This window comes from Anabrus simplex, chromosome X (assembly GCF_040414725.1).
Source record: "Anabrus simplex isolate iqAnaSimp1 chromosome X, ASM4041472v1, whole genome shotgun sequence".
Taxonomy (NCBI): domain Eukaryota; kingdom Metazoa; phylum Arthropoda; class Insecta; order Orthoptera; family Tettigoniidae; genus Anabrus; species Anabrus simplex.
The window spans coordinates 17,566,759-17,710,937 of record NC_090279.1 but is presented as its reverse complement, the minus strand read 5'-3'; positions in this window follow the sequence as shown (position 1 = coordinate 17,710,937).

Sequence of the window (144,179 nt, the reverse complement as noted above, 5' to 3'; positions counted from 1 at the left end):
GTACTATATACTGGTACTACAATACTGTGCATCATATATTTATCATACTGTACGTTGTACATTTGCACATTAAATACTTCATGATCCTCATATTTTATCTGTATTAGAACGTCGAACATTTTAGTCCGTGAATTAGACTTAGCTATGAAACGTGGTTCATGTTCCACCACGCCATCGCGAAGCACTGTTTCTCTTGCATTCCGAGACGGAAGTGCGCCGTGTGTCGCTATGCCGTATGAAACATTCAGCAGTGACAGTTAGGCCATGTCTATTATTAAAACAGTATTTAAGCCACACGAGGCGGAATAATTCAGGCTTATTCCATTCTACGATGTACAGATATATTCACAATATAAATATAGCAATGATTCATCTTCTTCTTCTTGTTCTACAATATCCTTATCATATGTCGGCTGTCATCGGGGCGATCTGACCCTTGTCCTCAGCAAGTTGGGGTACCGAGTCCATACCATTCTCGCACAGTCCGTAGCCAAGATTTTCTCCTTCTTCTACTACACCTCTTTCCTTAAAGTATATCTTTGAGATAAACGGAAGGAGGTCATTTATTTATTTGTGTCAGTCGCATAATTACAAGAGAGATTATACATAGTACAGTGGTGCTGCCTAGTGCCAGATATGAGCACTAGTATCGGGTGGATGTTATTATTTACGTTGTCGCAATTCGCACTCTCTTTGAAGACTTCCACGTCGTCCAGGGCTCTCCGTAGTTACGGAGCAACTTCTATTCACGTTTCGCAAGTTTCAGGCGAGCTGGATGAGTAGCCCTGCCTGATCATGTCAAAGCATCGTGAGAGAGGAGTTTTGCCTCGGAGTTGGCGCAGTGATACCTGCAAAGTGTGGCCACAAGTACATAGGTGTATCACTGTGTTCCAGTAACTCTCCCATCTACTTGACCTGCAAGTTTCAAGATGCTTCTTCATTCCTCACGTGAAAAGCATGGATCTGGGTTTTTGATGGATTTGGTTTTAACTTATAATTCTCTAAACGTATAAACCACTGCACTACCTCATAATTTCGAATGATATTGATTCTGATATTGTACGTGACATCCAGCTCGGAGTACTGTAGCCTCACATCTCAAAGGATAGTCTTCAGGCCTCAACAACATTAAGTAATACAGGAGATACACAACACCGAAGTAAACATGGACGGAGAAAATGAAGTCCCTGTTACAGAGGATTTAAATAAATCTCTTGAAGGCAGTCTTTGGGACCTAGTTTCAACAGGACTGCTCAAGCTGTGATCAAGTACGCAGGTGACAGACCTAATGTACTGGACTTGCTTTACTGATGTGCCAACTACTCTCAAGTTTATAGGTTGAATGACACGTTTTCTTACGATCATTAAGTTAGTATTTTTCGTGTTTAAACGCACAACTCTGTTTGACGACACAATTCGCTACTATCTGTGGACCTTCAGCACTTATTGCAAACCGAAGGGTATCATCCGCATATGGCAGATTATTTTTCACGATTCCTTTAACAATACTGATATCAGAAAAGCACCCTTTCATAGAAGTTATTGAAGAGGAGTGGAGTTATAACAGAGCCTTGCCTCATCCCTTGCTTTATTTCAATAGCACAGGCGTTGGTGTTATCAACCTTAAGAGATGCGAACTGATGTTAATACAGGTTGGCAACGTTTCGTATATCTTTTCCATCCATACCAATATCATATAGTATAGTCAATTTACCATGTAACCAAAGAAGTCTCTGGACAACTGAGAATAAAGCAACACCAAGATGAATTAGTCTCTTCTGCAAGGAAACTTCCTGTCTTTCATGAACATATATACCTTGATCATGACCAAGGGTTTCTAGTGTAATGTGGAATCCGAACCAGAGGATGTTTTCATTTTACGGGGCACGCCCAGAAAGTAAGTTCCGTTTCAATTTATCTCCGCTGCAGCCCTGCGATCGCAGGTCCGCACATGCACGGTAGACGCTCTGTATCAAGGAGAAGAAGCGTGTGCCATTTTGAGATCGCTGTCAGCCACGTACGCTTTGTTGTGCTTCTTTACAATGTCGGTGCTGATTGAACATCCCGCCGCTTGTGAAATCAGGTCTGTGATTCGTTTTCTGAATGCTAGAAAAGTGAAACCAATTGAAATTTATCGGCAAATTTGCGACGTTTACGGACAAAATGCGATGAGTGATTCAATGGTGAGAAGGTGGGTCCGACAGTTCAATGAAGGACGTAGTGACGTGCACGATGAAGAACGAAGTGGGCGTCCATCTTTGGTTACAGAAGAACTGTTTCACAAGATCCGGGAAAACCGCAGGTTTACAATTAGTGCTGAAAGAAAATGTTTCCAACTGGTTGAAGACACAGGCGGCAAACTTCTAGGAAGAAGGTATACAAAAACGTGTGCCCCGCTATGACAAATGCCTGCAAAATTTCGGCAGTTATGGGGAAAAGTAGTTTAAGAGTTGTAGAGTTTTGTGCAATAAATAATTTTTCTGTATCTGTACTCAATTTAGTTTTATTACCAAACGGAACTTACTTTCTGTACGTACTTCGTATAACTCCCGAATTCCGTGGCCAGAACTCCAACCGCAGCCAGCTCAGCGACAATGATAATAGGCTATCAAACCCCCTGATCCTTATCGTCAAATTAAGTCACCAATACCCTTATGATAGGAACATCTGTCCTGGTTGAAATGGGCCTCTACTTTGTGTCAAAATTGGAAGTCTTCATTTAAGGCACCATTTCGATGGATTCCGTTTCCGGACCACGCCTGGCTGAGGGTCGGTTGCTAAAACTGAACGCGACATTGCGTTCGAAGGGTGGATGCGTCGCGGTTCGTGCGGCCACGGCCGCCGCCGCGTCTCCTGAAAAGAGCTTCACCCTGGGGGAGCTGGATCGGTCGACACCACCACTGAGAGTGTGTGAGACGGGGGGGGGTTGGTCCGCGCAGCGTCTTTGTGTCTACTGGCGCCGGTTCGCCGCCCTTGCCCCGCGACCAAGCTCGAAAGTGTGTGCTGTGTGTGCAGCGACCGAACATTTTGTGCGACACGCACAAACCAAACACGACCTCAGAGCAGGCGAGACTACCCGCTGAATTTAAGCATATTATTAAGCGGAGGAAAAGAAACTAACAAGGATTCCCTTAGTAGCGAACAGGGAAGAGCCCAGCACCGAATCTCGCAGGTTCACCCTGCCGGGAAATGTGGTGTTTGGGAGGGTCCACTTAACCGGGAACCTGCGGCGAGTTCAAGTCCTTCTTGAATGGGGCCACGCTCCGCAGAGGGTTCCAGGCCCGTAGAGACCGCTGCGGCTTCCGGGAGGATCTCTCCTCAGAGTGGGGTTGCTTGAGAAGGCAGCCCTAAGTGGGTGGTAAACTCCATCTAAGGCTAAATATGACCACGAGACCGATAGCGAACAAGTACCGTGAGGGAAAGCTGAAAAGAACATTGAAGAGAGAGTTCAAGAGTACGTGAAACGGTTCGGGGGTAAACGTGAGAAACCCGAAAATACCTCAACCGGGGAGATTCAAGCCTTATCCGCGCCTCTTCCCCTGCTTTGTCCAGATGGGTCTGTCCCCCTGCACGGAGCAATCCGGCGTCAGGGTGGTAACGGGTTTCTACTCGGCCAGGTAGTGGTGGGGAAGTCGGTGGGCCGCACTTCTCCCCTCGTTGGACGTCGCGACCCGTTGGGTGTCGGTCTAAGGCCTGGGTGTGTAGCCTGTTCGTCCGCGTCGCAAGGCGTGTTCGTCGGACAGACCCCCGGTGTTCCGGCCGACGGTTCGACGGTATGTGTGCGCGGAGTTGATTCGCCGCCCTTCGGGGCAGGCGTCCGGCCCCTGACAAGCGAGGGCGCGTGGCATGGACGACGGACCTCCGGCCCGGCTCCGGCCCCGCTCAGCTGTTGGTTTGGGGATGCCTCGGACAGAAAAATCTTGTAGACTCCCGTCAGCGGCGCAAAAGCTTCGGGTAATTTCACGACCCGTCTTGAAACACGGACCAAGGAGTCTAACATGTGCGCAAGTCATTGGGTTGACACTAAACCTAAAGGCGCAATGAAAGTGAAGGTCCCGTCTCGTGCGGACCGAGGGAAGATGGGCCGCGCTGCTGTGCGGTTCCGCATTCCCGGGGCGTCTCGTTCTCATTGCAAGTTGAGGTGCACCCAGAGCGTACACGTTGGGACCCGAAAGATGGTGAACTATGCCTGGTCAGGACACTAGCAAGGGAGATGTGGAGCTACAGGCAAGAAACCAAGATAATTTAGAGTTATGTGTAAATATGTTGGAAGGAAGATATTTTAAGATGTCCTTGATGAAGCGGGCAGTCACTTCACCACTGCCTGCTCCTTAGGCTCGAGAGCTTGCTGAACTCTCTGAGACTCTCGGTTTAGTTTTTCACGGCCGGTGTCTTCGCTGTATGCCGTGGTCGAATTGCGTTAGCAGTTGCCAATGTCCCACCGGAAACTGAGCGGGGCATTCCCAGGAATCCGCTCCGTATGAAGGTCAGTAGAGTACTGAAGGTGTGGCATCCAGTAAATGGAAGAGCAATCCGAAGCGGCAAGAAATTTATCTGAAAGGAAACATAAAACACCTTGTCGGTGTAGCTCTGAAGATGTAGCAAAATGAAACTGCCGTGAAAGTGGGAATCTGGCAACGCTTGTGGCCGTCGAGTGGAATGACGTGTTCCTACAAGCTGTGGCTCAGCTTACCTCGCCTTTCCGTTATGTATAATAGAGGAAGGACTGTTTACTACTCGGCCGTGTGTACATATTTCAATCTGTACTCAACATACAACGGCCACACCCAGAACTCCTGAGCTGTATAGTGATTACCTTCCTCATGACGGAACTGCAACGTGAGTAACAATTAGCGAAGTATACTCCATATCTTCGTTATGTGATGATGATTATTGTTCAAAGAGGCCTAGCATCCAGCTCCTTGGCCCCTAATGATACGAAATGTAAAAACAATTTAAAAGTCCAAATATTCAACCTCTGACCGGAATTCATATCTTGATTGTGAATAATGAATGGACTAATACGAAAGCAAGATAATCAGCGGATCCAACTCGAATATTAAACATTAAGAAGAATTCCAATAATCAATCCTACGAATACAAATATAAACACGACGATGAACAATTATTATGAACTTAAAACAATCAGCGGATCCGCTCCGAAATGGCGCACCTATCCAGAAGCTAACTTATAACAATGGTATATACTGACCAAGGAGCTGCTTCCAAAGCACATCCTTGAATCGATTATGCTTTGTGTCTAAAGAGGTCGAAAATCTAGGTGAATGGCCCCTCATAAAGGTACCTATCGCTAGTAAAGAAGAACCACGGTGTAATGGATTTAAAATTAATCTTCGCGATGATACGAAGCATATTGATTATGTGTCCATTTTCTTGTCTGGCCGACCGTGTATTCAAACTTCAGGATTCCATGGACTTTCTCTAATTGGTGATGGTGTGCTATCTAGCGGTCGACTTGGAATTTAAGCAGCGAGGTAGCTAAGTTGCGCTGCTATCTGGGCGCTAGAAGTGAAGCTTTCTCAGTCGTAGTCAGTCGACAATGCAGATAGCAGTTGTTCTGATTTTTGCTTCTTAACCTGAAGACGCTGGAACCTATTCTCTGCTGATTGTACCTTAAGAAGCGTAGATGGTCGCGAAATTAGACCCTTGATGATGGATTGTCCATCTAGGCGATAGGCCTGAACATTTGGTTATCCTTTTAGAATATTTAATATATCCTGTTTCCTTCGACCTCGTAAGTAAGTTGCATCCATCTTCTGTACTGAACTAAGCTACCAAGGAATGGATTAGTTAATAGTGTTAATACGCGGAGATATTTAACCTCTAAATTGAAATTCTGCATGTGGTTTTAAAAGAAATTGACTTCCTAAAACAGGTCCTCATAATAATCTTGCAATATGGTAATATTTTCGGGCTTCAAATTGTAATGGTCATTATGGCATTTCTTTATCTTCTTGACTTTAGTTAATTAAGGTTTTGTGCACAAAACAAGTTATGTTTATTATTATAATATTTTCAATCAAATGTCGGCCTACTAATAGAGAAACATTGTGCCTTTAATGTAGGGCTTCTAATGACTTCCTCGGTACTTCAAGTGTTTGTTTTGATTTCGGTGCTCGTCATCTGTTACACTCCGTGTAACACAATGAAAACATACCGTGGCCATGCTGTGTTGAATTTGACATTTGAGTATCGAATTATTGTTGGTAACTTGATTTTCAGCTGATTTTTGGTGTGGATCTTCGTGCATATGGAAGGTTTTTCTGATGAGTTTGATTAACTCATTTGGTTTAAGCTACCGTACCTTGGAGAATATTAGGGTTATTTATCCTATTTATGGATTTATGTCCATGTTTCGAATGATTTCATGGTGTTAACTGAAGTTATGCTTTTTGGTGGATTTAATTTAATTTTAATGCAGCCCTGGAGTAACCGAGAAATTCATTAGGGAAATTTCAGCTTTCTTTCAGTAATAGTTGTCTTAAGATTTTAATCTTCTATTGATCTACGTTTGTTTATTGTTCAAAAAGATTTTCTGCCTCCTGGCAATTTGAGTTAGTGTTAAAATAATTTATTTTCAATTGATATCCTTGATTAATTATTCTGAAAGGTGTTCACGTTCATTGTGCAGTGGTAATTGATTTAAAAAAATAGTTTTGATGTCGAAAATTCTTAAATTATTTACCTAATTAAATTTTGTTTGATCAATTTAATTTGAGTTATTATTTCAGCCAATTTGTTAATTAAGCTTATTTTAGTTGATTCGCTAGGCCTCTTGTGTCCAGAGTTTCCTCAATCAGCGACTCCCTTCTGTTGGGATAATTCGTAAGTCGTCCTTTTGCTTATTTTATCCTTGGTCGTGCTAACACTCTTGAATTTACCTTATGTTGTGAGAACGGTATTTCTAGAAAATAACGTAAACATTCGGTGTTCCACACAAAAGGGCGCAACCCATAGGCAACTCAAATCCATAGTGTTCCCCACATAGTGGGTACTATTCACAGGGACCCGTTCTACCCCGCGGTATTCCTTGACATATTGAATAGTAATCACAGTGACCCGTACTATACCGTGGTGTTACCCACATAGTTGGTACTAATCACGGGACCCGTATTATCCCGCGGTGTTCCTCACACTCTGGTACTAATGAGAGGTAAAACCCACACACGTGGTGTTCTTCACACAATGGGCATTAATGAGAAGTAAAACCCAGACCCGTAGTGTTCCTCGGAGGCAAACCCAAAATGTACCTCACACAGTTGTACAAATCTCAGGGAACAGTACTATCCGTCGTGTTGTTCACATAGTTGTACGAATGACAGATAAACCCCAGACCCGAGGTGTTCCTCGAAACACAAACCCATTGTGTTCATCACATAGGGGTACTAATCACAGGGTCCCGTACAATCCCGTGGTGTTCCTCATATAGTGGGTACTAATGACAGGTGACCCCCAGACCCATGGTGTTCCTGGGAACGCGAACCCACGGTGATCGTCACATAGTTGTACAAATCTCAGGGACTCGTACTATCGCGTAGTGTTCGTCACATAGTGGGTACTAATGCCAGGTAAATCCCAGACCCGTGATTCTCCATGGTGTTCCTCACATTGTGGTACTAATGACAGGTGAACACGAGACCCGTGGTTTTCCTAGGAACGCAAACCCATGGTATTCATCACATAGTTGTACAAATCTCAGTGACACGAACTATACAGGGGTGTTCCTCACAAAGTGGGTACTAATCACAGGGACCCGTTCTATCCCGGGGTTTTCCTCGGAATGAAAACCCATGGTGTTCCTCACATAGTTGTACAAATCTCAGTGACACGAACTATACAGGGGTGTTCCTCACAAAGTGGGTACTAATCACAGGTAAATCCTAGACCAGTGGTGTTACATGCAACGCGGACCCATGATGTTCCTCACAAAACGTAACTAATCACAGGGACCCGTACTTTACCGTCGTGCTCCTCGGAACGAAGCACATGGTGTCCCTCACATAGTGGGTACTAATTTCAGGTAAATCCTAGACCAGCGGTGTTATATGCAACGCGGACCCATGGTGTTCCTCATATTGTGGTACTAATGACAGGTAAACGGCAGACCTGTGGTTTTCCTCAAAACGCAAACCCCTGGAATTCATCACATAGTGGTACTAATCACATGGACCCGTATTATCCGGTGGTGTTCCTCACATAGTGGGTATTAATTTCAGGTGAATACTAGACCAGTGGTGTTCCATGCAACGCGGACCCATGATGTTCATCACATAGCGTAACTAATCACAGGAACCCGTACTATACCGTGGTGCTCCTCACACATTTGTACTATTCACAGGGATCCGTAGTATCCCGTAATGTTCATCACAGAGTGCGAACTAATTATGGGGACCCGTACCATCCCATGGTATTCCTCACATTGTGTTACTAATCAGAGGGACCCATACTATCCCATGGTGTTCATCACATATTGGTACTAATCATAGGGACCTGTACTGGTGTTCCTCATATAGTGCGTACTAATGACAAGTAAAACACAGACCAGTGGTGATCCTGAGAACGCGAGCCCATGGTGTTCGTCACATAGTTGTACAAGTGTCAGGGACCCGTACTATCCCGTGGTGTTCCTCACAGAGTGGGAACTAATCACAGGGACCCGTCCTATCCCATGGTGTTCCTCACAGAGTGAGAACTAATCACAGGGAGCCGTACTATACCCTGGTGTTCCTGACAGTGCGTACTTATTACAGGTACATCCCAGACCCATGCTGTTCGTCACATAGTTTCAGAAGTCTCAGGGACCCGTTCTATCCCGTGGTCTTCCCCACATAGTGGGTAAGAATGTCAGGAAAATCCCAGACCCGTGCTGTTCCTCGGAACGCAATCCCATGGTGTTCGTCACATAGTTGTGCAAATCTGAGGGACCCGTATATTCCCGTTGTTTTCCTCACATGGGTACTAATGACAGATAAAACCTAGACTTCAGATGTTCCTTGGAACGCAACCCATGGTGTTCGTCATATAGTTGTACAAATCCCTGGGACTCGTACTATCCGGTGGAGTTCCTCGGAACGCACACCCATGTTTCCACAACCAGATGCTGAAACACCCGAGCGACGTTAGCTTCTTTTATCTCCCTGGGATCCTGTAACCGAATCTAGGCAAAGGGTTAGCCTCCGTCATAGTGATGTGTACTATACATGGGTACTATAAATACACAGTGATCCTCTAACAGACCCATGGTATTCCTCAGTTTGTGGTACTAATCACAGGGATAGTGGAACTAAGCGCAAGTAATTTGGTTCAAAATTCAGCATCCCTTGGTCTCGTCTTCCACGCACAGAGATCTGTGTATTTGGTCCGCGAGAGCTATATTATTTCGCTCCCGTCGACTGGAAAGCCAGGTAAGAACCCCCTACACGCCACCTGGGACGCAGCACGTGGGAGTAACACCTCTCCCCATGCTACGGCAGCGTAGTATGTTCGTGGATAATCTGCTGTTACTTGATGTCGTGTGTCCCCCCAATCTCTTACAACTGCCAATGGCTGCCATACAGAAAAGCCGCATAAGATGACTAGACTCTAATTCTTCTGACCGCAACATTTTGAAGTATGTTGGTGAGGTTTACCATTTTCCACGAGCTGGTGGGCAATCTGTTTAGCTGTAACATTCGCATGACCCTCTGTAACTGGTTGGTTACAACTCAGACGTTTAAGAAACCTCCAGCCTTTCTGGCTATCCTTCCTTAGATCAGTGTCCCCATCGCTCCTGTTATTAGATATCGCTTTTAAGAAATCTTCCCCAGCTTGGACGGTATCGGATCTGAAATGATCGTTGTCAAAGAGATCACGATAGTTCCTCAATATTTCAATAGTTTTTGTATATAGTGTTCACCGTCAGCAAATTGAGATACGAGAAAAATTTCACGATATTTACATAATCATCACATGATTAAGGAAAATGCTCCATATTCAGAATGTTCTCGTGCAGTGAAATAATACATTTCCCCCAATCAGCCTCCTTAAAATGACATCATCTTCGAAAAGGCACTCAGATTCTAACGATTTAAAGGTAAGATGTATTGAACTAAGACGAGGCCACAGAACTAGTTGCAAACAGAATTTTGTGGTGGCGTTTTGCAAATTCACAGAGAGTCGCAGACTGAACGATGAAAGGCATAAAAGTCTGTAATGAAGATGTATGTATGAAAAGGAACTGTCTGCGGTCATATTGCAGCATATATCTGGCATATAACAGGACGATGAGGGATTGTTTGCCCCACTGATTTCGCTGAAAACCGAGATATGTGTTTGCTTACGCAGATACTGTAATTTAATATCTGGATAACATCCATCCTCCATCTCGCACTGTTGAATGATACTGGAAGTTTGTTATCATGCTGTAGAAATAGATTGCACGAATCTGTCCATTCTACGCCAGCTTCTCCTCTTTCTTCGGTACCTGGGTAGCCCCATGTTGTATTATGACTCTTGATGTCACCAACCAAAAAATTCACATGTTGATGCTGGAAGGCTCCACAAATCTAAATACAGTACCTGGTGGCTTATTGATTGAGCTCTACTGTGAGAGTCTCAATGTCATCACGGGAGATGATCTGGATGTTGGATAGCATTGAGGGTGTTCAACCACTAAACGCATGACCTTGATTTTTGGACGGCGTAGATTCTAGTCTCGGCGACTTTCCTGAATGCATATTATTAGAGTGTCCAGTAAATTGCAAGGCTATATATTTTGTTGTCTTTCAGATTCTTAAAATTAAGTGAATAATAGAAATAAAATAATCGAAGTGCAAAATATTATTATGAAAACTTGCGTAACATAAACCAGTAAACCTGTACATACAGAGGACGAAGCTGAGCAGGAAATGGGAGCTGATAAGAGTTAAATATAGTCTGTGTATTCCAGTAAATTCTACATTCCGACTCGTTGGCTGCATGGTCAGCGTACTGGCCTTCGTTTCAGAGGGCCCCGGATTCGATTCCCGGCCGGGTCGGGGATTTTAACCTTCATTAGTTAATTCCAATGGCCCGGGGCTGGGTGTCTGTGCTGTCCCCAATATCCCTGCATCTCACACACCACACATAACACAATAACACGCAGTTCCCTACACGTGGCAGATGCCGCCCACCCTCATCGGATGGTCTGCCTTACAAGGGCTGCACTCGGCTAGAAATAGCCACACGAAATTATTTTTATAGTAACTTCTACAACGTAGCATGGTGTATTTTTCTATGTGTAGGTCTGATTTGACCTTGTAATATTTTAGTGGAAGTTTATCACAGTTTCAGCTATTAATTTTTGTGCTGAAAAGACACAAGTAGAAATTTACGATGCTTGCGTATGGTAGAAGTGTCACTGTGTTATAACCGACATTTATTCATATTTTTTTAAGGATGGGACGTTAGATTGAGTGCATTTCTCATAAAATTTGTTCAAACGTAATGAGGAACATGTTTGCAGTATAGCAGTGAAATTTAGAGGAATTTTAAATATGTTAATTTGTGAGATTTTATGTCCACAGACGTAGGATCAGTTGAGTATGCAAATTGGAAAGTTCTGGTCAACTAATTTGTACATGTCAGTAATTCCAATATTTATTTATTTATTTACTTTTTTATTTATTTGGCGTGTGGCTACATCACTAAAACAAATAATATTTACAAATATTATCTCATACTAATAACAATAATTGATTTCATAACGCTAATAAGTTGAAGACAGGGGAGAGTTCGATTTTAATCTATCTCAGCAGTATAACTAAGATATTTAACATCTGAGGTTGCCTCAAGACACTTTCCGTGAAGCTAGTTAATCATAAATTCATATCAAATGTTCGGCCTTCACAAAATTTCTCATTATTTTACCCAACAAAAGGCAGGAACGAATTCAGTCCCTGGAAAACTTCGTGCAATTGCATCTAAAACGAATCTAAAACTCATATAAGAAAACCCAATACATGGGAGGATCTACTCGATAATTACACAAACAAAATCTGGTAACTCATTTTCGCAAAATTACTCAGGTAAATAATTTCAAATACTTGGGGAAATCATCCAACAATCTGCATTAAATCATGAGGAAAACAGAGAGAGAGATTTCTATGTTACAAGTAGGCCATAGAACCACATGGAAAAGTACGACAAAATATCAGTATCAAGCAACGCTATATTAAAGCATTATAACACCGTAATTAAGCCTCAAACATTACACACGTCAGAAACCTTGATCAGTCGAGAAAGATCATTATCTAAAATGATCGAAAAACAAGATAGGCAAGTCCTCAGGGAAACCATGGCCCAGTATGCATAGGAGTGAGGATGAATAGGAGGTCTCCGGAATTATATCAACATATTGAGGAAATATCAGATACAATCTTTGGAAAAGGTGATTGAAGTTTGATTGCCATATTCAAAGAATAGATGATGAAAGACTCACTAAAAAATTTTATAATGCCTGCTCGCTTAAAGTCAGAATAACTGGATAATCGAAATTGAAAAGGACCTTCAAGAAATCAACATACCAGATGAAATTATATGGGGCACGCCTAACTTTAGAACGTTGGTGAACAAACATCATTTTGCTGAGAACCCAAGATGAGAACACAGTTACACAGAAGGAAGAACAGATGATAAACACAAAGAGGGAAGAAACTCTGGCAGGTGAAGAAAGCACAACCATCTGCAAAATAAGTACAATCGCGCTCCTTAGTGGGGCAAAACATTTTGAAGTAATAATAATAATAAGTAATGGAATGAGTAATAGTTACCATCCATGTGGTATGCTTTTTTGTGAAGTGTCAGTCTGCGATACATTTGTCAGGAGGTGATAGCTCGGGGTTCGGTGTACAGAGGTTTGGGGTCTATGTTGAAGTCAGTGTCATATGTGTCTGGAGTATTGTATTTCCTAATGAAGTGAGACACTTCGTAACAGTCCATAACTGTCGGTGGTAGATAAGTTCTATTTGTCCATGTAGTTATGAAACCATGCGACTCAGTTTGTGAGACATGCTCCTAGTAGATACTCCAGAGGTAATGGTGTAGATAATGCCGAGGTTTCTTTGTAAAAATGCTCGAGGGAAAAATCAGGACAGAGTGTTTTGAAATATGGTAAGGTCCATGGTTTGAACACAGAACAGGTTCGTATATCCAGAGGGATTCTTTGTTCATCCAATTACTCCATTAGTACCAGTGAAATGCATATCAAATTCTACAGATCCCATTAGACTTGAAATAATTCGTGATGGAAATAATGTTGACCGATATATTGTGATAATACAAGGATTTGGACGAAGATTTGTGCTGTAGTAAAAGGCCATCCGTGGCGAGATCGGTTTGCTCACTTGTGTAAGCCAGTGGAGAGCGGCAGGTATAAACCTGTTTGACGAGATAACAGGTGTTCACATTTATATGCGGCGGAACCTCTTTGGAAATAGAGGCCCGTGTTACAACATTATTGATGTTACAATAAATGGGGAGTAATTCGAATTTCAATTCTACTGCATAGGCAAATGACAAGAGTGGATTCTCAGTAACATTCCCGAACACTTGACTATGTATTCTAGTTTCGATGTTTCCATAACACAGTCATAGTTCGTATTGCCACTGAGCGTTTAAATAATTACTTTGGTGTCGGAAGGTTGTCCTTAGATATTAAGATTTCCATTTCTTGATATATTCGTAGTGCAGCTAGGTGTTAAGGACTGCCGATGGCGTGTCCTTCAGTGGAAAGCAGGATGGTGGTTGAAGTGCATGGAAGGGATTCTTGGGATTGCTCGCCCATGATAGGATCGTGAAATTACGTAGCTAGACAACTGCTCCTAGATGACAGGTTTGTTTGACACAATGAGTCAGTACCACATAGTATTCCATAGGGTGTAGTAGCACCCTGCCATTAGTCCATGGGATACCCATGATTTTTGCCATGTTGTTTATAAAGGAGTTGTAATATTTTGTGTGTTTATATTTTAGCAGGACTATAAGTGGATGCAGTTGAACTCCGTGACCTAAAATATGTAAGGGTTACACATGAGTCGAGTTTATTTTGGGGTTTGACTGAAGGTTATAACTAAATGTTAACAGAATTTCTTTTCACAGGTTTTCATGAATTTATTCCAATTGCTGACTTCAACCTGTTATTTCGGTTCAAGAAACATCATTCAGTCAATACAAATAACACTATTTTATGTTGTATAATTTTACGCTATTATTCACTGGCACTTGAAGTCCACTTGTTTTGGAGGGTCACTGTGGTCATCACGCACATTCAATTAACTTCAACGATAGGTCACTTTGGTCCTCAACCTTAAACATTAATATAGTGGGTGACCATGATAGCTCAGTGATGTACATTTCGACGTTCCTCAGATTCCATTGAGGGTCCAGGTATCTCGTCCTATGCTGATGGACAGTCAGTGGATGGCCTAAATTAAAAAGGTATCGAAAATACTTCCTCATTTTTAGACGATCGAGAAATCGGATGCATAACGCACAGTTGTTTGTGGAGCTGAGCAGATCGAATCTCATGTTGTTTTCTAGTTAACCATAAACTGGTTTTCTGTGAATAGCCCTTCAGACTTTTTTGGTGGATATTAATTTCAACTCGAAATCGTCCAGCCGCAGCGTTATATTAATATCACTGACCGCAGAACACTGTTTATGGCCATATTTGTTAACAAACCCGCCATCATTTTTCATTGTATTTTATTGAATAAAATAGTTAGATTATGTAGGCTTTTAATTTATGTAGGCCTTCCTTGATACCCCAATAGTCATGTCTGGAAGTGACGAAGAGCCATTAACACCCCCTGAGATACAAGAGTTAACAATTCATGCTGAAGACCTGGAACAGGCAAACACCAGTTTGACATGACGAAAAGGGTTCATTACTCACTATGTCTCTTCAACACTTGCAACGTTGAGATATCAGAGATGTTTAGTAACTTCCTTGTGGCCCCGTTAGAGAAAAGAGAGAGGCCAATTAACTGCCCCCAGGTAAACTAAAATGGATAAAAGTATACTGCAGCTGTAAACATACGAGTCCCTACTTAAAGACGCCCCTCGAGAATTACGTGACATTCATGAATAGCTATGGGCACATAAGTAGAACTTTCAATTTGCATTCAGAACCTGCTAACAGACACAATATTATCGTACAAGTGCCGAGGGAGCATGTACAGTTTTGAGCTACTGGTCTACTCATAAATAAAAGAAAACACGACATGTAGGAAACGGGAGCACAGATAGGCTCAGGTTTCAGCAACAATTTCTTAAATTGCGTCGTATTATGACTTGATTCGGCACTTGCTAATTCCCTTGAATTGTTTATTCATAAGTCTGAATACTTCTTTCATGCGCTTCTAGTCTTTTACCTGTTTTCTTTGTTATAGGATCCTTCTGTGTTCATCCGAATTAATTCTTATCCTCGTCCTGGACGGCTCCCTAACGATTGTTGATGAGCACACTTCTACTTTGGCCCGAAAACATAAAAAGGGTCGTCCATGGTTGAGAACAATCGGTTGTATATATCTGTGGTTGATGAGGAGATAATTCATGAAATGACCTTTGCTCTTTTCGTACACGGACCTAGCATTATGTTACCTGAAGATTTTCTCTCAGAGAAAATGGTACAAAAGGATGGACCGCTCCCCGATGTATGTTATGAGGTCGCAGAAAAGGTGCTGTCCTAGCTGAAGAGCTGACTACTTCTCTGCTGTGTGCGATCGCATGCGCCTTGCTACATCTCCGGAATTGGAGGTCTTGTGGAACTCCGGACACTTGTGTAGTAGTTAGTGGGACGTTAAGCAAAATAACATTGTTATTAAAATCACGTGCGGCTTAATCACGACGTGACGTGACGTGGAGTGACGCTCGAGCGCCGTATCCCCCGTGTGAAACGACAGCGTAGTGCTGCGTGCGAACGATTTGCCAAGAAACACGGTGGAGTGCGGCATCTCACCAGTGTGGTTTACATGTGCGTGGTTAACTTAAATGATTCTCTCAACATTTTATCGCAAAACAGAGCACTCGTGTGTGTTCTGAACTGAAAAGTTAAAGGGACCTTCTTCGCTGTATATTTGTCACAGACATAACACCAGTATAGCTTCTGGCCTGTGTGAGTCCGCATGTGAACTGGTAGGTCGGTTTTCTGGATGAGGGATTTGCAACAGATATTGCGGCAGTGCGCCTTACACCCGCGTGAGTCCGCATACGACGTGCTAGGTGGGATCTCCTGCTGAATACCCTGATTCAAACATTGCATGAGATTGGCTTCTTGCCTGTGCAAGTCAGCATATGAACTACTAGGCTGACTTAGATGCTGAAGAATATGCCACAGATATTGCAGTAATATGGCTTCTCGCCTAAGTGTGTCCGCATGTGATCTCCTAACTCGCGTTTCTGGATGAATGATTTGCCGAACAAATTGCAACAGTGTGGTATATCGCCTGTGAGGGTACGCATGTGACCTGCATAGATGGACTTTCTGGCTGAAGGAATTCCCACAGACGTTGCAGGAGTATGGCCTCTCAACTGTGTGTGTCCGTCTGTGACTTGCTTGGACGGATTTACTGCCGAATAACTTGCCACAGATATTGCAGGAGTAAGGCTTTTTGTCCGTGTGAGAACGCATGTGAATAGCATGGTTGTCTTCCCTGCTAAAGGATTCACCACAGAATGTCTCGTCTGTATGGGTCCACATATGATGAGATAAGAGTGTCTTTCCGGCAGAATGATTTGCCCCAGACTTTGCAACAGTATGACATCCTGTCTGTGTGTGTCCGCATATGAACAGTCAGTGTGCTGTTCAGGATGAATGATTTGCCACAAACATTGCGGCTGTTTGGCTTCACGCCTGTATGGGTCCGCATATGATCGGTCAGATTGCCTTTCTTTATGTATGATTTTCCACAGATATTGCAGCTCTAAGGCTGTTCGCCTGTATGGGTACGCATATGATCGGTCAGACTGACTTTCTTCATGAATGATTTGCCACAGACATTGCAACTGTATGGCTTAACACCTCTATGGGTCCGCATTTGATCGGTTAGTTTGCTTCTCATTATGAATGAATTGGCACAGACATTGCACCTGAATTGCTTATCCCCAGTATGAGTCCACATATGATCGGTTAGTTTGCCTCTCTTTATGAATGATTTGCCACAGACACGGCAGCTGTGTGGCTTCTCACCTGTATAGGTCCGCATATGTTCTGTTGGACTGCCTTTCTTCCTGAATGATTTGCCACAGACATTGCAACTGTAGGGCTTCCCACCTGTATGGGACCGCATATGACCGGTTAGAATGCCTTTCAGAGTGAATGATCTGCTACAGACATTGCAGCTGTAAGGCTTCTCGCCTGTATCGGTCCGCATGTGACCGGTTAGAATGCCTTTCAGAATGAATGATCTGCTACAGACATTGAAGCTGTAAGGCTTCTCGCCTGTATGGGTCCACATATGATTGGTTAGTTTGCCTTTCTGTATGAATGATTTGCTACAGTCATGGCAGCTTTATGGCTTGTCGCCTCTATGGGTCCGCATATGACCGGTCAAACTGCCTTTCTGTATGAATGACTTGCTGCAGACACTGCACTTGTATGGCCTCTCACCTGTATGGATCCGCACATGTTCGGTTAGACTGCCTTTCTGTATGAATGATTTGCCACAGACAACGCAGCTGTATGGCTTCTCACCTGTATGGGTCCGCATTTGACTGGTTAGAATGTCTTTCTTTATGAATGATTTGCCACAGACATTGCAGCTGTATCGCTTCTCGCCTGTATGGGTCCGCATATGACCGGTTAGATTGCCTTTCTTTACGAATGATTTGCCACAGACATTGCAGTTGAATGGCTTCTCGCCTGTATGGGTCCACATATGATCGGTCAGTTGGCCTCTCATTATGAATGATTTGCCACAGACATTGCAGCTGTAAGGCTTCTCGCCTGTATCGGTCCGCATGTGACCGGTTAGAATGCCTTTCTGTATGAATGATTTGCCACAGACACGGCAGCTGTAAGGCTTCTCACCTGTATGGACCCGCAAATGTTCGGTGAGACTGCCTTTCTTCCTGAAAGATTTGCTACAGACATTGCAACTATACGGCTTCTCACCTGTATGGGTCCGCATATGAGCGGTTAGAATGCCTTTCAGAATGAATGATCTGCTACAGACATTACAGCTGTACGGCTTCACGCCTGTATGGGACCACATATGATTGGTTAGTTTGACTTTGTGTATGAATGATTTGCTACAGACATGGCAGCTATATGGCTTCTCGCCTCTATGGGTCCGCATATGACCAGTCAAACTGCCTTTCCGTATGAATGACTTGCTGCAGACACCGCAACTGTATGGCCTCTCACCTGTATGGGTCCGCAGATGTTCAGTTAGACTGCCTGTCTGTATGAATGATTTGCCACAGACACCGCAGCTGTAATGCTTCGCACCTGTATGGGTCCGTATATGTTTGGTTAGACTGCCTCTCTGTATGAATGATTTGCAACAAACACTGCAGAGGTATGACTCCTCGCCTGTGTGAGACCGCATAAAGTCCGGCCTTTCCCTGAAATTTTTATGAGATTCTGAGCATTCGTTTATAATCGCACCTGTATGCAATCGCGTGTCCCCTGTCAGCATTTTCCTCTTCGTAAAGCGTTTATCAGAAAATCCGCACACTTGGAGCGGGTGGATCCTGAGGTGTTCCGACAAGCTGCTTCGGCTACATAACACCTTTCCGCAGTGATCGCACATGAAGGGTCGAACTTCCTTGTGTCTCTTCAGATGTCGCAAGAGGTGCAACTTCCCAGCCAGGATGTCACTGCACACACTACACCTAAAACTAGCTGATCCAACGTCCGGAGGTTGATAATCTCTATAGCTCACCTCGGGTCTCGATCTACAGTGACAAATTAAAACCATGTGACCAATAGTTCAACAGCCAACACCACTACAACTCTCACACAGGGGATTTGCTACTGGACATTCCAATCAGTGATATCCAGTGCAGAGAGCTCGTTACTCATAAACATTACATTCCTGACAGTAAACATTATCTGAGGTGAAATTCAAAACCTCTCACTTGTAACGAGAATGTGTTGCGTCCTTTCTTAATCACGATATCACGCGCAAGAAACTTGTCACGGTTCAGAAATGTACGAGTTAATACACCTGATTTGAAGAAAGCATGAGAAGTGGTCCAGCCTAAAAGGGTAAATACTCATACAAGCTCTTTAATCCAGCACATATTATTCTACCAAAATCCGTAGTCTGTTCTCCTACATAAAGAACGGCATATGCTTTGGAGTTTTGATCTTGTTGAACCACTCTGCGCTTTGTCGCCGGCAAGTAATAATTTTTGTAAAGCACCTTGTTCTTGAGGTTGTTTGAGAGAATGTGTGTGTTGTAGATATTAATAAAGTTGAGAACGTTTGCCGACATTCAGCAAGATCTGTTGAAACATGGCTAATCTTTTATGAATGTTATTTTGTCACACAAATATACATATTGTATTTGTACATTGTTATCGTATCACTATAGCATTTTATTATGTCACTGTGTCGCTTTTCTGAAATATGTACCTTTGATGTGCAATCAAACATAGCCAACCTATATATAGGACGGTAGGTTTATATAAGGACGTTCATAATTACTACCATGTACTACATCAGTCTACGTCTTAACTGCTGTATTTAACACGGAAACCACTGATACTGATGAAATCCTGGAAAAGCTGAAATATAACAAGTATACGACGGCTTTCTCCCTAGCATTGATACTGTCTTTTCTCCTCGAGACACTGCTGTTATAGACATTATGAAGGCAACACCGAATATGGTTTTGGTGGTAGCGTTTTATTACAATGTTCTAATATCCTGATTTTGAAACCAAACGCAACCTATCATGCCCTTGAATATTCTTACAAGTATTACTTTAACAATACGGATAGAAGGAGCATAAAAATCAAGGCTTGAGCCAAAATTCGAGATGACAAGACGTTGAATTGCACTGAAGTGGATATTGCTGCTATGTAAAGGAAGGAATGTTATTCTATTTATTTCAAAAGATTACGGGCAACGTGATTATTTTTAGTGGATTGATAACATAGTTGGATAGCATCCAATTCTGTGCCTGTCTCCCCACCACAGAGCAGTTCTACATATTCTACGGAAGAAGGGTTAAAGGTGAGATCCGCTTACAACTGCCACATGGGAAAATCGATCACGCAGGCTAAAGTATATCGTAATATGAACAGGTACTTTCCAATTCATGCTGTATGAAATGAATTCACATGGCCCAGTCGAATGCATGACTGGCTCACAAGCAAAGTAATGGGAGGCTCGATCATGTATTGTTACTGCACTCTTTGGAGAAAATAAGTGGACAAATGAAAGGGGGACATTGATTCCAGATATGACAGACTAAATCTCTTGATCATCAAACAAGATATTGATGTTGACACCACTAGACAACAGGGGTCAGAAAATACGACACTGGATTGTATGTCATGCGTTCTGTGGCATATCACGCCAAGCAAAGGTGCGAACGTCTGTAACCCTTCTTCTTTACGTGAATACGTGATTCTTGTGACAAGTAATTTATCAGGTTCACAATTTTTTTTCAGTCAAATAATGTCTCATTTTGCATTGATAAATATTCTATACGAACCAGCTATATTGCTGTAACTCGTGGCGCGTCCCAGGTGACGGATACGGGTTCCCCGCTGGCCTGCCGATGAACTTGAGCAAAATATAAAAGCTCTCGCGTACCAAACATGTACAAAGTCTTTAATGGCAACTTTGGCGGAGATGGAGACGTTAAGCAGGGACCAGGTGGCGGAAGAGGTACACTAAATTTCTGGAAGTTAATGCAGAAAAGAGGGTAGCGTTTCTTCTCTAGAGGAGTGGCTGCAAACGGCATCTGTTCTCCATGTCCGGAGCTGCGTTACTCCCTTCTGTCATGAGCTCTAAAATGGTCAAGACAAGCCGGCCGTAGAATAATACCGTTATATCATTACAGAAATATTTCTCATGGTATCGGAGCCAAGGTTAGTGCAGCCCCTGGAAGGGACGCGTATTGGCAGGGCCCAGTCAGCATGAAAAGTATGCTAGGGTTACCGTCGCACGGGCTGTGACGGCTAACCATGCTAGTATCCCCATTTTGTATCCCATCATTGAATTATGCCTGGATGAAGTAGCGAATAAGCCTCTGCACTTGAGAGAGGGCTTGTAGGCATCTGAGAGGTGCGGAAAAAGATGGAATGGAGAAAAGTCATGGGAAAAGAGGTGTGGTTACTAACAGATGTACAACAGAAACCGAAGGACAGTTCATGGTGTTGACATTGTCATATCAGCTAAATTTGACGGTTCAGTCTCCGAGGTGCAAAAGTTTGACAATCGCTTGATGTAACTCGTCCGCACTGGAGAAAGAAGGAAATTCCAGTTTTTCACAGCAACGCTCCACAAACTGACGTGCTCATGGAAACCAAAGATGCGTTCTGGGCACCGCCTGACAAGAAGACAGCTGACTATCTTATCGCTGCCGCTAATCTGAATGGACGTGTCGGACCGAGGAAAGAAGAACAAACAGTCCATGCCCTTCATGGACTAGTGAAAAGAACGACGATGCCCAACAAATTCGCGATTATACAGAAACTGATCATCGTAAACACACGGTTCAAAAAGAGTGATATTCATCTACTCAGTACTACAGTGGCTCCCATCCAATTCGCATTGACTACATCCTTGTGAGAGAGTGAAATCTCGAAGATGTTCTAGAGATAACAGTTGTCCCTTATTAAATCCTTGCGATGCAACAAAGACCAGTCATCTAAGCTGCGGATAAAGTCACCTAGAGCCTAATACCTCACAGCAAATAGACAAATTGGCATCAAATAGTGTCCCCTGAAGAAGGAGACTACCGTTGTTGCAAAAGTAACAGAGCCACAAATCACCATAGTTGAAGTGAGCCGGACTAAACTGAAAGATGCCTTTCGCTCTATTCCTGGAACAATTAAGTCAGGGCGACGACAACGAAGGATTAAAAATGACATATGGCTAAGGAATGAAAATGTTAAATATGCAGTACGGTTGAAGAAGCAGCTGTACCACAAGTTTCTTGCTCGTTGGAATGCCTACGAGGCTGCCACTCGTAAAATGAAGGAGATATTTGCCGTAACATAATCAAACCGGTAGGAAGGACTATATGTGAAACATGACATGCGCGAATTCGAGCGGAATTTTTAACGGCTAGTCCAATCGAGCCAACGCAAAACGTCAGAAGTCCAACGTTTTTACGGCATCAATGAGGAAACAGACGATTTGCTACTGGACAGGCGGGAAGCGCGAGTACACTGGCGGAACTATTTTGACAACATTTCAATCATGGAATTTCCGTATCTACCAATCCTAATCACCTCCGCTGTTGAAGGTCCAACGTAGGAAAATGACGTCACTAAAGTCCAGGCTATGCTGAAGGAAATGAAACCAGGGAAAGCCATCTGCCCCGATTATCTTCCAGCAGAGTTTTGTTTCTCTCAATGGGGGGATGCAGCAGTGTGGCTAAAGCAAGCTTTTCAACCATATCATCAAAGAAGGTCATAAACAAACAGACTGGCGACGGAGTATCAATTCAGAAATAAGGGAAGCCCTGGCGATTTTTCTAATCACGGCCCGAACATAATTCTGAGCCTCGCAATGAGAGACTTAGAACAAATCTTCGACAAAAGGATTAGCGATTTAGCCAAACATACAACAAGCCAAGCTGGATTTGTGTAAAATTGTGGCGCAATAGGAGAAACCCATGCTGCCGGACTGTTACTTGAGAAACACTGTGAAAAAATAAGAGGCTTCATGATAAATTTCTGGACCCTTAGAAGCCCTTCCATCGGGTAATTCATGACCTAATCAGTCAGCCGTACAAGTACACGGCATTCCATAGCACCTTGCTGAGAGGGTATAATTGCTCTACAAAGAACAAATGAGTTGTGTTCAAGCTGCCGCAGGAGCGTCTGATGACTTCTGCATAACTGTAGGAGTCCATCAAGGCCCCGGCTTATCACCACTGCAGCTCATTCTTGTGATGGACACAATTACCACAAACCTGCGCAGTCCAATACCATGGGCACTTCTCTAAGCAAATGACATCATTTGGCTGAAGAGAATAAGCTAGACCTGCAGCGTCAAACAGAAGACTGGAACAATCGACTAGCGCAATAAGCCCCGCGCCTCAACAAGAACAAGACAGAATACATTGCATTAAATCGTCGAGAAGTTGGAACCATGCATGTTGACGTTGAAGATATAGCACGAGTAGAGATATTTAAGTATATTGGCTCCACAATCTATGATAATGGCCGACTTACTGATGAAGTCAACTTAAGGATATACAAAGCCTGACTGAAGTGGAGAATGACAACAGGCACCCTTCCGAACTTTGGACGAAGGGCCATCTCTAAACTAAGTTCTACCGAACTGATATCTGTCCTATCGATATCCATCCTGTCGTTTTCTACAGCAACGAATGCTGCCCAGCTCTAGAGGTAGAACGCCAAATAAGCATCATGGATACGAAGTTGCTTAGGTGGAAGGCTGGCATAACTAGACTAGATCACATTTCAAATGATGTTATTAGAAAACGTTTTGGCATTGCGGCGATCCAGAAGAAAATTGGGGAAAGGCTTGTGCGCTGGTTTGGGCAAGTGTTGCGTGTAGAGGACGATACATTGGGAAAGTCAGAGTATTACACAGAAAGTCGGTGAAAAGAGGCGCTAGGGATGAACCAAACAGCATAGACAGATAGAGTGCACAACGGCCTGAAAGTTGGAAGACTACATGCAGACATGGCCCGAGACCGAACTAACTGGAGTCAATGAACCACAACACCGGACCCTGCCACCAGATGCAGACTGATGAATATTCTGTTACGAAAATGGAGTGCAAAGGATATTTTACACATCCTATCATTCAAATTAGTTTATTGTATGTTCAAAGTTTCTCCCCTAAAGCCTATTTCCGATATCTAGGCCTATAGAAACTTATTTTCACAAAATAGTGTTTGAATGGCTGAACGCTTCTCGATTTCGTGTTTAAGTGACTCCTATAAATGCATTGTGAAGAAAAATTTATAACTCAACAAAATAAAAAATTGGTATATCTGTGTTAAATGGGAAGGACAGTTTGAATATCCGGTGAAATTCTATGAGTACTGTGCCGTTACATTGCCAAACACCACAACAACAACCATAGCGGCCAGCCCAAGGTATGAACTAGCAGTTACACAGCTGCACCAGTTCGTAAGAAATAAGTGGAAGCTTAATCAGACACTATACACTCCTTCCAACAACAAGAGAAACTTACCTTAACAAGTAGAGAAGTGTCACAACAAACCGTGGATAATTTAAATTAACCCCTGTACTGGACATCAGAACACCAAAAAGTGAAAGAAAGAACAACAACATACCTTTAAGAAGGTAAAATAATTTAATCTTGATGCCCAAAGTAGAACAACCTTTTTTTTAAATATAAAAATAAAATTAAATAAAACCCTCCATAGCAGAGAAAAACAAACAATAATATAAGGTAATTAACAACTGAGAAAAACTCCTGAAAAACTGAGGTCGGCCAACCAGAAATAAGTGTAAAAGGTACATGGCTACATGATAATTACTTTAAGTGAGTAGTGCCTTTGGGGTGCTTTAAAAAGGGTGACCTTCAAAGTTCAAGTTTTCTCTTCTTTTACTCTTACTTTCATTTAACTTATTATATTCGTCCGGATAGTGTGATCATGGAGCTTTCGCAATGGGATCAGGGTAATTACGTCTCGAGTGACATAAACACAAGTAGAATAAACATATGTTAAGACAGCCGAACAAGCACAAACCGGGAAAATATCAAGTCAAGAAAGTTTGGATAAAGTGTTAAAGTCACACAGACACCAAAATAAAATATTTACAAAAGCGACAGAATCCCAAAAACAACCACTACCATCACTACAGAGTAGCCATGGTAACCAACATTCGCCATCAAGAGTTGGCAATGACCAATCACAAAGCATAAGCATAACAATGGTTGAAACATAAGGAACCCGGAAATTCCAAAACTCATTCATTTACATTTCACAAGAAAAAAATAAAAGGAAAAGCAGGAATAAAATTAAAAGCGACCCAAACTAAATTTCCGATACCCTGGAGAAAACTCACATGGTCCTAAAACCTTTCCAAGAGGTAGAGTTCCTTTGTAGTACATATAGAGGAAATACACCTTATCTCCCAAAACTCCACATTAATAATAATCACAAATTTCATAATTTCCCAAACTAGATGAAACGTAATACACCTTCATACCACACATATCCAGATCATTAGGATATGTATACTATATATATATAAATTTTTACAGAGGAAACCCGAAAAACTTGAACAGTTACTGCCTTTTAAATTTTTGAACCAACAACTAGCATTATGGCTTTTTCAAACGTCTTAAACACACGAAAGTCTAGAAGAGGGCATGTTTTCCAAAACATCATTCCGGTCTCCGGCGACTAAGTTCAATTTAAATGAAGAAGAAACATACAGTTGCAGAATCAGGCTTGTAGTAACATCGAAGGGTCAGTTGCTCCATACTCACGTAATGATATCACAAAATATTGCATTTACTGCAGAAAGGAGGACGCTCTTCAAAATTTAAAAATTAAACCTTTAGAATGGCTGAAAGCCATCGCACTTTTATATTATGTCGGATCCATAATGTGCGCTAAGGCCAAAAGCCGGAGCGAGTGAGTAGCATGTCCTTCCTCCATCATGGTCAAGCTTCTTCTCATTTCATAATGGCCGATTACTCCCGCTGGAAGAGAGCAGTTCAACAAGATGGCGAGGGGCTCCCCGATTGGTCGGAGGCGAGGTCACGTTTCGACCACACCATAACAGATGGCAGCACACAGCAGAATGAGAGTTAAGTATCGAGAGCAAGTCCCAGAGAATAAATTAATTTCTTAAGAAATATGATGGTTTACAAGTAGGAGAAATCCAAGTTGAGAATATAAACGTGACACTGTTTTCTACGGCTAATTGGCCAAATCAAAACCGTTCCTTGGGAAAACAGTTTTAACTCCGTAATAATGTCTCAGTACCTACAAGAGGGGAGTCCGTCAGTGTATTCTAGCCTGAATAGAATTTTGCAATTCATATTTCTGCTTACATACGTCATAGACAGCAGACGATCATATTAATCAGTTTGTTATTTTCACTCCGATCACGCCTATAAATATGAAGACCATGGAGGTGTGGCACAAAGTGGTCAGCTCAGGGCCATGTAACACTCAACACTCTAAAGCTGGAAGGAAGCCACATAACTAAGTGGTTAGTTCGGGACCATGTATCTCTACACAAACGGAAGTAAGCCTCATCACTAGTTAGCTCAGGACGATGTGTCTCTCCACAAATGGAAGGTAATCTCAACACTAATTTGTAACCTCAGAAATACATGTATTTCCACAAGTCAGCAATTAGGAAATTTTATGAATCTTAAAATCTTTTCTTATGTAATTCAATACCCAACTGGCATGGCAAATATTTTAGACATTTTAAAGGAAGTCATTTAAGTTGCGGCATGATATTTGTAGACTGCTGAAATGAGAGTGAGGAAACAATAGCGCCTGAGGTGAGATATAAAACAAAGTGGGAAGTAGCAGATAAGATCCGGTCGACTGAATCCTTCAGAAGCATCTAAAATCTATGATGTAAAATGGACTAAGCTATGTAGACAATGGACTGTCCTCTGACATATATGCCAAGAAAAAAGAAAACACATAAAATGCATGTCGCTTTGCTGGTCTCTGCACAAAATATGTTTAGAAAGTAGAAAGCTAATTTAGACTCCATCAAAAATAGAAATATGATTTTGTGTGTGAAAAGGATTCATAAGCAACATTTTTACTGGTGGTCATAATACAAGATTGTTCTCTAACGTAGCCTATTGTGTCCTGTTACATATGAATTACAAAGAAACAGAGAGTGTGAGTGGGTACTGGGTAGTTCTGAGGACCGACATGAATATTTCTTGCCACTAGTTGTGAAAGTACAGTAGGAACAAGTCAGTGCATCACATGAGAGCCGAGAAGACCCTAACCACTCACAAAATCAAATAAACCATTCAGAATTCATAGTTTCCATCACAAATCTGGTTTGAAGTCAAACCTTAGGCTATGACTAGCCATCGCATGACCTGCTGATACAAGGGCTTGGTTAAGCCCACCATTCCGAGATTATACAATCATTTCCCACGGATTATCAAAGATCATTTCATACAGTAACCAACAAAGATGTGACAGCAAAAAATTAATTAGCAATGTCACAACTACAGTTCAAAAACACTACTGCATTAAATGTTTTAAAACAGGACATACACTTGTGGTACTTTGTAAGGTCAGTGACAATAATTACAATTTTGAAAGAATATTATATCACTACGTTATTTACCTATTATTAATATTATTATTAGCATAGGGCAACAAGTTAGATACATATATACAAATATATAGTATTTACAAATATACACAGACAAGAAACATGTTTTATAGCAGAATGTCCAGTTGAGTGATCCACTGTATGGCTTCCTCTCTTGGTTCCAAAAAGTCACTCGGGCTACCTGTGTAGGGAACGCCGTGTACATTCACTTACAATATGGGGATCATCTGTCGAGATGCACCATAGTCGCACTCTGGTGATGAGATATATTTCCACTTATAAAGGGCATCCCTGCGTCGTCCATGATTTGTTCTCACCCAATTCAGAGTGGTCCAAATCTTACGCGGAAGATGATGTTCACCAGAAAAGATGTTGTGTAAGGAACTGTCTGTGGCAACTTTCCAGCGACTTCTCCATTCTTCTAAAGGGTGAAAATTCCCATCAGCCAATGCGACAGCATCATGCAAAGATGGATGTCGTGACTCGAGCCTCGTTACCTTGAGAACAGGAATATCATCCAAAACAGGCAGTTGAGGGTTCATTTCTATCTTCTTGAACTCTCGGATGGTAGCATTTCATCTTTTTAAAACAGGTGGCATTTTACCTGACAGAATTGGGAGCCAATAAAGGGATGTGGACTGGATAGTAACAGATATTAATTGCAAGCTAGCATTCAGTTGAGTATCAATTAGTCTTGTATATGGGCTATCCAGCCAAACTGGTGCACAGTAATCAGCACACGAGAAAACCAGTCCCAAAGCAGAAGATCATGAAGTCTTTGCTGATGAACCCCACCTTGAGCCATACAATTCCTGAAGGATAATATTACGTGTTTTGAGCTTTCTGGACAGATTCATAAGATGTTGTTTTTAAGATAGTGTGCGATCAAGTGTAATCCCCAAATATTTGGGATAGCTGCTATGCCGAAGTTCTTGGTGACAAAAACGTATGTGAAGTTTAATGCCAGCTTGGCGATTATTCAGGTGAAAACATTACACTTCTGTTTTGTTAGGGTTAGGACACAGTTGCCATTTCTTGAAGTATGTTTCAAGTGAAATCAGGTCTCTTTGTAGCACTTCTTCTGTCACACTAAGGTCTCGAATTTGAGTAGCTAGTGTTATGATATCAGCATAACAAAATGTTTGTGATGATATTTCTGGGAGATCAGAGATATACAAATTGAACAGTAGGGGAGACAGTACCGATCCTTGGGGTAATCCATTTTTGAGCTTCCTTTCTCTACTCATACTATTTCCCATACACACTCGAAATCTTCTGTCATCGAGCATATTGCTTATAACCTGCACGATGGTCCTACAGGGTACAATTCTGAGAAGCTTGTAAATTAATCCTTCCCTCCAGACTGCGTCAAATGCTGATGTAAGATCAATGAATACAGCTGAGGTCTTGAGTTGTTTCTGGAAACCTGCTTCCATGTGGAATGTCAGTGAAAGCACTTGATCGCAGCAGCTGCGATTTGGCCTGAATCCAGCTTCATCAACTGTAATACGCTGAAAAATAGTTTCGCTGATTCTGTTGTGGAATAGCCTCTCAAAAAGAAGGGCAACTGGTCTATAACTGCTTGGGTCATTGGCAGGCTTACCTGGTTTCAAGATGGAAATCACTTTCGTTCGTTTGAATTCTGCCGGGAGTTGTCTGTTCTGTAGAAGGTCGGTAAAAAACCTTAACAGCCAACTTCTTGCATTCTTCCCTAAATGAATGCGAAATTCTGGATGAATGTCATCAACATCTGGAGCTGTACTTGGTTTAACGTCTTTGAGAGCAGCATTGATGTCTTGCACCGTAAGCGGTTGTGAATACCTTGATGTGCGTGGTGTTCTTGATTCCAGAGTTTGGAGCTGGCGCCGTATGTATTTGGCATGTTTCTTATCTGATGGAGTTTGGGAAGTTAATAATAATGTTATTTGCTTTACGTCCCACTAACTACTCTTTTACGGTTTTCGGAGACGGCGAGGTGCCGGAACTTTGTCCCGCGGGAGTTCTTTTACGTACCAGTAAATCTACCGACACGAGGCTGACGTATTTGAGCACCTTCAAATACCACCGGACTGAGCCAGGATCGAACATGCCAAGTTGGGGTCAGAAGGCCAGCGCCTCAACCGTCTGAACCACTCACCCCGGCGGAGTTTGGGAAGTTGTGACGATGCGAGATGCTACTTCATCCGGAGTAACTCCAGGCTGTTCCTTCACCAAATGTGTCCTTCCTCCAAGTTTTCTGCGGTGCCCCCAAGATCTTCTACTGGAATGAGTTAGGTCGATATTCTCCACTGTTTCAATCCACCGTTCTCTCCGGGTAGTATCCATGCTGGAAAGAAGTTCATCAGCTATGTCTTCATCACCAGTATGCAGATATTCGTTATAGAGTGCATCAGTCTCTGCATTCCAACCAGGGATGTATTCTTTTCTATGGCATACTCTTCTTCTTAGCCTCCATCATAACTGCATCTACGAAACGCTTGTAATTGTGCTTGGGAGCAATCCACCGAACACATTTATCCAGTTCAGTGGTGAATGTTGACAAGTTTGTTTTTCTGAAGTTCCTCGGAGCATGTGGTATTGACCGTACAACAGGAATTTTGATGCCAATGTCCACTACAATGGGGCCATGTTGACTGTGGGGAAAATGCCTTAAAACTTTATGACTGGTATGTAAGGGCTGTCCTGCCTCCTATCAGCTAACAAATCACAAGTCAGGATTGAAATCCCTATTTCATGCAGCTCATTGGAAAGTACCAAGATCTTTTGGGTAAAAAATCATATGGAGATTGTTCATTTCTGTCCATTCAACGAGTTTCTTTCCACATTCATTGTTATTCGAGTACTTCCATAGTTCCTGACGGCTGTTGAAGTCGCCTATATAAACTGCAGAGTGTTGAGCAGTCGGGAGTACGGTACCTGACCACTGTGCGTTTGGGGGTTTATAAATGTTAAAAATAGTAACATGTGCCACTCGCACAGCAACACAATGGATGTCTTCGTCTTTGTCTTCGTTTTGAAAGAGCAGTGAGGCATCTTGGATACGAACATAAGTAGCTACACCATGTGCACTGTGATATGTTGCACCAGGAGCTGTGTAACCATCAATGAGGCCCCTTTTCCGAAACTCTTCTTTATCGGCTGTATGGATTTCATGTATAACCACAACATCTATATTATTATTCAGGATAACTTTGGATAGGTAGTCATATTTTGCTCTGCTGATGCTTTCTACGTTAAGCTCGAAAACATGGATGAAAGGTCCGATGTTTATTGTCTGGTAGCTCTGAGAAGAGCCATTTCCATGAAATACTTCTGCCATTGCTGGAGGATCTTTAAAAAGATAGGTCCAGCAGCCACAGTTATTATTTTCTTAGCACCACCCGGGGGTCACGTGTAGGTCACTTTGAGGGTAAACCTACGGACGTGAAGCAATAATGTACCGCCTATTTATCTACTTTAATGAGATAATAAATTCACTTACTTGAAGAATTCTGAATTATTTTAGGCAACCTGAACAAATTTAAAATTCCACTTGTACCTGTCCATTTTATTAGTTAATACTAATTGTGTAAGTATGTTTGCAATCAACACACTAGAAGCACCTGACTGACAATGAACACTAAAATGAATCAGAAAGTGTGACCACATCACTGGAATGAACATAAATCAATAGCACAAATTTTTATGCTTACAACAATGCACAAGTTTTATTTGAAAACTATGATACCGAAGATGTAGCATAACTGACCTCAAAGTTTCATTTCTACAACACATCATCTGCTTTGGCGTCCACAAATAGAGGAATCTGACTTAACACACAAGAGAACAGAAATGATCAGAAAAAAGGAATCTAACCAAATAATTTCAAAATGAAATTCTTCAAGTTATCACATTATTGAACTGAGCCATCATGATATTGATTAATGAAACTGATTATGTTAGTTTGAAATATTTATTGTTTACAATGTACATAAAACAAAACAATTTCGAATTAGAAGATTTAATTTCTAATCTACAAGTATAGCTTTTTCTGTGTGTCACTGTTGGCATGAACGTATAAAAATATTACTCAGAATATCTGGAAGCAATAGTTTCAGATAGCATTTCAGATGATAAGAATGTGATGAACAAATGATGCAGAGAAAGTGAAAGAAAGAACACTTTTTCATGGTTGCTTAAAGGTATTGTAAACAAATACACTTCAAAAATATCTAGCTTTACCAGATATTCTTTTTGTAGATATATATTGAATAAAACTACGAGTACATGATGGAACATTAAATATAACCTTAAAGTTCCTGAATATTTTAGATACTTTTAACCAATAGAATTTTCAGATATTAGTGTTTAAATGTAACCTTGTAAAGACAGGGTTGAACTGATGAACATGGCCACTTTTGGAGATAAACCAACCACTACTGAACACAACTGTGAATAGGTACAACATATTCCATATTGTATAAAACTTGTAGTGTACGTACTTTGTTTCTTCTTTGATGTCTGGCAACAGCTTTTCATCAGTTTGTTCCTCTATGAATATTTCCTCCTTAGTATCTTCGGAAGGCTGTCAGTAAGAAATAAGACAAGTAGAATAAAGAAGTAAGGAATAAAAATATATAGGCCTAAAATAAAAACAGCTGAGAAAATAAATTTCATAGTGGCACAAGAAGAGTATAATTAATTTATCCCCATTTAAAAAATATAGAATGGAAAAGACAAATCAAATGAAAATCCCATTAAATGCAAGAGAGGTGTCTACCTTGGTGGCAAATGGTACACAAAAATACATTATTATCAAGCACTAAATTTTAAAAGGACAGAGAAGAAGACAATTTCCTAAAAACAGTATTCTACAATTTTTGCTATTTTTTTTCTATTAAGCACACAGCTCATCCTTAATAAATGTATAGAATTTACAAACTCTTACTCATAATGTTTTCTGTTTTACAAACATAATCAACACATACCACTTGTGCAACTACTTCAAATAATACTATACAAATTCTATTAGGTTAAAATTTACATTGCATTTTCTTATTTAAATTTTTACCCTTTTTGGAAATTAACTTGCACAATGACCTGCTGTGTTTTAACCTGAGTCCCTTTGGCACTGCTTTTCAAACAATTGATGAGATTTAAGAACATAAAAAGGAACACACTGTTGGACAGCAGTAAACACAGTAGCATAGAAAGGGAGGAACATTGCAAATTTGTAAATTTAAAATTACCTACATATTTGTGAATATTCAGCAGAGTATATGTACACATACATGTACAATTTTAGGAAAATAAATAATAGTAAGAAGTATCTCCGAATCATTACACAATACCATTCCTTGCTTCTGTTTCTCTTTCTGTTGATCCCTAATTCCACAATGACTAGCCATTTTCTTCATCCTCTTATATTCATACTGCCCTGTTCCCATCTTCCTACATATGAGTTGACTTGTCACCTCTTTGTTCATTTCCATGTTCCTATATACCTTCTTTCCAAAAACACTTCACTGTAATATCAAATAATCCCACAGTACTCCTACCACTTTCCCAACAAGTGGATAATGCTTAAATCATAAGCACAGAAATATCCATCACCCCCCCCTCTGTACATCACATTAAGACCAAAAGCATAAATCAGTTAATGTCCCAATCAATGAATGAATCAATCAATGAATCAATCAAACAACAGCAATTAGGGCTGTTGGTTGTTTATATAGAAGAAAGATTGTGGAAATATATGAAACATATTATTTCAATCACTAAATCATTTTCCTATAAGTGAACATTTGCCAAAATTTGTCCCCTTGAATTCAAACTTATCTTCATGTTGTGACCTCTCCTACAGTTAAAGAACATGACTTAAATGTATTCATCAACTAATGTCATTCCAAGACATCTCTCCAATGACATCTCAGAATATACTGCTTAATCAAACAACTTGTCTCCTTTCTCCAAGTCTCCCCAGCTGAAACTTTGCAATATCTCTGTAACACAACTCTTTTGTTAGAAATCACCCGCAAGAAATGGAGATATTTCTGTGGATCATTTCCTGTTCTCTACTCAAGTAATACTGGTGATGGTCTCACACTCTCATTGTGGCTTTGCTGGAGATTTATATGCCCTCTCCTTTACAACCCCTAAATAACCTCATAATCATATTAAGAGATCTGTAAATTTTATTTTCAATATGTTTAAATGATTACCATAATGAAGCTATATCCTTATTATGAATAGCTAGGTACTTACAGAGATCCCCATGAAGAAATTTCACCCATCAATACAATAATAAAACCGGAGAGGACTCTTTCTATATGTGAAACAAAGAAACTGACATTTCACCATGTTTACAAATATAGCATTGCCTGATGTCCATCTTACAATATTGTCAAGGTCTTTTTCAGTTACTCATAATCCTGAAACTTATTTATTACACAGAGCCTAATCACTTTTTCAGTTCATTATTCATATTGTTTTATATATCAGAAAATAAAGGTCTCATAATACTGCCCTGTGGGACCCAATCCCATAATTGTTACAGGATCAAATAAAGCTTCACCTACTCTAATGCTCTGAGTCCTATTTTGTAGAAATACACCAGACGTGGCCAAATTTTAATGGTAAAAGTTATATTTCTACCTTTATGTAAACTATCGACCTTTATAGCCTAATCCTTGAACTTGTTTGGAGGCAAAGTTTCCACTTGGGATATCCTGGTCCACACTATTGTATTTTTTTCATACAGTGGCTACAGTGAGAACCACAATGTAATTTCATTATTCACATGGTTTTGTGTCATTTTTGTTAGTGAGCATGTTCTGTTGTTTATCTTTATTACCTGCATATTGTTCCTGTTTGGAAGTAAATAATGTGACTTATTGTTAAGACTATGCATTCTGTAAATTACATGTATTATTGATACTATTCAGGAGTTCAGTTGATATTTCTTAAGAGTGGTTCTAGAGAACTGTCAAATTTTGAGGTTATGGGGAGACGAAGAGACCTTTCGCCAAGAAAGGCATTGTCAGAGAGCTACTTCTTGAGAAACGTCATTCACAACAAGAAATAGATTCTAGATTGCAAATACCACAGCAATCTGTAAGTAGAATTTTAAAATGTGAAGATAACGGGAAGACAAAATGTGATGATGATGATGCTTGTTGTTTTAAGGGGCCTAACATCGAAGGTCATCGGCCCAAGACAAAATGTCAACAACGTGTTGGAAACGGTGTGCAGAAGAAGAAACCAACCCCAAGGAGGAAGCAAAACTGATTAATTTGTCAGTAAACAACCGCAAGGTTACTAGTTTGGATTTACGTAAGAAATTAGAAGAGTATGGGTCATTTGTATTAGCCAGGACTCAGGCGAGAGCTGTTTAATGCTGGAATGAAAGCAAGATGACCTCAAGGCAAAGCGAAGTTTACTCCTGCTATGGCTGCAAAGAGGTTCCAGTGTGCCACGACTCTCCAGAATTGGTCATCTGATGAATGGAAACAGGCAAGTCCATGACAATTACTGTAATTCCTAAATTACCATTCATTATTCCATTATAACCCAATCTAAGTGATGTAACCGTACAGCACAGCAAATGTATGAAGTTCTTCCTTTAAACCATACAGCTTATTGCATTTAATGCTAGGCTTATTTGTTTTATTTATTTCAGGTTTGCTTTAGTGACGAATCGGTATTTCCTGTCATAGAAGAGACAAGTCAATATGTCAGAAGATAAGGAGAAGCATTCCATCCAGATTGAGTGAAGCATCCAACTTTAGTGATGGTCTGCAGTGTGTTTTCTTGGTATGGCTGTGGACGATTATATATTGTAGAAGGAACTATGAGACGTGAACAGTATAGTACTAAGAACCCGTTTGGTAGCTCAGGTGCAAGAGTAATTCGGCCAAAGTGAATTTATTTTTATGCAAGATAAGATTTTTATGCAAGACCAAAGCCTAGAAACAGTCCAGACATGAACCCCATAGAATATCCTTAGAAAATAGCAAAGAAAAGTCCAAAAAATTATATCCAAAAAATTATAACGACAATAATTGGCTTGATTGAGAAGCTCGGTCAGATCTGGTGTCATGATGACGATTTAAAGAGTCAGTGTAAAATACTGTTTGAGGGTATGCCCAGTCTAATCAAGTCGCTCATGAAAGCTAAGGGGGTGCATAAAAAGTACTAATGTCATCAACTTTAAAATTGGTAACATCTTATCTGTTCAATTCTCGAATTTTTAATGTTTAATAATTTGGCCATATCTTTATAGTCACCCATTTAGCCACTGTTTTATCTATCCCGAACGCACTAATTTTTGGTCAGTAGTTTCCCGAGATCTACCCTAAGAAAATCCTTGGATATGTCAATCGTGATACATTTGACTTCCTGAATCTAATATATCTGCTATATCCCGCTGGAATCCACAAGATGAGCTTCAGTGGAATAATGTTTCCTAAATCTGAACTACCTTCTATTGAGCCAGTTGGTAATTTCTTAAATGTGTATAACATAATCAGAAAGAATGCATTCCAAGAGCTTGCATGCAACACAAGTCAAGACAACAATTGTGTAATTACTAGCCCTAAGTTTAGCACATTTTCTCTATATACAGAGTGCTACTATACTAAGTATTCATTCATCTGGTATAGCTGTTTCATACATACTCTAATCAATATCTCAAAGAACTGACTTTCGTTCATGCCCAGAAATTTCACCCATCCCAGCAGCATTTCTAGTTTTAAATTTTTGTGTATTACATTCAATGTTCCGTATAGTGGATATTGTAAAGTAATTTCAAAGGATTAGGTGAAATTGTCAACTGCATCAGGTACTGCAAAAGGACATGACCAAACCATTGGTGACATATCCTATGCGTCACGAGTGACGGCTGCGATGCCCACCGACCAATGAAGTATACACATTCCCATGTTGTGTAATTGCTACTTCATACCTTTCTAAATCTGTCAACATTCAACACCGTGCACAGCAACAAGCCGTAGTAACACGGTTGAAAGTAATTCCAGTATCAAGGAAGACAATGTACACTGCCGGCTGGTGCTCTCAGTGCTTTTCAATTAGCATTCTGGCAGTGAAAATTGCATGAGTTGTTCCAACACCCTTAATGAAGATGCATTGTATAGCAATAATGCCGGCGATTTCACCCAGTCAATAATGAAGGCTACTCTAAAAGATCTTCTCATGTACAATTGGGTGCAATTTGGATGGTAATTTGCACATTCTGCTGAATCGTCATTTTGCTGAAAAATAGGCACAAGGATGTTTACAGCCCAATGACTGGGAACACAGCCAGAGTCAACTCTGGCTCTGAAAAAGCTTGTCAGCCAGTTGATAATGAGTTCTTTAAACTCCCTCATCTTCCAGAAGTTTGCTGGATGGTCATCCGGTCCTGGCGCTTTTTGGTCCTTCATACTCCTAATGGCACTCTCCACTTCCTTTGATGTGATGCATTAGGTGGGACTTACCATCAGGAATAGGGTGATGTGGTAATTCAACGCAGGAAATATCTACAAATGTTGTTGCCAATGATTGAGGATTTCTTGTTAGTCCTCTAATCAGTGGTCATCTTTGTCTCTAATGCAGACAGTGTCCTCAATAGTTGTGTCAATTTTCGTCAGATGGAAAACAGTTCTCTTCTTCATCCCTTGAGCGCAGTGGTGTACAGTGTTTATCAGAATTACACCGACAAAAATTCAAGAATGCTCTTCGTATTATGTTAAGAATAATGGTTCAATCAGACTGGCGGGGAAAATTATATTTTTGAGAAAATGAGGTTAAATTGTTACTTCCTGGTGCGCGATTGAAATTGAAGAGCTGCTGCCGCCTTTCAGGGAAGATAAGGGTAGGGAGGTGTTGTGGAGTGTATGAGCAGACAGAGATAATGCTTCCTCATACGACTTCGAAAGGATTGTCTCTAACAGGCAATATCCACAGTCCATTTATATAATAGCCGTAACTGCACACAGAGTTAAAGAACACACTGTATTTAAGACACGCATGTTAGTCAAGGAAAGCACCAGATTGGTTCTCCTCTCGTCTGTTTATCGCAGTAATATCCTATATTAATTAACATGCTCGAAGATTGTGTATTCCTTCCCTCATAATATTGTAAACTCAATGAAATACTGAACGAAGGAATCAACACGCCCAATGGTTTGATTACAGTGTATGTTCAATAAGGCCCCCTCCTACTTTGGTGTATAGTTCACTACGGCGTAGTAGTGAGTGACTATGGACTACGTCCAGGATGTGTAGTGTGTGGCGAACGGTTTGGAAAGCTGCCTGTATTCTTGTTACAAGATGTCTGCTCTTTCTATAGGGTTCACATAGTAGTCAATTCGTGTAGAACAAACTGTACAGTGCCTACCGGAGTATGGAAGCGACTATGCGAAAAGAACGAGAACCTTGTGCATTCGCATCGAGAATTACCTATTTCTCCAAATTACACTTCCCCTCCCTTCCCTTTTGTGACGCACAGCGGCTGAGTCTCTGACATAGCAAATAGAGCAAGTTCATCAATCTGAACTGCATGACCGGAAGTAACAAGGTCACTTTAATTTCCTCAAAAGGAAACATTTCCTCGAGAATCTGACAGCACCATCATTCTCAACATTCCACGAAGAGCATCCCTGATTTCTCTGTCAGTATAGTTCTGATACACCTTGTACAAAAGTCATTACAGTGAGTGCGTCTCGATTGAGATTTATATACAGTATGCCTTCTTCTTATCCTACAACTCTTCTTGGACTGCAATCATCCATAGGAATGTTAGATATTCAATACAAGAGGAACTAGGTTATATCGTACCCAAGTTTACTTTGACGGTTGCAGAGAAAGATCTGTAGAATGTGTCTACATGTTGTCAAATGCATTAAGATCAACAAGAGGAAAATTTGTGTTGTTGCTAGGGTCTCCTTCTAGTCTTTAAGCTTCCACCACTTGATGTTCTCAGGGGCATAGAGGCCCTTAAATCCTACCTTATGCAGAGGTGGAATACAGTCAGATGATATGACATTCACATCCTTTCTTCGTCGTAGATCACGGTGCTGAACAACGATAAGGTCAATTTGCTTGCTTCAGTCACCACAAGTGAAACCTCAAATACGAGCTCCATCATCATATCAGGTACCGAAAGTATTACCACCATGGCAGCTATAAAAATTCTTAGTGACCATCATGCGCATTAAGGTTATCACAAAGAAGTGGAAACTCATCTTCAGGATACGTTGCAACATGACCTCGTAGTTCCTGCCAATGCACTTCCTTATCCAGGTCATCACAGCCAGATTGTGACATAGAAAACACAAGTTCGAGAGGATGCAACGTCAAATGTAATAAGGCTGTTGGAATAGCACTGAACCTCAGCAACTGAATCTTGCATGCTTGTGCACACAATGAAATCAACACCATTCCTGCTGGATGTAACCTGGCAGATAAGTTCACAGACATCTTTGATGTCATGAGATTTCTGGCCTTTCCAAAGCGAGCAACTTAAAATCTAATTACATAGCTATACTTCAATTCTAAACCGGACTTATATTATCCAAATTGCAACAGGTTAACAGGAACAATAGAATGAAAAGATTAAGTAATAATAAAGCAAGAATAATATTTACTAATAAAATAATTATTCTACAATAATTCTAAGCCACATTTAGATGTATCCTAACTACAATAGTTTAACTGAAGCAACAAATATTCCTAAAGTATGAATTTATGGAACTTATGAGAATGTAAATATTCATTGACTATATACATAAAATTTAGTTTCCTTGATTCATCAAAGAGACAAAAACGTGAATAGTTTGAATGTAATTATCAGTCAAAGAACAGTGGCCAGTTATAATCATAAATTTAAGCCATATTAATGAAAGTCAATTGAACATAACCTACGGCATATTGTTTATTTGATGGTTTCTACCTTTTCTCTTTCACATCGACACAGATAGGTCATATGGCGATGATGAGCTAAAAATGGCTAGGAATGAGAAGGAAGCAATTGTGGCCTTAATTAAGGTACATTCGCACAATTTGTTTGCTGTGAAAATGTGAAACATGCACTTCAGGGCTGTCGACAGTGGGTTCGAGCCCAGCATCTTATAAATGCAGGCCATAACAATGGCCAGTTATTCAGTACAACAAGGTAGCAATTGCTTGAATTCCTTCTCTTCCAATACTTACTGTGAGAGTATATTAATATGTAATTTCAAACAATACGTTAAAAAGTAAGTTTTTATTTTAGAAATTCAGCTTTCACAGTTCCCCAGATGTACATGCACATTTGGACATAAGTTTTTATATACATGTCCAAAACTTTACGATACATGGGGTTACTTTGGAAAAGTAAAGAGTAAAGTAGATTCCCAAAATTCTATGCAGAGCATGCCTTCCTCCCTTGAAGTCAGGATGGGCTGCCTACGTATGCTCTTCGGATCTAGGATCGAGGTGGCCCTTACTTCTTTGCAGCTTCTCTGTATGCCCTTCAGCAAGAATCCCTTTAAGAGACTTATCAAGCTTATCGGCATTGTAATTATGTTAGACAATGCTTCCAAATTTATGCTTATATTCTTGCAACACATTCCAAAGTAACCCCATGAAAGATCTCCTGCTCAGAAGAACAGCCAAAGACATGATTCTTGAGGTGATCAAGCTAATGTATGTTGAACCTAACAGCACTTCAGTTAGAATAAAACAATTCACTTCAACTAACATTTCTTGACAATGTGAACATTTGATACCACACGATACAACAAGCAACGTCTCTCAGTGAGGGACAAAGAAAAAGAGACAACAATCAAGAAAAAGGTTTATCACAATAGTTCTATGAATTTTGACTGTCCTACATCAACACAGATCTATCCATATTAAGAAACAAAGTACACATATATGTGAAGATAAACCGACGTCCAGAATTATCGCATGGAATATTTGGAAGAGAAGTGTACGAAAATACTAATAAATTGCAGGGTATATGCTGTAAACGGGAATCATGGATCAAAGGTATCTGGGCTTAGAGAAATACTCACAGGTCAATTTATCTCCAAAAGTGAGGAGACAGGGTTGGATCAAACACATTTCAATGACACTTGGGTGAAATATCAATTAAGAAATAGTAAATGTTATGATTATCATTATTTTACTGTAAAACCAATTATAGTATTAACATTAACAGCTAAAAGATAGCTGGGCATCTCAGAGAAGTTAACTGTTAACAATGTAGAATGATACTACATAAGCACTGTACAAGTCTACAGATAGTTTCACCTTAAAGTTCTACACAACACTTTACAGTGCAAATGCAGTTTTCACAGATCACACAGAATTTCTACAAACCAATTTTACTAATTCCGCATCAATATATTGAAATAATACACTTTTAATACTTCTGCATCATTTATACAGCAGTGTATACTGTGGAAAGAAATCTTTCACCTACAACATATTGTAACCGAAAATGGCATAACTGGAGATAAAATTGAGATTGCCGCAAAAGCCTAATTTAATTCGGTCAGTGGGTCATTTACAACAGCTGTGGTGATGGCCAGGATCTGATAACATTGGAGAAATTCACCTTTAGGCTCATTGCTGCATGGCCGTGTGTCGATCCACTCCTTTTCTCTTATTGGTCAGGAGGTCACCATGCAACAGATATGAACAGTTAACATTTTCAACGCTAACACCGCTGGCAAGTTTTCAGAACTCTTCACAAGAACAGTTTTGAACCATGATACTTTAAGAAGACGTGAATAAAATTATGATTGGTTTCCAACTAATCACACTTTCTAGGCCGAGAACTGATAAAAGCAGTGTGTAATCGACGCTCAACTTACTCAGCTCCTACACTGCTGATTTCATACTGCTCTACTTTAGAGCACAACTTCACTTCGCTTTCCCGCTACAATTCTACAAGATATTCTTCTCCAAGAGACGTTTATTAGTCGTGATGTCTCATAAAGGGAACACTTTATTTCGTCTTCTACAAGACATAACCACGACTATATTAATTCCAGAACACGTGTGGTATGCATAAATCATCTGAACCCGCAAGTTAAGTGTCGACTGACATTTAAATAGGCATGGTTGGAACACATATCAATGTGCAGCTTCAGTTACAGAGAGAGAGAGAGAGAGAGAGAGAGAGAGAGAGAAAGCCTACTCTTAACGAGAAGCCTGCAAGACAAGGAACAAGGGGAATCATCATGCTGCTTGCAAGAGGAATCTTTACTTTCATCATGGTGCACCTTGCAAGGGATATTCCTTCCGGAATGTCTAACTTAAAGGGGAGATCCCACCAAACCCTAAAGGGAGGTAAAGGGACCAATCGTGAGACGTTGCCAGCCAGGAATTAATCAACCTCAATCATAAAATTTTAAGTAACATTTTAAAATATTAGTTTCATTTCCATTTTCTATTACTTTCTGCTGTTGCAGATTCTTATCGCTTCTGATCTACTTATTGATGTTGGTAAATTTTGTGAATGATTGAAATATACTCATGTCCATAAAATCCAGAACACCTTGAAAGACTAGAGATAGGAAGTCTATATTCATAGGACATGTGCATTAGTATGTTCTAAAGAAAGGTCCACATCGATATCTCTGCGCAACACCGACTGGTAAATTGTGCCTGCTGTGTTTTTAGTCTTAAGGTCTATAAAATGTGCTTAAATGTAGCTGCATATGCTTTTATAATATACTTTATATTAGGCTTATACCTTGTCAAATTAAGCAATATAGACCTTAAGACTAAAAACAACGCAACACGAAGAAGTCATTCTAGGAACTTGTTTTACTCGTAAAACTTGAACGTTAATGATATAATTCAAGGTCATATGTACATAGCAAAGTTTCATCATACGTTGTGATCCTTTTAATGTGTTCAAAAAGTGGTATCTTTTTAATATATAATAGTTTTCTAAACTTAGACATAAAAAACAGTATTATTCACTCTGAAACATATTACCTAATGTCAGCCAAATATGAAATGTTTATGGGCAAGGTACAACTATTAAAAAAATGCATTCTAATGTGAATGTACATGACAGCTGAGGATGACTTGTGAAGAGTCGAAACATGTCCTGTTATTAAGAAGAAAATTTTAATAAATTTGTATTGATTAGGTGGATCTCTTTCTCTCTATGACATACTTAGTTCATCTATATGAGTTGAGAAACTAAACTCTTGACACTAAGGTGACATAAGTGAAGTGTGCTTTTATGTCTATTTAGGGCTGAATGGACAATGTGACCTGTAACTTCAAGGAGGGGGAGATTAGGGTGAATGGACTAGCAGGTAGACAGGTTGATGGGATAGGTGGGGAATGGGAAGTGTAGCAACGGAAAATATTGCTATGGTCAGAGGGATTATGGCTGTTTGTGGTATGCATTGCCAATTGCTAAAATGAAACTAAAACACAGCATGTGACTACACCCTATTAACGGTCAGCAATTAACATATTTTAGGTAATTAAATTGTCAGTAATAATAATAGTGATAATGTGCAACAGCAGATTAGGCATACAGAATACTCAAGTAGGAGCTTTTTCTATGTAGTGTTGACGTTAGAACTATGTACTATGCCATATTTTTTGAGTTGCGACCTTTACCAGCATATCTGTCTTACGTTTTTGGAGTATTACCTGTGCATTCACATATGTAAATATTGCTCCGGCCTCTTAATTCTAAGTATCGGGTCGCAAGTCACACAAAGATTCCAAACTGGAATTGTATTTACGAGCATAAGTTCTAACATATGGCATATAATCATTTCTCAGGGTAAAACTCGCTTCGTTGTTCCTAAATCCATTAAATAAATCGCGTATTCCGTTGAAGAATCGCCATCCATTGAAATAGTCACACCATATCCTTATGTTAAAAGAAATTATCCGATCCTCACCTAATATTCAGCGTAAACTAACTCAATAATTCCGTATACTATCCTACTACTACCTACTTAAAGAATAGAAATGCAAAATCAAATCTAAATCTAATTTATTAGCATGCTAATGAATAATGAAATTGAATAACATATGTTCATTGGCAATAAGGAAAGGAAAATCGTGGAAATATAAGTATCATTCTCGAAGAGGTTGGTTTTCGGAGATAAACATATTTGAAAGAAGATAAATCGTCAATATATTTGCTTACATATTTGTTAATAACCAAATTATATCATATCTTCCATCATCAAATTCATATTAGGGGAAAAATAGGGATCAGAACTTTATTAAATCAAGGATGAGTGGAATATCTTTCATTTAATGTTGTTTGGGCTTTTCTTTGGGGCATAGGTTAAGTTTCATTTTCGATTTCGGTCTATTTGACCAAAAATTTATCCAAACACATGTTTGTATTCTTGTTTGTGACTCTCCACGTTACGAGATAAGTATTAGCATGTTTAATTATGGGTTCAAAACACCCATACAGTTACCAATATTCCTAACATAACCCAAATGAATAAATTAAATCAGTACATCATCATCTGTACAACTCAAACCAAATAAATCTAGTACGAAGTGCCATAGATTTGACGGTGCGTCATCCTACTCTGCGAAATTCGTGCCATACAATCCTATTCATATGCCAAAATATTTACATGCTCCCAAATATTTCTTTGCTGTGCCATAGTTTTGATAAAGCAAACCGTGCTCCGTATAAGCACTAACATGCTGACCTTCAATTACGTAAATGTGCGAAATTTCATTCTATTCCCAAAAATATATATCTCGTAATGCATAACAAACACGTAACCTCTCCATTTCATCCTCCGAAAGTTACAACGAAACTCAAACAGCAAGGCTCGAGACATGCATTCAACTCAACATGGCCTATATTCATTACTTGCAGTGCTAACCCAAATCTAAATATAATACATAACACAGGAATCTGCATTTTAATTATCTATCCCATTCTTCAATAACGAACAGAAACATGTCTCCTCATTCTACTTATAACATGCCACATAAACACTTCATTTCCTCTGTATATATATATATTCCTCCATATTTAAAATATATCATCACTTAATTCCACTAAATAACCTCTGTGTTACGGACGCAGTATTCAATAACCTGACTATTCTTTATACACTGCAACTTCGTAATATCAAACACTTCTTTACCATATTACTATCATACTGGCCATGATTGGTATACATATTGACCTGAAGTTCTAGGTTACGTCTTAAATCTTGCTTACATTTATATATTCATAACTGGTTAAACGCTTTCACGGTCTATACGTATTAATTGGCACAAAACATACATAAACATTCAGTCAGATCTAGTTTCCAATAACCTTAAAATTATCACATTAGCACCGTAGTTATATAGCACAAAACAGCACATTTCATCGGCTAATAATTGGCATTTATATTCATATATCTTTTTATTGGCACTTGATCTCTTATATCTAGCACTCCTGTACACCTATAAATATTTTTCATTAATTGATTTGAAATTCATTACGATGCAACTTGTAATACTTATCTCGTAATTGGATTTCTGCTGGATGTCTGCTGGACTACGGCATCATGGAGTAGGCAACCACTGCGATCCGAAGACTACGTCATTTGCGGCTTCGTCTTGGGTCTTGGCTTGAGCTAATCAGTCTTGAGCAAAACATTTCCTCTGTTTAAGCTGAGTCCATGTCACCAGTCATCATGCAAACATAAAAGAACAAATACAGAGTAGAGTACATAGTATACTGGTGAGAAAATAGGCAATTCAATTCCCAATACATGTTCTTGGAAACTCGTATTAGATGAAAATATTCTTTTCTTTAAATTTATAATTTTCTCTAATTTGGCCTATTCCTTGTTCTTTCTTTTGCTTAAACAGATATTGCCTCCCTCCTGGAAACAATAAATTATGCCGCTATGGTACTGATTTCGGCAATGTGTAATTCAGCTGAAGCTTCCTTTCCGTTTCTGAATTCAGATTTCACAGTGACGAATAATTCTTTCAAATCTCGTCTTCTTTCGTATTACGTTCTTGCAGATATACTCTTCTATTCTGTTAATACACTCAGATTTTCGTATTCGACGTTGATTTGATACTTTTATAATCTTTCTATAAGCCGTGCAACTTCTCTTCAACTTGTAGCTTTTTCTTCACAAAATAGTCAAGAATCGTTCTCTTTCAATTTTTTTTTCGTTCGTCATTATTTAACTCTTGAAATTCTTTTCCCTTGCGGCCGGGCGATATCGATTTATTAGATCACTACTCTGTGAACTTGCACCTGAAGTTATCGTCCGCCATCTTTGTCCTCTGTATTCATTACATTGACGGCCGCTAATGTAACGTAATGGTACATTTCACCTCCACGTTAACTTTAAATATGTTGGATACAACATATTTAATTCGCTCTTTCATATACTTGTATAATGGACCTTTACGTTACATTATCCTCATTCTCTGTATCTCATTTCATGTTTGATTATTTCTAAATTTCTTCCGTATACTCACTCCTGATTGTTTTTATTCCCATTATCTGTCTGACATTCAATATATGGATCATTATCTTTCTCAGTGATTTCTAAGGTATTATTTGGCCTTAATCCTTCGTTTTCTCTGTAATAGTATTTGAGGTTTGCTGCGTTATATACCCCTTTATATGTCCCTGACATATTTTCGATCTGGTATGCGTTGTTTCCAAACACTTTCTTAATGACATATGGTCCATCATATAAATGTGCAAATTTCGCAAATACCTTCCCTATGACGTTGGAATTGGGCGTTTTCTTAACTAATACAAGATCATTTACACTCAATTGTCGGTGAAACTTTTTGTTTCGTAACCTCCTGAGCCTCTTCCGTGATTGATCCTCCTATTTTGCGCGAACCATACTATTTAATTCCTGAATACTCAGTCTATCCTCCATTAGCCTTTCTATTACTTCATCCCATGGCCTATGTGGGATTTTATCTCTATGTAGTACACTTGGGATCTGTCCGGTTGATTCATGTACGGTATTGTTTATACTGTGCTCAATTATCGGTATTACATCAATCCATCTCCAATGGTTATTTCCGCAGTAAATCCGACAAAACTTGGAAATCTCTTTCATACATCGCTCTACTGGATTTGACGATGGGTGCCTAATTGAACACATCACATGTTTTATATTCAACCTCTCCATAGCTTCACGGAACTGCTCTGACGTAAACTGAGTACCATGATCGCTCAGTACTCTCTCCGGTTTTCCCATTCTTGGTATGACACCATTAATGAACGCGTGGAGGACTTGTTTTGAATTAGCTCTCTGTATTGGTCGTAAAACTATATATTTAGAGAATATATCCATCGTTACTACGATAAACTTCCTTCCTTTACTAGCCACTGGAAGTGGTCCAAAAATGTCGATTGCGAATATTTCTTTTGCTCTTTCTGGTAGTATTGCTATCGGTTGGTGTGTAAGTAATCTTGCATTATGTTTAGTTCTCTGGCAGATGTCACATGTCCTAATCAATTTCCTAATCATTGCCCTCATTCCTTTCCAGGTAAATCTTTCCAAGACAGTATTTAGCACTTTGTCAATACCCCCGTGTCCAGTGATCCGGTGGGTCAACCATATTAACTCTTTTTGTAATTGGGTTGGCACCACAATTCGTGCTTTCCTCTGACCTTCAAGAAGATACTTATTTAATCTTCAATTTATAATCCGGTATGTCTGTATTATGTTTGTTTCCGTAGTCTGTCCTTCCAATTTATCCAGTATTTTAGCTAGATTCGCATCTGCCCTTTGTAATACCTCAATATTTCGCAGCCTTTCAATGATTTCCTCGTCACGGTCATCCAACTCTATTTGATGAATTAATTCTTCCGCTTGTTCTGGGTTTCTACTCAAAGCATCGGCTAATATATTATCCTTTCCTCTACAATGTTCTATTTTCAACTGAAACTGCTGTGTGAATAATATCCAGCGCGTAACTCGTTCGCTTGCCATTGCGGCCTTCAAACCAAAGACTAACGCCTTATGATCAGTGCGTATGGTTACGGGATATCCACTTACTATTTTCGCCCATTGCTGCAATGCGAATACTATTGCCAAGAGTTCCTGCTCGGTTGTCGTGTAATTTTGTTCATGCTTTCTTAATTTACGGCTTGCAAATGCCAAATATGTTCGCTTCTTTCCGTCTTCTGGTTCTTCTTGATACAGGCATGCCCCGATTCCAATCCTAGATGCATCGGATTGTATTATGAATTCATTTTCGTAATCAGGATAACCCAATCTGATACAATTCGCCATTAATTCCTTCATTTGTACGAACGCCTTTTCCGCTTCATTTCCCCATTTCCACCTATTATTTATTTTTAATAATTCCTGTAACGGTGCCGCTACCTCGGTATACCTATCACAGTGATCTGCAAAGAATTGCGTCATTCCAAGGAATTGTCTAATCTGCTTTATTCTTGTTGGCCTCGGGAAATCACATATTGCTTTAATTTTAGCTGGGTTAGGTCGTATTCCTTCACCGTCGATAACATGTCCAACAAAAGGGATCTCTGACTGGCAGAACTTTGACTTTGCAACATTGACTTTAAATCCAGTGTTCTTCAAGTTATCCAGCAACTTTTCAAGTCTTTCACAGTGCTCTTCGTATGTTCTTGTTGCCAGGATTAAATCGTCAACATAGGAAGTCACATAACTCTTTACTTCTGCTGTCAAGTTTCTATCCAGAGCCCTTATAAGAACGGCACAACTGTATTTCAACCCAAATGGGAGTCTACAGTAAGCATATGTCTGATTGTCGAACATGAAACCAGTCAATAGTCGTGACCTCTCCTCCAACACAATATGATGGAATGATGACGTGAAATCAAGGCTAGAAAAATACCTCATGTTCTTGAATTTCTTAATGATGTCCTTAATTTTCGGTACCTTATCATATTCTGGAATTAGCTTCCCGTTTATAGACCTCGCGTCTAGGCAAATTCTGAGGCTACCGTTGCTTTTCTTTACGATTACCACTGGGTTCAAATATGGTGTAGCTGTTTTAACTATTATCTCATCATCCAACATCTCCTGGATTATTTCTTTCACTTGCTGGAAATACTTTTCAGGTATATCATACAGCTTTGCTTTATACGGTGTCCAATCGTTAACCATCAGCTTGTATTTGAAATTGGGGATTTTTCCTGGTTTGTTCTTAAATATGTCTGAATATTTCTTCAAAATTTCGTATAACCTGGTTTTCTCCTCTGGCGAAATCTTAGCTTCCGTAAGGCTTTTCCATATTTCTTGATCCTTTTCTTCTTCCTCTAAACTCAATATTCTTTCAATAGTGTGGGCTATCTCTGATCCTGCTGCCTGATTTGAGCTTTGGTTTATGACATTACTCTCCTGGTCATGGCCATTTGTTTCTCGACCTACTATTCTCATATGTTCTGACAGATCCTTTCTAATGCTTATTCTGAGTCTTTCTGTGGTTTCCTTCCCATGTTCTTCGCTAATTGGAAACCTAATTTCCTGTCTTTCCATATCAATGACCATTTTCGTAGCAACCATGAAATCCACGCCTAAAATAATATTGTATTTTATTCTGTTCATAATTATAAATGGGTGCTCAAATCTTCGGTTCCCTATTCCGATATTCAAATACGTTTGCATTTTGCATTCCACAGTTTTGTCTGGTATAATTCCCTTGATTTTTATTCCTGACACAGGTATCGTTGGTAATTTCATTTTTCTCTCTAATTCTAAGAATAAACATGTTCGAGATCACACTAATACTTGCCCCAGAATCTATCAGACAATGGGTCCTCATTTCGTTTACTCTTACAATAATTATTGGTAAATTTACTCCTTGTGGTCCCACATTCGATGATTCATCATACAGTAAATCTTCCGGTTGTATCTCCCATGATTCGATCTGCGCAATTAACCAACTAATAATTTTGCCATTCGATTTCCTTTCTTTATTGCACCTATCATTTATGCCTAATTTATAATCGACGTTTTTTTTTCTTCTCGGAAACGTCTATCCCTGCACTAAAGCTTTGTGCATTCGGATTCAATCTTCGTTTCTCTGCCTCCATCTTCTTGTATTCCTGGAGTTCTAAACTCTCCGCACCTTCTATATCACCTACCACTTCTTTATCCTTAATTGCTTGTTCCCATTTATCTTTATTGTTTGAACTTTCCCTTAACTCTTGGATATATTTTCTTTTGGCAAATTCTCTACCTCTGAAACTTTGTTCTCTCCTTCCTTCATAGGGTTGTCTTCTTCGAAAATTATTCCGAGCTCCGTTTCCTGAGTACCTATTATTCGTCCTATAATATGGTACATATCTATCGCTCGTTTGATATGTCCGTCGACTTACATATCCCTTCTGGCATTGGCATTCCTTCGCTTCTTTCTTTCCATCCCTTTCCCGGTTTCTAACACCATTCTTAAGTTCTCTCCATCTCTTATTCTCCACATTCTCCGGCGTTATCACATTTATCGATGCCTCATTCTCTACATTCCTCATTAACCTGGTTGTGGGATGTGCAGTTGCCATGTCTAGCTGCCTTAGCCGGTCTTCCATTTCTATAGCAGTCTGAACATTTGCTACTGCCAAGTGCCTTTGCACCTCGGGAGGAAACTGCCTCTGGATTGTTTTAATTGCTTCCAATTCACTTGGTGCGGCGTCCAGATCTTGAAATCGTTGAAACTGGAACGCGAAATAGTCTGAGTATCTTGTCTGCCCATTAAATGCGAATTTTCGGGAGTATAGCTCCATCCTAAGTTGTAATTGTGCCTCTGAGCTCCAATACCTTCGTAAAAATGCTGTTTTAAATTCCTCATAATCATGAAAGCTGTACCTAAATGCTTGGTACCATATACCAGGGTTAGAATCTAAGTGCTTTTCAACTATTTTCAGCTTTCTTTCATTCGGAATCTGATTAGCCCTAAAGTAATCCTCCATTTCCCGAAGAAATTGCTTAGGTGATAGACTTGCGGTATTATCAAAATGTTTTGGTCTATCATCAACTGTCTTAATAATATTTATTACGGCTGGACCTCCACTGCTACACTTCCCGTTTCCAATTATTCCACCGTTGATAACCTGGTTGGAATCCATCGTCATCGTTGGTGTTGTTTCTCTCTCGTTCATTCGAATATCCATATTCCCTAACATACTGGATCCTGTGTTTTGGTCATGTACCCTTAATTCCTGTATCTCTTTTCGGATAGTCCGCAACTCCCTTTCCGTATTGTTAACTCTACCGTCAACCTCATTCTTATTCCGCTCTACTTCCTCTCGGATTATATCTATTTTATTCGATACCTGTACTCTCGCCAAGATAAAATTTACTTCTATTGACTTATTTGTATTTCCTATTACCTCATCTACCTTGTTCATCCTCTCTTGATATTGTTCCCATCTCTCCGTGGAATTTAATTTCAAGTTTTCCAAATTCTCCGTCAAACTTTTCATTTCCTTTTCCTTCAAAGTCCGTATAGCCTCTCTACTTTCCTTCAATTCCTTGCTGACTTCATTTATTTTTTTATTAACTTCCTCACTCCTGTTTTCCACAATCTCCGTCATTTGGTTACGCAACTCGTCAATATCTGTTTTAATTTGCGTAACTTCGCTTCCAAATTTTTCAATCTCCGTTCTTATGACCTCTTTCATTTCTTCCCTCAATTCTTGCTGCCTCTCATTTTGCCTGTTAATCTCTTCTTGCTGCTTTTCCTCCTGCCTGATAATCATTTCTTGAAATCTCTCATTAATCATCTCCTGTAACCTTTCTTCCTGCCTGGTAATTATCTCTTGAAATTTTTCATTTTGCCTTCTTGCCTCTTCCTGTCTTTCTCTTCTTTCTTCCTCATTCCGTTTTCTTGCTTCCTCCTGTCTTTCTCTTCTTTCTTCCTCATTCCGTTTTCTTGCTTCTTCTTCTCTTCCTTCCATTTTGTTAATCATTTCTTGGAATTTTTCATTTTGCCTGCTAATTATTTCTTGGAATTTTTCCAAAATCCCCTTTTGATTATCCCTGACCTCCTGTATCGCTTCGTCTCTCTTCCTGATTTCCTCCTCAGTTACCTTTTGGTATCCCTCAAGTTGGGATTTCAGCTGGGCTAAATTCGACATCTTTATATTGTTTATAATTCTCTAATGTGCCTGTTAAATTCTCTATAAGCCTAACTTTCTCTATGTATTCCTTAACTCAACTAATTCAATCTCTAAATATTACTATAACACAGTCTGACAGACTTAATTATACACTTATTCTACTACTTCTAGTACTTCAACAAATTCTTTCTTAATTAGGAATGTTCACCCAAGACTATTTTAGCTCAACCCAAACCAGCCTGTCCAAGTCACACAAGAATCCAAACATTTAAAATAATAATCATTTTCAATTATGTTTATCCCTTGTTTACTTAGCCTATATATACAATAAATAAAATTAACATTGCATTAATACACTTCCATTATCCTAAGTACCTAACGAAATTTTCTCGGAACAATCTAAATAAATACATATTCAATCCTTTTCCTACATTATTCCTAATATATAAGAAATCATCCTTCATCGCATGCCATATTTGCATCCGCAATCCATCATGCTTCATCTCATTCTTCCATACATCCTCAAAGTTATATTCTAATCCATCGTGCAGCTTTCTTCTTGACTAGGGAATACTATATTATGTTTGCCATCCTCTTTCCCTATTATTTGTCTTCACCGCTATAACCTGATCTCATATATCTTCATGTCATCCATAATCTGTCTTCTCAATATTCCTTTATCGCGATATATTTTCCTCCTCATTCCTTTTTCAACAGCTCACTTCACGAATAAAAGCTCAGAATATTACAGAACAGCCAAGGTATCCTTTTTCAACTTGCTTGAGGCTACGGCATCATGTAACCCATGTCCAATCCAATCATCCATATCTCATCCTCAATAACTGCTCAATAGTCAAATCATAAAATTTCTGTACACCCAGAATTCAATTAATCATCCGACCTCTTCAAACTTGCCTCACGGTCGGGACAAAATTCAATAATATTTGGCGGCTACGGTACCTTACTCTTCAACTTGCTGTTGGGGGCAATATTATGTGGTATACGACGATCACGGTACCTTACTCTTCAACTTGCACCACGTATGGGCGGCAATTTTTATATATGCCATATTTTTTGAGTTGCGACCTTTACCAGCATATCTGTCTTACGTTTTTGGAGTATTACCTGTGCATTCACATTTGTAAATATTGCTCCGGCCTCTTAATTCTAAGTATCGGGTCGCAAGTCACACAAAGATTCCAAACTGGAATTGTATTTACGAGCATAAGTTCTAACATATGGCATATAATCATTTCTCAGGGTAAAACTCGCTTCGTTGTTCCTAAATGCATTAAATAAATCGCGTATTCCGTTGAAGAATCGCCATCCATTGAAATAGTCACACCATATCCTTATGTTAAAAGAAATTATCCGATCCTCACCTAATATTCAGCGTAAACTAACTCAATAATTCCGTATACTATCCTACTACTACCTACTTAAAGAATAGAAATGCAAAATCAAATCTAAATCTAATTTATTAGCATGCTAATGAATAATGAAATTGAATAACATATGTTCATTGGCAATAAGGAAAGGAAAATCGTGGAAATATAAGTATCATTCTCGAAGAGGTTGGTTTTCGGAGATAAACATATTTGAAAGAAGATAAATCGTCAATATATTTGCTTACATATTTGTTAATAACCAAATTATATCATATCTTCCATCATCAAATTCATATTAGGGGAAAAATAGGGATCAGAACTTTATTAAATCAAGGATGAGTGGAATATCTTTCATTTAATGTTGTTTGGGCTTTTCTTTGGGGCATAGGTTAAGTTTCATTTTCGATTTCGGTCTATTTGACCAAAAATTTATCCAAACACATGTTTGTATTCTTGTTTGTGACTCTCCACGTTACGAGATAAGTATTAGCATGTTTAATTATGGGTTCAAAACACCCATACAGTTACCAATATTCCTAACATAACCCAAATGAATAAATTAAATCAGTACATCATCATCTGTACAACTCAAACCAAAGAAATCTAGTACGAAGTGCCATAGATTTGACGGTGCGTCATCCTACTCTGCGAAATTCGTGCCATACAATCCCATTCATATGCCAAAATATTTACATGCTCCCAAATATTTCTTTGCTGTGCCATAGTTTCGATAAAGCAAACCGTGCTCCGTATAAGCGCTGACATGCTGACCTTCAATTACGTAAATGTGCGAAATTTCATTCTATTCCCAAAAATATATATCTCGTAATGCATAACAAACACGTAACCTCTCCATTTCATCCTCCGAAAGTTACAACGAAACTCAAACAGCAAGGCTCGAGACATGCATTCAACTCAACATGGCCTATATTCATTACTTGCAGTGCTAACCCAAATCTAAATATAATACGTAACACAGGAATCTGCATTTTAATTATCTATCCCATTCTTCAATAACGAACAGAAACATGTCTCCTCATTCTACTTATAACATGCCACATAAACACTTCATTTCCTCTGTATATATATATATTCCTCCATATTTAAAATATATCATCACTTAATTCCACTAAATAACCTCTGTGTTACGGACGCAGTATTCAATAACCTGACTATTCTTTATACACTGCAACTTCGTAATATCAAACACTTCTTTACCATATTACTATCATACTGGCCATGATTGGTATACATATTGACCTGAAGTTCTAGGTTACGTCTTAAATCTCGCTTACATTTATATATTCATAACTGGTTAAACGCTTTCACGGTCTATACGTATTAATTGGCACAAAACATACATAAACATTCAGTCAGATCTAGTTTCCAATAACCTTAAAATTATCACATTAGCACCGTAGTTATATAGCACAAAACAGCACATTTCATCGGCTAATAATTGGCATTTATATTCATATATCCTTTCATTGGCACTTGATCTCTTATATCTAGCACTCCTGTACACCTATAAATATTTTTCATTAATTGATTTGAAATTCATTACGATGCAACTTGTAATACTTATCTCGTAATTGGATTTCTGCTGGATGTCTGCTGGACTACGGCATCATGGAGTAGGCAACCACTGCGATCCGAAGACTACGTCATTTGCGGCTTCGTCTTGGGTCTTGGCTTGAGCTAATCAGTCTTGAGCAAAACATTTCCTCTGTTTAAGCTGAGTCCATGTCACCAGTCATCATGCAAACATAAAAGAACAAATACAGAGTAGAGTACATAGTATACTGGTGAGAAAATAGGCAATTCAATTCCCAATACATGTTCTTGGAAACTCGTATTAGATGAAAATATTCTTTTCTTTAAATTTATAATTTTCTCTAATTTGGCCTATTCCTTGTTCTTTCTTTTGCTTAAACAGATATTGCCCCCCTCCTGGAAACAATAAATTATGCCGCTATGGTACTGATTTCGGCAATGTGTAATTCAGCTGAAGCTTCCTTTCCGTTTCTGAATTCAGATTTCACAGTGATGAATAATTCTTTCAAATCTCGTCTTCTTTCGTATTACGTTCTTGCAGATATACTCTTCTATTCTGTTAATACACTCAGATTTTCGTATTCGACGTTGATTTGATACTTTTATAATCTTTCTATAAGCCGTGCAACGTCTCTTCAACTTGTAGCTTTTTCTTCACAAAATAGTCAAGAATCGTTCTCTTTCAATTTTTTTTTTCGTCCGTCATTATTTAACTCTTGAAATTCTTTTCCCTTGCGGCCGGGCGATATCGATTTATTAGATCATTACTCTGTGAGCTTGCACCTGAAGTTATCGTCCGCCATCTTTGTCCTCTGTATTCATTACATTGACGGCCGCTAATGTAACGTAATGGTACAGTACACGTAATATGGAGGCCTGACTTAAAAGAGAACGAGTTAGGAAAATTTTATTAAAGAGTATGTAGATCGACAGGGGGTAGGATAAGAAGACAGATTAAGTGAATAGATATTTAGACAGATAGATAAATACAGTAAATGGATAGATAGATAGATAAACAAATTTACTTGAAAAAATAAAAAAGCTAGCTCCTCAGCTGTGACTTACGGTAAACGATGGGTTTGGACTCACATAGTCAAGTGATCAAATAGCACTACAAGAGAAGCTTATGCCATAGGAAGTTCCTTTAACTGACACACTTTTAATTTCATCCCGTCAGCCTTCTTGATTATGATGTCTCCTGAGTCAGTCCAAGTGTTTTCAAAACCAAAACACTGGATTGCTGTCGTTATGATGGACATTCTGGTAGCTGTAAGATCTTCACAGATTGTTGTGGATGAGCCTTTCAGTTTCCTTTTCCTGGCGAAGACATTCTGCCATGAGTGATAAGACACAAATTTGAATAGGATAGGTCTTGTTTTCCATGGTGATCAAGGAGCCAGTCTGTGACACCTCTCAATATCATTAAGTGTAACATATGCACCTACTGCTTTGCACACGCTGAGCACTAGTTCATCTCAGTTTTCGTTCAAACATTTGGGGATGCCGAAAATCTTACATTATTCCTCCTGTTGTATTGCTCCAATGAATAACATTTGGAGTCCATATCCTCCTTCATTTTGTGGATTTCCACCTCCTTTTTATCAAGATTTTCAGTTTACTCTGAAAATGCTTCGACATTAAATATTAAACTTTTTTCAAGTTCTCTTATAACCATTTCTGTTATGCAGGTCAAAATGGCCTGCACAATTTTTTTAAGGAAGCTGTCCGAATTAATAAAGTCGTCCAGCGTGCACTTCATGAGGTGGTCTACGTTGGCATCGATGGTAGTGGCTGGGCCTTTAAGTCTGTTGTTTTGGCGGCCCATTTTGTTTACAATGCAAATTTGGAAGAAAAAGAACAATACCGAAAAAATGTGTTGGTATGATTCATAAATACAAACGTAACACTGCCACAAGTTTTTATCACTTCCACTGCTGTATAACACCTCCAAATCACTTGATTACTGAGGAGCCTCACTCACCCACGTCCGAGACGAACCATTTCATCAGATAGGTTAGAAACTCAACATGGTGCGGCCCGAATGGTGTCACGATGCATTACGCATTTACACAAGGTTTACCTACATCAGCACATTTAATAATTGTAATAATAATAATAATAATAATAATAATAATAATAATAATAATAATAATCGTACCGGGCGGTACACCTCCACGTCGCTTATTTAAAAATTGCGCCAGTTGAAACTACTCTGCTGGAGGAAGTCTGAACCTTATCTACGGTATTAATTTTCTACTTTCTCAGAAGATGTCACTACCTGGAAATTTTGGAGTTTTTGAACTGTGTCATTTTCGACGTATTTTTGTTTTGCTTGTAGTAAGAAGTGTGAACTTTCTCCTCTAGAGGACACTACTGAAGATCAACAATAGTGCACCCTAGTGCGGAGTGAAAGAACTGTTTTTTTTGGAGAAAATTTAATTTCAAAAGTTTGTTCTTTGGTAAATTTCTTTCAGTGCATTGTTTAAGTTGGCAATATTAACCCTTTCTTTCCTCTTGTTTTGAATTTAGCCAATCCCGAATTTCTTAAATTAATTTTCCACCAATGATGTGTTTCTTCTTCATCTTGTGTAGGGGTTTTCTTTAACCACCAATAAAAGATTGTGGGCGGGTGTTTTCCTTCCTAAAAACGCCTCGAACTTTCCGCGAGAGTATATAAACTGCTGATTTTAGGGTCTCTGCGCCACTTCTGTTCCATCTTTTCGTGTGTAAAGTACATAGCAGGGGGCGGGAAGCGCCTCTTTCTTCGGCGGCAGTCAACAACCAGGTAATGGCCGATTAATTACTTCTTTTCTTGCTTGCTCAGCAGTTTAACTCTCGGGGCGGGTCCGAAGTTTTTCCATTATGTAACCTTCCTTAAAATGTAAAGAAACTTGTATCTATTCTACCTTTTAAACTACATATTGGGATAGAGAGTGCTTAACCCTCTCGAGCTCCCACTCATATTGTTTTGAGGTGAACTTATTTTCTCAAACTATTCTTCCTTAACATTATGTAAATTTGTTTCTTTCTAAAGTCACCTCTTTAGTATGGGATTAGCCCTTGCATTTGTGGCCTAGAGCCAGATTTGGTTTTAAAAGCAAATGTATTAGGAGTGCAGTTTGCCTCCTCTCAACTTGGTATTTTAGATGTCATGTAATTATCCTTTTATCGCTTAATAGACCTCAGTAGGTTGGGTATTTTACCCCTGTGCTTACGTCCTTAGAGGACAGCTTGAAAGTAGAGTTAGGTGTGGCCTTGTGATAGGCTTAAAACTTTGAGAGCGGATCGCTCTTTTGTAATTTGTTTCTGCGTGCCTCTAGGAGGTATTACTGTGCAATTCGGAGCAAGTGCTCCTGGGCATGATTGGGGTTTTCTGCCCCTTTGCTAAACCTTATGTACATGTAAATTCGGGCTAACTGCTCGAGAATTGGAAGTTCGGGGCCCGAAGCCCAAAAACCTGTAAATACTATTGTTGCTCTTTGTTGCCTTGCTACTCTGTACCTGCCATTGTTGTTATTTCTGAGTTTGAAAAGAAAATATAACCTTGTTAAATTTTAAATTAATTTTACTTTCGTAGCTTGAGACCTGCACCTTCTTTCGCCTCTAACTACCACAAAAACACGGTAACAAGTGGTAGCATAGCGTGGTTGAATGGGACTCAATTTAGCCCCTGTTGACGGCTAAACATTGTTTTGTTCCGAACTCTAACCATTTTCTCAGTTGCTGGAATTTTTTGAGTTTTTCAAAATTGTTCTGTCATCATGCTCGGCCCTCGCGATGTTCTCCATCTTAACTATTTGTGCAAAGAGGAGTTGATCTATGAGTTAACTATCAGAAATGTGCAATCTAGAGGCACGGTTGCAGTAGATACAAATAAGCTTAGAGAGTCCCTTGATTTGCCCATTTCCATCCCCACCTTGGGAGAGAAAGAAATTGACGACTCTCTTTCCACGATCGTCGAGAATATTACTGGGCTAGCATCTGTAGTTAGTTTTTTTGATGAAAATGATCCTTCTCCTAATGAAATTAAGCGTGTGCAAGCTAGGCTGTTTCATTTTTCAAATAGAGTTAACGATCTGTTGTCTCTAAAGTTGAATGACGTTCAGAAGAAGGAAGCTAGTACGCTGCTTGAAAATATTTCTGAATTATCTAGCAAGGTCACTCAATTGTTAACTGGGAAGGTTCCTCCCAAAAGCGATGTACCCACCACAGTGAATGTAGGTAGCGAGGAAGAGCCTCCTAAGGGAGAAGTAAATAGGAAAACCATCGCTGCTCAAACAACCTCTGCCCCATTGGACGAGTCTGAACGCCGTAACTCATTAAATAATGTACGTTCTGAATTAACTTCCTTGCCACTGAAACCTTTACCTACTATGTCACCCGGGTTCAGCAGTTTGCCTCATCCATTGGCAATGTTGCTCAGAGGTATCTCTAAGTTTTCCGTTAATACCACCAGTGAAGTAATTTCCTTTTTAAGATTTTTAGTTGAATTTCAGGATCATGCCCTTGTGTTTTCTCTTTCCCCATGTCAGATTTTGCAAATTATCTATCCCTATGCAATTGGCATTCTCTCCGACAAAATAGTAAGAGCCATTGCCGAGCAATCATCTATTGAGGATTTCCACGCCCACTTGCTAGCTAACTTCATCCCGGCTAGGGCCAGGTCCTCCCTTATTCAGAAGTACTATTATCGTGTACAGCGTTTGGATGAAAACTTGGCAGATTTTATCCAAGATATTAAATTCTATACTAGGGTGTTTGCTCTTCATTTTCCTGAAGACCAGATTGTACAGGCTATTGTAGAAGGAATTTCACCATCCTATAGGTCATATTTGTGTTTCGCGGCGTGCCCGCAAACCTTCTCGGAACTTGAAGCATTGGCCGTTTCAGCGGAAGGGGTTAGATACGCCGATTCCTTGCGTGTCGCGAAAGAACCCCCACCTTCCTTTAGTAATACTCGGCCTCCACCTCGCCGATCAGTCACTCCTCGTAAATGTTACGCTTGCGGGTCGCCTGACCATCTGCGGAACAAGTGTCCATTGATCAAATCTAGTAGGGCAAATAATGGAGCTGGTTCATCACAAGGCTGTTTTAAATGTGGGGCTTTCTCACATATCGCCAAGAATTGCCCCACCGAGCTCGATAGCTGCAGTCGCTTAAGTGCGGCCAGTATCCAGTATTCGGGAGATAGTAGGTTCGAACCCCACTGTCGGCAGCCCTGAAGATGGTTTTCCGTGGTTTCCCATTTTCACACCAGGCAAATGCTGGGGCTGTACCTTAATTAAGGCCACGGCCGCTTTCTTCCCACTCCTAGCCCTTCCCCGTCCCATCGTCGCCAAAAGACCTGTCTGTGTCGGTGCGACGTAAAGCAAGTAGCAAAAAAAAAAAAAAGAATTGCCCAAATTCAAATAGCACCCCCTCCTGCTCAACGTCTGGTGTAAATTCCACCAATGCCAATAATAAAAAATGACTAGTGGCTTCGGCTGAGTCGACTAATCCTTCTTCCCGAGGCTCAGCCCCTGGTAAACTGGTCGAAAATTCAGGGAACGATCAGTCTTCAAATTCATCTTTTGAATGCCCTAAAGAGTGTCTTAGGATTGCGGCGGATACCCCCGCTCCGGTCCCCTTTCTCAAAATTGAGGTAAATAACGAACCTATAACAGCTCTATTAGATTCAGGCAGTGTTTGTTCTATTATTTCGGCCGAATGGTATGCAAAATTGAAATCTGTTTGTAAACTACCTGACTATGACTCATCTCCTGTTCAATATGTTTCGGCTAATTCATCCCCATTAGAAATTCTAGGTTCTTTACAGGTCAAAATTCGTATTTTTAAATTTACATGGAAAATCAAATTGTTTGTGGCCAAGCACTTGTCTTGCCCCATTATAATGGGAGCTGACTTCATTTCCTACACTGGTCTTGTGCTCGATCTCCAGAGTAGGTCGTGCTCTTTCAAATTTGCTTCCAATTGTAAAATCCCCTTGTTAAAGTGTAATTCTGTATCATGTTCATCTATTTCGCCTACCCAGGATGAGATGTTGTTAGACCTTAGACATCTACCTGAGGAGCAGGCTGATAGTATTCGTAAGTTGTGTCAGTCGTTTCCAGAGGTGTTCTCTGATACTCTTGGTGTTACTGACCTTATCGAATACAAAATTGAGGTCACGGATTCGATTCCTGTCCGTTTTCCACCTTATAGGCTATCTCCACCTAAAATGAAGGCTCTGAAAGAAATCATCGATCAGATGTTGAAGGATGGTATTATTAGGCCCTCTAAGTCGGCGTATTCGTCGCCTATTTTTCTAGTCCCGAAACCCCAGGGGGGCTTCAGGCCTGTCATTGATTATAGGGCTCTCAATCGGAAGGTGGTGTTACAATCTGTGCCCCTTCCCGACCTTCATTCTTGTTTTTCATGGTTTCGTAAGGCCAAGTTCTTCACCATCTTGGACTTGAATCAGGCCTACAATCAAATTCCTCTAGCCGAAGAGTGTAAACATCTTACAGCGTTTGCCACGGACTGGAATTTATACGACTACAACCGCGTGCCTTTCGGGCTCCCCACGGGAGCAGCTGTACTCACTAGGCTGCTAGATAGGGTCTTCTCCGACATCAAATTTGAGTACTTGTATCACTACTTGGATGATGTCGTCGTATTTTCGGAGACATTTGAAGAACATCTAGATCATCTGCGAGAAGTTCTCGGTCGCCTTCGTAAGGCTGGGTTAACTGTCAAGTTGTCCAAGGTTGCCTTTGCTAAGCCCTCTATGTCATTCCTAGGGCATATTGTGTCACCTGATGGTGTTGCAGTCGATCATTCGAGAACACAGGCCATCCGTGATTTTAAACCCCCTAAGGACATCAAAGGTATCGCCAGGTTCATTGGAATGGTGAATTTCTTCAGGAAGTTCATTCCTAACTTTGCTAATAGAGCGGCGCCCTTGAACCTTCTTCGTAGGAAAGGCATCAAATTCGAGTGGGGACCTTCTCAACAAGCCGCTTTTGAAGATCTTAAATTAGCTCTCTGTAATGCCCCTGTCCTTGCTATGCCTGATTTCTCAAAGAAATTCATTGTCCAAACCGACGCGTCGTCGTCAGCAGTAGCTGCAGTCCTTCTTCAAGAGACTGAACTAGGGAGGCGACCCATCGCCTATGCATCTAGGACCTTGTCGGCTCAAGAAGCCAAGTATTCTATCTATGAGCTCGAAGGTTTGGCACTCTTATTTGCCTTAGAAAAGTTCCGTCTCTATCTTGAACATGTCAAATTCGACCTGGAGACAGATAATCAAGCCTTAAGCTGGGTCTTAGGTAGGCCGCGTCGTACTGGCCGTATAGCCCGTTGGGCCATCCGTATTTCTGCCTTCCAATTCGATGTCAGGCATATCCGAGGCACCGGAAATGTTGTTGCTGATGGACTCAGCCGTATGTTTTCCAACGACGTCGAGAACCATGAACCGGTCGACAGTTCATCACCTTCCGAGTCCATACTATCTGATGTTAATGCCATCTTAACAGATGCTCCCATGCTCTTTAGGGATATCGAGAAATACCAACGTGAAGATCCGACGCTGGCTCCGATAATGGAAACCCTTTCTTCTGGGGAACATGTGGTCCCTTATGTTCTGAGGAATGGTGTTCTATGTTGCCCTTCGAGGCATGATAAGATGATGAAGGTTGTCGTTCCAGCTGTTCTTGTGCCTATGATCTTCAAGTACTATCATGAGACCCCATTAGGGGGGTATCTTGGAATCTTTAAAACTCGTGAAAAGATTCGTGAAAGGTTCATCTGGAAGGGTATGGACGGTGAAATCCGTGAACTTGTAAAAGCTTGTAAATCTTGTTTGCTCAGTAAACCCACCATGTCCACCAAGGTAGGCCTTTTGTCTTCTCATCAAGCGTCGCGCCCCATGGAACGCCTGTATATTGATTATGTAGGACCCTTCCCCCAGTCTAAGGGAAATGCTAACAAGTTTATCTTTGTATGCGTAGATGGCTTTACTAGATTTTCCTGGTTATTTCCGACTAAGCAGGCTACCGCTCAGTCCACCATTACTTGCCTAAATTCTATTTTTGCTTCTTTTGGTCCGTGCCAATATATTGTGTCTGATAATGCTACGGCGTTCACATCAAATCTTTTTCGTAAATTCTGTTTTGACTTGTCCATCTCTCATGTAACTACTTCTGCTTATTACCCTCAAACATCTCTGGCTGAACGGGTTAATCGTAATCTCAGGTCCGCGCTTATTGCCTATCATCATGAAGATCATTCCAGGTGGGACACGTCCCTGCATTGGTTAGCTTTTGCTTTGAATTCGGCGGTTCATGAATCTCACAAGTTTACTCCAGTTTCTTTGATGTTCAAGTTCGTTCCCAACACGCCGCTCTCTAACCTCTGGTCTCTGAGTGACATTCTACCCGAGACAATAGATCCGGATAATATTAAAGATCTTTGGAAGAAGGCTAAAGCCAATCTTAAAGTCTCTCATGAAAAGGTTAGGGAAAGATATGATCGTGGACGGAGACCCACCCATTTGAAGGTAGGTGACCAGGTGATGGTCAAGAATTTTGTTCCCGCGGGCAAGCTTGCCCCCAGATTTCATGGGCCGTGTATCATTCTAGATTTCCTTACGCCGGTCACATTATTATTAAGCAATCCAGCCACCGAGAGGATATTTAGGGTTCACCTGTCACAGGTGAAACCGGTGTAATTTCTTTTTTTTTTTTGCTACGGGCTTTACGTCGCACCGACACAGATAGGTCTTATGGCGACGATGGGATAGGAAAGGCCTAGGAGTTGGAAGGAAGCGGCCGTGGCCTTAATTAAGGTACAGCCCCAGCATTTGCCTGGTGTGAAAATGGGAAACCACGGAAAACCATCTTCAGGGCTGCCGATAGTGGGATTCGAACCTACTATCTCCCGGATGCAAGCTCACAGCCGCGCGCCTCTACACGCACGGCCAACTCGCCCGGTGGTGTAATTTCTGGGTTAACTTGCTTCATATAATCGTGAAAGGAATATGAAGGTTATATTTTTTTTTTGAGTTTTCTCTTTTAAGGCATTCTGCCCCTTCTATAATATTTTGTTTCATATGTAAGTTTTTGTAAACCTTCCCCGCACGGTTAAACTGCCATCCTATCCTTGCCACGGCCATTACCACGCTCCCGTCTCCTGCTCCACTACACACAGTGGCTCGCATCTGAAATGAATTTCTGCACGCCGCTGGCCCCTCAACCTCTCCACAAAGCCTGTGCCCTCAAAAAAAATGATGATGGTCCAACAATTCGGCCGCCTAGCTTTAATGTTTCAGTGCCCCCGCAGCCGCGCGGCGCCGTGCTGCGACTGGGATAGAGGAAGGGCCCCCTCTTCCCCAGCGAGGACGACATGTGCACGGCGAGCCGGAGCCCTCCTCCCGGCCAAGGCTGATGTGCGGCGCACGACCTGCTACTGGCCCGCAGCCTGTATATGTTCACCGCGGGCGCGGCGTGCTTCAATACCTCTACTACTCCTCTCATAGTGCGGGCGAGCGGTATCTCAGGGTACTTGAGGGGTCCGAGCGGCCTCCTCTGGACACAAGCTGCAGCGGCCGGTCTGGCCATCCAATTTAATTAACTACATGGACAATTACTATCAGCAATTACTACACCTGAGAATTCAACAACAATATCTGGTGGACTTAGAAAATTTTTCCTCAACTTAAAACTAAAGTTTTCATTCTCAATTCAACCTTCTACACACATTAAGACTGTACTTCCGCTGTTACTACAAGAATCCTTGAAACTGAATCAAACTACATTTCAACCATTTCGATAAATGCTTCTGCAATCAATCTTCATATCCACATCATAACTTGGACCTTGTTTTCAAACAAATTTCATGTGTCACCCCTGGAGGAACCTTTGGGGGGGGAGGTCTGTACCGGGCGGTACACCTCCACGCCGCTTATTTAAAAATTGCGCCAGTTGAAACTACTCTGCTGGAGGAAGTCTGAACCTTATCTACGGTATTAATTTTCTACTTTCTCAGAAGATGTCACTACCTGGAAATTTTGGAGTTTTTGAACTGTGTCATTTTCGACGTATTTCTGTTTTGTTTGTAGTAAGAAGTGTGAACATTCTCTTCTAGAGGACACTACTGAAGATCAACAATAGTGCACCCTAGTGCGGAGTGAAGGAACTGTTTTTTTTTTTTGAGAAAATTTAATTTCAAAAGTTTGTTCTTTGCTAAATTTCTTTCAGTCATTGTTTAAGTTGGCAATATTAACCCTTTCTTTCCCCTTGTTTTGAATTTAGCCAATCCCGAATTTCTTAAATTAATTTTCCACCAATGATGTGTTTCTTCTTCATCTTGTGTAGGGGTTTCTTTAACCACCAATAAAAGATTGTGGGCGGGTGTTTTCCTTCCTAAAAACGCCTCGAACTTTCCGCGAGAGTATATAAACTGCTGATTTTAGGGTCTCTGCGCCACTTCTGTTCCATCTTTTCGTGTGTTAAGTACATAGCAGGGGGCGGGAAGCGCCTCTTTCTTCGGCGGCAGTCAACAACCAGGTAACGGCCGATTAATTACTCCTTTTCTTGCTTGTTCAGCAGTTTAACTCTCGGGGCGGGTCCGAAGTTTTTCCATTATGTAACCTTCCTTAAAATGTAAAGAAACTTGTATCTATTCTACCTTTTAAACTACATATTGGGATAGAGAGTGCTTAACCCTCTCGAGCTCCCACTCATATTGTTTTGAGGTGAACTTATTTTCTCCAACTATTCTTCCTTAACATTATGTAAATTTGTTTCTTTCTAAAGTCACCTCTTTAGTATGGGATTAGCCCTTGCATTTGTGGCCTAGAGCCAGATTTGGTTTTAAAAGCAAATGTATTAGGAGTGCAGTTTGCCTCCTCTCAACTTGGTATTTTAGAGGTCATGTAATTATCCTTTTATCGCTTAATAGACCTCAGTAGGTTGGGTACTTTACCCCTGTGCTTACGTCCTTAGAGGACAGCTTGAAAATAGAGTTAGGTGTGGCCTTGTGATAGGCTTAAAACTTTGAGAGCGGGTCGCTCTTTTGCAATTTGTTTCTGCGTGCCTCTAGGAGGTATTACTGTGCAATTCGGAGCAAGTGCTCCTGGGCATGATTGGGGTTTTCTGCCCCTTTGCTAAACCTTATGTACATGTAAATTCGGGCTAACTGCTCGAGAATTGGAAGTTCGGGGCCCAAAGCCCAAAACCTGTAAATACTATTGTTGCTCTTTGTTGCCTTGCTACTCTGTACCTGCCATTCTTGTTATTTCTGAGTTTGAAAAAAAAATATAACCTTGTTAAATTTTAAATTAATTTTACTTTCGTAGCTTGAGACCTGTTCACCACCCCGCACCTTCTTTCGCCTCTAACTACCACAAAAACACGGTAACAATAATAATAATAATAATAATAATAATAATAATAATAATAATAATCGCAATAGCAATGAGCACTTGAATGAGTATTAAGTTGAAGTGATTTTCACACTTACCTGCGTTCAGTCAGTGTTTTTTGTCTCTTTTTACATTTTACGAGGTAGTGACTATCGCAAACGTCATTACATAGGAAACAAACAGAGTCATCTGTTGTCTATGTGCATATTTCGCTGTGGAAGCCATATATTTAAGCTATTAGAAAGCTGAAAACGCAATATAGGCCTCTCCATTCAGCAACAACACAGAATATGCAATAGTAAGCAAATCAAAACATTGAAAATTGGATCAAGCGATCAGAGCGCTATAGGCTACCCATATAGCTACTGAAGCTATTGGTTACTTCACATTCAATATCACACTTGGTTTTGTTTGAATGTTTATTCAGTTTCCTTTACAATTTGTTCCTGGCATAAAAGACATAAGCCTACCCAAGATTAGTGTTATAAAAATTAAAAAATGTGCTTCTATTAAGGGATAAATAAGGTATGTCCATTTTATCTGGCCGAAGAACGAATTTCCAGATATTTTCTGAATTCGCTGACATTTCCTGGTTTTCCCGCTATTAATCGAATTCTCTGACATTCCCTGATTTGCGGTTATCCATGCAGGTGGACACCCTATTAAACCCTTATTTGGGCCGATGACCTTCAATGTTAGGCCCCTTAAAACAACAAGCAGCATCAAACCCATATTTGTATGGGAGGCCACTCACTTTTTATTTTCGTTAAAGTGAAAAAAGGTTCATGACCGTGTGTTACTGTGTATGTTTTTACTAGTTGATGTGGTAACCTCCTTTTGTCGAATTAGTCAAGTGGAGACGCTCATGCTTGAAGTTGGCTACAGCTTCCATGTTGAAATCGACTACTGAGGGATGTGTAATGAAGAATCAGTAATGAGAGGAGGGTAGAACGATATTTAAGATCACAGAAAAAAGGGTTACATTTTGTGAAAAACACTGTGTATACATTTACCTACACCATCAACCTTTCTGGTATGAACTAGTTGCCTTTGTAGCGTCAGAACAAATGACACTTGCACTTCTTGTATTGTATCTGTGTGGTATTGAGGGAAGGGGGTGTGGCGAAGGAGAGGAGATGGGCAGAGCATTGATCTTATGCGCTGTTGGCTGTAGGCTGAACATTTACAGCGATAGTGGCACAAACTTCTTCAGAGTAGCTAAATAAATCAAGACCTATCTGTAAAACAACCTTCAGAAAACCAACTCTTCACACAACTGCAGGCATGGGACTAAGTTTCCTCCTTTTTATAACACAAGGTCCTCTATGTAACACTTTGACTAGAGTAATCAGGATCATGATTTTAATCCCTTAGGCATGAGATCACGGCTGATGATGCACATGCAATGGGCGAAACATGTCCCCTTAAATTAGTATGACAAGATGAAATTCTTAATTTTAAGAACCCAATGTGTATTGAATACGAGGATTTCAATAAACTTTTGTAACCTCGTTGAATCAATGTACGTTTCAATATGGACCAGTCATGAGATTTGTAACATATAATTATCTGAGATTGTTGTAAACAACCAACGGAGTGAAATTAAAGTCCACTGTTTGTATCGGAGTTAAACCCTTCACACAAATATTATATTAATGTTGTGCAGGAAACTAACAACTCATATAAAGACTATTAATCCATAGATCAAGAAGGCCATCTACTTGTCAGTGGATGACTGCACAATACTCCAATACTAGCGGACTGGAAATATTAGAAATTCTGTATCACCTCACAAATATAATTATGATGGCAGAACACCTTGGACTACTTCATCCTGGCACTCAACACTCTGAGAGATAAGTTTACGATCTCTTCAGAAAGGGGAACAAAAAGAAGCCACACCCATACACATCTCAGGTGTTACATCGTGTCATACTAATTTATGTTTCGCCCATTGCATACGCATCATCAGCCGTGATCTCACGCCTGGGGGAATAAAAATCAGGATCCTGATTACTCTATGCAAAGTGTTACATAGAGGAATAATTAATGAGAAATACCAAAATGGTGCCTTTAACCCCAACATACCCCTTCCTCAAAACTAGAACAGACTATGCTGGCCCAAATCTAATAAAAAAATTGTGTGAAATCAAACAAGACCAGACTGCCAGCTAATAAGGCTCTCTACTTAGACATGATACCCGATCTCACCACAACAACATTTCTCTCCGCACTTTATCAACTTAGTTCTCACAGAGGTCAACCCCTAAACATTTACAGCAATAATGGCACAAACTTCAATGGAGCAGCTACAGAAATCAAGGCCTTCCTGCAAAATAACCCTCAGAAAACCAACTCTTCGCACAACTGCAGGCATGGGACTGATGTGGCATTTCATCCCTCCTGCAACACCACACTTTGGTGGAATCTAGGAAGCAGCTGTCATGAGTCTGATTTAACGCCCCAGACAAGTGATGGATTCTTATTGCTTCACCAACAAAGAATGTACCATTCTTGAAACACATACATCCACTCACCAAAGCTAAATGATGAACCTTTTGACACTTCTTACCTAACTACATCCCCTTTCCTTATAGGAGAGCCAATTACTACACTCTCTGGTCATGATTATACTTCCTCTCTCATCACAACCTTGCCCACATGGCTATATTTTCAGCAGCTAACCCAGATCTCCTGGATGAGATGGTGAAATGAATATCTCAATAAATGGGCAATGAAATACCCCATAGCAACATAGTGATAGTAAAAGAAGATGACACGCATGCTATGAAGTGGACGATGACAGTGATCAAATGTGCATCCTGGTAATATGAATTATTCATGTAACGAATGTTCAGGTGAGTAATGGTGAACTTACAAGGTCTATTCACAAGCACTATATCTTACGAAGTATGAAAAACAAAGGCAAGATAACAATTCAATGGCTTATTTATTCATTGCATGTTTAAGTAATATTGTTCCGAGATTATCTGTGGAACGCCGAGAGGTGAAAGAAGGTGTCAGCATTAATGGGTCTATCTACGATATCAAAGATTAATTTAAACTTTAAAACAAAGTTTACAACGTCACAAATGTTGCGTTTGGTTAGATAATGAGAGATATCTCCCAAGACACAGTTCCAGAGCACCTTGCACCAACGTTACACATACGGCCTTCCAAAGGCCCGACTGAAAATTGCACCAATATCAGACAAGAGTTTACATGCTCTTTAAATTCAACCAAGGATGCTGTGCTCCCAATTCCTTACAGCCTACTCAAGGAAACAATACACAAAACTATACAATTTCTGGCATCTCTAGGCACAACCTACAATTCCTTTACACAGTGGTATCTAGTACCCATACTACTGGGCCTTCATGGAAGACAACAACAGGTTATATTACTGGTCCAAACTCAAAATGTATGCAGTCGTAAACTTGCACTCCTTGAAAACCAACTTTTGAAACCCTACTTGGGCTTGTGGCCCAATGATGCAGAGGCTAATTCTACACAACTGAGGTGACTCGAAAGAGAAAATAATGAGTGATTTACAGAAGAAAAAGGTTACAAAATCGTAGTCAGCTCAAGATAAACTGAAGGGGAATTCGAGAGGGTAACATACTCTCTATCCCCAATTTACAGTTTAAGTCTGTATGAAATTTTACATTAGCAGAATGAAAGCTTACATTTTTGAAAACAGATGATTACATAGTTAAACATTAGAAGCTTCCCCTCCTGTGAGTTTAAGGAGACAGCTACAGATATAGAAAAATGGTGGCCATTACCTGAGCTGACGTTCTGCCTGCCAAAGAATTAGGCCTCCTGTCTTAACACACAGTCAGAAATTTGACGAGAATAAGACAAGGTAACTAGAAAAAGCCGCGTCTTTCATACTCTAGGGGAGGGTTTGAGAAGGCTCTGGGCAAAATCTGACCACACCCTCTCATTTTATTTGATACTCAAAAAGTTACAAGAAGCTTATAATTGGCTGAAAAATAAATACAGAAAATTTGTAATTGGCCAGACTTCAAAGCTGGCGGGATGAGAAGGAAGTGTTGCAAAACATTAAAGTATCAAAATAAATGAAAGTAAATTTAGTTGAAAAAACTTATAAACCCAAAACTTCTTTAAATCAGTAATTATTCCACCTTGCACCAGAGTGCATGACCGTAGCTTTGTGTGGGGACATCTATGGAGAAAAATACAAACTTTTTGATGTACACCAAAACAAAACAAAGAAATCCAGTCAGTTTCGGAAACATTGAAATAACATACTCAGTTATTCAGTAGTGACATCTTCTGATCAATGTCCCAACTTTATGCATTAGTGGTTTCAAGTTTTGTTCGATAGATAGTGTTCCCTAAGGCGTTTCTTTTCAATGTGCGGGGTTGAGGTGCACCTCCCGGTACAAATATTATAAGTCACATTGGACTAGTACCATCACAGACCACATTAGGGAGAAAAAGAATATTTTTCACTTGCCAAGAGATGGCTACAATGTGTGTAGTATACAAGCAAACAATCACAGTAAACAAGCATATCACCTGCAACTTGTATCAATAAATTACTGTATTATTTAGAAAACAATAATTAATATAATCAATAAGATAATAAAGGTGTTTCATTTGGAAACGACTAGTAAAATATTCTGTAACAGTAACAAAAGAATGTACCTTTCAGCTACTTTGTGTTCAAAACTAATTAACAAATTCAAAAGTATTAGTAGGAATGATACCAGCTACCAAATGACATAAAGTAGAGTTCTTTGGAATAATCCTAACTGCTACACAATTCATAACGCAAGATCGTGGAACAACTTGAAGGAAAAGTGAAAACTAGATATGTAAACAGTCAATCTCATAACAAAAGTATATTATCGGTAGGACTATCAATCATGTGCACTAAAAAGATGGATCAAACCCTGGTATCTGTTGAGCTATTTTCTATCCATTTACATTATCTGACGATGGATTATCAAATTATATACATTACCTCAAGAGAGTCTTCCTGCAATGACTCTGGCTCGGTTAACTCTGATTTAACTTCTTCTTTCAGAGCTATCACTTCTGATACATGTTCAAAATTTTCCTGTGGAAAATAAGAAATATTACGTATGCTCATAACACACATTTGCAAATACAGTCACCTACAAATGAGCATCTAAATTCATTAATTTCCAGTATTACAGTTAATTTCAAAATTTCACTAATGTTTAAGGAAGATTTCTACCAGAAGAGGATTGTTATAACCAAAGGCTGTACTGAGAATGGTGTTACTATTCTTGCTCACTCCTTATGTCAGAGAAAGAATGAGACTGAGAACAAAACACAAAATGCGAAACATTTTCTAGCCATATCAGAAGATATACTGCCAGGGATGGAATTGGGGCCATCTCACACAGAATTTGGAAGGAAGCAGCCATAGGCATGAGCACTAAATTGTATGAACTGTTTTCATATGAACAATCATATCAATCAAATCTTAAAAGATATTTGAACCAATTAGAAGTGTTACAACTGTTTAAAATAATTATTTTGTTCTCAGCATAGAGTTTGTTTACAGACAGATTAAAATAACTTAAAATAATGGAATCAAATTCTCTACTCTGGTTTTGCTCAGATCACAGGGGCTACATCAAGCATTAAGAGAGTTCTGTTTCAAACAGCATATTTCAATGCTTCCAAGTGTAAAATAAAAAACACAAACATGAAAGAAGCAGGCTTATCACAGTCATATAGCAGCAAAAGATGTGATGTAGCCCAAAGTCAAAGCAACTAGCAATGAAATATTTTACTGCTGCAAGCATGTTATGTAGCGTTCTGTGAAGAACTGTGGGGATGAGGACACCGTCCGTGGAGAGTCAGCAGTGTTGGAGTGTACATCTGCAGTTTCAGAAGATCTTTTAAGATCTATTACGATACATTTTAATTTCTCACTTGGATTCATAAAACATTGTCAGCACTAAAAGAGTGGGGAGGGAGGGTGGACTGTGATCAAAAGCTTATGTTCTTATATAAGTTAACTTACTAATAAAAGTAAATTAAAGTAACAAGTTATAGGATATACCAACTTAAACCATTCAATACAGAACAGTAGCTGAACTACGAAATGGATGAAAAGGATGCACAAAAAGGACAGGGAAATTATGACAAAGAGGAAAGAAAAAAATCTATTTAATGTGCCCTAAGTCCTAAGGGTGTCAGAGCCCACTAAGAAGGAGCATATTAAAGAAATTATTCTCAGTAATCATGCATTCTAGAGCCCTTGCACATGGTTCTCTATATAACATACAATCTGACCTGAATTTGAGGAATAAAATGAGCTTATCACTATTCTGCCTTTCTAAATGAATTCAATGTCTGAGCAAAATACTTATTTTGAGAGAACATAATTTCAGTTTTTGAGCTATTTTATCCCTTGTATGCCATAGGCAAATCTGCTCTCTCCTTAACACACATATCTTTTAGCACATTGTGGATGTGAGGGAAACACAGAATAATCACACTTGTGCTGACATTTTGTTTAGAAGACTGGTGTATCCAATCTAAAAAACACTAACAAAAGATTTGTGATTTAACTTCTTCTCTACTAATTATGGTAGGAGTAACAATATTTAACATGTGGTGCTAATGGTGGTGCAGTAGTGTTGGAGGATATTAGTTTAAAAAAAGTACAATGGGCCAACAGTCCTCTATTATAATCCGAGGGGAAACTAGAAGAGGTGCAACCCCTAAACGAAAGTCATTTTGATACTGAAAATAAAAATTCTACCACAACCATAAGTTCCTAAGAGTTGGCAGCTTCGTGTAGCGCTTTGTGGTGTATTCCCAGACAAAGAAACAAAACAGATTTGCACTACGCATAGATGCTCATTCAGCAATTGGTGACTCCTAGTGTTAATACTGAGGAAGCACATAGAAAATTATGCCACTGGCAAACTTATTCAGCTATTAAGGGTTAATTTCTGACCTGTATGAAGTTATCTGGAATGAGACTTACAAGTGATGCAATTGTCGTTCCTTCAAGCCAGGCTGGTTCCTCTTTGATCTTTACTTCCAGGTCCATTTCAAACTGCAACTGAGTAGTTAGAAGTTACTGGGATCGTTGATTTCTTCCAATGACCTTACACTGTATCATAACCCAGAAAAATATATTACCTTATTGATGTCATTGCTACTTATGTTGTTTGTCAACAGACTAAGCAACAATCTTGTAATTTTACATGACCATCAATATTATGATCATACCAAAAAACACGAAATTTTACATGACATTGATATTGTGACCATACCTATAGGACCTCAAGTTTTCTATGACTGATACTTTGATCAAAGCTAAGAAATTCCAGTTTTACATGACTTCTAAAACAGTGATCACTTCCATAGTAAATATAAGTTAACATGTGTGTCAATATCAACATCATAGTCAAAGGACTCCTAGTTTTACATGACACCTTATCTCTTATTAATAGCTACATAATATACAGTTTTATATGGAACTGAAACAGCAACAAGATGACCTTTCCTGTTAAAAATCCAACGTACGTCGCTTGTGATTGAAATGCACAAAACTTCTTGAAAATTCAGTGACAATGCCGTCTGCATATCACTCTGAACACCTGGGTCCATATCTTTGACACTTTCTACCATTTTTATACTTTACAATTAGCTTCAAAGCTAACTGAACAAGTTCACAGTTCTTTGAGATTTTCTCTATCAAAATTTTCCTACCCAGGATCAAATACTCACAAACCATTCTCCTCTCATCAAGCTGATTCACTATCTCTTCATTTGAGACACATTCTATCAATCTGATCTTCAGGGACTTCTGATAACACGGCCTTTAAAAGGCTTCAACTCTGTTTTTCCCGGCACCAGTTTTTGTCTATGATTTACTTCCACACGGTGTCTTACTCCATACTCAGTGTAAACATAATTTTTAAAATTTTCAATCTCTTGAACGTAAAGAACATGATTGAGAACAGATAGGAATTTAGGCTGGATTCAGTGATGATATATATTGATATTGAGAAGGCATATGTTCGTGTTCCATGGTAAGTGGTCTCGGATGCATTGATAAAGAAGAAGGCAGGGAGAGGTGAAGAACCAATTAAAAAAGCCATGAATGAAAAGTGAGTAAGTAGTATGAATACTATGATAGAACTAATAAAATGGTTCAAAGTAGAAGCAGGACTTCAAAGAGGATGTGTTTTATCTCCTCCAATCTTAATTACAGTCATATACAAAAGTATACAACAAGAAATGGGAACCAAGGAGGCAAAGGCCTTACTCTTTGCAGATGACACAGTAATATGTGGAGAAGATTAAACGGAAGCACAAGAACAGGATACTGTATGGAATCAGGAGATAGAGAAATATGGAATGAAAATAAGTGTGGAAAAGTGTTGATAGTAGTGGTGACGAGGGGTAATAGAAAAGGAAGTGGGAATATTGAAGTAAATGGAAGACCATTAGAAGTTGTGGAAAGCTTCAAGTATTTGGAGAGAATAATTGCAGAAGTTGGGAAAATAAATTAAGAACTTGGAAAGAGAATTGAACAAGCCAATGAAATATACTAATGTGCGAGATGTAAAGTCGGTAAATGGGACATCCCAATGGAATGCTAGGAAATTTTGCAACCAATATACTACACACCAATTTTGACATATGCATCAGGCACATGGACAACAACAAGAAAACATGATGAAAGCAGAATGCAAGAGGCCAAGAAAAAAATTTCTTACAAAAAAAATTGATAGGGAGGGCATGAAGGGATCAAGTATGAAACATAGAAATCAGGGAGAGAATTGGATTCCCTACACTGAAAGGCTAGATAGAGACCTGTAAGCTGAAGTGGAATGGACACATGATAAGAATGGAAGAGAACAGAGTTCCAAAGTAAGTATTTACAGTGAAAATCATAGGAGAAAGACACTGGGGAGTGCCCAGAAAGGGGTGAATGGATACAGTAAAGAGAGCACAGAGAAGGGTGGAGTAAAAGTAGAAAAAAATATTTGAGGAAGGAAGGGTGGAGAGAGAAAAACTGAGGTTTTTGATTCACATTTCAACCCAGAAGACTGGAAATGGAAAATGAAGACAAAAATTTATACAATACTGCTATCAGCTCATTTCATCGAACAATGCCACCGACCTTTACTTAAGTGTCATTTCTTTATTTTTCTGTGCATGTCATGTCTAATGTCACAACCGAGTGGTATTTACCAGAGCGCCACTTGAAGGGAGTTCCATGACAAACAATTGGTTTAAATGTTAAGCAGTTTTTATTGTTTCGCAGGTGGTACAAAAATTGTCTATTTTGAATACCTTGAGTAGTGCCTCAGAGAATTCATTTCACCCAATAACAGTGTTCGTAAGCCACTTTGTGATATTTTACTGTAAATGTAAACACTAACAATTAATATTACAATTTCTTGTACAGGTAATACAAGCTTCGTTCCTGTGGCTAATTGTGTCGATTCTTACACATTGCCAGGGAACAGATTTCTATGTAAACACATATCTACTCAGGAAACTATGCTCAATTGTATTTTGTATATTTCAATGTAGGGGCAATACTGTGTGCCATGTTTAACTGTTCTGGCCATCACAGGTTATTCTATTAATATGTTATTGGTTTTACTTTCAAGCATACACCTTTTAGAATTCCCACAGCCAAAATTTATTCCTGAAGATTGTTTTTCCATTTCTGCTAGCAGTTTAATGGTGCACCAACAACTCCAAGGGAAAGGAATAAGGTTAGGTACACAGCAGCATTAATTAAGGTTAATAAATGATAAAATGGGGAAACCACGGAAACGTTTTTCAGGGCTGCAGATCCTAGGATTCGACCCCATGCAAAAACACTGCCACTCACTCGTGAAAATCTTTTACACACCAATAAATCAGAGATACAGCCTAATGTTACCTAAATCATCACAAATAAATACCAGAATTAGCTGCTGTGGGGCATTGATGTGATACAGAAGAATCTCCATAACAACACTGATAGAAAAAGATACAGATATCCTAAATGGAAACCTCTCAAGAATTTGATCCCTACAACCGTATGTTGCATCATACAGTGTAAGGAACAACTCAACATTCACAGCGTCACTATAAAATTGCACACAGAGGTAAATAATACAGCAAAACAATAATTAAAATTACACACTACATGTTGCAATTTCTTTCTGAAACTACCATCCGCTTTTCTTCATCTGCGTTGCTCTTCAGAAAAAAATCCTCATTCCACTAAAGTTAGATATACGATATATTGGTACTACATACAACTTGCAGGCACTTGCATCGCAAAGGCTGGGAGTTTTCTAAAAAGCAAGCTACTTATATGAGTATTTATTTTTAATGCTTAATTAAATAGAAAATTTAAGATAATTAATAACATTAAATATTAAAAATATGTAAAATGCTGAATCTGGGAAATATTAGTATTAACTTCTAATATTCTCAGTTGAGATCTATACATTTAGCAAAAGTAAATTATTGAACTTGAACATTACCGACAATATGTTAGAGGTTGTGGACGCAGTGTAAAAAGATCACAATTCCTCAATGAAGGATATCCGTAACTCATTTAACGGAATAAGCTGTGGAATTGGCCATTACGTGCCTTATATAACAACATATCAGCTACTTCGACACAAAACCGGACATTTGAATGTTGTTTAATCACTTAAAATTACCTCTTGAAGAACAAATTTGATTTGTAATAATCAGTAGAATTTAGGAAAGGCTGTATTACTATAGTATGCGCACATTTTAGTGATAGATTTTTGTACTCGTTGGAGGAATAAAAAGGGAGCACTGTCGGTTTCAGTAATACTGCCAACGGAATGGAAATGAAATCTGAATTGAATCGATAATATGATCGATCGATACCTTTATTATCTTAAGCACACAATTGTGTCACACACACACAACATATAATACTATATAACATTTCCAGATGCGAAACGTGTTCTTAGCATGAATTCTATAGTTTGGCTTTGCTGTGTAAACAACAACAGTGCGAGTACTTAAAGTGTACGCCAGGTGTCGCACAGCGATGGTAAGCGATTCTTAGTTTGTGTTTCAAAGGTTGCCAATACGAATCTCGAAGATAACCGAGGTCGACCGATTCAGCACTAGGGTGTTAAGTGCGCAGATAGTAGTGACAACTACCAAAGCCTACTATACTGAGAGTCAACTCAAGACCTTAGCGGTCCCTTTAATGTTAGTCAGACTTCTGGTCGGTGAAAAGGCTTCCGCAGCGCCAAATAGTTCCCTAGATTTGTTACTTGTTCCTGAAGTCAGGAGCTTTCTTCAGTTTGGTTAGATATTCTGGTGAACTGACTTGATGAATTAAAATTTTGCCCTGTATAAATATGGAAAATATATCACATGTTGTATGTTATTCGGGTTCGTTACCAACTCTTATATTTCATACGTACATGGCTATGAATAGTTATTGTTCTCAGGCCCGGTTTCATCAACACATGTTAGTACTTAACAAGGTGTTAAATCATTTTAACATACGATTTAAGAAAATTTGCGTTTCATCAACAAATGTTAACATTAACAAATGTTAAACTGCGTATTAAAGTTAACATCAGCCATTTCCAATGTTAAATGGCTAACATTAGCATTTAGCAACCTGTTCCAAAATGGCTGCTGTGAATCTCGCTTTCGAGGCGGAATTGCTCTATTTAGATCTTTTACAAAACAATCCTGATCGAAGAAGAGTTCAGCGACGTAATGACTTTGAAAATTTGACGGATCCGAAATTTCTTCATAGATACAGGTTATCGAAAACAGTCGTTGCTAAGGTTATTGACGAAATTCAAGTGAGGTTAGAATATCCTACGAAGAGAAACTTACCTCTTTCTCCAATGTTGCAGGTACTGATAATAATACGAGTTTTTGCTACTGGTTATTTTCACATAATGGCCGGAGACAATGCTGGAATTTCTAAAGCCACTGTTAATAGAGTTGTTTGTCGAGTGTCTGCAGCAATAGCATCCATGAGAAGGAGGTATATAACATTCCTTTCAGTAGAAGAGCGTCAGCAAATTATCTGCGACTTCTATGAAATAAGCCGTTTTCCTGGTGTTTGTTCTACGTGCAATAGATTGCACATATGTATGAATCCAATCACCTGGAGGCAATTGGGCCGAAATATATCGTAATCGAAAGGGATATTTCTCTGTTAATGTTAATGTTCAGGTGATTAGTGAGCCTAACCTCCAAATCAGGGATATACTTGCTAGGTGGTCTTGTTCTGCACAAACAAAACAATATTTAATAACTCCCATATCGGAGCACAGTTTGAAGTGGGACAATTAACGAAGTGATTTTGTTAGGTGACAGCGGATACCCGCAAAAAAAAGTATCTGTTTACCCCATTGAAACCCTCGCGGACTTTTTCCGCGCCTCGTCCTTTTCTTTTATCGTCAAGCCATCTGTGCGCTTGCACTCAATAACTTACATATATTTACTAACTAATTCAATTAACAACTCTTTTTCGAAGGAGGAAAAATTAGAACTACGATTCCGTTTCACTTCACGCGCCATATTTTACAGCTGTGCTCAAACAAAAGCGCATCGGAGCGCGCTGTAAAACAGCATGTTCGTACCACTGCCTCCTTGATTCGCACCAGTTCGCAATATTGGGAGAGTTAACAGTCGATTAGTTAACATTTCACAAGAAAAGTTTGATGAAACGCAAGAAACCTAACAAGATGTTAAATTTTTAACTCCGTATTAACTAACTACTTGTTAGTATATATTTAACATGTGTTGATGAAACCGGGCCTCAGTGGTGTATGTAGCAAAATAATAATAATTTAATATGATATTGATATCTTATTGCACTGTGTACTTAGTAACTTTGTTCGACTTCATTCCACTGCTGATAAGTTCGCATAATATGTGTGACGTTGAAGATGGATCCAAGAAAACTGTTGGCAATACTGGCTGCAACAGCGTGTTCACTGTTCAGTATTCATAATGGCTGCCAGCTGTGAGCAAGGCGTGTGTGATGCTGTAGCGCTTGAGTCCCCTGTGAAATACTTTAAGGCCCGGTTTCATCAACACATGTTAAATATATACTAACAAGTAGTTAGTTAATACGGAGTTAAAATTTTAACATCTTGCTAGGTTTCTTGCGTTTCATTAAACTTTTCTTGTGAAATGTTAACTAATCGACTGTTAACTCTCCCAATATTGCGAACTGGTGCGAATCAAGGAGGCAGTGGTACGAACATTCTGTTTTACAGCGCGCTCCGATGCGCTTTTGTTTGCGTACAGCTGTAAAATATGGCGCGAGAAGTGAAACGGAATCGTAGTTCTAATTTTTCCTCCTTCGAAAAAGAGTTGTTAATTGAATTAGTTAGTAAATGTATATAAGTTATTGAGTGCAAGCGCACGGATGGCTTGACGATAAAACAAAATGACGAGGCGTGGGAGAAAGTCCGCGATGGTTTCAGTGGGGTTAAAAGATACTTTTTTAGCGGGTATCCACTGTCACCTAACAAAATCATTTCGTTAATTGTCCAATTTCAAACTGTGCTCCGATATGGGAGTTATTAAATATTGTATTGTCGTGTGCAGAACCAGACCACCTAGCAAGTATATCCCTGATTTGGAGGTTAGGCTCATTAATCACCTGCATTAACAGAGAAATATCCCTTCCGATTACGATATATTTCGGCCCAATTGCCTCTAGGTGATTGGATTTTTTCATGTGTGTAATTTATTGCACCTAGAACAAACACTAGGAAAACGGCTTATTTCATAGAAGTCGCGGATAATTTGCTGACGCTCTTCTACTGAAGGGAATGTAATGTTATATGCCTCCTTCTCATGGATGCTATTGATGCAGACACTCGTCAAACAACTCTACTAACAGTGGCTTTAGAAATTCCAGCATTGTCTCCGACCAGTATGTGAAAACAACCAGTAGCAAAAAATCGTAATATTATCAATACCTGCAACATTGGAGAAAGAGGTTAAGTTTCTCTTCGTAGGATATTCTAACCTCACTCGAATTTCGTCAACAACCTTAGCAACGACTATTTTCGATAACCTGTATCTATGAAGAAATTTCGCATCCGTCAAATTTTCAAAAGTCATTACGTCACTGAACTCTTCTTCGATCAGGATTGTTTTGTAAAAGATCTAAATAGAGCAATTCCGCATCGAAAGCGAGATTCACAGCAGCCATTTTGGAACAGGTTGCTAAATGCTAATGTTAGCCATTTAACATTGGAAATGGCTGATGTTAACTTTAATACGCAGTTTAACATTTATTAATGTTAACAGTTGTTGATGAAACGCAAATTTTCTTAAATCGTATGTTAAAATGATTTAACACCTTGTTAAGTACTAACATGTGTTGATGAAACCGGGCCTAGAGCTAACAAAAGTGGAGAAAAATAAAGTAGAAAATCTAAACCAAATTGTTTTAAACGTTTACAGTAGCCTACGAGATTAGAATCCACTGTGGACTGTGGAAGACGTGAAGAAGACCGCGCAGCTGATCGGCGTTTTTTTGTACAGTGTTTACGCCGCTCGCTTGGAATTTAAACTCCACGGAAAATCCAAGTCTCCAGCGAAAGATCGATGTGTCATCTCAGCACTCGCCGTAAATAAAACAGGAAGGGCCTTAACACGGAATGGGAATAGGATCCTTGGCGAATTCGACGATGATGATGATGATAATAATAATAATAATAATAATAATAATAATAATAATAATAATAATAATAATAATAATAATAATAATAATAATATGTACTTCATATTCGTAACCACCCTTTACCTGCAGAAATGTTGTCATGCGAGGAACATGAGTTCGTTTTTACCTTCCGAATGACGAGACTACAATATTTACAACATTCCTGGAAGCATTGTATTTTGCAATCCCACTAACGGGTGGGTTTTTCAGTTTTTTTTAACTGTGAGAAATTGACACTGACAGTCGTTGCACGAGAGCGGAATCGTATACTTATGTTGTAAGTCCCCATGTGCCTCACACAAATTTCATTATGAAATAAAAATAAACCTTGCTTCTCTTGCCTCGGTATTCGTCAGTAATCTGTAGATTTTACATGGTCAATAAAGGAATAAATAGGTATGCGACGTAATCAAAGGACAGCTATGTGAAAGGAAGTGATTTCGTTTGATGCTTCACTATTTCAGAATGAAGTACTGTACTTGTCAGATGGACGTTAATGATAACCTGGCCTAGGCGGAGATGGAGAACGGGACGAGACGGGAAGAGGGAACAGGGGACGTGCTCACATGCGGAAGGATACTTTTCCTAAGCTCTTGACTTGAATTTCAGCATAGATACTAGGAGGCCTGGACAGAAAGCCAATTTCTTGCATTAAAAGCGAGGTAATAGTTTTTCTCTTTCTCACCGCTAGGTTCGCGTTTATGTTCTGTTGTTGACGCGAATTCTATGATTACGTATGTCACTGCAACATGTTTTATGAGAAGAAATAACATATTAAACTTCGTTTTATAAGGGCCTTATCTAACATGAAACATGAAGAGTTTTGTACTTTTTAATTTATTTGTTCTCACGATTTGCAATATATGGATGGTTGTTGTGATGCACTTAACATTTGTTTAGTTATGTGCTTCCAAATTACCGTCAAGGTGGTGGTGGTGGTGGTTATTGTTTTAAGAGGAAGTACAACTAGGCAACCATCCTCTATATAACACTAATCAGAGAGAGAAACTGATGAGTGAATATCGATACTTCAATGTTTTCAGACCAAGTAGACTGTGTTTTAATGTGTATATTGTTTAAAAATTATGTGTTTGTGACTGGGCGACACAAAAAGAGTCCATACATTTCCAGAAGAAGAAGAGAGAGAAACTGGAAGGGACCAGACACTTCGAAAAATGAAAGTAAAGGCCAACGGAAGACAAGGGCCACAAAGGGCGTGAAAATGAAAGACTCCCTAACCCTCGGAAACCTAATAGCGTCGGGGTCGGCAAAGAACCAGAGTTGACCAAGGAAGGTCGGATAGGATACATGAAAGTTAGGAGCCTGAAACAAGTAAGTGGAAGAAATGCCAGGACTCAGCTAAGTGCCACGTGGTCGCCAACCCACGCTCCAAATTTCAGAGCCCCTGGGTCCAATTGCCGTCAAGTTTCTCTTTCCATTCTGTAGGTTAAGGTGGTTTATTGTTGCGTGCCTAACTGCACATCTGACACAGCAAAAAAATATACACAAATATAAATTTTCACCTTTTTCCTAAAGATCCGAGTTTAGGGGACAAATGGAGGCTTGCTGTTTCTCGACAGGGCAGCAGAAAAGGATTTTCTTGGGCTCCTAATGATAACTCCAGAATGTGTAGCTTGCACTTTGTCGAATTAGATTACAGTGTAAGTACAGTGAGGTGAATTCTGCTCCCCGACAAAGTGCCGACGCAAATTCGTCTTCTTCTTAAAAATATTAATAGTTACAACGCGGGCGTTAGGATATCTCGGAAAATGTAACCTTGTCCGAAAGCTGAAATTCCGTACCGCTCCAAAGTTTAAACAGACGTTTCAGTGCCGCGACTGCGATCAAGCACACATCACATACCGTACGTTATACTTACAACATTTTTCAGGTCTGTTCTTGATACTAATGCAAAGAAAGTGACTAAAGACTGTGATTTATTAAACAAATTCAACAGAAAGCCTCTGAGCAGAAAAGTGTTGAAATTAGGGAAAAATCGTGTGAGTACTTCTATTTAGGCCTATTTCCCTATTCTTTATTCTTGTATGATAATCAAGTGATAAATGAAAGAAATATATGAAGTGTAGTGTGTTCTAAGTTGTTTTATATATTTATATCTGATTCACACCGGGCATAATGATATTAAAATGTATTATTTCAAGTTATTGTATGAATCTTCAATATAAGGATATAGACAGAAAATCAGAACATAAACGCGATCCAAGCGGCAATTGCCTGAACTAATTTGTTCGCCCAGAAATGTGTCGGCTTGTCCAGGCCTTCTATTATAGCGTAGGCAACGCAACTACACAGCATGTGACACTTCTTCTTCTACTTGAAATGTGAATGGGCTTGTTATATCACCCAGTTCCAATACCTGTAATAAATCACACTGTAACACTCATGTATACCAAAATACACAATTGTGGGGAGAGTTGCAGTTGAACTTATCCCTAATGTCTACAATTGTAGTATGCGATTCTTACTGAAAAGGGCACTGGCAGCACTGGGTGCAATGTCCCGCTACGTCTGGCTCAAAAAGGATATATAAGAGAGAAGGAACCTCTCCGGGTGAAAGAAAGAATACGAAAGCAGATCCGTAAGTCTTAACGTATGTGGACAGCCATGGAAGGAGGGATCAACTGACTGAACTTTACGATCCAATTCTTCGTACGCTAACGGGAAAAAAAGTAAGGTTTCTTATACATATATACATGCATTATCATTATAGTCCGTTATGCCTTTCAGCGTTCAGTCTGCAAGCCTCCGTGAATTTACCAAAACGGCACGTCGAACAATCCTCTATTTGCAACTATTGCCGTGGCCTCTTTTAACTCTACACCTCTTATCTTTAAATCGTTAGAAACTGAATCAAACCATTGTCATCTTGGTCTCCCTCTACTTGTCTTACCCTCCATAATAGAGACTAATATTCTCCTCTAGGCAACCTATCCTCCTCCATTCGTCGCACATGTCCCCACCACCGAAGACAGTTTGCGAGTACAGCTTCATCCATCGAGTTCATTAATAACTTAGCCGTCATCTGCTTGTTCCGAGTACTCTCCTGCCATTGTTCCCACCTGTTTGTAAAAGCAATAATTCTCGCTACTTTCATGTCCGTTACTTCTAACTTATGAATAATATATCCTGAGTCCACCCAGCTTTCGTTCCCACAAAGCAAAGATGGTCTGGAAACACACCGATGTAAATACAGTATCGTGTTGTAGCTGACTTCCTCCTTACAGAACATTGTTGATCGCAACTGCCAGCTCACTGCATTTGCTTTACTACACCTTGATTCAATATCACTTACTATATTACCATCCTGGGGGAACACACAACAAAAATACTTAAAATTATCTACCTACCTATTCCATGTTTGTATCACCAATCTGACATTCAACTCTGTTGACTTTCATACCTACCGACATCAATTTAGTCTTGGAGAGGCTAATTGTCATTCCATACTCATTAAACCTATTTTCAAGTTCCAAGATACTAGACTGCAGGCTTTCGGCACATTCTGCCATTAAGACGAAGTCGTCAGCAGGGGCCAGACTGCTTACTGAATTTCCACCCGCCTGTATAACTCCTTGCCCATGTATACCTACCCTTCAGCAGATAATCTACGTAAACTACGAAGAACACATGTGAAAGATTACAGCTTTGTCTAACCCCTGTAAGTATCCTGAACCAAGAATTCGTTCTACCATCAATTCTCACTGGAGCCCAATTGTCATCATGAATGCGTTTGATTGATTTTAATAGTCTACCCTTAATTTCATCCCCCTCCCCCTCTTCACAGTATGGTGAACATCTTATCCCTCGGTACCCTGTCATATGCTTTCTCTAGATCTACGAAACAAAAACACAGCTGTCTATTCACATCGTAACATTTTACATTTACATGGTGCGTACTGAAAATTGGATCTTGACATCCCCTCCGTGCTCTGTAACCACACTGGTTTTCATGCAACTTCCTCTCAACTACTGATTGCACCCTCCCTTCCGACGTGACGGTGAATAATTTGCTTGGTATAGTAAACATACAGGGAACGGATGTATATGTACTAATAATTATTGAAATATATATATATATATTAGTTATTTTTATTGACATATGGAATTATATATGGACTCAAAATTACACACATAAAATTAATTTCTATTTAATATCAAAGTTCAAAAAAGCTAAACAAAGTAGATCTACATGCAACATTATGTTACACTTCTCATTTTAATATATTTGAAGAACACACAATCTCTTATTCTCTGTTACCGAAAACAATGGATTACAAAATGTTCTTTTAAGTGCTGGAAAGTGAATCTTCTCCTATTATCTCTAAGGACAGATTTATATTGACTGAAACTGCGTTCAACATCGGAAGAGGTAACGGGGGCATAATTCAACTTCACGATATATGTTGGGGTTAAATCCAATGTTAATCCTACACTTAAATCTCCACACAGCATTGCAGCAGTCTTTGTCATTTCTTCATATCTAGGATTCTTTGAAAGTACAGTGGCCGCCTTCATGTTTGCTACATCTGTAACTTTACCTGCACCACAATTTAGTTGTTCCACAGTTTTATTCACAATTTCACAACTTTCAGAAAGAGAGATATGCGAGTTTTGGTGCCTTTTGCAGTGTTTTTGTGACGCATGAAAAATTATGCTGAATGTAACGTGAGTCATTTATCACAAATGTGTCGCAGACAACTGTTTTCGCGGCTTCAATTATTGAGGCTGCATATTCAGAGTCCATGGCAAGCAGAACATTTTTAATACAGTCTATATATTCAACATAATATTCAACCGCTTGCAGCCACGTAACCCACCTACTTAGAATCGGCTTTGGCGGCAATGGAATCTCTAGGTATATTACTTTCAAAAGATGAACTCTTCTGTGGGCTTTGAGAAAAACTTTTTTCACTGAGGAAATCAATAAATCCACTTTGGGGTGCCTTTTACCACTTCTGCCACACGATGCAAGGCATGTGCTACACATGTTAAATGAGTCATCTTAGGATATACGGTAACAACAGATAATGCGTCTTCGTCTTTTATCATGTAAGGTGCGGCATCGCTAACAAAAAGTAACACTTTATTATACTTAACGCCCTGTGGCCAGAAGATACCCATAGCCTCATTGAACAGTTTTGCTATGGTTTTGTTATCGCACTCTTCTAGAACATCACAGTGTAAGAGAATCCGTTTACAATAATCTTCGCATAACAAACCAATGTTACGTTGCCAATTAGCCTGCCTTCTTTGTCTGTTGTCTCATCAATGGAAACCCAAATTGGACCGTCTTTAATCTCTTGCCTTGTCTTCCCAACAGTTTCATCGTATATGGCTGAACAGTACGTTTTTCTGATCGTTCACTCATCCGGGATGGATCGTTTAGTATATTTCTCGAGGAATTCCCTGAAGAACTGATTATAAGAGATGTACGTCAGCGGATATGAGAGCATGGCAGAGATCGGTGTTGAACTCGAACGTTACACTGGAAGTTGCTGTGTCAGAAACAACTGTCTCTGCTTGGAATCTCCTTGTTTGGTAGCCTGGTCTTAACTGGTTGAAACATGCAGTTGCACAAGGAACCTCTGAGTAGATGTCAGTATACAAAGACACAAATTACAAAATAATATCTTACTGTCAGTTGATAAACCATCTTCTTTATATTCTGATACGTAACTTTTCAATTTTAAACTCGTTGACTGAGCTACTTTAGGCATATTGTAACAACGTTAATGTCTTCAATGAATATCAATATACAACTCCACACACTGAACGTACAAGAACACTATGATCCGTCTCACTGCTAATTCAAACTGTGAATGACTGGTAGTGAACTAGATGGAGTTATGAAGCAATCAACGGGAATGTCCGAATTACGAACTAATCCGGAAACCACTAACACATCGTCGATGAATGAGATTTCCCTAGCTACGAAATTATGGCACAGACACAGTCGATGTTATATAATGCAGCTTATCAGTGCTGTAAGTGTGATATAGATAGTTACGGTACCGGTACTGACCGGCTGATATCCACCACTTCCCGGCTCAACCTCTCTCTTTCTTCGCACCACTTATCAGATTATTTTATCAGCCCAGACGTGGACAGGCGTGATAATGACCTGCACACCAGTTAAAATATTAATATTCGAATATAGATTTTTAAATTATTTCTCCATTATTGATAGGACTGCTAATTTAATATTGTGCCATGTCACTGTGTATAATGAAGTTTATCCGGGGCAAAAATGTACGAACATGGGGTTAAAACCATATACAGGCCGACGAAGAAAATCCAGGAACTGCTTATGTCTGCCAAAGACAAGCGCCATCCTCTCTCTACAGCAGTTGTCTACAAGATCCCGTGCAGCTGCGGCCAGGTATACATAGGGACTACCAAACGCAGCATCGCCACACGACTGAAGGAGCATAACAGACATAGCCGGCTGGGACAGACAGATAGATCATCAGTCGCTGAACACTCGCTGCTAGCAGGCCATGACATACAGTACAACAACACCGAAGTACTGTCAACTACTGTGTCTTATCACGACCGGCTACAGAGAGAAGCCACTGAAATCCTAAAGCATACCAACAGCTTCAACCGTAAGGAGGAATCTGAACGGGTAAACAAAGCCTGGTTTCCAGTCTTGAAAGCTCTAACCCTGAAGGACACGATAGCCGCGGCAGACCAGAAGAAAGCAACGGGTGATCGGCTGCCTGTCTCCGCCAAGGAAGGTCAGTGTACATCCGGCTCCCTAACGCTTCAACTATTGGCCGAAGAACAGCCAATCAGCGACCGCCCGTCACCATAGCGGCCAATAGGCGAGCAGCGTACCGTATCCTGCACTATATAAGTAGGTGGAATTACACTTCATTCCACTGAGAGCTTCACTGCTATCGAAGTCAGTCGGAACTCTTGATAATGCCGAACGGAGTCTTCGGTGAAACGTCGGGACTTTCACTCGCTCCTGGACCACGGCCTACAAGCCCGGAAAACGCTGACATGAGATTATGTAATGTTGAAAAAAGGTTGTAAGCGTGATCCTGATTATATCTTCTAAAAAATGTAAATACCTTGCGTGAGACAGGCTAATATAGCATGTTTGTAAAAAGCGATGTTTCCCGTACTGCTAAGAGCTTGTATCAGCTTTAGCTTGATTGACTAAACAATTTCCAATGTTGTACTACAGAGGGCAGCACCCTCAGTTGTGAACACGGAGGGACAATATTTTCGGCGAGTCTGTAACTTTACCTCTTTGACTCGAATGTTTGTTGTGGTTATGAGAGAGGAATATAAAATGGACTCCACGCAGATCGGAGTGGCTTTCCTGAGCTACAGATGGGTATTTAGTCGATTTAAACTCAGCCTATACTGCCATCCTTCCTTTTAATTTGACGGCTGATATTGCAGGTATGGTAATCCTTGTATTTATATTGGTCCTATGATTATCGCGTGGTTTTCTTGTGCTTTTAACCATAGCTGATTGATATGCGTCTTTCTGCTCTGCGGCGTGAATGGACCGCGTGTTTGTTGCTTTTATTGTGATCGTGAGATGTGGACAACGGGGGGTCTGATCAATTCTATTTATGCGCACTGCATTCTAATGTAATTTTCCATCAGATGAATGTATGCCCTGCGTGTCGACGCGGAGATCCATTCGTTTCGTACGGAGTGCGTATGCTGGTGGACTTATGCGTGACCAATGGGTCCCTATTATCCTGCTGATGAAATATTTGCGTCGTGCACGTTACTCTGACATATGAGACCCTTGTTTGTGACCATGAGAGTCATACTACATGAGTTTGTGGCCAACGTATTGAATGGAGCTACTGCACGCATTGTTGGCCGATATCGGCAATGTCTGAATGTTTGTGTGTGTTCGTGACTGTGGGGAGTAAAATGATTACGCATCGGTCAGTTTAATTTTTCCTTTTGATCTTGTTTCCGTACCTTGTGTTTGTTTTTCTGTACGGTGTTAATTATTTTGCCTTGGTCTCTGCACCGGAGTAGAGGAGCAGTGGGGTTCCCACAGCCACGGCGGGTCTGCCTTCGCAATGGCATCTGCATTCCTCCACTACTAGAGGTCATTGACCAGAGGTAATAGACCCCTAGTATAGTAAGTGTGCAATGTCGATTTGCGGATTTTGGATAACAGAGCGAGTCTAACCTCACAGTCGCTATCCTGAGGGGCCTAACTTTACTTTAACGGCTAGTTGCCCTTCCCGATACCTAAGAGAGCGAGCCTGACCTCACATCTGCCATCTAGAAGTTTTACGACAAGTTTCCCTTCCCGACGCAATTGCAAAAGATGGTGGCTATACACAGCTTCTTATGAGACGGTTTAGGGGTGCTTGCGCAATATGGCGGCTATACATAGGCTCTTACAAGACGGCTTAGGGGCCGCTTGCGCAAGATGGCGGCTATAGGAAGACGGCCTACGGGCGCTTGCGAAAGATGGAGGCTATAAGTAGGCTATTATGAGACGCCCTAGGGGCGCTTGCGAAAGATGGCGGCTATACATAGCCCCTTAAAGGACGGCCTAGGGGCGCTTGCGCAAGATGGTGGCTATAAACAGCATCTTATGAGACGGCCTAGGGGCGCTTGTGCAAGATGGCGGCTACACATAGACTGCTTAGGAGCGCTTGCGCAAGATGGCGGCTATACGCAAGCTCTTATGGAGAATGCTAACTGAGGGGCGTACTGAGAAAGGTGGCGGCTATACACAGGCTCTTATGAGATGATCTAGGGGCGCTTGTGCAAGATGGCAAGTATACACAGGATCTTAAGGAGAATGATGCCGCCATGGGCGATTGCGCAATATGACGGCTATACACGGGCTGTTATGGAGAATGATGACGGCTATGGACGATCGCACAAGATAACGGCTATACATGGGCTCTTATAGAGAAAGGTACCGACCATGGGTGATTGCGAAAGATGGCGCTTATACATAGGATCGGCTATACATGGGTTCTTATTAGAACGCCTAGTGCTATAAGAAATAGATTTGTTACATTTAAGCCTCTAGCAGTCGAATAAATTATCGGATAAACATGTAAATTGAAATTTCAGTTCGGAAATATACTATATGAATCTGTTGGCATGGTTTATAAGCATGTAGCTCATGCGGAAAAGTGAAATTAAACAGAACGCCTAGTGCCATAAGAAATACATTGGTTACATTTAAGCCCCTAGCAGTCGAACAAATTATCGGATAAACATGTAAATTGAAATTTCAGTTCGGAAATATACTATATGAATCTGTTGGCATGGTTTATAAGCATGTAGCTCATGCGGAAAAGTGAAATTAAACAGAACGCCTAGTGCCATAAGAAATACATTGGTTACATTTAAGCCCCTAGCAGTCGAACAAATTATCGGATAAACATGTAACTTGAAATTTTGGTTCGGAAATACACCATTTGAATCTGTTGGCATTGGTTATAAGCATGTAGCTCATGCGAAAAGTGAAATTGAACAGAACGCCTTGTGCCATAAGAATTGCATTGGTTACATTTAAGCCTCTAGCAGTCGAACAAATTATCGTATAAACATGTGACTTGGAATTTTGGTTCGGAAATATACAATTTGAATCTGTTGGCATGGGCTATAAGCACGTAGCTCTTGCGGAACGTAAAATAAACAATTCACGTAGCGCTATAAGAAATACATTGTAAATATTTAAGCCCCTGCAGTCGAACAAATTATAAATTATAAATTACGAATCTGGACATTAACTAAAGTGAATATCATACAATAGTCAGTGTATCTTACGCACAGATTTTACTTCGAGACTTGTAATAATTATTATTGTTTATACAAATGACGCCGTTGCAACTACGGTTGGATATGAACACTTCCGCTTCAATATCTCCGTGCCACCAACTGCGACTCTGCCAGGACCATTACATCAGCATGCAGATGAGGACGGTAATAATGGACCTACTTTCCACATGATTCACGACCAAGGATATGGAGGAATAACCGAGGATGTACACTGGGGAACCCCGGATTGCTACACAAGTTCATAAGTACCCCTTTAACTCATACGAGTCTTATGTAGCAGTACTTTCTTAATCTGTGTAATCTTAAGAATTAAGAAAGTTGAGCGCAGGAGCGATGATAGACACAGCCAATATTCAAAATCCCAGCTGAGGGAGTTTCAGTTCTAGAGCACACAATAATGTTGTCAACCTGCTGTCGTGCGCGGTTTCGCTCGGTTTAGTGATCAAGTCCCTGCCGTGTAAAATAGCAAGTGTCTTGTCAAATGATCTTGTACAGACTTCAACATTATATGTCACAGGGTCATATTTAAGTACTTAACAGCGAGAGGAAGGTGAAACAGCCAGAGGCAATGAACTACGAAAACACAGGTTAAACCTACTATTGATATATTAATGTGTATGATGAGTCAAAGTTAGTAAAATGAGCTGTAGGGAGCTGTCTGATAAAACACGTCTGATCGTATTATTGTAAATGGGACAACAACTGGCGTTTTCTATACAGATAATGTACAGCGAAAACACAGAATAAAGCTCCCGTATATACATCAATGTTCATTATACCTACGGAAGGAATTTATGAATTTCACCGAAGTTTCTTTGACTGGAATAATATTTGATATTACATTAAGAGGGTCAAGAGCAAGGCTCATACCAGACTTTGTTTTCTATTTCTCGGCATTGTTAGTAGCTAAAGCAACACTTTGGTGCTATTCAAATTCATTATCGCAGTAAGGTTATGGAAATACGGATCCAGTAGCCATGTGACAATCCCGGTAGACTAGCGCAGACTATGCTTTTTAATATACTTATGGCGCAAACTGTTATGCTGATAAGAGTATGGAAATTCATCAATCAATCAATCAATCAATCAATCAATCAATCAATCAATCAATCAATCAATCAATCAATCAATCAATCAATCAATCAATCAATCAATCAATCAATCAATCAATCAATCAATCAATCAATCAATCAATCAATCAATCAATCAATCAATCAATCAAGCAATCAATCAATCAATCAATCAAAAAATCAATCAATCAATCAGTCAATCAATCAATCAATCACTGCTGATCTGCATTTAGGGCAGTCGCCGAGGTGGCCTTTACTTCAATGATTTCAAAGAAAATGGAAATTTATTGAACATCTCCCTTAGTAAGTTATTCCAATCCCTATCGCTTCTTCATATAAACGAACAATTTGTCCCCTTGTATTCCAACTTTATCTTCATACTAGCTAATGTAATCGAGTTTCGCTACGGGATTCTCAGAAAGACTGAGTGTGTGGTTTCTAGAAATGAAGTCAACATACGTCATTACACAAACGGCAGTAGGAATGTAGCGATTAAAAGAACTGTTACCACATAAATACTCGATCAAATGGAAAACTGCACATTTTCTCACTTTTAACCACCAGTACTACGCTGCCGATCTAACAGGCCAAATTTCCAGGGCTGGACTGACTAGGCTTCAGACAGCGTGAACACTTATCTGCCATTATTCCGTTAAATATGCACACTTCTCATTCCAAGCAGTGCCTCAGAGTAGGGATTGAATAGCTCGAATGCTATGATGAGCCAGTGTGTTACGTACCAGTAGTATCGGAAAAATTTATGAAACAGAGGAATGGCATGCTAAAAAATGTTATCTAACTCCCCAGCTACTTCCCGCCAATATTTAGGCAGACTGTTACACTGGTATGGCTGGGCGAGTTGGCCGTGTGGATAGGGGCGCTCAGCTTTTCAGCCAAAGCCACTTTCCTATCCCATCGTCATCATAGCACCTATTTGTGTCGGTGCGAAGTAATGTAAATTTAAAAAAATACTCGGTACGCAACAGTAATCCTATCTGTCGGAGGTGAGTGGCAACAGAAGACAAAGCACATCACATCAAACAATGGTCAATGTAATGTTTTTGACGATCAATTTTATGAGTTATCTATACTGTAGGCTTTCATATTGAGTTTTCTTTCGACTCTGTGGTATTACGGTGGCTTATAAAATTACTTATAGCATAGACTGTAGTTCCTTATATTCCGACTTTTATACCGATTTCCATCAAATCCTTTTTCATCCCATTTTCTCGTAACTCGGCGCTGATAAGGAAATAGTAACAAAAATCCAAATTCATGAATATCTCTGATCATAGCCGGTATGGCAACAATGTATAAGAAATAAATGATCGGAAACATAATACTGAATAACATTAGTCATGTAGTATTTATCGATACGGCCATGAATAACATAGTTACTTGGGAATTAAATTTCACGCCTACCCCTAAACTACCATTTCATTGAGCGTGAATAAAATTGTTTATGGCCTAGATTGTAGCGACTTATTCTCCAACTTTGCATACCGATTATCATTGAGATAGGACCACTAATAACAAATATTTGAGAATTAAATTTTACGCCTTCCCCTAAATTGCCATTTCGGTCAGCGCGAATAAAATTATTTATGGCCTAAATTGTAGCGACTTATTCTCCGACTTTGCATACCGATCTTCATTAAATTCTCTTCAGGCGTTTTCTCGTGATGCGTGTATATACAGACAGACAGACAGACAGGCAGACAGACAGACAGACAGACAGACAGACAGACAGACAGACAGACAGACAGACAGACATTATGGAAAAGTAAAATGTGCATTTCGTTATTACTGTGGGCACGACTGATACAGAAATACCATCCTTTTTAAATTCTGAGCAATGTACAGACAAAACCCTTATTTTATATGTATAGATTGTAATGTATCCTACGTTTTAAAACACCACTAAAAGTTACTCATCTACAATGTCGTTCCACGCCATCTCTCCACTGACAGTTTGGAACATACCGCTTAGTCGATCAGCTCGTCTCCTTTCCCGCAAGTCTTGACAGCGCAAACTTTGCACATTTTTGAAACGCTACTCTTTTGTCGGAAATCACCCAGAACATATCGAGCTGCTTTTCCTTGGATTTCTTCCTGTTCTCGAATCAAGTAATCCTGGTGAGAGTCCCATACACTGGAATCATACTCTATTTGGGGTCTTTCCAGAGATACGCCCTCTCCTTTACATCCTTACTACGAACAATACACACCCTCAAAACTTTGTGCAGAGATCAGATCAGATTTATGTGATGCCCCAATGAGGATCTTTCCTTATATTAACACCTACGTACTCAACCACACCTTACTATCCATTATATACGAAGGTTGGAACTTCAATAGTGGCAACTATTCATTTACAACAGGTACAAAAGTGTTACATGTTAGCAACCTTACTGCCCTTCAATGTGGTCACCAGCGTTGTGTATAACCCGCTGCCAGCGATGTGGAAATCGTAGTATAGCTTTAGCAGAGCCTGTTCTGTTGATGGTGCGAATGGAGCGGTCTACTGCCTGTCGAATCTCTGCAACAGTTCTGAAGCGAATTATCACGAATCGTCTGGTTTCGATCACTGTCCAGTAACGCGGGAAGAGCGTAGGACGACCTGCTCGATGAATGTCCGCCACAGTTTGCCGACCAACCCTGAGGCTTTTACACAACGTGCTACTGTTTTGTAAGGCAATGCAAATTCTCCGCAAGCCTCTTGAGACCTCGATGACACTGTCGTGCTGTACGACCTCTGGCACGTTCATTCAATCTTGATCCAACTCCGTTGTTCCTGTTTGAAAAACATAGGGACAACGTTACGTTGGACCGCTGGCTCACACGTGACTGTGTTTCTCTCGCTTGTGCGCACGCAGGTGATGCGAGATGAGCGAGTCCATTCGCTCTGAGGTAAGGTAGGTATGTAAACAACGTGTGCTATCAGCAACAATATTAGATTCCGTTACATAGAGTCTCCACAACAGTGTTGCCACTATTTAAATTCCAACTCTCGTATTTTCCTTCTTCGACATGTATCGCGCCTTGTATCGGCTCAATATGGCTGATCATCCAAAGAGTAGGTGTGCATTATCGAACAACTCGTCTCTATGTAGACAGATGGCGACTCTCGCTCTCAGATTCTTTTTTATTTATGCCTAGTCTTGTCCATTGTTTGTTCTTGTTCAGTTTTTAAAAGGAAATGGCAACTGAGATTTCTGACATGGCTTTTCTATCCTATTAAGGAGACTTTATCTGATTTAAATATGGTATTGTGAAACTTTCTGTTCTTTCGAGAGTTTCTTGTTCTTATTAACAATCAGGTAATTATTTTCTTTTACTTATTATTTTACTGTTTCTGGTCCTCTCAAGACTTGCCATGGTTGTCTTTACGTGTTTCCTGGAGTTACGTATTTGTTCTAATTTTATTTTATTGCAGACTTGTTTCTCATTGATGTTATTTTCTCTTATGCCTGCCAATTATTACGTTCTGTTCGGAAACCAAGGGTACTGTAGACCCATTTATGTTTGATTCGTGTTTATGTACACATGTGTGAAGACCAATTTTGTGTACGCAAGAGCATTCTATATTTTGCTTGATTCGACACCCTTCGGTGTTTTCCTGCTCGTCCACTCTGTACTATCCATGTCCACTCTTGCGTGTGTGGTATGGATGTGTACTGATAACGAGGGTTTTGACTGCGTGATAGGTTGTTATACTGGTGTGGTGCACGTTTCCCCCATTTGGCCTGGTTCTGTGTTTGTCTTACCAGACCGGATTCACGAACAAAAGTGATTGTTTTAATTATACTTGCGAACTATTACGACATGCATTACCGGCTTGTCTCTCCGCCCTACGTTTCTGCGTGTTGGTCTCTATGTGTGTTCGTGTGAATGAGTTTGATAAGTGGATCTATATTGGTTTATTTTTTGGGTCAGATTTCCAGTCTCCTTTGTAATTTCATTCTTGTATCTGGCTTCCTCAGCCATTCCCTCGTTTTATTTTTGGCTCTGTCATCTTTTTACTTCATTTGTGTATATTGAAGGTAAATATAGAATTTTCGTACTTGTTATGTTTTCTCCATGTATGTATTCCTTGCCTCGCCCACCTGCCCTCACCTTACTTCTTACTTGATAATGTTTTCTTTGAGCCTGAAGGATAATGTATTTTTCTTTGGGAATTGTTGTCGCCATAAAAAAAAGGGAAAGGGAGAGAGCCTGACGTGGCTCAACAATACATATTCCGATGTACCTGTATGTTATACGTAAGTAGCGTACCCCATTGTATTATTTTCTTCATTAAGAGGGTAAGGCAATTTTTATTATGTGTTCCCTTTTAATTTGAATAAACTCCCTTTTATTTAAGATTATCACTGTCAGAATATATGTGTATCGATTTTAGTGTTGTTTCCTATACTTGGTCTATTGATATCGGGAGCGAAGTTCAACTACTGACAGTTTCGATCACGATCTACTTTTATCGTCCCTCTGCGTCACTTTGCTCCATCTATTTATGTGGGGGTGGGGGGAAATTGAGTGATTACTTGCAATGATTCCCAAAAAAGCTTTCACCCCTTCAATGCAGAAATTAAAAATGAGAGGACTCCCTATTTGTGAAACACACAACCTGAATTTTAACCACGTTCATCAACATACCACTGCGTCCTTTCCATCTCACAAAATTATCGAAGTCATTTAGCAGTTGCTCAAAATCTTGTAACTTATTTATTACTGTATACAGAATAAAATCATCTGCAAAAAGCCTCACCTTGGATTCCATTTCTTTACTCATAAATGATTTATATATATAGGAAAACATAAAGGTCCAATAATACTGCCTTGAGAGATTCCCATCTTAATTATTACAGGGTGAGATAAAGCTTCGCCTACTCTAATTCTCTGAGATCTCTTTTCTAGAAATATAGCGACCCAATCAGTCACTACTTTGTGTAGTCCTATTGCACTCATTTTTGCAAGTAGTTTCCCATGATTCACCCCCAAATGCCTTGGACAGGTCAATCGCGATACAATCCACTTTTCCTCCTGGATCCAAGATATCTGTTAGACCTTGCTGGAATCCTACAAGTTGAGCTTCAGTGGAATAACCTTTCCTAAACCCCAACTGCCTTATATCGAACCAGTCATTAATTTCGCAAACACATCTAATATAATCAGAAAGAATGCTTTCCCAAAGCTTACATGCAATGTATGTCAAACTGACTGGCCTGTAATTTTCAGCTTTATGTCTATCACCCTTTTCTTTATACTCAGGACCTACTATAGCAACTCTCCATTCATTTGGTATAGCTCCTGCATACAAACAATAATCAAATAAGTACTTCAGATATGGTACAATATCCCAACCAACTGTCTTTAGTATATCAATTCTAGCCGCTTTTCTAGTTTTGAAATTTTGTATCTTATTGTAAATGTCATGGTTATCATATGTAAATTTTAATACTTCATTAGCATTAGTCACCGCTTCTAACTGGACATTATCCCTGTAACCAACAATCTTTACATACTGCTGACTGAAAACTTCTGCCTTTTTAAGATCTTTGCATACACACTCCCCTTGCACATTAATGATTCCTGGAATATGCTTCTTGGTACCTCTTTCTGCCTTAAAGTACCTACACATACTCTTCCATTCATACATGCATACATACATTCATCACATACATTATCATTATAGACTGTTATGCCTTTCAGCGTCCAGTCTGCAAACCTTTGCGAATTTACTAAACGTCGCCAGAATCCTCGATATGTAAATAGTGTTGTGGCCTCATTTAGTTCCATAACTCTTATCTTTCAATCGTTAGAAACTGAATCTAACAATCGTAGTTTTCGTCTACCTCTACTTCTCTTACCCTCCATAACAGAATCCATTATTCTCCTAGATAACGTATCCTCCTCTATTCGCCTCACATGACCCCACCACCAAAGCCAGTTTAGGCGTACAGCTTCATCCATCGAGTTCACTCCTAAATTAGCCTTGTATCTCCTCATTCCGTGTACCCTCCTTCCATTGTTCCCACCTGTTTGTACCAGCAATCATTCTTGCTACTTTCATGTCTGTTACTTATAACTTATGAATAAGATGTCCTGAGTCCACCCAGCTTTCGCTCCCGTAAAACAAAGTGGTCTGAATACAGACTGATGAAAAGATAGTTTCGTTTGGGAGCTGACTTCCTTCTTACAGAATACAGTTGATCGCAACTGCGAGCTCACTGCATTAGCTTTACTACACCTTGATTCAATCTCCCTTACTATATTACCATCCTGGGAGAACACACACCCTAAATACTTGAAATTATCCAGCTGTTCTATCTTTGTATCACTAATCTGACATTCAATTCTGTTGAATTTCTTACATACTGACATCAATTTAGACTTCGAGTGGCTAATTTTCATACCATACTCATTGCACCTATTTTCAAGTACCAAGATATTAGACTGCAGGCTTTCGGCACAATCTGCCATTAAGACCAAGTCGTCAGCATAGGCCAGACTGCTTACTACATTTCCACCTAACTGAATCCCTCCTTGCCATTTTATACCTTTCAGCAGATGATCCATGTAAACTACGAATAGCAAAGGTGAAAGATTACAGCCTTGTCTAACCCCTGTAAGTACCCTGAACCAAGAACTCATTCTACCATCAATTCTCACTGAAGCCCAATTGTCAACATAAATGCCTCTGATTGATTTTAATAATCTACCTTTAATTCCGTAGTCCCAGATTATAGCGAACATCTTTTCCCTCGATACCCTGTCATATGCTTTCTCTAGATCTACGAAACACAAATGTCTATTCCTCTCGTAACATTTTTCAATTACCTGGCCCATACTGAAAATCTGATACTGACAGCCTATCTGTGGTCTGAAACCACGCTGGTTTTCATCCAACTTCCTCTCAATGACTGAACGCACCCTCCTTTCTAAGATGCCAGTGAATACTTTGCCTGGTATACTAATCAAAGAGATACCTTGGTAGTTGTTACAATCCTTCCTGTTCCCTTGCTTATAGATAGGTACAATTACGGCTTTTGTCCAACCAGAAGGTACCTTACCAATACTCCAAGCTAATCTTACTACGGTACTCTATGAATCCATTTCATCACTGACTTCCCACTATACTTCACCATTTCAGGTCTAATTTCATCTATTCCTGCTGCTTTATGACAATGAAGTTTATTTACCATCCTTTCCACTTCCCCAAGCGTAATTTCACCAACATCATTTTCCTCCTCCCCATGAGCTTGGCTGTTCGCAACACCACCAGGATGATTAACTTTTACATTGAGAAGGTGTTCAAAATATTCCCTCCACCTCTTCAGTGATTCCCTGGGATCTATTATGAGTTCACCTGAATTACTCAAAACACTGTTCATTTCCTTTTTCCCTCCCTTCTTATGAATCTTTATTACTGTCCAGAAAGGTTTCTCTGCTGCTTGACCTAGCCTTTCCAGGTTATTACCAAAATCTTCCCACGACTTCTTTTCGGATTAAACAACTATTTGTTTCGCTCTGTTTCTTTCATCTACGTACAAAGCCCTGTCTGCCTTGGCCCTTTCTTGGAGCCATTTCTGATAAGCCTTCTTTATACGTTTACAAGCTGCTCTCACTTCATCATTCCACCAAGATGTTCGCCTTTTCCCATCTTTACACACAGTTGTTCCTAGGCATTCCCTTGCTGTTTCTACCACAGCATCCATGTATGCCACCCATTCACTTTCTATATCCTGAACCTGCTTACTTTCCACTGTTCGAAACTTCTCACTAATCAATATCCATGTACTTCTGTCTAATTTCCTCGTCCTGGAGATTTTCTACCCGTATTCGTTTGCAGCCAGATTTCACTTTCTCTACCCTAGGCCTAGAGATGCTTAGTTAACTACAGATAAGATAGTAGCTGTGTCATCGAAAAATCCGCGGAAAACTCGTACATTCCTAACAGATTTCCTGAATTCAAAGTCGGTTAAGATATAGTCTATTATGGATCTGGTACCTCTAGCCTCCCATGTGTAGCAGTGAATAGCCTTATGCTTGAAGAATGTATTCGTAACTGCTAAACCCATACTAGCACAGAAGTCCAGCAAACGCTTCCCATTCCCATTAGCTTCCATATCTTCCCCACATTTACCAATCACCCTTTCGTATCCTTCAGTTCTATTCCCAACTCTCGCATTGAAATCGCCCATTAGCACTATTCTATCCTTGCTGTTGACCCCGACCACGATGTCGCTCAATGCTTCATAAAACTTGTCAACTTCATCCTCATCTGCACCCTCACATGGTGAATACACGGACACAATTCTTGTCCTAATTCCTCCAACTGACAAATCTACCCACATCATTCGCTCATTTACGTGCCTAACAGAAACTATGTTGCGTGCAATGGTATTCCTGATAAAGAGCCCTACCCCAGACTCTGCCCTTCCCTTTCTAACACCCGTCAAGTACAATTTATAATCTCCTATCTCTTCCTCGTTATCTCCCCTTACCCGAACATCACTTACTCCTAGCACATCCAGATGCATCCTCTTTGCTGACTCAGCCAGTTCTACTTTCTTTCTTCCATAAGCTCCATTAATATTGATAGCTCTCCAACGAATTCCATTTCTTTCGCCAAGTTGTTTCCAAGGAGTCGCTCGCGTGTCAAATAGGAGTGGGATTCCGTTACTCCCATAGGACCGAGGCTTGCTTAAAATGATCTGAGCTCGGTAAATTCATGAAGCAGGATGCTACCCTACTTACACATAGTCCAAGTGAGGATCTCTCCTGTAACGGGTTATGGACCACCGGCGAATTGTATAGTCCTAGCCGCCTGAGCACAAGGAGGGCCATGACTCAAAATATGTCTGAGAACCCATTCCCGTTCCATAGCAACTGGTATCCTGACTCTCAGGACCACTTACTAGGCCACTCAGCCGTTGCCCATGGTTCACGAACTAGGACGTGACTACAGTAACCCACACCATGAACCAGTCCATTTTTCACAAAAACTTGTATGACCGCCAATTATGCTTGCAATGATGTTATCCTTAGACGGCTTCTTTGCTATATTCAATTTCCTAGTAAATTCCCTCTATTTCTCCTTACTTCCACAGCCATTTCTAACTCTATTTCTTTCCAGTCTGCACCATCTTATTAGTCTCTTTACTTCTCTTTTGTAATATAGTGGGTCTTTACCATTCCTTACCACCTTTAAAAGTAAAAACCTATTTTCACATTCCTCAACTACTGCCTCAAACCCATCACAGAGTCTGTTTACAATTTTTTTACCGTTTTCCACTGATCTTAGTTACTTTTAAAAACTTTCTGATGCCTTTCTTACCAGCCATATGGTACTGCCTAGTAGTCCTACTTTCAAGACCTTCCTTTCTATCACATTTATTTACAACTATGACAAAAAAAATGCATCCTGATCACTAATACCAACAATTTCTTCGCTTTCTCTATAGAACTCATCTGGTTTTACCAGCACCACGTCCAGAATATTCTTCCCTCCAGTTGGTTCCGTCACTTTCCGAATAAGCTGTCCTTCCCATATTAACTTATTTGCCACTTGTTGGTCATGCTTCCTGTCGTTCGCATTACCTTCCGAATTGACACTTGGCAAATCGAGATTTCCCGCTACAATCACATTCCTTTCCATATCGTATCCCACATAGCTAATTTTCTTATAAGATAATTCTGAATCAGCGTCAGCGCTTCCCTTTCCATGTGGATCCGGTAACCACAAGTATCTCCGTAGATTAAATCTGTAATCTAGTTAGAAATCGGCCGTGTAAATAGCGGTAGCCCTTTATTGCTATTGGCGATCAAAATGCTGATAAAATTATGAAACGAGAATCAAGAAACAGTAAGGATCTTCATAGATTAACGCTAGCTATGAGTTTAAACAGAACATATCCTTGGCCACGTGTCTCCTTAGAACACGAGGCCTGTATTCTAGAACACTTGAGCTGACGTTGCCATGATTCGGCCGCTCATTTCTTCATCAGATTCCTACAGCTGGGTCGTATCGTGCCGATATCTGAGAAAGGGTTGGTTTAGGCCCATAAAACGTGCTTTACCGAGGTTTGTTCTTCCTCGCGTTATGAGGCTTAAAATGGGCGTTGCCTCGTCCTTGCATGACAAATTCTATATTTCGTCCCTTAATTAGCCTTTGCTAATTTGCCAAAATCTAGATAATGGAAAGGGCTGTCCAAATTTCATGTAGACAGCGTTACCCGCAGTGTCCTAAAATATAAGTATACAAAATTTGGTTCAGATTGGTGCAACAATAGCGATTTGTATAAAGAAGAGGCAGACAGATATTCTGCTTCGCCAAGGAATTCTACATTGTAATCAGAGTGACAGGTGAAGTAGTGCACACATTGTGAATAATATTTCAATTCCTTGACCCAGAAACAAAGGTTTCGGAGGAATGAAAATCCATTTCACCAGGTCTGTCAACACTCACCTCAGTCAAAACCCCGCATAAGATCACTTCTTATTTTTAAACTAAAACACTGAGGAGCAACCATCGTATAAACATTTCAACGTCATAGGGCGAAGAGTATCACAGAAATGAACATTTTGTCGTCAGGCTTCACCCCCTGGTCAGAACTCTTTAGAGGTGGATTTCTTTAAGACCACATTTTATATAAAATCTAAGAACGATTACGAGCACCAATCATGAGAAAGTTTTATTTCGTAAGTCAAACTGTTTCATTCTAGTTTGTGTAGATGGTTTCACTAGATTTTCCTGGTTATTTCCGACTAAGCTGGCAACCGTTCAGTCTACCATTTCTTGTTTGAAAACCATGTTTGCGTCTTTTGGCCCCTGTCAATATATAGTTTTCGATAATGCTAAGGCATTCACATCCAATTTATTCCGTAAATTCAGCTTTGATCTGTCAATATCACATGTAACTACGCTAACTACTTCGGCTTATTATTCTCAACCACCTTTGGCTGAACGGGTCAATCGTAATCGTAGATCTGCTCTAATCGCATTACATCATGAAGATCATTCCAGGTGGGATACGTCCCTGCATTGGTTGGCCTTTGCTTTAAATTCAGCGGTTCATGAGTCCCATAGGTTTACTCCAGCTTCTCCTATGTTTAAATTTGTTCCTAACACGCCGCTCTCTAACCTTTGGTCACTTAATGATATATTGCCAGAGACAATAAATCCCGATAATATTAGACATTTATGGAAGAAGGCTAAGGCCAATCTTCAAATTTCCCCATGAAAAGGTTAGGGAAATATATGATCGTGGACGCAGGCCCACCAATTTAAAAGTCGGAGATCAAGTCATGGTTAGGAATTTTGTTCCCGCGGGCAAGCTTGCCCCCAGATTCCATGGGCCGTGCGTTATTTTACATTTTTTTGACACCAGTTACATTATTGGTCAGTAATCCAGCCACAGAGAGGATCCTTAGGGTTCACGTCTCTCAGGTGAAACCTGTGTCATTTAATGGCTATCTACTTTAGCCATTTAAATTAGGCAGAAATCGAAGGTTATGTTTCTTTTAATTTTTTATTAGAATAGATTTAAGACCTTCTGCCCTGTTGGGTATATTAACTGATATGTACGATCTTACACTCTGAATTTTCCTGTGGTCAATTCCCTGGTGGCCATTACCACGCCCCCGTCTCCTGCATCTCCGCACTTTCAACACACACTCACCTCCTACGCCGCCCGCCCCTCTGCCTCACCAATAAAGGTCGTACTCTCCAATCTCAAGCAACAACACTTTTCTGTCGCCCAGATCTTACTGTTTTAGTACCCTCTCAGCCGTTAGCTGCCGTGCTGCAACATCTAGCGAGAGATACAAGAGTGGAGAACGAGCTCACTCCTTCTGAACGGCACGCCGGAGTCCATCTCCCGGCAAAAGCTGAAGTGCGGTAACCCTACCGCCAACACATCTGGGAACTGCACATATACATCTTACCTGCGGCGATCATCACCACGACTACCCCTCTCATAGTAGCGGGAGAGGTGTATCTGAGGGTACTGGGGGGGGGGGGTGTCCGGACGACCTCACCTGAGTATCGGCAGCGGCGGCAGGTCTTGCCGTCAAACCTATCGGCATGTATCTAGCTTCCACGACCACAAGGACACTTCAAATCTGGATTTACTAATTTTTCTACAAATCTACTTTTTTTCAACTGGAAATGTTTTCTCAGAATTTGGTGGGGAGGTCTGTACCGGCAGGTACACCTCAACTCCGCTCATTCAAAATAAGCGCTTTAATAAACTCCTCTATCGATCAAAAGGTGAAACTGATACTACATGAACTTAGAACTTTGAACGGAAGATGTCACTACTGAAATATTAAGTAATTGTGTATTATGAAGTTTCCTAAACTGATTGAAATTCTTGTTGTTTCGTTTTGCTATGCATCAAGAAGTTTGGACATTTTTTCCACAGATGTCACTACAAAAACTCTGATCATGCACTCTGTACTTTTAGATTTTCATTACTGAATCTATGTTCATTTATTTTTGGGGTTGGCAACACTTCATTTTCTTTCCGCCAGTTTTGAAGCTGGCTAACCATGATTTTTGGTAATTAATTTTCTACCAATCCCGCATTTCTTGTTCACTTTGTATTGACCAATAAAATTGAGAGGGTGTATCTGGATTAGTCCAGAATCCTCTCGAACCTTCCCTGAGGGTATATAAACTGCGGATTTTCTTGTTTCCTTGTCAACTGATCGCTGTCTTTCTACGTGTGTTAAGGCAGGAGGCGGGTCGCCTCTTTCTTCGGCCGGCAGAACATCTACACGGTAATTGCCACGTAAATTCTATATTTCTTGCTGTCTCCGCAAATTTATCCGAGGGGAAGGTTTGAATCTTTAACTATGTAACAAACATTTCTAAAATGTAAATCTTCTTTCGGCTAATGTAACATTTCATAAAGTTTTTAACTGTAAATCGGGGATAGAGAGTGAAATACCCTCTCGAGCTCCCCTTCATCTTGGTTTGAGGTGCCTACGTTTTCGTAACTGTTTTCTTCCTGTAATGTATTAAAGTGATTTCCATGCGAGCCACCTTGGTAGCTTGGGACTAGCCCCTGTTTCATCGGCCGAGAGCCTTGCAGGTTTTTAATATTTCATTATCTGGGAGTGCAGTGTTCGCTTCCATTCAGTTTGTGTTCGGGCCATTTATTTAACCTGTTCTTTTCTGCAAAGAACCGGTAGGTTGGGTACTAGATACCCCTGTGTAAACTTATTTCCATTTGCAATTCGTGCCTGGTGAGACCAGAGATTGTAATATTTTGATGTAATGTTGCCTTGAGCGGACTGTAAGAAACCGAGAGCATGTAAACTCTTTTCAAAGTTTTGTAATAGTGAAGGGTGCCTCTGGAAGGCTAGATATTGTAATTTTGGGAGCAAGTGCTCTTGAATTAGGGGATTTCTGCGTTTGACAGAATTATTCCTCATTTTGAATTGTACATCTTGTAACGTGAGCTCGTAGCTCAGAAACTATAAGTCGAGGGCTTGAAGCCCAAACTTGTTAAATTCCCGATTCTTGGGGTGTTCCACCCTTCTTTGGCATTGTACCTGATATTTCATTGTTCTTTCACCTGATGGAAATTTGTTACGCTTGATTTTTATATTGAAAGAAATATAACCTTTGTTAACATTTTAATTCAATTCTTGATATTGTAGTTAGACCCATTCATGCCTGCACCTTCCTTCACCTCTCTGCGTTCCACGTATAACCCGGAACACAGAGAATTGACATTGTTGTCATCAGGCCTCACCCCATCACGCACCTCATCAAAACCACTCAGGGGTGTGTTGTTGCAAGACCATTCATCTGAGATATATAGGAGCAACCATCGTGTGAAGTGTCAAACTCTTATGTCAAACAGTTTGAGAGGAATGAATATTTTGGTCGTCAGACTCCTCCACCTAGTCAAAACCCCTTACGGTTGTATTGTTTTAAGGATAGTTCTTTCATAAATCTAAGTTACACAGCAGAACCATAATATGAAATGTCTATCTCGTATGCCAAATTGTTTAAGAGAATTTGATATTTACGTCGTCAGGTGTAACCCCAGTCAAACACCCTTAAACCGGGAGTGCTAGCGTGGTGTCTTCTGTGACCTGGCAGAAGTGTATTTTGTTTAATTGCGCTTATTTTTAAACTTAGTGGCCTTGGCTGCCACATACCTCTCCCCACATTCGTTGCATTTTTCCGGATGCCTGTGGCATTGTAGTGTAGGGTGTGCATTCATATAAAGAGGGAGTATTGTCAAGCGGTGCAATAAAGTGTCTCCTTGAACCCAACACCACCGTTTCCGTTCGTCTTTCTCAACGGTTGTGACCATAGCAGGGAAGGATTGCGTTACAAAGTGGACACAAACTCCGCCCCCTAAAATCGAATGTACTCGAACCCACAACGTTATCACTCATTTAGCGGGAGTGAGAGTAACAGCAAGAAGAGAAGAAGCCTGAAGAAGTTTGGAGCATTCTTTTCACGAATGATATCTTGCAACTAACTTTAAAGTGTACGAACATGGAAAGTGAAAGAGTCAGAGGAAATTATACTCGCAAACGAATTACTTATCATTGTCAGTGAGAGAATAGTAATCCATCCCCACGACCCAGGGCTATGCATAACGTAGTCAGAAGAACGTAAGCCTGTCAGCTGAATTCAGAAAGATAAGGTGTTTAATAAGGATTATTTATGAGCATGTCAAGATTCATATGCTGTGAAGCTAATTAGTACTGAATATATATATATTTATTTTCGATAAAATGTCATGCTATTGAGTTAATAACCATAATACATCAATATATGATACATTGAAATTAGTAATTTTGTTATTAGAGCAAGTTCAATCATAATGGTGAGAAAGTACCTCCACGCCACCTCGCACGTTACATCAATCTGTCCAAGGTTAAACCCCAAGACACAGAGGAGCAATTCCAAGCTCTTATGCTCTGGAGAATTAACGATGCCCTTTTCTTTTCTCTCTGTGTGGATTCTCCTCTCTATATTTTTCTTCGTATTAAATGAAGCAAATAAAGAAAAACGTGTGTTTTCGTCCACGGAAATTACGGAACGAATTACGAAGACGCACCAACACGAGAAATCTCTCTCTTCTTTGATTTCGGAATTAGCGAAGGAAGTGAAAGAGTCTGCAACATTTGTATTAAACGGGCTCCACATCACTTTCACAGACGAGACTCCAAGAACGCTAAGACACCAAATTACCTATATGAATTACTTCGAGGAGTTATCCATCGTGCATTTACCAGTTTTGGATAGATTTGATGTAGTATAGTTAATGCTAGGTTCTTTTAGTAGCGAGTGTATGTGGCCAGTATCACTGGATGGAAAGAGTAACCATGTACAGTGAGAGCCCCTGGAATCTAAGAACGTGCATGCCACTATTGCTGCTTTCTATCGGATACCTATAACGACAAGAACTCCCCCTGCAGCCTCGAACTACACTCACGTTCATAAGAAACAGAACACCTTGAAAGACTAGATAGGAAGTTCATACTCACAGGACATGTTCACTAGTATGTTCTGCAGAAACGATTAGCATTTCAGTTACCTAAGTTCAGCAGGTGTCTTGAGTCCTCCATGGGCACTGATAACTTGTTCCATACGTGATGGCATCGACACGTATAAGGCGTGAATGACGTCCTGGTGTATAGCCATCCAGAATCATTCACCTAGTTCCACAGTTCATCTTTGGTGGTTGGCATTGCGACAAAATGCCGCACTATCTTTTCACCATATCAGACACATTTTCGATTGGCGAAAAGTCCGGTGATCGGGCGGGCCAGGGCAACAGTCTGACATCACGTAGGTCAAACTGGTCACAGTGCCCTGGACACGCACCAACTGTGATTTGTGGTTGAACCCAACAGCACCCCACACCATAAGGCCTTGAGTTGGCTCAAACAAAACAGAATCTGGATTCGACTGAAAACACTATCTGCTGCCATTCGTGTCTCCAGTGACGTCGTTCCATGCACCATTGCAGTCTAGCATGTTTATACACATTAGGCAAAGGTAGGCGGAGAAGTGGACGACGCGCCGGTAACCCAGGCCGTAATAAACGGCGACGGACTGTCACTCCTCATAGTGTACGATGTGTTACACTGTTCCACTGTTGTGCTAGAGTCGAGGAGGACGCAGATCTGTCCTGCAATGGCTTTCGGTTGAGATGTCGATCTTCGCGGGGTGTAGTCAGAAAGAAAGAAAGAAAGAAAGAAAAATCATTGTACTCTTATGTCATGAATTAAACAGTGAAGGCCTCGCATGCACTTTAGAATGATACAGTGCCTACGTTTCACATTAAAGTACCTGTATTTCCCAATGTTGCCCATTAAATGTTTACTTTTAGTATTTTCTCTAGCTGTACGATGATAATTTATGTAGATATCTTTATTGTGATAGCGACTGATATGTTACAAATTGTTTTAAAAGTTATTGTTATCTGTTTTTCAGGTTTATTAAACTTTGTCCTTGTGGCAGATCATCAACTTGTCTAGGATATAGTTGATCCACTGAACTTAATAGTAAAATGGGGTGATAATGGTAAGTATTGTCATGTCGCAACATGGATTTGTATACAATTGCAACTGTTAATGGGACTGTCACTAATCGACCGCAGAAATTGCACTCAACAATAATCTCGGCCAGTTCGGACATTTTCCTTTTCACCCCAAGTTGGCGGGTGCTGGAACTGGAGTTAACTGCGTATTCTACACTATTATCAATTATTTTTACATGCTACCTTCTCCCCTACTGTCCCTAAGATTGTTACTGATATATTCTTTCCCCTCCCTCAGATGGTAATATGAGTACCAGGTTTTGCTGAAATAGGACCTGCGATTTACGTCGAGATGTGTAACAACCTCCTCCCTCACACATGAATCATTTATATTAAGACGTCAATTTGAAGAGGAACGAACACTAATAACAGAAGACTCACCATGTGCTGCCATATACAAGAAAGAAGTTAATAGCGTAATTTGTCGCAAGATAGTGGGGCTTCCAGAGTTGTATGTTCCAACAGTACTCTTGAATTTCAGCTTTTCTTTTCCCTCTGTCAGTAATATCACAAACATTCCAAAAGATTCCCAGCGGGAAAGGGAATAGGCTACAACAGACAAGGTAGCCTATTTGGTCTAAAAATGACCTTGTACCTAATTATAACATTTGTAACAAACATTTCAGATGAAAAACTACACAAACACAGATTCCTACCGAAATAGACCAGAATAGATATGTCTGCACTCTTTATTTCTGATGTCCTCTTTTTTACTTTCCAAGCTCCTTAAAGTCATGAAAATTGCTTTCAAGCCCCTCTATAGTGGACATATCTACGATAAAATGTCCACTGCTGCACGTGTCTCAGCATTTTAAGACACCACTTCACTGTGCTCTTGTTCTTCTGCTTCTTCCACTGGTAGGCAAGTGTCGGGACGATTCTTGAAGAATCCTACTATCAAGAAACAATTTGAGATCGTAGTTAGCTTCACAGCCTTCTAGGACATTGCAATGAAGTTAGGTGCAACGAAGATTGAAACTCTAAATTATGATGGAATATTTCCAGCATCTATAAGGAATTAAATAAGCTGTACCAACTTCTCCCAATAGAATGACTTAAAGGGGTGTATAATACCGACATCCATAGGGTGCAGCATGCATGTGCAGTTAGCAGGCAGAAATTCTAACAGCACATTCCTGAAATTAACATCCACAGGATCTGCAGGACAACAGTCGATGAAAAGAAGGATTTTCCTATTTTTCACACCCATTTTTGAATCGAGAGCAGCTAACTGCTGTCAAAAAAGATATGTGGTCGTCAAGCTTTAGGGTTGGCATCATAGGCAGTTGCCAATGATCGCACTTTCTGGAAGGAGGGAGGGTTTTTATATTTATCCATCACGAAGGAGTGGAGCATCTCAGAGCCACCAGCATGGGCTTACATCAATGTGAGCCCAATTTACTCAGTCTCACACCACGGCATTTATCACATTTAAATGCGAAAGGCATGCTGAGCAACACAATGAAAAACAGCCCAGCTTCATCTAGGTTTAAAATGTTCCTGCAGTCTTCCATTGATTCCCTCTTCCACAGATTCATCACTGATTGCGTTTCATTCTCAATTATATGCTCTGAAATGTTTAATGCCAAGAATATTTGCTACTCTATGTGCAATTTACAAACAGCGTCTATCTCACATTCATACGTTGTACACTGATTGCATGGTTATGGTGTCTGTTGTTTTGTCCCACACCCATGTAAAGAACACATTGAAAAATAACTTTTGGGTACGCAACCCACTCATCAGAAATGTCCTACCTTTTGTATAAATTTGTTAATTAGGTAATCCTTTCATCATAGTTGTTAGGCGACTTGCGTAGTTTCCTGACGTTTAAAAAAGGCTAGTTCTGCCCATGTGTGGTTTGGTCATCATGCCGTGGTTCCATAGGTCAGTTGTGACACCATTGTACATCGATTTTTCCCCATCTCGAGCAGCCTGACGTAGTGTAAATGGCGGGACATAAAACGTCGCAAGACGATTTTAATACATTGCGAGCTGAGGGGACCCACAAAAATGTTTTAAATGACGCTGAAACATAAAATGCTGGAATGAAAAAGCGGGGCAATACTGTAATTACTTAAACGTTCACAAAAGACTTTAGGAGGCAGCTGCTTTATACTGAGCTGGAGAAGGTGAAAGGAGAAGGACGATGAGCCTTGTAAGTCAGAATGGAGGGCGAGGATAGAGACGTCACGTAGAGAAACTTCACACTCAATATAAGCCGTGATGTGAAATAAATTCGGAATACAGTCCTAGTATTATCAGTGAAGAGATTATGAGAGCAATAATACTCTATAAGAAAGGAATAGACACCAGGATACGATGGAGACCTCATGGGAACAAGTGTTCCACACAGAGTTTAGCTTTAGGAATGTTCTTCGCACAAGAGAAGAAATGACTTATGTACTGGTTTTCTCTCAAAGATTCTGAAATGTCCATTGTGATATGTTTGTTTCTCAGATTATGAGGAAGCCTTTGACATATGCAACATTCTAAAGTTATACGTATCCTCAACGAAACTGGAATTGATAATGATATACGTACCTTTTAAAAACTTACACTCGAATCGAACATTTGCTATATGATTTCGAGGAGTTAACAATCGGCAAAAATTGGCATCCAGTCTGGTAACCAAGGAGGGTGCGTTTCGTCTCCAGTACTCTTGAATTTATATTGAGGGAGGCCTTGCTAGATGTGCGCCACGGAATACTTATTAATGGCGAGCATCACAATATCAGGTACGCAGATGATACTTCTACCTGCCGATTTCTTGGACGCTTTATAACAACTGATGGTTAAAGTCAAAACTTATAGTTATTAGTAAACAAAAGTTTTTTCGGTGCAATTTCTAAACGGTGCCGAAATTTCAGAAAGGGAAATATTTAAATACCTAAGAAGCTATATTAATTGAGATTGAGACTAATCAGTCGAAATTAAAAACTGAATAGAATGGAATGTCTTTGTAACAATCAGTTAAATACTGAACAGTAACTATTTGAACATCCGCACTAAGCTTTGATTGGTGAGATACTACACCTTCATTATCTTTCTATATGATGTAGAAATAAGGACAGCGACTGCAGCCACTGCAAGCTACAATAATAAGAAGCCTTTCAGATGTGGGTCTACGAATATCCCGTACAGATTATGTCATACATTATGAACTATTACGGACAGTCAGGAAGGATATAAAAATTACCAAGACTGGTAAGAAAAAAACCAATATCCGAAACACAAAGAGAAATCCAGAGATGTTAGGTTTACTTCAGATTTTACATAGAGGAAAGGTATTTCAGTAGTGGGAGAGAAAGACCTCGATGACCATGATGATGATGATATTTGTTGATTAAAATGGATCCCAAAATGTACAGGCATCATTAGAGGATGCAAAAGAATAAAGAGAACCACATTATGATATTTGTTGTTTATAAGTGGCCTAACAGCTAGATCACTGACGCCAATGTTAGGTAGTGCAATGATATGAACTGAAATGACAAATAAAACTTCAAAATGTATCCACTGACTAGAATCTAAAATGAATGACGAAAAAATGAACATGAATCCAAAACAATCACTGGATCAAATTCACAAGACCTTACTTTCTGAGATGATGCCTGTTGTCCAGAGGGTTCCAGATCCAGGTCACTGGCCGCTCATAACTTGTAATGCAGAACCGTGGTGTTCCTCCTATAGTGGTATCAATCACGGGCAACTTAGACCCATCATGATCCTCTCATGGTAGTACTAATCACGGGCAATGCACAATCCCGTGGTGTTCCTCGCATAGTGGTACTACTTCCAGGCAATCCCAGGATTTTCCTCGTTCTTTAAGTATCTGGAGAGAAGTTATGTTCAGTGGGCACCGGCAAGACAGATGCGTGCCGAGTGTAACGTCAGGAGTCGCGTCGTTTCGACCGGAAATCAATATAACGCCAAACGCTTACTTAACACGCTATTTCATTTAACACATCTACACAAGGCTCAACAATGAATGATAACAGTGCACGTTCCGCATTATTAATAAGTTTACGCGATGAGTCGCGTTCGGTTGAATAGAACGGAGACAGGTAACGTGAGGAGTAGCTTGCGAACGAAACGACCGGATGGCCAGGTCGTCACTCACTGAATGAGTGGAGAGGGATAACCGTGGTGTGACAGAAGTGTGGACGAGTCCATTGAGGAGAAGGAAGTATAATATACAGTGTTCGCGGAAGGATTGATCAAAATAAACAGAAATGGTTGATACGACAGGACGCGACCCCTCACGGGTTAAATATGACAGAATCTCTAATGTAATGCCTTTTATTTTATCATTTTCCATATAGCAATGCCGACTGTGAGAGTAAATTACCATACATACGAGGACGAAACCTCAATTCAGATCAAAGCTTCCCGAAAAAAATTCTAGAAAAGTTAAACCTTAAAACCCATTCAACAAGCCAGTGCTTTGAGCATAAATCTAGTTCAGAAATTTATGAAGACGTCAAAAGCAGTTACAATGAAGAGGCATGTGTTCTAAAGCTCAAATTCATACGGTATTTCAGTATTTATAAAATACACAATATATTTCAGTATTTACAAATAAATTAATAGGAGAAATTACTTAATTGAGTAGTATAATGTGTGAAATATTCTTCATCAAAGTGTCGTAACATGTCTAGATATGCCGCAAAAACAAAATCTCCTGATTTTTTACTTTTGAAAGTTGGCACGTCTGCATAGTGGTATTAATAACGGGCAATGCACAATCCCGTGGTGTTCCTCACATAGTGGTACTAATCACAGGCAACCTAGACCCCTGGTGTTCCTCACATAGTGGTACTAATCACAGGCAACCTAGACCCCTGGTGTTCCTCACATAGTAGTACTAATCAGAGGCAACCATGTGCCATGGAATTCCTTATACAATCACCGGCAATACGAACCCCTGGTGTTCCTCACATAGTGGTACTAATCACAGGCAACCTAGACCCCTGGTGTTCCTCACATAGTAGTACTAATCAGAGGCAACCATGTGCCATGGAATTCCTTATACAATCACCGGCAATACGAACCCCTGGTGTTCCTCACATAGTGGTACTAATCACAGGCAACCTTGACCCATGGCGTTCCTCAAATTGTGGTGCTAATCACAGGCAACCTAGACCCGTGGTGTTTCTCACAGAGTGGTACTAATCACAGGCAACATTGACAAATGGTGTTCCTTACATAGTAGTGCTAATGACAGGCAACCTAGACCAATGGTGTTCCTCACATAGTGAACTACTTTATTTATTTTTTAATACATCAATAACAGGGTATATCCCCAATTACAATGGATGGTACAAAACACATTCAATATATAAATGGTACCTATATGTACAAAATAATATATAAAAATTAAAAAGCCAAGATTTCAATGACTAAATTAAGAATAATTTAAACACATTTTTAATAAAACATACAAACACATAAAATATTCAAGTTAAAGAAGATAAAACAAATTAGCAGAGAAAAAAGAAAAATATTCATAAGAATAGCAAATGCACAAACACATATACATTGTAAAAATAATAGTGGCATTACATGCGTCATATTTCAGTGCTGAATTAATTTCCTCCAATAAATTATTCATTATAATATAAATAATGTTTTGATATTTTTGAAAATAAAGGAAGTGATAAAGCAAAATTTATTTGTCTCCTGTCTGAAGATCTTCTGTTACATACTTCAAACATTTTTACAACAGGTGGATTTTTATGATGTGAGGTGCTTGAGAAGGGGCAGTAAAATGTTTGTCTCAAACTAAGAGTTACCCTCCTGATATTGAAGTTGATTCTTTTAAGAAACTCTTGGTTATCTAATATTCCATTAACTGTCTTGGAAAGAAATATCTCTTGAGATAATATTCTACGTGTACTGAGCTGCATTAAACCAAATTATTTTTTAAAATATAAATGTCGCAAAACTTTTTTTTTTATTTCGTTAATTGTACACATGTACTGAGGAGCCCACACTCCACATGCATATTCAAGTTTACTTCTAACAAGATGACTGAATAAGATTTTTAAAGTATATTCATCCCTAAGTTCCTGATTATTTCTAACGAGGAACTGTAATTGTTTAAATCCATCATTTGTAATTTTGTGAATATGACTGTTGAATGTAAGTTTTGAATCAAGCATAACACCCAGATCATTTACTAAATTACACCTCTGCAAGATCTCACCATTTATACTGTAGTTATTCACAGCCACATTCTTATTACGATAAAATGTGATCCCCAAACACTTTTTAATATTTAAAAAGCCTTTTTGCAACACACCATTTGTAACAGTTGTTCAGATCGGCTTGCAATTCCATAGCATCATCATACCCGGTAATTTGCTTATAAATCTTTAGGTCGTCAGCTAAGAGTAAGCATTTTGAATATTTTATTACTTTCGGTAAGTCATTTATAAATAATAAAAAGAACAATGGACCAAGGTTTGAGCCCCTGAAGGACTCCAGAATTAAGTTTGAACTGGAATGAAGTATTTTGTGCGTAAGATACAGACTGTTTTCTGTCTAATAGATATGAAGAAATTAAATTCAGAATCTCAGAAGATAAACCAAATAATGGTAATTTACTCAAAAGTATACCATGATCAATTTTGTCAAAAGCGTTTGCAAAATCAGTATAAACTGCATTGATAGGAAGCCCTTCATTCATTGAATCAGAAATATCCTGTATAAAGTTCATAATATTAGTCGTAGTAGAACGCTTGGGATAAAACCCATGCTGAAATTCTGATACGTATGGTTTGATACGATTAAATATTCTAACATAGAGTATTTCTTCCAAGAGCTTCGCTGGAGCACATATTATTGAGATAGCTCTGTAGTTCTCAATTTTCTAACTATCACCAGATTTAAGGATCGGAGTTATTTTACTTATTTTCCAAATCTCAGGAAATATTTGCGTCTTCAAGAATTAAATTATATATGGCCCATAGTGCAACCATTAGCACTTCTGCACATCCTTTAAAAATTTAAGAAGGTGTGTGATCAATTCCCGCCGATTTAGACGCCTTAAGTTTTGTCACTGCATCTTTGTACTCATCTGCGCGTATAGGACATATCTGCAAACTGTAAGCATTAATCATTGATACTGACTCAGAAGCTATATATAAAGAAGGCTGGGGTGCATAAACAGTTTGAAAATAACATGCAAACGCGTTGGCTATTCCTTGCGCAGTTACCAAATCGTTTCCACCCTATGTCATACACTGTTTGAACAAACTATTATTTCGCTTATTTCGCTTACTTTTTATGAAACCCCAAATCGTTTTCGGATCATTTTTATATTATTCTGCGACTGTAATATATACAATTTATACGCCCTTGCAATAAGTGTCTTAGACTGTTTTCTTAACTGTTTGTATATGTGAGCACTGTATTAAGAATGCTTCATGTGCTTCCTGTGAATCTCCTTTAATTTCAACATTTTAATTATATCTAATGTAAACCAACAAGGGTACATTCTTTTCTTACTCACTGATTTTCAGAAACTTATTTTGTGTAAAGTTTATTAAGGACTTCATTAAAATAGCTTACTGCATTATTAGGGTCTTCACTCAATAGTAACTGATTCCAGTCATATTTTTGTAACGATACATACAATTCATAAAAATCGGCCTTCTGGAAATTATAGATGTTGACAGGTAATATTCTGACTCGCTCAATGTTAGCAACCAGTTCAAAATATAAAGCAGGATGATTAGAATCCTCAGGCACAAGGGGGGTAATCTCTTCTGAATACATTGATATTTCCTACATAGTTGGGCAGAACTAAATCAAGTGTTTTACCACTAGCATTTTTTACGTTATTTAATGAATTTAGATTGAATAAAGCAATAAAATTAGCCAGAGGGAGGTATTTTGGTCTACAATTAAGTAAATTACAGTTACTATCATTGATGAAAGGTAAGTTAAAATCACCCGTTATAATAACATTATAATGTTGTATGAATTCGATGATTTCAAGTACAGCAAAAAAATTATTATAAGTTTCTAAATCAGAGTTCGGTGGAAAGTAAACAGTTACCACGAGATATACCTTTTCACCTAAAATAAATTTAACACAGACACATTCGATGTTCTCTACATCAAGTTCTCAAGAAAAGATTTAAAAGTATTGGCAACAGTTATCAAAACACCACGGCCCTTCTTATGGACACGATTCCGCCGAAAAACATTATATCTTGAACCAAATATTTCTCCATTATATACGTCCTTCTTCAACCATGACTCTGTCACCATGATCACGTCATAATTACTAGCAAGGACACTTGTGTATACGTCACTTATTTTGGAGTTCAACCCTCTAACATTCTGATAGTAAAATGATAACAATTTATCCCTTACAGCCATCTATATCATGCCAAATTCTTAACATCATCAATCGTTCTAAGAGTATATACATAAGTGTCACTTGATTTCTTCCTAAGTTCAATATTTCCTGCATTATCCGCCCACAAATATGCAAAATCTGTCTCCCTTTTTACCTTTCTCGCTTCACTGAAAATAATCCATCTGTTTATAGTGAGATTTTGGTTGACATAGATAGGCCCCCCAGAGGTAAGTCCAATGTCAGCACAGCTCAAGTTACGTTTAATCTGACGCCTCTGGAGAAACATATCCATGTCAAATCTTTTAACAAATTTCACGATAAATCCTGCGTGAGGTTGACTTACTGGCTTCTTTAACCTATGACATGTGTCAATCATATTATCAGTCACAGTAACATCTTATGCCCGACCTACATTTTTCACTAAGGAGATCACATCTTCATTTGGCGTTTCAGGAATCCCATGTATCTCCAGTGTATTACGCCTTCCATATTGGTCCAGATCATCTATTTGTTGCGGTAAGTTGCTGATCTTGTTCTTTAATGCACAGTTCTCTGATTTAAGGCTCTCAATAACTTTCTTACATGATTTCAGTTCTTCTCCATGGCTCATAAGTAAAATAAAGTTTTCCTCCAGTTTCTCATGAACCGAGTTCAGTGATTTACCGAGCTCTACCTCAAGATTCTTACACGATTCCTTAACTTCTTTGCTAATTGAAAACAGAAGTCGATATATCTCGCTTACAGTCGGTATATTTTCTACAACATTACTGCCCTCCAGATCACTCACATTACTACAGGGAGTTTTCTCACAATTACTGCATAACCACATCTCATCATTGGATCGCAAGTTTTTCCCGTACTCTTCCGCAAAATTTATACAAGCACTACGAAATAGATTACTGCATAACTTGCACTGAATTTTTCCATTTACATCCTGACGTGCCACAGCTTTTGAACAATTTCCGCACACACACATTTTACAGCAGGAAATACTTGTGCTCTGTACAGATAAACTTTCGTGATGTTGGCAGTACTCGTTGCAATCGATTCAATACAATACAATTTTACTCCTTGGAAACATTGAGCATTGAAGCTGGTAGTAGTTTGTAACAATCGATAGTTCACTTGACGCCACGGAAATATCAAAACTCTATGTTGGTAACAACTTTGTAAACACTGTTATAGATTGCACTGAATCTCCCTACAGTTTAAAAATTGATTTACAGCACTTCCTACAATTGAAATGTTTTTACGTCAGATTAAACATATGAGTACTTACAGTTTGAAGTAATTGCATTCTTTTCAGCCAAACATCATATATCCACTATAAAATCTTGAAAGCCTAGAGCACAAGTCACTGCCTGGCTACCTCGCAATTACCAACACAAATCACCGGCAAACAAGGCCCATGGTGGTCCACAAAGAGTAGTATGAATCACAGTCAACCAATACGCATGGAATTCCTTATACAATCACGGGCAATGCAGACGCACGGTGTTACTCATATAGTAGTACTAATCAAATGCAACCTAGACCCATGTTGTTCCTCATATAGTAGTACTAATCACATGCAACCTAGACTACGTAGTTCCTCGCAGGGTGGTACTAATCGTAAGTAACATCAACCCATGTTGTTCCTCGCAGGGTGGTACTAATCGTAAGTAACGCCAAACCATGTACTTCCACGCAGAGTGGTACTAATCGCAAGTAACGCCAAACCATGTTGTTCCCCACAGAGTGGTACTAATCGCAAGTAACGCCAAACCATGTACTTCCACGCAGAGTGGTACTAATCGTAAGTAACGCCAAACCATGTTGTTCCCCACAGAGTGGTACTAATCGCAAGTAACGCCAAACCATGGTGTTCCTCGCAGGGTGGTACTAATCGTAAGTAACGCCAAATCATGTTGTTCCTCGCAGGGTGGTACTAATCGTAAGTAACGTCAAACCATGTTGTTCCTCGCAGGGTGGTACTAATCGCAAGTAACGCCAAACCATGTTGTTCCCCACAGGGTGGTACTAATCGCAAGTAACGCCAAACCATGTTGTTCCTCGCAGGGTGGTACTAATCGTAAGTAACGCCAAACCATGGTGTTCCTCGCAGGGTGGTACTAATCGTAAGTAACGCCAAACCATGTTGTTCCTCGCAGGGTGGTACTAATCGTAAGTAACGCCAAACCATGTTGTTCCTCGCAGGGTGGTACTAATCGTAAGTAACGCCAAACCATGGTGTTCCTCGCAGGGTGGTACTAATCGTAAGTAACGTCAACCAATGTTGTTCCTCGCAGAGTGGTACTAATCGTAAGTAACGCCAAACCATGTTGTTCCTCTCAGGGTGGTACTAATCGTAAGTAACGTCGACCAATGTTGTTCCTCGCAGAGTGGTACTAATCGTAAGTAACGTCAACCAATGGTGTTCCTCGCAGAGTGGTACTAATCGTAAGTAACGCCAAACCATGTTGTTCCTCGCAGGGTGGTACTAATCGTAAGTAACGTCAACCAATGTTGTTCCTCGCAGAGTGGTACTAATCGTAAGTAACGCCAAACCATGTTGTTCCTCGCAGGGTGGTACTAATCGTAAGTAACGTCAACCAATGGTGTTCCTCGCAGGGTGGTACTAATCGTAAGTAACGTCAAACCATGTTGTTCCTCGCAGGGTGGTACTAATCGTAAGTAACGTCAACCAATGGTGTTCCTCGCAGAGTGGTACTAATCGTAAGTAACGTCAAACCATGTTGTTCCTCGCAGGGTGGTACTAATCGTAAGTAACGTCAAACCATGTTGTTCCTCGCAGAGTGGTACTAATCGTAAGTAACGTCAACCAATGGTGTTCCTCGCAGAGTGGTACTAATCGTAAGTAACGTCAACCAATGGTGTTCCTCGCAGAGTGGTACTAATCGTAAGTAACGTCAAACCATGTTGTTCCTCGCAGGGTGGTACTAATCGTAAGTAACGTCAACCAATGGTGTTCCTCGCAGAGTGGTACTAATCGTAAGTAACGTCAAACCATGTTGTTCCTCGCAGGGTGGTACTAATCGTAAGTAACGTCAACCAATGGTGTTCCTCGCAGAGTGGTACTAATCGTAAGTAACGCCAACCAATGTTGTTCCTCGCAGAGTGGTACTAATCGTAAGTAACGCCAAACCATGTTGTTCCTCGCAGAGTGGTACTAATCGTAAGTAACGTCAAACCACGGTGTTCCCCACAGGGTGGTACTAATCGTAAGTAACGTCAACCCACGGTGTTCCCCACAGAGTGGTACTAATCGTAAGTAACGTCAAACCACGGTGTTGCTCGCAGAGTGGTACTAATCGTAAGTAACGTCAACCCACGGTGTTCCCCACAGAGTGGTACTAATCGTAAGTAACGTCAACCCACGGTGTTCCTCTCAGGGTGGTACTAATCGTAAGTGACGTCAACCCACGGTGTTCCTCTCAGGGTGGTACTAATCGTAAGTGACGTCAACCCACGGTGTTCCCCACAGAGTGGTACTAATCGTAAGTAACGTCAACCCACGGTGTTCCTCTCAGGGTGGTACTAATCGTAAGTAACGTCAACCCACGGTGTTCCCCATAGGGTGGTACTAATCGTAAGTGACGTCAACCCATGGTGTTCCCCACAGGGTGGTACTAATCGTAAGTGACGTCAACCCACGGTGTTCCTCTCAGGGTGGTACTAATCGTAAGTAACGTCAACCCACGGTGTTCCCCACAGAGTGGTACTAATCGTAAGTAACGTCAACCCACGGTGTTCCCCACAGGGTGGTACTAATCGTAAGTAACGTCAACCCATGGTGTTCCTCTCAGGGTGGTACTAATCGTAAGTGACGTCAACCCACGGTGTTCCTCTCAGGGTGGTACTAATCGTAAGTGACGTCAACCCACGGTGTTCCTCTCAGGGTGGTACTAATCGTAAGTAACGTCAACCCACGGTGTTCCCCACAGAGTGGTACTAATCGTAAGTGACGTCAACCCATGGTGTTCCCCACAGGGTGGTACTAATCGTAAGTAACGTCAACCCTTGGTGTTCCTCGCAGAGTGATACTAAGTGGTCCCATGGTTCATGGTCGCTCCTTTTAGTCGTCTCTTAAGACAGGCGGGGAATACTGTAAGTATTTTTCGTCCGCATCTTCCACCCATAGAGGATCAGAAAACCAGACATTTCTGATTAGGTTGGTGGCAAAAAGAAATGTCCCTATAGGGTATGAAGGCATTGACCATTAACAAATACAATAGATATCACAAGTTCTGGAGATTTTCTTTGAATGCGTTATGCATGAAGTCAATGTTCATACAGGGCAATGCTCGATCATAAAACAATGTGTTGCAGACTTCCACCATGAGGAAATTACAGAAAAGTGTCATTGTAACGAACGCCGGTTTAGCGAAACGTTCAGAATAGCGAAATTATTTTTAGGCCCCTTCCCTTTTCCCTACTTAACGTGTGTTAAAAATATTTCATTCTAACGAATTTCAAAGTTTCAGAACAACGAATTAAGATGTAGTCTTTTCCTTCAAAATATAATTGAAATTCATCCTGTTTTAATCGCCGGGTATTTTGCACAACATACAGCTATTGCCAGACAGCACACCCTATACAACACAAAGGCGAAACTACCCAATTACAAATCAGGGGAAAGTAAGCAAACTCATCACAAGTCTGACGAGCGGGTTGCGTACACAACATTACGTTTTGGTGTACCGGTACAGAACGCCATTACAGTGAAGCCTCGAAGTCATTGAGACGCAAAAATCGGACTTGGAATTAACCATCAGCTCGTAATTCAGAATTGGCAAATACACTATGGCCGCATCACAAAATATTCTAAGACCCGTTACTGCATGCAATTAATCTTGATTCACAGTTTAAAGCTTTCAAATGTTATGGAAAAAGCTATTTACAAAATATATCCCAAAAGGTGCAATTACAGTAATCAGAAAATGCACTCGGGTAACTCACCGACAAACATAACCTTACGCAGAAATCTAAGCTGGCTCCCGTGTGCAAGTGCCTTAATCACTGGATTACTGTATTGTATGCATTTAATATTCCCCGTGCTTGCACGGAAAGTGTCTGATGACCTTAAAACGTTGTGGCTTATCACAGTTTTCTATGATGAGGGGATAAAGTATCTCGCTTTGCAACACAGCACAATGACTTCCCGGCTGGCACTTCTCTCCTTTAAGTCCGTTTGGACTCGGCATTAAAAGAAACATTGCAGTTTCATAGAAATTGACAATATCGTTCGCTACGTACTAATTGATTATATGAACTGTCGGCACAGCCACTGATATTGTGGCGTTCCTTAAAACGCTCAATACAAGATTTCACTCGAACCTAGCTAATACACTGTAGACACGGCGGAGTGAGTGAGAGTGTGGAAAGCGCGTTCTATCGTGAAGCGGATAAGTGTTGAATTTAAGTTACTCTGTAAAGTACTAGTTTTTAAATGTAAAGGCAGTCTTTAATTAAATTTGTGTTGAATTCATGTGCACTGCTTGCTGACTACCTGAATATTCGTTTGTGTCTGGGAGTGTTCAGAAAACAATCACAGACTTTATCAAAGAATAAATTCGAGAAGATAATGTACCGGTACAGGGTAAAAAATGAGATACTGTACTTTTTGTATCATTTCTTCACGTAAATATACCGTATTTTCTCGCATAATTAACGCCCTTGAATAATTTACGCATCCCAATATTTTTGGGTCCAAAGTGGAGAAAACTAAAAGTTCATGTATTTGACGCACCCACTTCTTCGAACATCCACCACACAGGTCCGGATGCATTTCGAAATAAAGATGTCGACTACTCAAGCAGCAGGCTTCCTATTGCGAAATCGGGCACTAAAAATACTGGGCAACGTGCTGTTACCAGTCAATAGTAAATACCACTGCAATCAGCACAGAAGTGACTAGTGACACTCTATTCCCTCCTCCTGATCCCACGCATTATTTATGCTAACCTGTTGTCTATCTATCGTCCCTTCGCCCAACTCTTGAACGACACTTCATTTCTGAGGTGGTAGACGGGGAGTAAAGCTCCTCCAGTTTTGTGTAAAATATGATTTGAGATGCGTTCAATTTTTTATATCGTAAAGGTAACATTTTGAAGATATATCTTTGTAAGTCGATCACGATCTTAGAAGGTAGAAAAACTGCTATTTACACAAATGCGAGGGTTGCTGTCCCCCGTCTGACCGAAGTGTAGTAAGTTTCTCAACGCTTCTCCATAGGGGGTTTCCATCATCAGCCCATCAAAACTCACATTACAAATAAGCACACTACTAGAGACACTGCAATAACACAGGTTATAAAAATTCTACAAGTACACGATGCTGATGACCACGATATTTCCAACCTATTCATAAATCAAAACAACGACTTTTATAAAACTTCAAGCTTTCCTGGAAGGGGTTTTCCGCACTTATACTCAGGAAATATAGTAGACTATGGCTATTAATATTACTCTTGTTTCGGAAAAGCAGAAAATGAATATTATTATTATTATTATTGATTAATTATGAATAACACGAACACAGAACACGTTTAATGGTTTATAATCGTTGATTACATTTAAGAAATTGTAAACATGTAGAATCAGCCCTTAGCATTTGCCTGCAGTGAAAATCAGATACCACGGAAAGCCATCTTCATTGACCGGTTACGAATAACGGCTGAGACGGTCGCTTGGTAGACTATGGCTATTAATTGTATGCTTGTTTCAGAAAGGTAGAAAATTATTATTATTATTATTATTATTATTATTATTATTATTATTATTATTATTATTATTATTATTATTATTATTATTATTATTATTGTCCATGACTAACACGAACACGTTTAATAGCGAATAATCGTTTATTACATTTAAGAAATTATATACACTTACCTTATAATCCTTGAAGAAAAGATCTCCGTTGTGGAGCGGATAATGTAATTACCTAGGACAAAGCTAAGTGCACCGTGGTCGTCAACCAGCGCTCGACTGTGACTGCTGTTTGTCTACGTTCGTCTACAGGAAAACGGATGTATTCAGTTTCATTGTGTATGCTGGACATCGCTGTGTTTCAATGTTACACATTCAGTACTAGCTAATGACATTATCTACTACACGACAGAGACGAAATAATAAAAATAGTATTCGTATTGTCTCATCTGTTAGGTGCAGTTGCAACCGCGGAGATGGTGGGTTCGACCTTCCCCCCGTACTGTCGTTAGCCCTCATGACGTTAGTTTTCCGTGGTTTAACATTTTTACAAAAGGCAAAATGTTGTGTTGGGTTCGATTCCCGGTCAGGTTAGGGATTTTTACCTGCATCTGAAGGGGTAATTTATGGCCGGGTTCGATTCCCGGTCGGGTTAGGGATTTTATTTTCACCTGCATCTAAGTCCAGTTCGTAGTCTGCACAGCCTACATCTGATAGTTCATGGCCAGGTTCGATTTCCGGTCAAGTCAGGGATTTTTCACCTAACCGCGAAGTAGTTTTCCGGGGTTTACCGCTTCCTCTCTATGAAAATCCCGGATTGTACCCAACTTAACGCTGCAGCCTGCTATCTCTAGAGTCCTGGGCCACAGTAGTAGTCCAAACAGACTTAACTCCTTAACGAACATGGCTACCATGCCGACATAGATTGTCGGAATCTTACAGGACGGGGAGAGGGGGGAAAAGATCATGGAGAACTCCATGATGATGATGACATGTAAAAGACCATCGGTAAAACATTCAGTGTTTTCCCGACAACATCAATACACTCTGTTATAGATCGCCCTTCAGAAAATCCGTTTTCTTCCGAACCCACTATCTCTCTCGGATGCAAGCTCACAGCCGCACGCCCCTAACCGCACTGAATACAACTTCTTTTTTTCTAGGGGCTTTACGACACAGATAGTTGGAAGGAAGCGGCCGTGGCCTTAATTAAGGTACAGCCCCAGCATTTGCCTGGTGTGAAAATGGGAAACCACGGAAAACCATTTTCAGGGCTGCCGATAGTGGGATTCGAACCTACTATCTCCCGGATGCAAGCTCACAGCCGCGCGCCTCTACGCGCACGGCCAACTCGCCCGGTTCGGAATACAACTAGAGAGAATGTCAGTACCTCGCACGCTAGGTGGTTCACACCTGCTATGCAGAACAGAGGCTATGTAGGGGAATGGGAAACGGAAAACCACGTACCTACCCCTACTTATTTCACTATCCATAGCTGAGTAGTCGACGTCATGTGCAGTCCATAGCATGGCAGACGCTCCGGGCTTCTCCGGAGGTCACATGGCATTATTATTATTATTATTATTATTATTATTATTATTATTATTATTATTATTATTATTATTATTATTATTATTTAGGAATTGTTTTACGTCGCACCGACACAGTAAGGTCTTATAACGACGAAGGGGTAGGAAATGTCTAGGAGTGGGAAGGAAGAGGCCGTGGCTTTAATTAAGGTACAGCCCCAACATATGCCTTGTGTGAAAATGGGAAACCATGGAAAACCATCTTCAGGGCTGCCCACAGTGGCGATCGAACTCACCATCTCCCGGATGCAAGCTTACAGCTGCGCACCCCTATCCGCACGCGCAACTCGCCCGGTCATGGGCCTAACTATACAATCGCCACCTTGGGCCCGATTTACGGTCAGATGTCCCTCCTGTCGCTATTTTGGTGGGATCAAGCTACACAGGACCTAGCTTTATAGTCAGATGCCCCTCCCATCGCCATTATGGAAGAGCCTAACTACACACTCGCCATCATTGGTCCAATTTTACGGTCAGATGCCCCACTCGCCACCATTTTAAAGGGGCCTAATTACACAGTTGCAATCTTGGACCTAGTTTTACGGACAGATGCCCCTCCAGTCACCATTTAGGAGCGGCCTAACTACACAGGGCCCAGTTTTACGAACGGATGCCCCTCATGTCACGATTTCGATGGGCTACCTACACAGAGCCTAGTTTTACGGACAGATACCCATGCCGTCGCATTTTGAAGGACCTAACGACACAGGGCCTAATTTTACGGAGTGATTTCCCTCCCGTTGCCATTTTGGTGGGGCTTAACTACACAGGACCTAGTTTTAGAGACAGATGCGCCTCCCGTCACCGTTTCCACCACAACGCTGCTCACTATTCCCCTTATAGACTTTGTAGTTCTATAACAAAAGGAAATGTGTTGTTACTTACATGCACATGACAATCAGTTCTACTTATGACAGATGGACAGTTGTTGTTATTGTCGGTTGCAGTGTAAAACTATACATCATACCTATCTAAGTGTGCACGATAATATTAAAACATTTATTATTTTTAAGTATGATTTTTGCAGTGTGACTTTTTCAAGACGAGACAATTTTCAACGACATAGAACTATAAAGCGTAAGTTCGGAGTATTTCCATGCAAACAATGTACTGCTACGTACAACAGGCGTGATAATCTCACATGACATGTGAATTCTAAACACATTTGTTAAAGTAATCTACCAGTAGAACGCTTAGAAACTCTGACTAAATGGCGAAATCGCAATATAAAGAAGCGTGATCCAAAGGATACAACTTCGTCTCAGCCTACTACAAGTCCTGTTACTAACCTAACATCAACAGATAAAGAGAAGCAAGGAGAGGAGACGCATAAGGAGGAAGAGGAAGTAGAGCTCAACATTTATTTACCATATGAACTTTTTCATTCTACTTTATTTTCTGAGCCGACTACACGTTCTGTCGCTGTGCAAATATCTCAAGAATAGAAGGAAGTTGTGGTAATAGAAGATAAAGAAAAGAAAGAAGGTTTTTACCGCTTCCTCACAATCAAACCGTGTTAAGTTTTTATCAACAGATGAGATTGCAGAACCACATACTACATCAAAACAAGTTCTTCCGTTCTCTATGCATCAACTGACTGCAGGTATTCTTAATGTTAACAGCAAAACTCTGTTCCCCTATGCAGATGTAAGATACTGTAAAGACCTTAACTTACTCGTTGAACGATTACAACTCCTAAAAGGTTATCAAGGTGCTGGTTACACAGTGTTTGGACGAGAGGTTCAAGAAAGAGACGAAAAAGTACGCCGTAGGGGTATTATTGTGTAATTGCTCTTTAAAAATAAGACGCACATGAGTTACAACAACGAACTCATTGCACCTACCGTTGTAGACGGCGACATCACATGTAGAAATGCGATAAAACCGGTGGTAGCTTGTTTAATTTTGTAAATAATTACAAAATAACTAGTTTCTTAATTTAAATAGTTCTACTTATTGCATTCCCTTTGCCTCCGTACACCTATCGTAAAGGCTTGAGATTACTAGAGAGTAACCTTTTCAACGAACAAGTCATGTCGACGTGATCACTACATGTTAAGAAACAGAATGACTTTAGTATTACACATGCTCTGTCCCGTCGGACGTAATACTGCGCAAGAGGACGAGGAGGAGAAGGGCATCTATCTCTCGGATGGAGACGTAAAGCCATAAGCTGACCTCTCGAGAGCGTAGGTGCACAACAAAGTAGTCCATCGGGTGGAGACGTAAATCATTGACATTTGTCATACTGTGATGTCACAGCTCTAAAGGCCTGCGCCAGTCCGCATTAAGATCATGTCGCTGTGGTTATGCTAGTTTGGACTTGTTCGTTACTGTCGAATGGAGACATAAAGCCTTGAGCTGACCTCCCAACAGCTGGGTTCCAAGTTGGCAACTGCGTAGTTAGGCCCCTCCAGAATGGCGCCTATGAGGAGAGAAGGTTATCTGACCGTAAAACTGGGCCCAAGGTGAAGACTGTGTAGTTATGCCTATCCAAAATGGTGCCTGTGATAAGGGAAGGACATCTAACAGTAAAACTGCGCCCAAGATTGCGACTGTGTTGATAGGCCCCTCCAAAACGGCGTCTGTGATGAGGTAAGTGTATCTAACCGTGAAACCTAGGTCCAAAATAGCCACTGTGTAGTTATACCCCATCCCAAATGGTGGCGGGATGGACATCTGACTGTAACACTAGGTCCTGTGATGTTAGGCCCCTCCAAGATGGCATTGGGAATCGCATGTGACAATATGGCGCCGCGATGGGCATCAGGCTGTAAAATTAGGCCTTGCGAATTTAGGCCCCTCCAAGATGGCGTCGGGAAGGGAATTGGTAAGATGGCGACGGGAAGGGCATCTCACTGTTAAAGCGAGGTTAGTCCTGTCTAACATGGCGTCTGTGAGAATAGGCTTTTTATATTAGGCAAAATCCGGCGGGGACAGTATGTATGTGTGCTAGGGGAGAATGACCTTTCAGGGGGTCAATGACCTCAGGTGCTGACTCAGCACAAAATATGCTGACGGTTGTTTGTTTTCGTACATACAGTACATAGCCCTACTACTACCAACACGCAATAATGATTACATCCCATCACTTAGGTTTGGCGCCGTGATGAGCATCAGATCGTAAAACAGAGTCAAATCCACATGTGAGACACATCTTGCACCCACGATCCCACTGGTGTGGGAAAATCGATAGAATATAAGAGATCCATGCCATGGCTACACCTGACTGATTTTAAATTATCGACAAGAAACTCCACCAGCCTCAGAAACTTGTAAAAAGAATATACGATTATATAACATACGTTGCGCGCAGTTGTGCGATCTCTTCCTCTCTCCTTATCAGGATGGCGACGAAGTGTTGTGACTGTACATATTTTATAATTATTCTAGTTAGTTCACTTACGAAGATTACTAGCTACTCTTCATCGTACACATCCTAGGTAAATATTTCATGAACTTTATATTTTATCGTTTTATTCAGTGAATTGGACTTAGCTACGAAGCGTGGTTATGTTCCACCACGAAATCACGAAACACTGTTCTCTCGCATTCCGAGACGGAAGTGCGCTGAGTGTCGACACAGTGCTTCGAAGAAATTCGCTGTGCCGCATCGAATGTTTCGAAACAGTCTAAAAGATTAACTTAAGGAGGCCACTTATTTATTAGAGCCAGTCCTATAATACAGCAAAAATTACAAGCATGATGATACATATTACAGTGGTGCTGCCTAATGCCAGACACTAGCAATAGTATCAGTTCTTTACTTTGTCCTCTGATCTCCCAATTCTGTTTAAAGACTTCATGTCATCCAGGAATTCAAAACTTAACTATGAATAATGAGAGAATGAAAATGAATTTAAAATTGTCAGCAGATCCATATCACAGTATTAAAATTTACTAATTATTCCAAATCAGTCCTTCGACTAGAAATTAAAATCACGACGGTGAACAATGATTAGGAATATAAAACAATCAGTGGATGCGATAGGCAATGACCCACCTTCCCAGAAGCTATCTAAAACAATGGTACGTACTGACCGAGGGACTGCTTCCAAAGCACATCCCTGAATCGATGATGCTTTTTGTCCAAACGGGTCCAAAATCCAGGTCAACGGCCCCTCATAAAGGTACACGTCGTTAGTAAAGCAGAAACATGATATTTATCACGTAGCGGTACTAATAACAAGTAACGTAGACTCACGGTGTTCCTCGCATTGCGGTACTACTCATAGGTAATGTACTATGCACAGGTAACGCAGACCTATGGTGTTCCTCACATAAGGGCGCCACTCATAGGCAACGCAAAACCTTGGTGTTCCTAACATAGTGGTCACTAATCACAGGGAGCCGTACTAGCCCGTGGTGTAGCCCACATAGTGGGTACTAATCACAGGTAAACACGAGACCCATGGTGTTCCTCGCAACGCAAACCCATGGTATTCGTCACCTATTTGTACAAATCTAAGGGAACCGTACTATCCCGTGGTGTTCCTCACATAGTGGGTACTAATCACAGGTAAAAACCAGACCCGTGGTGTTTCTCGGAATGCAAACCCATGGTGTTCGTCACACAGTTGTACAAATCTCATGGACCCGTGCATTCCCGTTGGGTTCCTCACATAGTATGTACTAATTACAGGTAAAGCTCAGACCCGTGGTGTTTCTCGGAACGAAAACCCCTGGTGTTCCTCACAAAGTGGTACAAATCTCAGGGACCCGTACTATCCCGTGGAGTTCATCACATAGTGGTACCAATGACAGGTAAACCCAGACCCGTGGCGTTCCTCGGAACGCAAACCCATGGTGTTCTCACAAATTTGTATAAATCTCGGGGACCCGTACTATCCCGTGGTGTTCATCACATAGTGGGTACTAATAACAGGTAAACTCCATACCCATGGTGTTCCTCACAGTGTGGGTACTAATCACAGGTAGACCACAGACCCTTGTTGTTCCTCACATAGTGGATACTAACGACAGGTAAACCCCAGACCCGTGGTGTTCCTCGGAATGCAAATCCATTGTGTTCGTCACGTAGTTGTACAAATCTCAGAGACCCGTGCTATCCTGTTGTGTTCCTCACATACCGGTACTAATCTCAGGAACTTATACTATCGCCTGGTGTTCCTCGGAACTCAGACCCGCGATATCCTCTACCAGATGCTGAAACACCCGAGCGAGGTTAGCCTTCTTTTATCGCCCTGGGATTTTCCAACCGAATCTGGGCAAAGAGTTTGTCTCCGTCATAGTGGTGGATACTATACACGCGTAATGCAAACCTACAGTGATCCTCCAACAGACCCACGGTATTCCTCAGTTTGTGGTACTAATCACAAGGATGAAGGATCTGAACACGGGTAATTAGGTTCAATATTCAGCATCCCTTGGACTCGTCCCCCACCCACAGAGGTTTGTGTGTTTGGTCCGCAAGAGATATTCTATTTCGCTCTAGTCGGCCGGCAAACCGGGTAGGACCACACTAACTGCCTCCTGGGACGCGCCATGTGGGAGTTATCACGAAAGCGTAGAAGTTTCATGGTTAATAGGCAGTAATTTGACGTCGTCTAACCCTCCTGGCTTACTGCTCTTACAACTGTCAATGGTTGCCGTGCAGAAAAGCTACATAAGATGACTAGACTCTAATTCTTCCGACCGTAAAATTTTGAAGTCTGATGGTGATGTTTACCGTTTTCCAGGAGATGGCGGGCAATCTGTTTAGCTGTTACATTCGCATGACCCTCTCTGGTTGTTGGGTCGCAATTCAGACGCTTAAGAAACCTCCAGGCTTTCTGGCTACTATTCCTTAGATCAGCCTCCTCCATCGCTCCTGTTACTAGATATCGCTTTTAAGAGATCTTCCCTAGCATGGACGGTATCGGAGCTCAAAAGATCGTTGTCAAAGAGATCGCGATAGTTTCTCAATATTTCCCTAGTTTCTGTACATAGTGTATAGCCTCAGAGAACTGAGATAAGGGAACAATGCTTCACGATATTTACAAAATCATCGTATGATTCAGGAAAAGCCTCTATATTCGGAATGTTTTCGTCCAGTGAAATAGTACATTTCTCCCAATCAGCCTTCTTAAGATGATATCTTATTCGAAAATGATCTCAGATTCTAGCGATTTAACAATAAGACGTATAGAACTAAGACGATGCCACAGAACTAGTTGCAAAATGATGATTGTGGTGGCGTTTAGTAAATTCACAGAGGGTCGCAGACTGATTGCTGAAAGGCATGACTGTCTGTAATGAAGATGTATGTATGAAGAGGAACTGTCTGTGGTGAGATTGCAGCATATATCCGGCATATAACAAGAAGATGAAGGATTGCTTGCTCCACTGATAACTGAGATGTGTCTCAGATATTTTAAGTTAATATCTACATGATATCCATGCCTCCATCTCGCATTGTTGAATGATGCTGGAAGTTTGTTATCATGCGGTAAACACACGAATCTGCCCATTCCACCCCAGCCTGTGCGCCTTTGTCGGCTGGGTAGCCAAATGTTTTATTCTGACTTTCGAAATCACCAACCACAAACTTCACATATTGATGCTGGAAGTCTCCACAAATCTAAATGCAGTACCTGGTGACTTATTGAGATCTACTGTGAGAGGTTCAATGTCATCACGGGAGAGAATCTGGATGTTGGATAGCACTGAGGGTGTTGAACCACTAAAAGCATGCCCTTGAATTTTGGTCGGCGAAGATTCTAGTCTCGGTGAGTTTCCTGAATGCATATTGTTAGCGTGAGGAGGAAATTTCACGGGTATATATATTGTGTTCTCTTTCAGATTCTTAGAATAACGTCAATAATAGAAATAAAATAATCAAAATGCAAAATATTACTTTGCAAACTTACATACAGAGGACGACGATGAGCAGAAAATGAGAGCTGATAAGAGATAAATGAGGTCTCCGGTGTATTTTGCTATGTGTGTGGCTGATTTGAACTTGTATTATTACAGTGGAAATTTATCACATTTCAACTATTAATTTTTGCGCTGAGAAGACACGAGGCGGAATTTACGGTGCTTGCGTGTGTTAAACGTGTCACTGTTATAACAGAAGTTTCGTTGTATTTTTCTTCAGGATAGGACATTAAATTTAGTGCATATCTCATCGAATATGTTGAGACGTAATGAGGAATATGTTTGCAGTAGAACAGTGAAATTTACAGGAATTTTCAGTACGTTAATTAGAAAGTTTTCATGACCACAGACGCAAAATCAGTTATGCATTATAATTGGAAAGTTTTGGTCATCTTGTAATTTGTGAATGTCAATAATTATAATAATAATTATTTATTCATTTATTTTTTTGCACATGGCTACACCACTAAAACAATTAATTTTTACAATAATTATCTCATACAAATAACAATATTAACAATAATAATTGATTCCGTCACGTTAGTAAGTTGGATACAGGAGATAGTTCGACTATAAACTATCTCAGCAGTATAACTATGGTATTTACCATTAGGGGTTGCCTCAAGACTTTTTCTGGCAAGCTAGTTACTGATAAAATTCATATCAAATGTTTGGCCTCCACATATGCTCTAGTTATTCTATTCAACAATAGGCAAGAATGAATTCATTCCCTTAAAAACTTCATGCAATTTCACATAAAACGAATCCAAAACACACACTACAAAACTCGATACATGGAAGGATGTACTCGAGAGTTACGCAAACAAAATCTGGTAACTCAGTCTGGCAAAATTCCTCAGCTAAATAATTTCCAATACTTGGAGTTTTCATACAACAATCTGCATTAAATCGTGAAGAAAACAGAGAAAGATTTCTATATTAAAAGTGGGCCATAGAATTACATGGAAAAGTTACAACAAAAATAAATATCCTGGAACGCTAAATTAAAATATTATAACACTGTAATTAAGCCTTAAACATTACGCACGTCAGAAAGCTTGATCATTGGAGAAATATCACAATCTAAAATTATCGAAATACAAGAAAGAGAAGTCCTCAGGGAAATCTTTGGCCCACTATGCATAGAAGGAGTGTGGATGAAGAGGAGGTCTCAGGAGTTATACCAACATACTGAGAAAATATCAGATAAAATTGTGAAAAGGCGATTGAAATTTGATGGCCATATTAAAAAAATGGATAATGAAAGTCTCAAAAAAAAAGATAATTGGATAATCACGCTCCTTAGTTGGCCAAAACATTTGGAAATAATAAGAGAGTAATAGTTTCTATCCGAATGGTATGCTTTGTATGTGGTCAGTCAGCAATATATTTGTCAGTAGGTGATACCACTAGGTTCGGTCTAATGAGGTTTGGGGTCGATGTTGAAGTCAATGTCATACGCGTCTGGAGTATTGTATTTCCAAGTGAAGTGAGAAACATCGTAACTGTCCAGAACTGTCGGTGGTAGATATCTTCTAATTGTCCATGTAGTTATGAAGCCATGTGCCTCAATTAGCGAGATATGCTCCTAGCAGATACTCCTGAGGTAGTAGTGTAGATAATGCCGAGGATTTTTTTGTAAAAAGGCCAGAGGGAAAGTCGTGAGGACAGAATGTTTTTAAGTATGGTAAGGTCCATCAGCATTTACCCTTCCCTCATTCACCACTTTTATTTTTTCCGGCAAGCTTTTTACAATCGTCAATAATTTCGATAGTTTCCATGGCCTTCTCCATTTCCTGTTCATTAATTTGACAAGAGTATAACATTCACATTCTCTTTCCATCTTATTTATCTTGGTTTGAACATTGAACAGGATCCTATATCCAAAGGGACCCTTTGTTCATCCAATAGGTACATTAATACCAGTGAAAAGCATACCATATTCCACAGATCCCATTAGACTTGAGTCATTCGTGATGGCAATAATATTGACCGATAAATTGTCTGATAATATATGGATTTGGACGTAGATTTTTACTGTAGTAAAAGGCCATCCGTGGCGAGATTTGTTTGCTCACTGGTAAACCAGTGGAGAGTTTGACGAAATAACGCGTGTTCACAAGTATATGAGGCAGACCCTGTTCGGAAATAGAGGGCCGTGTTACATCATTATTGATGTTAAAATTATTGGGGAGTTATTTGAATTTCAATTCTATTGCATAGCCAAATGATAGAGTGGATTCTAAGTAACATTTCCGAACATTTGACTATGTATTCTAGTTTCGATGTTTCCTTATCACAGTCATAGTTCGTGTTGCCACTGAGCATTTAAATTATTATTCTGGTGTGAGATGGGTGTCCTTAGATTTTTAGGATTTCCATTTCTTGATAGGTGTTAAGGATTGCCGATGGCGTGTCCTCCAGTGGAAAGTAGGATGACGGTTGAAGTGCCGGAAGGGATTCTTGGGATTACTAGGCCATGCTAGGACCGTGAAATTATGTAGCTAGCCAACTGCTCCATAAGATTCCATGAGCTACCCATGATTTATGACCATGTTGATCATAAAGGAGTTGTAATATTTTGTGTGTTTATATTTTAGTGGATGTAGTTGAACTCCGTGACCAATAATATTTAAGGGTTACCCATGAGTCGAGTTTATTTTGGGGTTTGATTGAACGTTATAACTAAATGTTAGCAGGATTTCTTTTCACAGGTTTTCATCAATTTATTCCAATAACTGACTTCAACCTCTTGTTTTGGTTCATTTAATATAAATGACAATATCGTATGTTGTGTAATTTTACGCGATTAATTCACTGGCACTTGAAGTCCTCTTGTTTAGGAGGGTCACTTTGGTCATCAGGCACGTTCAATTGACTACAATGAGAGGTCACGTTGGTCATCAGGCACGTTTCGTGAACCTGAAACATTAATATAGTGGGTGACCACGATAGATCAGTGATGTGAATTCGAGGTTAGTCAGATTCAATTGCGGGTCAAGGTAACTCGTCCTATGCTGATGGTCAGTTAGTCGACGGCATAAATTGAAAAAAGTCTGGAGAACACTTCCTGATATTTAGACGATCAAGAAATCGTAAGCTTAACGCACAGTTGTTTATGGAGCCGAAAAGATTGAATCTCGTGTTGTTGTTTTCTAGTTAACCACAACATGGTTTTCTGTAAATAGCCCTTCAGGCTTCCTTTTGTGGTGATATTAATTTCAACCTGAAATCGTCCAGCCGCAGCGTTTAATGTCACTGACCACAGACAAATGTTTATGGACATAGTTGTAAACATACCCGCCCTCATATTTCATGGTTTTTTAGTGAATAACCATAGAATATGTAACCTTTTAATTAATGTAGGTCTTCGTTGATACCCGTTAGTCATGTCTGGAGGTGACGAAGAGCCATTAATACCATCTCAGACACAAGAGTTAACAATTCATGGTGAAGAACTGGAACTGGCAAACATCAGTTTGACATGACGAAAAGGGTTCAGTACTCAGTATGTCTCTTCAACACTTGCAACGTTGAGATATAAGAGATCTTTAGTGACTTTCTTGTGGCTTCATTAGAGAAAAGCGACTGGCCAATTCTCTGCCACCAGGTAAACAAAAATGGACAATTTTAAGCGCGAGTATATTGCAGCTGTCGTCATACGAGTCCTTAGTTACAGACGCCCCCTCGAGAACTACGTGATCTTCATGAATAGCAACGGGCACTGAAGTTGAACTTTCAATTTGCACTCAGAACAGGTTGACAGACACAATATCATGGTACAAGTGCCAAGGGAGCATGTACAGTTTTGACCTACTGGTCTATTCATAATTAAAGGAACACAAGACATGTATGAAGTGGGAGCACACGTGTTCTCAGTTTTCAGCAACAATTTCTTCAATTGCATATCCTATTATTACTTGATTAGGCACTTATGTATTCCTTGAATTGTTTATCCAAAAGTTTGAATATTACTTTCCTGCGCTTCTAGTCCTTTACCGCTTGTCTTTGCTGTAAGATTAATCTGTGTTCATCCAGATTACTTCTTGTCCTCACATCTGGACGGTTCCCCAATGATTGTAAATGAGCACACTTCTACTTTAAACCAGAAACAGAAAATGGGTCATCCATGGTTGAGAACATGCGGTTTTCATATATCTGTGATTGGTGGGGTGATAACTCATGAAATGTCCTTTGCTCTTTTTGCATACGGATCTGGCATCATGTTACCTGAAGATTTTCTCTCAGACAAAATGACACAAAGGGATGGATTGCTCTCCGTTGTACATCATGAGGTGTGCCGGAAAGGTGCCGTTCTGGCAGAAGAAGTTGATTACTTCTCTGCTGTGTGGGAACGCATGTGCCTGGCTACATATCCAGAATTGGAGGTCTTGTGGAACTCCGAACTCTCGTGCAGTAGTTAGTGGGACGTAAAACAAAATTACATTACTATTAAATCACGTGCGTCTTCATCACGGCGTCACGTAACGCTCGTGCGCCGTCTCGCCCGTGTGCATCGAAAGGGTGGTGCTGCATGCGATTGATTTCCCACAAAACGCGGAGCAGTGTGTCATCTGTACAGTGTGATTCACATGTGCATAGTTTAGTTACATGATTCTCTGAACATTTTATCGAACTACTGAGCACTCGTGTGTGTTCGGATCTGATCTGTTAGAATGACTTTCTGGCTGAATATTTGCCACAAACATTATAGCACTATTGCTCCTCACCTGTGTGAGTCCGCAAGTGAACTGCTGAGCTGGTTTTGATGCTGAAGAATTTTCCACAGTCTTTGCACAAGTGCGCCTTTCGCGCGTGTGAGTCCGCATTTGACGTGCTAGGTGGGATCTCCTTCTGAATAACATGCCACAAACATTGTAGGAGGAATGCTTCTAGCCTGTGTGAGTCAACATGTGATTTACTAGGCTAGTTTTAATGTTGAAGAATTCGCCACAGAAATTACAGCAGTGCGACTTGTCACCTGAGTGTGTCGTTATATGAACTGGTAAGGCGCGTTTCTGAGTGAATGATTTGCGACAGATATTGCGTCAGAGCGGCTTATCACGTGTGTGTGAGTACGCACGTGATCTGATACATGGTCTTTATGGCTAAAGGACTTCCCGCAGACATTGCATCAGTACAGCTTCTCGCCTGTGTGAGTGCAAATGTGAACAGCTTGGCAGCTTTTCGAGCTGAAGGATTTGCCCCAGGCATCGCATGACTGTGGCTTATTGCCTGTGTGAGCACGCATTTAATCTGTTATATAGACTTTCTGGTTGCATTTCCCACAGACATTGCACCAGTGTTGTTCATTGCTTGTGTGAGTACACATGTGATCTAGTAGATTGACAATGTGGCTGAAGCATTTTCCACAGTCATTGCATCAGTGCGCCGTTCGTTCCTGTGAGTCGACATGTGACGCACTACGTCGAATCTCCTACTAAATGAATCTCCACAGACATTGCAAGAGAACGTCTTCTCACTTTTATGCTTCGGCATGTGATCTTCTAATTCGCCTTTCTCAATGAATGATCGGCGACATATTTTACACCAGTATCGCTTATAGTTTGCATGAGAATGCATGTGTTCTTTTAGATAACATTTCCGGGTGAAGGATCTCTTACAGACATTGCAGGAATGTGGCTTGTCGCCTGTATGAATACGCGAGTGACGTATTAGATCGGGTTTCCGGATGAAGGATTTTCCACAAACATTGCAACAATGTTGCTTGTCGCGTGTGTGAGTACGCAAGTGATCAGTTACATGGCCTGGCTGGGCGAAGGATTTCCCGCAGACATTGCAGGAGTGTGGCTTCTCGCCTGTGTGAGTCCGCAAGTGATAATTTAGGCCGCCTTTCTGTGTGAATAATTTGCCACAGATATTACAACAGTATGGTGTCCCGCCTGTAGGAGCCCGCATATGATAACTTAGAATCCTTTTGTGGCTGAATGATTTGCCATCGATATTGCAACAATGTTCCGACACGCTGTTTCCCCTATCGAAGAGCTTTCCACAGTGATCGCACTTGATGGAATGATCACCTTTGTGTATTTTCAGATGTCGCAACAGGCCCAACTTCCCAGGCAGGACTTTACCGCACACATTACACCTAAAACAAGGTGATCCGCCATCCGGAGGTTGATGATCTCTATAGCTCACCTCAGGTCTCGACCTACAGTAACAAAGTAAAACCATGTGACCAATAGTTCAACAGTCAACTTCACAGCATCTCCCACACAAAGGAATTGCTACTGGACATTCCAATCAGTGATAACCAGTGCAGAGAGCTCACTACACATAAACATCACATTCACGAGAGTAAGCATCTTCTCAGAAAAAAATCTGAGCATAGACTTAAATTTCAAAACCTCTCACTTGTTACAAGGATGTGTTCCATCTTCTCTCTCGAATCACGATATCAAGCGGAAGAAACTCGTCACGATTTAGGAATGTACGAGTTAATACACAAACTCATTTAAAGAATGCATGAGAAGAGGTCCAGTCTAAAAGAAGAAATACAAGTTCTTTAATCCGGCACACATTTATCTACTGAAATCCGTATAAGTCTGTTCTCCTACATAAAGGACGTCATATGCTTTGTAGTTTTTATTTTGTTGAACCACTTTGCGCTTTGTGGCAGGCAAGTAACAATTTTTATAAAAGCCCTTGTTGAGGTTGTTTGAGAGAATCTCACTGCTGTAGATATTAACAAAATTGAGAACATTGTTTGGAGACGGTCAGCAAGATATGCTGAACCACGGCTAATCTTTTATGAATGTTATTCTGTCACACAAATATACATATTGTATTTGTATATTGTTATCCTATCAGTGCAGCATTCTATTACGTCACTATGTGGATATTCCTAAATATGCAGCAACCAATTCTGTGCCTGTCTACCCACCGCAGAGTGGATCTACATATTCTAGGAAAGAAGGGCGAGAAATACAAATTTCTCGGTTAAACGTGAGATCCGCTTACAACTGGCAAATGGGAAAAGTAGATCACGCAGGCCAATGTATACCGTAACATGAACTGGTACTCCCAATTCATGCTGTCTGCACTGAATTCACATGGCAAAGTCGAATGCATGACTTCCTCACAAGCAAAGTAATGGGAGGCTCGAACACGTGTTATTAGCGCTCCCTTAGGAGAAAAATAAGTGGACAAATAAAAGGGGGGCATTGATTCCAGATATGACAGACTAAACCTCTTGATCAACTCACAAGTTATTGATTTTGACACCACTAGACAACAGGGGGCAGAAAATACGACACTGGATTGTATGTCATACGTTTTGTGGCATATCACGCCAGCAAAAGGTGCAAAAGTCTGTAACCGTTCTTCTTTACCTGATTACGTGATTTTTGTGACAAGTGATTTATCAGGTTCACATTAAGTTTTTCAGTAAAATGATATTTTATTTTGCATTGATAAATATTCTCCACGAACCAGCTATATTGCTCTAACAAGTGGCGCGTCCCCGGTGATGGATACGGGTTCCCCACTGGCCTGCTTGCAGACTTGAGCAAAATACAAAAGCTGTCGCGTACCAAACACGTACAAAACCTTTCATGGCAATTTTGGCGGAGATGGAGACGTTCGGTACGGAGCTGTTGGCAGAAGACGTACTCTACCTTTCTGGAAGTTAATGCAGAAAGGAGCGTAGCGTTTCTTCCCTAGAGGAGCGGCTGCAAAAGGCGTCTGTTTCCCATGTCCGGACAGTCGTAACTACCTGCTGTCATGAGCTCTAAAATGCTTCAAGACAAGCCAGCCGTACATTAATACCGTCACATGATTACAGAAATATGTCTCATGAAATCGGAACCAAGAATAGGGCGTCCTCTGGAAGGGACGCGCGTTGGCAGGGCCCAGTCAGCAAGCAAGAGTTACCGTCGCACAGGCTGTGACGGATAAGCAAGTGAGTACCCACATTCTGTATCGCATCATAGAAATATGCCTGGATGAAGTAGCAAATAAGCCACAGCACTTGAGAGATCGCATACGGCCATCTGTGAGGTGCAGGAAAAAAGATGGAGTGGAAAAAAGTCACGGGAATAGGGGTGCGGTTACTAACTGATGTACAATGGAAGCCGAATTACAGCTCATGGTGTTGACATTGTCATATCAGCAAAATTTGACGGTTCAGTCTCCGAGGTGCAAAAGTATGACAATCGCTTGATGTAACTCGTCCGCACTGGGGAGAGAAGGAACTTCTAATTTTTCAGTGCAACACCCCACAAACTGGCGTGCGCACGGAAACCAAAGATGCGTTCTGGGCACTGCCTAACATGAAGACGCCTGACTATCTCATCGTTGCCGATGATCTGAATGGACGTGACGGACGGAGGAAAGAAGAACACACAGTCCATGGCATTCATGCATATGGACAAAAGAACGACGATGGCCAACAAATTCCCGATTATGCAGAAAAAACGAACACACGGTTCAAAAAGGGTGATATTCATCTAGTCACGCACTACAGTGGCTCCCATCCAATTCACACTGACTACATCCTTATGAGAGGAAGGAATCTCAAAGATGTTCTAGAGACAACAGTTGTCCCTTATTAAATCGGTGCGATGCATCATCGACCAGTCATCTGTAAGCTGCTGATAAAGTCAACAAGAGCCCAATACTTCGCAGGAAATGGACCAATCGGGATCAAATGGTGGCGCCTGAAGAAGGAGACTAACGTTGCTGCAAAAGTTAGAGCCACAAATCACCATATTTGAAGCGAGTCGGACTAAACTGAAAGACGCCGTACGCTCTATTCTTGGAACAATTAATCCGGGCAACGACAACGAAGGATTAACCATGACATATGGCTAAGGAATGAAATTATTAAGTATGCAGTACGGTTCAAGAAACAGCTGTACCACGAGTTTCTTGCTCGTTAGGATGCCTACAAAACAGCCAACAGGAAAGTGAAGGAGGTCATTTCTGTAACAAAAGCAAACCGGTAGGCAGGTCTGTATGTTAAACATGACACGCGCGAAAACGGGTGGAATATTTAACGGCTAGCCAAATCGAGGCATCGCAAAACGAAAGTCCAACGTTTTTACGGCATCAATGAGGAAACAGATGATTTCCTACTCGACTGGCGGGAAGCGCGAGTACACTGGTGGAACTATTTTAACAAAATTTCAATCATGGAATTTCCGTATCTACCAATCTTAATCACCTCTGCTGTTGAAGGTCCAATATAGAAAAATGACGTCAACAAAGTCCAGGCTATGCTGAAGGAAATGATTATCTTCCGGCAGAGTTTTGTTTCTCTAAATGGGCGGATGCAGCAGTGTGGCTAAAGCAAGCTTTTCAACCAGATCATCAAAGAAGGTCAAAAACAAACAGACTGGCGACGGATTATCCATTCAAAAATAAGGGAAGCCGTTCCGATTTCTGTTCTTACTGCCCTATCGTACTTCTGAGCCACGCAATGACAGACTTAGAACAAATCTTCGACAAAAGGATTAGCGATTTAGCCAAACATATAACAAGCCAGGCTGGATTTGTGTAAAATTGTGGCGCAATGGGAGAAACCCACGGTGTAGGGCTGTTATTTGAGAGACACTCTGAAAAGAATAAGAGGTTTAATCACGAAATTCTGGACTCTGAGAAGGACTTCCATCGGGTGCCTCATAACCTAATCAGTCAGCGCTACAAGTTCAAGGCATTCCAGAGCACATTGTTGATAGGGTATAATTGCTCTACAAGGAACGAAGAAGTTACGTTCAGGCTGCCGCAGGAGCGAGTGATGACTTCCGTATAACTGTAGGAGTCAACAAGGCCCTGCCTTATCACCACTGCTGTTCATTCTTGTGATGGACACTATTACCTCAAACTTGCAGTCCAATACCATGGACTCTTTTATAAGCAAATGATATCATTTTGGCTGAAGAGAATAAGCTTGATCTCTAGGGTCAAACAGATGACTGGAAGAATCGACTAGCACAACATGTCCTGCGACTCAACAAAAACAAGACAGAATACATTGCACTACATCGTCGAGAAGTTGGAAAGATGCATGTTGACGTTGAAGATATAGCACGAGTAGGGAATTTAAGTATATTGGCTCCACAATCTCTGATGATGGCCGACTTACTGATGAAGTCAACTTAAGGATATACAAAGCCTGACTGAAGTTGAGAATAAAAACAGGCGCCCTAACGACCGTCGGATGAAGGATCATCTGAAACCTAAGATCACCGAACTGATATCTGTCCTGCCGTTTTATACGGCAAAGAATGCTGGCCTGCTACAGAGGAGGTAGTAAGCCAACTAAGCATCATAGATACGAAGATGCTTAAGTGGAAGGCTGGTATAACTAGACTAGATCACATTTCAAATGATGTTATTAAAAACATTTTGGCATTGCATCGATCCAGAAGAAAATTGAGGAAAAGAATGTGGGCTGGTTTGAGCATGTGTTGCGTGCAGAGGACGATATTTTGGGAAAGTCAGCGTACACACAGAAAGTTGGTGAGAAGAGGCGCAAGAGACGAACAAGTCATCATAGGACAGATAAAGTGCACAACGCCCTGAAAGCTGTGTGACTACATACAGAGACCGAACTAACTGGAGACCATGAATCACAACACCTGACCCTGCCACCAGGCAGGACTAACACTAAAGCAGCAGAATAACAAGAAGCAGATTGATGAATATACTCTTATCAAAATGGAATGCAATGGATACTTTACGCATCCTATCATTCAACTTAGTATTTTGTATGTTCAAATTCTCTCCCCTAAAGCCTATGTCCGATATCTATAAAGACTTATTTTCACAAAATAGTGTTTGAATGGCAGAACGCTTCTGGATTTCGTGTTAGATTGACTCCTATAAATGTATTATAAAGAAAAATATATAAACCAGCAAAATAAAAATCTTAGAATTATCTGGGTTAAAGGAGAGGGACAGTTTGAATATCCGCTGAAATTCTATGAGTAGCAGCAAGAGGGGAGTCCGTCAGTGCATTCAAGCCTGAGTGGAATTTTGCAATTCATATTTCTGCATGCATACGTCATATATAGCAGACGATCATAATAATTAGTTTATTTTCACCCCAATCACGTCCATAAATACACTGACTGACAGAGCAAATGCAACACCAAGAAGGAGTGGTTCGAAAGGGATGAAAGTTGGGGAAAAACAGAGACGGCACGGACGAATTATTGATGTTTATTTCAAACCGATATGCAGGTTACACAATGCGCACGGCATCGACTAAGTAGGATGTAGGACCACCGCGAGCGGCGATGCACGCAGAAACACGTCGAGGTACAGAGTCAATAAGAGTGCGGATGGTGTCCTGAGGGATGGTTCTCCATTCTCTGTCAACCATTTGCCACAGTTGGTCGTCCGTACGAGGCTGGGGCAGAGTTTGCAAACGGCGTCCAATGAGATCCCACACGTGTTCGATTGGTGAGAGATCCGGAGAGTACGCTGGCCACGGAAGCACCTGTACACCTCGTAGAGCCTGTTGGGAGATGCGAGCAGTGTGTGGGCGGGCATTATCCTGCTGAAACAGAGCATTGGGCAGCCCCTGAAGGTACGGGAGTGCCACCGGCCGCAGCACATGCTGCACGTAGCGGTGGGCATTTAACGTGCCTTGAATACGCACTAGAGGTGACGTGGAATCATACACAATAGCACCCCAAACCATGATGCCGCGTTGTCTAGCGGTAGGGCGCTCCACAGTTACTGCCGGATTTGACCTTTCTCCACGCCGACGCCACACTCGTCTGCGGTGACTATCACTGACAGAACAGAAGCGTGACTCATCGGAGAACACGACGTTCCGCCATTCCCTCATCCAAGTCGCTCTAGCCCGGCACCATGCCAGGCGTGCACGTCTATGCTGAGGAGTCAATGGTAGTCTTCTGAGCGGACGCCGGGAGTGCAGGCCTCCTTCAACCAATCGACGGGAAATTGTTCTGGTCGATATTGGAACAGGCAGGGTGTCTTGCACATGCTGAAGAATGGCGGTTGACGTGGCGTGCGGGCCTGCCACCGCTTGGCGGCGGATGCGCCGATCCTCGCGTGCTGACGTCACTCGGGCTGCGCCTGGACCCCTCGCACGTGCCACATGTCCCTGCGCCAACCATCTTCGCCACAGGCGCTGCACCGTGGACACATCCCTATGGGTATCGGCTGCGATTTGACGAAGCGACCAACCTGCCCTTCTCAGCCCGATCACCATACCCCTCGTAAAGTCGTCTGTCTGCTGGAAATGCCTCCGTTGACGGCGGCCTGGCATTCTTAGCTATACACGTGTCCTGTGGCACACGACAACACGTTCTACAATGACTGTCGGCTGAGAAATCACGGTACGAAGCGGGCCATTCGCCAACGCCGTGTCCCATTTACCGTTCGCTACGTGCGCAGCACAGCAGCGTATTTCACATCATGAGCATACCTCAGTGACGTCAGTCTACCCTGCAATTGGCATAAAGTTCTGACCACTCCTTCTTGGTGTTGCATTTGCTCTGTCAGTCAGTGTATGAAGATCATGGAGTAGTGGCGCAA